This window comes from Eumetopias jubatus, unplaced genomic scaffold (assembly GCF_037043125.1).
Source record: "Eumetopias jubatus isolate StellerSeaLion01/CBP00866 unplaced genomic scaffold, mEumJub1_p1.0 scaffold_6, whole genome shotgun sequence".
Classification (NCBI taxonomy): domain Eukaryota; kingdom Metazoa; phylum Chordata; class Mammalia; order Carnivora; family Otariidae; genus Eumetopias; species Eumetopias jubatus.
The window spans coordinates 26,147,734-26,281,370 of NW_028274812.1; the positions used below are offsets into that span (position 1 = coordinate 26,147,734).

Below are 133,637 nucleotides of genomic sequence, written 5' to 3' on the forward strand. Positions count from 1 at the left end.
TATTAAATAGGGCTAGGCTAAAAACTGATGTGAACCTGAGATTGATCTAACATCTGCCAGGCAGATGCAACCAGCCGTGGAGTACTCAGAGGTCCCATATACTGAGAAAATTTGAAAGTTAGGGCTCAAATGTATAGGAATAGCATAACAAGGATACTTTTCATCGTGCCCAAAGTCATGAGGTTAAACATACGTCAGATATGGTATCATAGGCTAAATTCATTAGAATATAGCAAAGCTCTGCCCAAACCAGTATAATCCCTCACAGACTACTGCAATGCTCTGTGTAAAGAAATTCATGTTCAATCACTTGTTTTCTTAACATTCTCATCAACGAATTATTTCCTGGAATAATCTAGAATAAAATCACTTAAGTCTAAGCAAGGTGAAAAGTGTGGGATAGCACAAGTCCAGGAGTCAGGCCATGGAGTCCCTTGTCCCTGTTCTGCTACCAACTAACTGGATGACTTTGGAAAAGTAGCTTAACATCTCTGGGCTTCAGTTCATTCACCTATACAATGAGAGCCTTGAACTAGATGATGTCTGAAGGTTTGGGTATCTCTGATTAAATCCTCAAGAGACTTAAGAAGTTATATAGGGCTTTCCACCCCCCAGGGAGAGTTTTATTCTAAGCAATCTGCTTAGATCTTGGGCACTTCTATTAGAAGTCAGGGAAGGGAAAAGAGACAAGGTATTACCCAAATAAAAGAAATGTTTTTAATTTTAAAAATTAGAAGAAGTCTTAAGGAGGAAATCACAAATTCTTGGATTCCTTCAACAAATCCTGAAGACCATCTATGTGTAAGGGTCTGTGCTAGCCCCTGGGATGAAGTGGTTACAAGGCTAAATGAAGGATCTCAGGACCATCCATGACTTGACTCTATCTGCTCAGAACGAGAATGCCTGGTTGAGCCTGAAGATTCCTGGGGACTCAGTACCAAGGGAAGGGGCTGCAAGAGATGCTGAGAGGCCCCACGTCCAACTAAATGTTCTGCAACCCAAAAACAGGATGGTGACCTCCATTAGCATTTTTATCACAAATGGTACCCAGACCTCCAAGTGGAAAAGTTATGTTCCTGGTCAAGAAGGAGGGTTTTATGGAATGTGTGTGTAGTTATTTGTGTGCATGTATGTGAGTGCATACTCGTACGTGAGGGTACGTATGAGCATATGTGTGATAGGTACCGGTATATGTGCATAGTTCTGTGTGTGTGCCATATGCATTCAGTTCTATATGAATGTTTATAATTACATGTGACAGTATTTATGCATAAAAAATTGACATAAGCCTATGTAAGTGTGTGTAGTTGTGTGTGAGTTTATGGCATGCCAGTGAAAAGACTGGGAACTGAAAAGCTCAACGCCACAGATGTGATCAGAGTCGTGTGGCTAGCTTGGTTTTCATAAGATCATGTCTTGTTGCAGACTTTTGTTCGCACAACTAATCCTCTTTGGTTTACAGTGGCATAGGGCTCGTTCTTTTTTGGCTGACAGTCTGCCTTCTAAGCAAACAGGAAGGTGGGTGAAGTTGCAGGTGCAGGGGCAGCTAGTCATGAAATAATTGCACACACTCCCAGCCCCGGGTGATGGCCCCCATTGACGCACAACTCTCATTCTCAGGCAAGGCTACAAGTATGTCTTGAGAATTCTCATAGAACAGCCACAGCTTGAGCAGGGAACACAGGAAGTAGTAGAAAACAGGCCAACTTGATTCTTGTCTTTCTAAGTAAGAGAGGAGCTCCTCACATGACCACTATTTCTAACAAAGGTGGCATCCTTGGAGGCAGAGTCTTAGTCTCTGCCATATATGTAGATGGCAGACATGTATTTTATATATATATATCTTTACTAAACTATCATCTAGCTGAAACCAAGCCCCTAAATATTAAGAATGTTTCTCTGAATTAAAAATCAAAGAGAAAGTGTCCAATCCATTTATGTTTTAATCATAAATGAAGGTAGCAAACCAGAGTTGATGGCAGATACTACCAGCCAATCAGTCATGCCCATGACTCATCCTTTGTGCAGAGAGATTTTTTGCTGTGATACAATTCATCTCCCAAAATATCTAGCATTGGGTAGCTGTGTTGTCATAACTGGACCATCTGGCTTCTCCCTTGCCCATTGTTAGAAAACTGATCCAGAAATCCTCCAAATCAGTCTGGGAGTAATTTAAAGCAATACCCAAAGGAAGGAGAGTGAAAGCCTTTTACAAATTAATTGCCTGCCATATGAGTTAACTGATGATCTTCAAAAGTTAAAGGAAACAAAACAACTAAGCATAAGCAAAATTTGAGGCGAGAACAGAATGGGAAAAAATAGTCACAACCAATAGAACAAAGCATTGATATCCAGGATACAAATAGAAATCACAGACAGTAATAAGAGAAGACAAACAACCCAGAAGAAGGCGGGAGAGGCCAGGGGAGCAGCCTACCGGGCTGCAGGTGATGAGGAGCAGGGCAGAGTCTATGGAGAATTTAAAAACGGTAATGAAACCAACTACTAGCCAGTCTGCTTTTTACCACCACCATGCCCAGCAATCCTGAAAAATACCAGTGCAAAGCTGTCCTCCCTTCCAGAGATGACACTCCCACCATGCATCCCCCATTTGCATACCACTGGCACGAGATACGATGGACAGCTCATAGAAGAAGAAATGCAAATGACCAAACCACATGAGGCCCATAAAAGGAAAGGAGATATTCTATCACTTTTGCCCATTAGACTGACAAAAAATTTAAATATTCATAATATTCCATTTTAGCAAGGATGAGAGCAAATCGATGCACTCAAAAACTGTTGGTACAGGGGCTCCTGGGTGGTTCAGTTGGTTAGGCGTCTGCCTTCAGCACAGGTCATGACCCAGGGTCCTGGGACTGAGCCCCAAGTTGGGCTTCCTCGCTCAGTGGGGAGTCTGTTTCTCCCTCCCCCCTCTCCCTGGTCATGCTCTCTCTCTCTCAAATATAAATAAAATGTTTTTTAAAAATTGTTAGTACAATATTGGGTCATCTGTCTTTTTCTTGTTCTTTTGTAGGAGTTCTTTGGAAGGGCAATTTGGCGGTATGTACTCAATTTTTCTAATGTGCAAAAATAAACCTTATTTGGCAAAGAACAGGCATATGGCTCTTGCCTACGCTCATTTTTTCCTTGGAGGAAGCCCTGTGCCCCGGATACATATAATCCAGATGGGGCCATCAGTCACAGAGTCCTAACCCCCAGCCAGGCCTGGCCTCAGGGCTAGGCGTAAAGCAATAGAACACTTGATATAGTATTTAGTTCAGCCAGTGGCAGCTCCAGGATTTCCACAGAGGAGCTTCTGGAACAACAATCTGCTTGAAAGAGGGGCAGGAGGCCATGTGACTCGTCTTGAAGCTGCAGTTGCTGCATGGCAGCCACACTCTTTTGACTCATATGTTATCTTGGTGCTTGTGGGCACTGAAACCCCTCCAACCCAGCGTGTCTAAATTCAGCACGGAGGGGGTCCAGTCTAATCGAACGGTTGGTTCTTTCTGCTGGAATTCTGCTGCCCACATGGAGATGGCTTGTGTGGAGGATAAAGTCCAGAGGGAATGAATGGAGTTGAAAGATGAGGAGAAACACCAGCCTGGTAACCCTGTTTGGGCCCTGGATCCAGTTGGTCTTTTCAGATCAAATAGTTTTCCTTTTTGTTAAGAGGACATAAGTCAGGTTGCTGTCATTCGCAATCAAAGAGCTCTGAGTCACAAAGACGGGAAGTTCAAATAGGTGAAGTGTGGCACACCAAGAAGGAAAGAGCTTAAAATTGTAATAACTGAATGTATATCGAAATATTTTAAAAATCTCATTTCTCATTGTAAGTTTTTGGCTTCTCTTTAGAAGGTTTTTATCGCAAAAATGATGAACTAGTACAATGTAAATTCTTCCATGTAACCCACCACCCAGGTCAAGAAATAGACACCAGCCAGCATTTTAGAAGTTTCCCCTTCCCTTCTCGATCACTACCCCCACCTTCTTCTCCAAGGAAACCACTCCCCTGTTGAATAACAACATGGATTTGTTTCTGCCTCTGTGTATGTGTGTGCATGTGTGTGTGTTGTTTTGTTTTGTTTTTTACTTTATAAAAGTATTATTTTGTGTCTGCCTCCTTTTTTGCTCAAACTGTATCCACAAGCTTCATGCATGTTACGCTGGTAGGAGTAGTTCATTCATTTTCATTGTCAATAGTAATCAATTATAGGACTACACCACAATTTATCTATCCATTCTAATGTTGACTGACATTCAAATTGTTTCCAGTTATTGACTACTACAAATAATGTTGCTGTGACATTTCCTAAGTGTATACTTTCAGAAATTGTATGGTTATATGGTACATACCAAATAGTTGTCCAAAGAGATTGTACCAATTGTTTCAACTACCAGTGCATGGGAGTTCCAGTTGCTCCTTGTCCTCCTTCTGGGATCATCAGCCATTTTAACTTTAGCTAGCTGGGTGTGTGCAGTATCTCACTGTAGCTTTAGTTTGCCTTTCCTGGATAACTAATGAGGTTGAGCCATCTTTTCTTAAAGTTATTGGCCAAGTGGGGAGATCCTCTTTTGTGATACACACATTCATGATTCCCCCCCCTTTTTTTTTCATATTGAGTCATCTGGTTTTTTTCTTCTTCATTTGTAGAGTTCTTTATACTTCTAGAAAGACTTTATTAATTAATGTAATGACAAATTCTTCTACTCTGTGGCTCTGTGGCTTTTATTCTCATAATGATACAATTTGATAAACAGAATTTGTCGATTTAATGATGTCTTATTTATCAATCTTTACCTTTTTGACAAATACATGTGTTTGCTGCTTAAGAAATCCTTGTCAACCTCAAAATTATGAAGCTGTTCTTTCACGTTATCTTCTAGAAGCTCTATTCTTTTACCTTTAACATTTAGATCTACAATCTACCCAAAATTAATTTTTGAGGAGAAAGTGACATAGAGGGTCAGATTAATTTTTTTCTAAATGGATAAGCCATTCATCAGGCACCACTTATTTAAGCAAAAAATTTTCCTCCACTGCTTTTTTAATGCTCTCTTAGTCATAAGCTGAACGTCCATATGTGGGTAGGTCTTTTTCTAGACTCTCCATTCTGTTCCACCTATTTATTTGTTTAACCTTGTACCAATACATTGTTTTAATTACTGTAGCTCTTAATTTAAATTCAGTTAATTAACATATAGTGTATTATTAGTTTCAGAGGTAGAGTACTGTAGCTTTATAATAAGTCTTTATAGGCAATAATCCAGGTCTTCTACTTTGTTCTTCAAGATAGTGTTGGCTATTCTTAAACTTATTTCCATGTGTAATTTAGAACCAGTTTATCAATCTACATGTGCACACACACACACACACACACACACACACACACTGGGATTTTCATGAGGATTGGATTTAATCGATAAATCAGTTCGGGAAGAATTGATATTTTTCTAATATTGAGTTTTCCAATCCATGAACGTGGTAAAGACGCCCACTTGTTTTCTTTGATTATTTTTCAGTAATATTTTATCATTTTCTGGTGTGTTTGCTCATTTTCCATTAGGTTTAATTTGGTGTTTTGTGATATTTAAAATGGCATTTATTTAAAATGTTCCATTAACTTTGAAATAAACTCAATGTGGTCATGAAGTAATACTCTTTCACAGTATTGGATTTGGTTTGCTTATATTTTGTTTAGGATTTTTGCATCTATGTTCATGAAAGAAGTTAATTTTAATTAATCTTAATTCTCTTATAATGTCCTTGTCATTATGAGTTGGGAAGTTTCCTTACTTTTCTATTCTTTGGGAGAATTTGAGTATGGTAAATGTTTTCTTTCCTTAAATGTTTAAAAGAATTCTTTGGTTTTAAGCTATCTGGGATTTAAGTTAGAGATTTAATTTTCTTTAATAGGTTTGCCCATTTTTTGTGTCAGTTTTTGGGTGCTGTATTTTTCAAGAAATTAACCCATTGCACCTAAATTTTCAAATTTATTGGCACAAATTATTCAGGATATCCTTTTAAGTTTTTTTTAAATTCTGCAGTATCTATAGTATTTGTTACTTCTGATGGTGGTAATTTATGCCTTCTCTCCATGTCTTTTATTAGTCTTACCTGAGCGTTATTAATTATAGTATAGTGTTCATAGAACCAACTACTGGCTTTTGGTTTTATCTATTTTACTTTCTCTGTTGTACATTTCGTTTTCTGTTTCATTCATTTGTGTCAATTCCGTGATGTTTAATTGGCTGTTCTTTTTCTAACTCCTGGAGAGAGATGTTTAGATCACCAATTTTCTTTCTTTCTTCTTTTCTAACATATGTATTTAAAACTACCTACAAATGGCTTTTCAACTGCATCCCACAAGTTTTGATCAATTGTATTTATTACCATTCAACATATTTTCTAATTTCCACTATTTTTTCTCTGACATGTTTAAAGGTATATTGATTCATTTCTAAACAGAAAACTTTCTATTTATCTTTACTTTTGAATTAGTAGCTTAATTCTGCTATGATCATAAACCATATTCTAAGTGATTTAATTTATTTGAAATTTGTTGAAACTTTATAGCCCAGCATATGGTCAATTCTGGCAAGTGTTCCATGTCGTTGTTGAGTGCAATGTTCTATATAGACCAAATAGGTCAATTTTATTGATCATGTTGTTCCAATATTCATCCTGTTTGATTAACTTACTGATTTTTAGGTGACTAGTTCTATTGGTTACTGAGAGAAGTGTGCTAAAATATCCTACAATAATTGCATATTTTTTTAAGTTTCTATTTAATATAATTACATATTTTTATATTTCTCCAGTTTGTTGTTCAAGTATTGCCTTGTATCTTACCAGGTGTATGATTATGATATCCTTATGTTGGAACGACCATTTCATTTTTATGAAATATATTTTTTTAACTTTAGTAATGTTTGTTGCCTTAAAGTCTACTTTGTCTGATACGTAAGTAACTGAACTTTCATTTGGTTAATATATACATGCTCTATCTTTTTTCATCCTTTCATTTTCAACTTTCCTGAATTCTCATAATTTGCACCACGCACTTGTGTACAACATTGATTTGAGTTTTGTTTTGGTTTGGTTTTTTGTTTGTTTTGTTCAATCTGACAATTTGCATCTTTTGTTTTGTTTTTTTTAATTTTATTTTATTGTTATGTTAATTACCATACATCATTAGTTTTTGATGTAGTGTTCCATGATTCATTGTTTGCGTATAACACCCAGTGCTCCATTCACTACGTGCCCTCTTTAATACCCATCACCAGGCTAACCCATCCCCCCACCCCCCAATTTTTGTCTTTTAAAGAGAATTTTTTATACCTTTACATACAATGTCATAACTGCTATACATAAATTTAAACTCACTATCTTGCTATTTGTTTTAAATTTGTTCCATCTGCTTTGTGTTTCTTCCCCCCCCTCTTTCTTTTCATATCTTCTTTTGGACTATGAATGTTTATTATTTTTATTACCCCATTTCCCCCCTTGCTTAACTATTTTTAATTATTCAGTCTTTCATTATGCTTTTAGTGGTTACCATGGGAATTTCAACATTTACCTTTAACTTAGTCAGGTCTAATGACTAGTATTTCATTACCATTTCCTGGCCAAAGCAAAACCTTAGTACATTTAACTCCATCCAGTCCCTTTCTATGTCCTCTGATTCATCTTCCAGTTTATGATCTCTCTCTTCAACTCTATCTAAGCCATGTTCAATCACTCTATTGTGTTCTTAATTATAGATATTAGATATGAATGTTCAAGTTTAGATATTCCATTCGATTTGTTATAGTTTCCTGTGCAATTCTCTATCTCATCATTTAAATTCTTGAACATACTAATCACAATTATTTTAATGTCCTTGCCTGATCATTGCAACATCTGGATCTCTCCAGGGTTTCCTCCCCTCGGCGTTCAATAATTTTCCCTTGAGAGATACTGGACGATTCATGTTTGGATACAGGGCATTTTCTATTAAAAATTTTTGAAAAATAAAGCTCTGGATAGTGTCATCTTCCTGAAGGGAGCTTATTTTTGCCTCTAACAGGCAGTTAAGGTGGAGGAGATTACCTCCATCCGACTGTAAATTGAAGTGATTTGAAGTTGAACTTCTGCCTTTTTAAAGAGTCATCTATTTCTTATGGCTTGTGGTGTAGTCATTTCAGGGTCCCAACCAAAAGCCTGGAGCATTTGCCAAGGCCCTAAATCATTGGCTGATGCTCAACTCTAATTTTTGTTTCTGATACTTCATAAAACTGCAGGACACTTTACTTAGCTTCTTAGCCTCTCAGCCACAGCTTGGATATTTGCAAGTGCCTGGAAGGGAAAACCAGTCTCAACGTCACTTCATTTCTCTGGGGGTTTTGTTTGGTTGGTTGTTGTTGCTGTTTTTGTTGTTGTTTTCCTTTTCTTGAGGACCTTGTCCCCTCAAAATTTTGCTCCCCAAGTAGCTCTCCAATGCCTTCAAACTGGTGTTATATGCATTTTCCCCAGCGTTTCTAGTTGTTCTTGGAGGGAAGGTCACCCTGCAACAGGTGATTCCACCTTTGACAGAAGTAGAAATCCCACCCAGCTTGTCTTCTGAGCATCAATTTCATTTTCTTGAGATTCTGGATTCATCATTCTTGAGATTCATCATATTTCCTTTGAGCTCTCAAATTAAATTGATTCCCGATTTCTTTGTCTCCTTCGAGTTTCTGTTTCTTGTAAGAACCAACCATGAGGAATCTGTTTTGTTGTCTTAGCTAATATTTTGACCTTTATTGTTATATAATGAAAATACTAAAGATCAACCATGGTTTGAAGTGAGAAAAATAACTTTTAACCCATGTGCCAGAGATCTGAGGCCACAGCTGATCCAGCAGGAAAGTGTGCCTTGAGAAATTAATGATGCCCCCCTGTCCCCTCCACCCCCCGCAGAGAGTGGTGGTGACAGCGTATGTGCCAGGCATTTGTCAGACAATCCACTTGTGGATTCATCAGTCTGAGAAGTTGCTTTGTATCCACTTAAATTTTAAAGAGATTCAGCTGGTGCCTCTCTCTTACAGTGGGTAAAGATTTGCTAACATGAAAGATATTCCTCCCATAAACTAAGAGACTAGCAACAACCAAATCCCAATGACTCGGGGTTTCCCATCACTTTCTATAAGAGTTTAATAGGTTTGAATTAGAGAGAAGTGGGGGGGAGCACATTGTTGGTTATCTTAGTCCATTCAGGCTGCTATAAAAATTATCACAGACTGAGTGGCTTATAAACAACAGAAATTTATTTCTCACACTTCTGGAAGCTGGGAAGTCTAAGATCAAGGTGCCGACAGATTCAGTGTCTGCCGAGAGCCTCCTTCCTGGTGCACAGATGGCTGTCTTCTCATTGTATGGTGGAAGGGCAAGAAAGCTCTCCCGAGCCTCTTTTCTAACACCAGGAATTACATTGGTGAGGGCTCCACCTTTATGACCTAATCACCTCCCAAAGGCCCCACCTCCTAATACCACCGCACTGAGGGTGAGGATCTCACATAGGAATTTTCCGGGAACACAGCCCATAACATCCGTTGGAACTCAGCTGTCAGAAAACAGAGGATAATTATGGTGGCCATATTTCCTAAACCCCAAGTAGAGGCACTGTCTGACAAGAGCTAATACTCTTCTACCAGCAATAAGACAGAACGTTAGAAATCAAGACTGATGGGGAGAAGCCAGCACAAAGATATAAAAAGTACAATTCTGTCAGTGGTACAAGATACTCTTGATTTTCACTAACTGGGTTCCAAGATGAGGCTTTAGAGAGGTGGCCATTTTGATGAGATTTTCCAGAGCCCTTCGGGGAGGGAAGGGCCTTCCCCGGGGTCTGGCCTCAGCCTCCAAGCTGCCCCCAGACCCGACTGTCTGCGGGGAAGCAGATAACTGACTCCCAACCTGCTTCTTCCAGCCAGTGGCTTTGCCAGTCAGCTTCCAGAGGCCTTCACTCGGAAACTGCCTGCGAGCAGGGACAGACGGCAGCATCTGCCACTGCACCGATAATGGGTTTGTACTGCTGCTGGCCCCCAGAAGCGGCTTCGAGGTGACGATGTGCATGCCTGTTTGCCCAAACCCTCAGCCTCGGAGCTGCGGCCAGCTTCGGCACAGAGAGAGCGGGAGTGCCACCTACTGGAGCACTGGGGATGAAGCCAGCCTCGCGGCCAGCCCAGGCCTGCGTGTCACCCAGCAACGGGACTAAAAACCACCTTTGTACGGCGATTAAGTAGGCCCTGTCTTCTGCCAACTTTAGTGACTGTTGACCACAGTTAGGCTGAAAAAGTCTCAAGGAAGTTTATTCTGCTCTGAACAAACGAAACCGAACTGCAGTTGGGATCCAGGCTGTGTTCCACTTCAGTGAGAAGTGGGCGAGCCAGCAAATGCAGAGTTTAACACAGAACACAGTTATTAGGTACTTAACCCCGTCCTGGACACTGGTGAGGCACCAGGATAGAAGGATGAATGGCCTGCACTAGACAACCAATGCAAAGATGAAGAACCTATATCTGCATTCCATGACTGACAGAATACACTCAAGAAATCCAGCCAGAATTTATTCCACAGAGACTCTCAAAGCATGGAATTTGGGGGATCTGAACTTTCCGTTTTTCCCTGAGTTCTATGGCCATTGTCACAAAGCTTAGATTAAGAAGTCATGATGACTTATTGTTGTTGGGCTTTTTGAGTCACCAATTAACACATGATATATTTGGAATTTTGTTCTCAAAATAGCTGCTTTGCAGACGCCCTAAGCATCCTCTTTGGCTTGCTCTCATAAAATCTTGCCAGGACAACTCTCAAAGGGCTAAATCCTTTCCCTGTATTCACAAACTCTTCTATATGTGTCAATAGCACATTTCTGACAATGATCAATAAAATACATTTGTCGATATTTTTAATGTCTAATGACATCAGAAATCTTACTTGAAATACATGCATACATACTTACATAAGTTAGTAAGTAAACACCCTAGTAAGTCAAGAACCCAACACAGTGACTATGTCACACATGCGCAGCTGAGCAGCGAAACTGAACACCCCGAGGGGCCCCTCCCCCGCTGAGAGACTCCGGTACTTCAACCATTGTGTGGGACCACCTTCCAAGCGTATTTTAATGAGCTGTACAGGTGTGCCTCCTCCATTAAGAGGAGATCAGGTAAATATAAATGATACGAAATGGGCAAAGAACTGTCACATTGGATGCAAGATACATACCTTTATGGCAGAATGCAATATTCACAAACGAGAATTTTTTAAGCTACTACTGTGAGAATTATATTTGAGGCCCTGCTAAAGTTTCTGGTATTTTACTATGATTTTACTCTTGAATACATAATATGTTCTGTATTAAGTATTTACGTTAGCACATCTCTCACCCATAAATAACCAACATATTTCCCACCCACCCAGTCATTCAGCTGCTGACCTGATAGACTTTTCTTTTTTCTTTTTTTTTTTATTTAAGGATTTTTATTTATTTTTTGACAGAGAGAGAGACAGCGAGAGAGGGAACACAAGCAGGGGGAGTGGGAGAGGGAGAAGCAGGCTTCCCGCCGAGCAGGGAGCCCAATGCGGGGCTCGATCCCAGGACCCTGGGACCACGACCTGAGCCAAAGGCAGACACTAAACGACTGAGCCACCCAGGCGCCCCCCTGATAGGCTTTTCTTACATGTCTTATTCCTTAGTTCTCATAATTCAGTTCAAAGGGGGCTCCTAGAACTGCTGTTGGCCACTACAAATCCGTATTTAGACATAAAGTGAGCTGCTGGGGGACAGGCACACAACTCCCTGCACATCCCTCGGAAACGTCCACAAAGCTCTAAGGCCCCTGCAGCCCTCATTCCTGTCAGAATACCTGTGCTGTTCTGAGGAAGGTCCTCGTAGTTTATGTCATGTTTCTGAGGTACCCAGACCGCTAAGCACTGGGCAGGGCACAGAAGCTGATGCTCAACTTTCGTCCACCTCACCTTCCCTCCCCCCCCCCATTCCTCCCCATCCTGCCTGTGTCTTGCACTCAGCAAGAAGCTATTTGCTGTCACCTGACCAAGGCAAAAATACTCAAGGGGGATAGCCTTGGTGAAAATAAACAGGAAATGACACAAAACAAAATAAAATAAAATAATCATAGATGCTGATATGGGCAGGAACCTCAAAACGCCAATTCAGTCTCTGATCTTACTCAAAGCTTCGGGCCCTCTATAAGCCCTGGCAAAAGGTCATCACCACTTTAAAACACTTTAGTGATGGAAACGTCCTCCAAAGCAGCTGACTTGATGTTTAGATGATTCTTCGTTATATCAGCCAGAATACGGTGTAGTAATAGCCTACATTTGTTAGATATTCTGTTTTGTATGTACAGTAGCTTATTCTCCTCAGTAATGCTGTGAGGAAGATACTAGTATTATCCTGCTCTGCCCATGAGGAACCGAGGCTTAGAGAGGTCAAGAGGCTGCCCAGGGTCATCCAACAAGCAAGAGATGATGCAAGATCTGAACACAGGTGGTCTGACTCCAGAAGCTCTCTAAATTATGGGTTCTGCATAGCATAATGATTCCCACCTCCTCTACCTTCCAGTAATGGTCCTCGGTTTACCCCCTTGGGCCACAGGAGCATCTAATTTCTCTTCCACATGACAGCCTTGGTGCTTAGCATAGAGGAGGTACTGGCTCTTCTCCCAGCTAATCACCCAGGTCCTTCAACATGTCTCATACAACATGGTTTTTATTTCTCTCCTCCAGGCCCTGTAATTTGACATGCTCCATTTGGTCTATGTCCCTCTGAATGTGTTCCCCAGATCCTAACATAACCATATCCTTGATGTGGTTTGACCAGTGCAATGTTAAAAGCACAACCATAGTGTGCATTCTAGACCAGCACTGTCCAACACAACTTTCTGTGATGAGAGAAATGTTGTATAGTTGCACTGTCCTACTCAGGAGCCACTAGCCACTCTTGGCTATTCAGTGCTTAAAATGTGGTTACTAAAACTGAGGAACTAAATTTTTATTTTATTTCATTTAACTAATATTATTTTTAGTGGGTACATAGTAGAGAATGTAGTTCTAGATTCTGTATTTCTAAATCACCACTGACCCATGTTGAATTGAATGTTCTTAATAAGTATGCCATTCCTGGAGTGCCTGGGTGACTCAGTTGGTTAAGCATCGGACTCTTGGTTTTGACTCAGGTTGTGATCTAAGGGTTGTGGGATAGAGCCCAGCGTCAGGCTCCCTGCTCAGCACAGAGTCTGCTTAAGATTCTCCCTTTCCCCTATGCTCTTTCACTCTCCCAATTAAAAAAAAAAAAAAAGGTATGCTATCCCCATCCTATCTCAGTTGGTTTTTGGGACCTCTGAGTATATTTTACATTTATCTTTGACAGATGTCACTTCGTGATCATTCCAGTCTTTTAAAATTCATCCCCAATCTGATTTTGTCATTCAGAGTATTTAGGGTCTCTCACACTCTGTGTCACCTGCAAGTTGGCTAAATATACTTGCTACATCTTTACAAAACACAGCTAATGATGTGTGAGTAACTATGTAGCTAACATTTACTGAGGGCTTTCTAAGTGCCAAGAGCTGTGCTGTGCACTCCAGCAATCTATATACATAGCCTCATGGACACCCAGGACTGATTGGATCCACTGCCCACACTGACCTGACTAGACTGCCTTCCGCAATGAGGAAACACGTTCATATACGTGGGCACACACACACAGAACAATACTAGAAAACCTCTTCCACAGAGACATCAGTTATGAATCTATGTGTTGCACACTGTCACTCAATCACAATTGTCCTTGCTGCCAAGACAATGTTTTTATCACGTTCACAAGAATTTCATGAGAGTTCTCGTCAAATCCCTTGTTGAAGCGCATATTCACAATATCTGTAAACGCTGCCCCGAACGACCTAACAACCTATTAAGAAATATAATGAGATCAATCTACTCTTATATTTTCTTGACCTCATCCTGACTCTGGGAACTATCTAAACTATCTAATGGCCATTCCTCACTTAGTAATCCATTCAATCAAGGACACATTCCCCTGTCCATCAAGAAGAATTTAAAAACTGAGACATTAATGAAAATTTTGTTTCAGCAAACTGTCTAGCTTGTCAAACAGCAATAGAGATGCATTTAAAGTTTAGAGAAAAGGACAGTTTGGAATAAAAAGCAAGACTTCAAGGAGAACTTTTTTTTTAAGATTTATTTTTTGGGGGGGTGAGGGGCAGCAGGAGAGGGGGAGAGAGAATCCTTAAGCAGACTCCCTGCTGAGCACAGAGCCCAATGTGGGGCTCAATCCCAGGATCCTGAGATCATGACCTGAGCCAAAGCCAAGAGTCGGACGCTCAACTGACTGAGCCACCCAGGGGCCCCCAAAGGGAACATTTTTTAAATGATCATATGTCTAATAGGACATTGAGATTTTTTGCCTGTTGCTCCAGTTTCAACTAGAGCCCCAAGATGGAGTACAAATGATAAAGCACCCCTCAGTCTTGAATCTGGACTGTCTTTGCAGAACTTTCTTAAGGGGTGGCCTCAAACCCCCATCAGCAGTCTCTCAGCTGTCTGCAGTCTATATATGAGAAAATTGGAATGATACAGAAGGGACACATTGGTGGGTGAGGATGCCTTGGCAGAGTTGTCAGACCGCTGTGCCGTCTCTCTCGCCTCTCTACCACAGGTGGTAGTAGGAGAAGACATTAGAGGTGGGTAGAGAATGTCCACGAAGCACCCGAAGAGGTAGAAAGGAAGTCAGGAGAGTGCATTTCATGGAAACCAAGGGAAGGAACTGTTTCAGGGAGAAAGGGAGTGGGCAGCTACTGAGTACCGCTGAGAGTTAAGCCAAGGAGCCAAGGTCTGGCTCGTATTTAACAATAATGGGACACCGGCTTCCTCGATTAGAGCAATTTCCTCCAAGTGGTGAGAGTGGAAGTGAGATCGTAGTAAGTCAAGTGCTAACGACAGAAAATCCAGACAGTTCTCTGAATTAGGCTGTGAAAGGGGAGAGAGAGAGAAAGACTGGTCAGTGAAGGTAAATGGAAATTCCAGGGAAGAATGTTTAAGATTTTAAATTATCAGTATAAAGCCCTCCAGAGAAATCAACCTGCAGCTTTATATGTGCTCCATGGAGACCCCACCCTGGAGTGCAGGGAAAGTGATGAGCCTTGAAGACAGCTATATGTATATACACCTAAATCGGTTGGTTTTTAAGATTTTATTTATTTATTTGAGAGAGAGAGAGAGAGCTAGAGCGAGAACATGAGCAGGAGGGAGGGGCAGAGGCAGAGGGAGAAGCAGGCTCCCCGCCGAGCAGGGAGCCCGATACAGAACTCGATCCCAGGACCCCAGGATCATGACCTGAGCCGAAAGCAGCCACTTAACTGACTGAGCCACCCAGGTGCCCCACCTAAATGTTCTAATAATCTTTAAAACAAAGATCAAAATTCATTTAAGTCCTGCTGCATTAACCAAAATAAAAATAAAATAGAAAAGGAATCAGGGGATCATTCAAAGTTTGAAATTCCTGAAATGTCCGATTTATGCAACTGTGGAAGACTTTATCAAGGTTTCTGAGAAGCCTGGGATGATTTCAGCTAAACCAGAGGCACAATTTGCACCTGGGAAATGGTCTCAGGTGAGCCCAATAAAATAAAATGTGCCACCACATACACGTGGATCTCATCTTTGCCTATTAGGTTATTCATAAAGTCAGTCTCAGACACGTTTCTAAACTGACCTGTGTAACTAGATAGGACTGGGAGCTTTCAAATGGAAATTTTATATAGTGTCATTTCAATCAAAAGAAAATAACGAAATTAAGAATACATATCACTAGGGGGGCACCTAGCTGGCTCCATCGGTGGAGTGTGCGACTCGATCTCGGGATTGTGAGTTCGAGACCCATGTAGAGATGACTTAAAAATAAAATTAAAAAATAAAGGGATACGCATCACTGTTGGGAAAGGAAGCAGTGTGCTGTGGTGTGGGTCCTGCAGGAAGGGAGGGGCCCGAGCACACCTGAAAGGTTACCTCTCACTAAGTAGGAAGCGTTTGATTTTCTCTGGTGCTTTTTAAGCTCTGGGGCTAGTCTAAGGCCCCTCTCCAGCCTCACTGTCCAGTGTTTATCCCAAAGCCAGTTAGCCAGTTTGAGAAGGGGGTCATGCTTTCCAGTTTCGATTCCTTCCTTCACAGGGCCAAAGAAATAAATCAACTAGACCTTGAGGAGTCGACAGACAGGGAGATGTGGAAGAATCAGGATCGAGCATCTCTGAGGCAGAGGAAGCAAACAGGGAACAGATACTAACATTAGAGAGGAAAAGAGCCAACCGTTTAAAGATAAGAAAGGAGGAATAAAGTTACAGATGCTGTGAAGTTTGGCAACTTGGTGGCAAGAAGTTGAAGGATTTTTCATTTGTTGCCTTGACTCTCAATATGAAGTCAAAGGCAAGGTCATCCCCCGTGAACGGGGGGCAGGAGCGGTGGTGGGAGGTGGTTTAAGAGAATAGAGAGATTTTTTTTTTTTTTTAATCAAACCTGCCAGGGAGTACATAGCAGGGAAAAGAATGAAAAGAGCACAAAATGGTAGAGATGTTGAGACCTGGACAGAGACCAGGAAGGTGACATACCCCCAAATGCACGGGCTTGAGAGGCTCTCCAGTGGCTGCCCAGGCCATGTGAGGCCCCGAGGAGGTGCTCAGGATACGAGGAGTAACTAGAATGTTAGCAAGACAGGAACTGAAGCCCTGGGCCATGAGGTCCAGGCTGGATTGGAGTGCCTGTCACTCAGTAAATCCTTGTTAATAGAGAAAGAAGAAAACTAGAAACCCAATAGTTATCCCTCTTCCCACCAAACCTAATCGCCACTTTATGTGGTAAGTACCTGACTTTATGGTGTAAATACCTGACTTTATGTGGTAAGTACCTGACTTTATGTGGTAAATACCTGACTTTATGTGGTAAATACCTGACTTTACGTGGTAAATACCTGACTTTATGTGGTAAATACCTCTCCATTCTCTCCACTTCTACGATCTCACCACATGGTCACCAGCACGCCAACATTTCCCACATCCACCACTGCTCATGACAATGAGAAATCTTTTCTTAAACACCTACACGTGCCTTCTCAACTCACTGTCTTCCAGGAATAGGCCAAAATGACCAACTCAAAGGGGAAGAGCAGAGGCCCTGTTCTTTGTCCTCTGGGCCTCTCAGAAAACATGGAGTTGTTCCTTTGGCCACAGACATGCGAATCTACCAGAAAGGTGATACAGTAGACATCAAGGGAATGGGTACTGTTCAAAAGGCAAGGCCCCACAACTGTTAGCATGGCAAAATGGAAGTCTACAGTGTTACCCAGCATGCTGTTGGCACCGTTGTAAACAAGCAAGTTAAGGGCAAGATTCTGGCCAAGAGAATTAATGTGCATAGTGAGCATACAGAACACTCTAAGAGCCAAGGTAGCTTCCAGACACATATGATGAAAAATGATCAGAAAAAGAAAGAAGCCAAAAAGAAAGCTACTTGGGTTCAACGGCAGCGCCAGCCTACTCCACCCAGAGCAGCACACTTTATGAGAACCAACGGAAAGGAACCCATTCACTATGAATTTGGGGGCATAATGGGTGTTCAAAACAAAACAAAAACTCTGAACTGTTAAAACAAAAAACAAAGGGGTGCCTGGGTGGCTCAGTCGTTAAGCGTCTGCCTTCGGCTCAGGTCATGATCCCGGGGTCCTGGGATCGAGCCCCGCATCGGGCTCCCTGCAACGCGGGAAGCCCGCTTCTCCCTCTCCCACTCCCCCTGCTTGTGTTCCCTCTCTCGCTGTGTCTCTCTCTGTCAAATAAATAAATAAAATCTTTAAAAACAAACAAACAAAACAAAACCCTAAACTTACCTTGCTTTTTCCTGCTCAGACTCCTTCAGTGGTGTGTGAGAAGGGTTTTAGCTGAAGATCAAGGTACTTCAACCACACAGCTGCCGAGATGGTTTTCTATTTCTCCCACCCTATAAACCCTCTAATCTGACATGCCCCAGTGAGTAAATGTCCCTCTTAAAGGTGCTGCCCAGATCCTAGACAAGATGGGACTGAACATGCAAGGATGTTATCAGGGAAAATGACTGTGAGAGAAAATTAAGGAGACAGAGGAGGCTGGGGGAGCTGGGGGGCCGGAATGCTGTCAGATGCCCAGAGGAGGACAGAGGGGAGCCAGGTGGGTGGAGCACCTGGACTTACATGCAGTCTCAGGAAGGTGGGGCTGGCTGCAGGGGAGTCTGTGAGCTGAAGATGGCCTTTCAGGCATCCTGTGTCTCCCAGGGAAGACCCTGCCATGATCACCACGGTGTGCTCAGCCACTGGCTGGAAGCAACCTGTGCAAGCATGACTCAGAGCAAACATGGTGAGGAATTTCAACTCATGGCAGCTGGATTCTTGGTTTCTCTCCCTGTCACTGGAGGGCTGTGAAGCACATTCTTAGGACCACCTTGACCTAGTCTCAAATCCTTAATAAGTGTCACAGGTGCTATAAATTCTGACCTTCACCCACTACTCCAGCCTTAGCCAGCCCTGGTTTTTTTGCTCCAACTTATATCAGACTTCTCTCAAGTCCAGAACACGCTACTCTTTATCAAGGCTTTTATGTTCTGTATCTGCTAAGGAGAAAGCTCACCCTGATCCCACCCCCACCTTGGCGTAGCTACCTTCTTTACTTAGCCTTTACTCTTGTCTTCACTTAAACACCATCTCCTCAACTCCCCTGCCGATAGCCCTCAGACTGGATTAAATGCCCCGTGATGTGCTCCTGTGACTGTCAGTTCTCCGATATAGAAGAGGCCAGATGAGTAAGCAGCTGTCTAGTGTCTGACTTTGCTGCCAGATGAAGCAGCTGCATGACAGGTGGACCCATCTGTCTCACTCGCCCCTGGACCCCAGGGCCTAACACATGGCCGATGCTCAAGAGATGCAATCAACCAGCTTGACTACCTGCCCAGTACAGGAGATCAGGTAGAAGGTGGCTGCTGGCAAGACATCAGGGCAATCACAGTCCTAGAGTGCCAGCTAAGGTTGAGGTTTAGGAGAAAAATTTAGTGAGCGACCTAAAGCAGGACGATTAGAAAGTCAAATAAAATGGTTTGTAAAGAAAAATTTAGGCAAAGATCATACTAACAATGTGACCATTTTGCTGAACTGAGTGTGAATCCAGGATACAATTATAGATATTTTTCAAACAACATGGCACCTGAAGGCTGTATCAGTCAGGATTAAATTCAGCTGTGGATAGCAGGGAACCCAAACACTCAGGGAGCCTAGTGTGAAATAGACGGCACATTCAGAGGGGTTTAACCAGAACAAAATCTAAGGAAGGCACTATTACAGAGGTGTGGCCAGATTAAGGAAACCAAAAAAGAATGGGTGGGGAAGCTCCCTGGGCTTAGCAACAGCGGGAAGCCATTACCACCTCTAGGCTGAAGGGACAGTGGAAGAATGGTGCTACTGGAGCCCATCAAGAGCTGGAGCCAGGTGGAAAGAGCCAAGATGTCCATTGACAGATGAATGGATAAAGAAGATGTGGTATATATACACAATGGAATATTATGCAGCCATCAAAAGGAATGAGATCTTGCCATTTGCAACGACATGGATGGAACTGGAGGGTGTTATGCTGAGTGAAATAAGTCAATCAGAGAAAGACATGTATCATATGACCTCACTGACATGAGGAATTCTTAATCTCAGGAAACAAACTGAGGGTTGCTGGAGTGGTGGGGGATGGGAGGGATGGGGTGGCTGGGTGATAGACATTGGGGAGGGTATGTGTTATGGTGAGCGCTGTGAATTGTGCAAGACTGTTGAATCACAGATCCGTACTTCTGAAACAAATAATGCAACATATGTTAAGAAAAAAGAAAAAGAAGAAGATAGCAGAAGGGAAAGAATAAAGGGGAGTAAGTCAGAGGGGGAGACGAACCAGGAGAGATGATGGACTCTGAAAAACAAACTGAGGGTTCTAGAGGGGAGGAGGGGAGGGGGATGGGTTAGCCTGGTGATGGGTATTAAAGAGGGCACATTCTGCGTGTCGCACTGGGTGTTACGCACAATGAATCATGGAACACTACATCAAGAACTAATGATGTAATATATGGTGATTAACATAACAATAAAAAATTAAAAAAAAAAAAGAGCTGGAGCCAGGGTGGGGCGCCTGGGTGGCTCAGTCGTTAAGCGTCTGCCTTCAGCTCAGGTCATGATCCCAGGGTCCTAGGATCGAGCCCCACATCAGGCTCCCTGCTCAGCAGGAAGCCTGCTTCTCCCTCTCCCACTCCCCCTGCTTGTGTTTCTGTTCTCACTATCTCTCTCTCTGTGTCAGATAAATAAAATCTTAAAAAAAAAAAAAAAACTGAAGAAGAAAAAAAAAAAAGAGCTGGAGCCAGGGAGAAGGGGCCACTTGGCAGGAGCTCTGGCCACAGAGGAACAGAGCCTCTGCTAGAACTGAAACAATGCAAGCAGGATGAGAACAGAAAAAAATCATCATTCTCTTCTCCCCATGGATCTGCCAAGGGCCTCAATGGGCCAAACCCAGCCAGAAGCCAAAGGGCAAGGGAGCCTCCTAGGGTACAGATCATGGAAGACAGAGTGGAGAATGGATGTGGGGGAGAGGGCTGCAAAAGGAAAATAACCAACACAACGGCTTACTGATCTCACATTACAGTAGATCCTGATGGAGGTGCCCCAGGACTAGGGTGCCAGCTCCACGGTCTTCAGGCACTTAGGCTCCTTCTAACTTTCTGATCCATCGTCTTTAACAGTTGGCTTCCTTCCTTACATTCATGTCATGGTAAAGATGGCTTCTGATGCTTCTGAGAACCATTCTTATTCCAGGAAGGAAGAGGGAGGGAAGGTGTAAGGTCCAAAGGGACCTTCCAGTTGAGCAGGGCCTCCCTGAAGGAGTTCCCCAGTAGTCAACCCAAGACTTCCACAGATAGCTCATTAGCTACCCACAGCTGCAAGGGAGCCTGGAAAAGGTATGCAGTACTTTGGCTCCCTGAAGAAAATCATGGGCTTTTGTAAAGAAAAGGTAGAATGAATATTAAGTGGGCCCTCCTTGGAACAATGAGTGAAGAAACACTGCCAGAGATGGACTTAACTGAGAGACGGTATGAATTTTCAGAAGAGAACAATTTTTTGCCTCATATAACAACTTTACCACCTGATATCTATTTAGGTTTCCACAGGTTCCTGTGATTCATAATCTTCCTAAACCACAGAGACCATTTGCTTTACATTTTCTTATTGACATAATTCTCAAGGAATATCTGTCAATTAGTGATTGGCTGATTTCCTTAGTTGATTATAATGAGTCATACTTCCAGCCAATGAAAGATGAAAACTCTTCATTCATTCACTCAATAAATATTTATTGTGTGCTAACTATGTGCCAGGTACCATTCTAGATGCTGAGATATAGCAATGAACAAAATAGAAGAAAAAAATCTCTGTCTTCATGGAGCTTACATGCTAGCGGGGAAAACATTCAATATGATACATAAATACAAGTTAGTTGGTTCTAAGTGCTTTGAAGGGAAATAAAGTTGGAAAGGGAAAAGGAATGTTAGATAGGAGTTGCAGTTTTCTGTAGTCAGAAAAGACCTGAGAAGACAACCTATAAGTACAATGCTACAAGGGGGCATGATTTTCAGGTAACTGAGAGTAGAGTAGCTCAGGCAGAAAATAGCAACAGGTAGAAGAAGAGGTGGTTCCCTGAGGATCCTGGGTGGCTCATTGGTTAAGCATCTGCCTTCTGCTCAGGTCGTGATCTCAGGGTGCTGGGATCGAGTCCCGCATCTGGCTCTCTGCTCAGTGGGGAGCCTGCTTCTCCCTCTCCCTCTGCCCCTCCCCCTGCTGTGCTCTCTCTGTCTCTCTCTCTCTCAAATAAATAATTAAATCTTATTAAAAAAAAAAAAAAGAAGAGGTAGTTCCCTGAGGGGGTATGGTCAGGGGATATGGTAGCTAAGATAATAGCTCCCCAAAGATGTTCCAAGTCCTGATCCCCAGAACCTGTGATAATGTTATATGGCAAAGTTGCTAATTAGCTGACTTTAAAATAGGGAGATTGTTCTGGATTCTTGGGTGAGCCCAGTGTACTCACAAAGTCCTTAAAAGTAGAAGAGGGAGGTGGAAAATTACATCAGAGGGATGTAATTGTGAGGAGCACTCAGCCCACCATTGCTGACTTTGAAAAAGGAGGAAGGGGGCCACAAGCTGAGGCAAGTGGACAGCCTCTAGAAGCTGGAAGGGCAAAGAGCAAAGAAAAGCAGATTCTCCTCTGAAACCCCAGAAAGGGATGCAGCCCAGCCAACACCTTGATTTTAGCTCAGCAAGAGCTAAAGTCTGTGTCAGACGTCAGACCTACAGAACTGTAAGATACTAAATGTGTGTTGTTTAAAGCCACTGTTTGTAGTGAGGTGTTATAGCAGAGCTAGAAAACTAATACACATGGAAACACATCGGTACGTTAAGAGGAATAGCAAGGAGCCATCACTGAAACGGAGTGGATAAGGGAAGGAGTGGAATACTTGCATTGAGAGAAATAATTGGGAGCCAGATCACGTCGTTTTTCTTTGGCCATTTCAAGGATGTTGACTTTTACTCTGAAGAGGAAAAGGGAAATGTTCCACAGTTTCCAGCAGGGCTGTTACATTGGAAAAACACTGAGAAGGCAGGGCACACACAGTAAGATGGGCTAGAAAGCTATCCCAGTAAGCTGAGCAAGACACAGTGACTTGTACCACAAGGTAGCACTGGGCTGTATGAAGTGATTGGATTCTACACATATTTTGAGGGCTGAGTTGACAAGATTTTCTAAAACATTGGATATAGAATATGAAAAAGAAGAGTCTGGCATGATTCCAAGAATTCTGGTCTAAGCAACTGGAGTTGCCAGTAATTGAAATGGGCAGGAATGCAAGAAGAGTAAGTATGGAGGGAAGATCAGGAACTCAGTGTTGGACATGCTAAGCCTAAAATTTCCAATACACGTTCTGCTGGGTTATGTTATTATTCAAAATAATTCACTCCCTTTCCCGTTGATGGAGTACACTTCCTTGTCATACTGACTCTGGTCTTGGCCACATGACTTGCTTTGGCCAAGAGAATGTGAGCAGACATGACATATGCCATGTTGAGAGGCATCGAAGATTTCCACCTGCCCTCTTGTTCCCGCTCACTGCTAAAAGGAATAGTTCAGGCCAGAGAGAGGTGATACCTTCAACCGGTCTGAGGGTTCTAAGAATGAGAAGACAGGGGGAGAAGATCCATCTAAGGAACAAAGAAAATGTGAACCCAACCCATAGCCTGGAGCTGAGATGCAGCTGAACTGCAAATCCATGAACAAGAAATAAATATTTGTTAGTGTAAGTCACTAAATTTGGGGGTTATGTTCTTTTAAACTGGGGCAGTCTAGCGTTTAAGGGAGAAATCTCGGCTAATGTATCTGTAAAGCCGTGAGACAGGATGAGATCTCAAAGACAATGAGTATAGATGGAACGGAGAAGAGGGTCCAAGGCTGCGCACTGGGCCACTCCGTCCGTGAGAGATCAGGGAGACGAAGAACCTGCTAAGGAGGGATTGAGAAGGAGCTAGCCTAAGGTAGGAGGAAAAACTGTAACATGCAGTGTCCTGGAAGAGGGAGTGATCGCTCTATTAAATGCTATTCACAATTTAAGTATGATGAGGACTGAGAGATGACCACTGGTTTTAACAGATGGAGGTCAACGTGAACTTCTCAATAGTTTTAATGGAAGTATCAAATGGAAACATCACTCTTTGTGATCATATTCACCTATTCATTCAATAACTATTTCTTGAGCAGCTACTATGTGACAAGCACTATCCTAGATATTTGGTATATACCAGTGAAACAGACACCCCCCTCCTCCCCACTTCTCCCCCTCAAAACAAACAAACAAATAAACAAACAAAAAAAACAAACCTGTGCCGTCAAGAGGCTTACATTTTAGTGGAGAGAGACACATAAACAATAAGTATAATAAATGAGTCAGAAGGTGATAAATGCTATTAAAAAAACAGTGCAGGAAAAGGGAAATCAGGAATGCCGGAGGGGTTGCAATTTAAGTAAAGTGGTCAGGGTAGGCTTCATAAAGAAGGTGACATTTGATTTGTAGCTTTAAAAGAGCTGATTCTCTGATCCAAGACTTCCCCCGGGATTTTACTTCCCTCGGTGCCGTTTACAGCCCTTAGCCGGCATTAAGTAATCAAGTGCATTTACCACACCCATGACTCTAAAGGCTATCTAAAATGTTAATTAGTTGAATAAATAAACCCAGAGTAAAAACCAAGATTCGGTCTCCACTTATTTTGCTGTTACTGTTAGAATAATCCAATTAGTACCGTGATCTATCAGAAGCACCAAAGAAAAATTATTTCTTATTGTGTAATGAAAGGTTCATAAAGCATTACCAAGTCAAAAAAATCCATCGCTATTAGATTATTTAAAACTAAGTTAAGTATATGTTTAGCATGGCTCATAGAAGAGACTAAACTGAGCAGGGATGTTAAGAATGCCAGTTTAGGAAGTTACTTGACACAGACCTGAAATTAACCTTGGGGTTTAGCATGAGGCAGACTAGGGCCAAATAAGGCCTTTTCTGTTCCTTCTCAGGGATATGGTTCTGTGACTGCTCACTTCAGGCTGTTAACATCTGAATGAACCATGCACGCCCTCCATGAGCTCCTGATACACCTCCCTCCTAGGATAACCAAAAACGAATAATAAGTAACAAAATCATTTCACACATTGTTTCCAGTTTTAAATCATTTATTGAAATATATGGTACAGAGTGAGGGGCCCATCATCAGGCACCCATTCATTAAGGGAGAAGAAAGAGCTTTGGTGAAAAAGTCTAGTCCAGCAGGATCCAATAGAACTTTCTCCAGTGATGGAAATGTTTTATAACTGGTGCTGTCCAGGATGGTAGCCACTAGCCATGTGTGGCTATTGAGAACTTGAGATATGGGTGGATTTTTAACTTAAAAATTTGTTAATTTAATTTGAATGGCCACATGTGGCTAGTGGCTACTGTACTGGATGGCCCAGTTCAAGAGGCCTTGATTCTAAGCAATCTTTTTACGGCTTCCCATTCTTTCCAGAAAGGGCTTTTAACACACCTTCTATTTCTGACATTCCTAATTTTTTAATCTTAACTACCTAAATAGTCTTAAACATGGTCACCTTTATTCTCAATGTGTAAGAGATGAAGTGATTTTTACCAATGGCCCAGAGCAGAGGTCAGTTCTTATAACCCAGATATTTTCTTTACCTTTAATATTTTGATATTTGATTTTCCAAAAGGAATCCCCAAAGGAGCAGGCATCAAAAATGCAAGACACGGTATAATGCAGAGTACACTAGGTGAAAAGAAAAATTGTCTGAATTCTCCCACAGCTAGCTCATTTATGCCTCTGACATGCAGAACTGCCCATACATTCACTTAACCTATAACAGTAGTTAATGGGTAAGGCCCTTGTACCAGACATTATGAATACACGATGTCAAAAATGACTGAGATTCCAACACAATTCTTCAAAAAACTCTTGCTTCTCTGCACACAACGTGCTACATATGCATTAATAAACCTGACAAAAATGTAAATGACAGATACGCCAGGAATGAAATTTCTTTCGGACTTTTTTCAGCCTTCTAGTCCCTTGCCCATAAGGAGAGCATCATGGAGTGCCATCATCTAGTTTCCACAGCACAACAGCCTAGCAAGTTCTCCATACCCCACATCTGAGCAACTTCATGCCAACAAATCATCCTTCCTAAATGCTAACATTGTAATCAGTCAAAGCTCTGTTTCCATCTGGCTCTGCCCTTCCCACCACACACCTGCACCTCCCCACCAAACCCCGCCACCAGCTGCAAAGACAGTATTGCCTTTGAAGAGTTGAAAGCTTTCTTCCTTGACCCGTGTGAGAAGCGTATATATTCAAAATGAGCACATCTCCACAAGCCAAGAACTCCATTTACTTCATGACCTTTCCAATTTCCTTTCTTTTGGGTGTAATAATAGATATTGATATCTTCAGACTCGTATTTAGTATCTTAGTAACTGAAATTATGTGTAAACCAAGAAAACTGAAAGGGCCAAAGTACTTGCTCCAACCTCCAAATAGAGGCCGTTCTAATAACAAAAAACTTCAACTTGACCATTTTTAACATTATTCTTTTAGATAAGATTGTCTCTTTTGAATTTTAAAACTTAGCAATTTTGAATAAGCTTTCTCACATAGCTTAATTTGCTAGAGATATTTTCTTAAAACTTTCAGTAACGCGAATCTAAATATGCACAACAACTTTACAAGAAATCATAAAGTTTTTAGCAACAGAAACAATTTGCCTATCACCTCTCTGCAATGTTTTTACCCCCAAAACTATAATAAAACATTAGTACTTCTTACACTAGGCATCATATAAATGCTTAATGTTAAAAAAATCCCAGTTCCAAAAGAATAAGAACAATAGTCCATATCCCACCTACACAGACACGAGATTAAAGGCATCTGGAAAATGACTGAGATTCCAACACAATTCTTCAAAAAACTCTTGCTTCTCTGCACACAACGTGCTACATATGCATTAATAAACCTGACAACAATGTAAATGACAGATACGCCAGGAATGAAATTTCTTTCAGACTTTTTCCAGCCTAATAAAAATCTTCTTAACCTAAAAACGCAAACCTTGTAAGTCAAATGCTTTGTTAGAATTTCAATTAGTTCTTTAAAAGGGATCTACATTTAAACTTTCATATCAGTGTTAGGGTAGATCACCAATGAACACAGTAACTCTCAGCAAGAACTATTTTAGGTGTACATAACCTCAAGGAGCTTGTCACCTCTCATGGAATGATGACACTTCGAAAGTAGAACTCAGTAAGAGTTTTTAAAAGATTTTCACAGCTATTGAAGAAGATCAGCCTTCTGAACAAATAGTCATACTTTTTCAGCAAAAAGTATGTGCACATAGTATGTGCTCAATAAACAGTGTATCTCAATACAAGCTGAATTGGCTAGCATTTAGCATGTCAAGGTTGACATGTGAAAGACTAATTCTAGTGACACAGTCACAGCTATTTAACACCCAAGATCAAAGGCATCTGGGATAGATGCTACTGTTTGAAAGTAGAATTGGGGCGCCAGGGTGGCTCAGTAGGCTAAGCATCCGACTCTTGATTTCAGCTCAGGTCATGATCTCAGGGTCGTGAGATGGAGCCCCGCATCGGGCTCTGCGCTCAGTGTGGAATCTGCTTGTCCCTCTCCCTCTGCTCCTCCCTCCTCTCCCGCCAACCCCGCTCGTACTCTCGCTCGCACACATTCTCTCTCTCAAATAAATAAATAAAAATCTTTAAAGTAGAATTAAATGGAATATCACTGACTTGCTCCTTTTAATAACGTCTCATGTTTATCTCTCATTGAAGAGCTTATAAATTCATTTAGCCTACTAATTCATTAAATCTCACTCTAAGAATATTAGAAAGTTGGTATTTGTATTTTCATGCTGTAACAGAAAGCGGGATCCAAAAGATGAAGGGGTTTGCCTGAGTTTAAGAGGCACAGTTCATACCCGGGCCTCCTGCCTCTTAGACCAGCACTGCTGCCAGGCACTGGCCCTGCTTGGCTGAGCGAGCTCGGATGCCTGTCAGGGGTTAAAGACCCTGCAGCATTTCAGCAGGTGCATCTTGCAACCTAGATCCCCCACCCTGGATGGGGCCAGTAGAAGCAAACCCCCAATACTAAAGGGCATTATCCTGACGAGCAAACCACAATCATGATCTGTTTCTATCACATTCCAAGCAAGGGTTATCATTTGCAAGTGGCGTTCACTGCACAGAGTCAGGAGTATGGATGCCATCCTTCCTGGGCACGCTTCAAATGAAGAAACAATCACTGTAACAAAACCGATGGCCAACTGTTTCTCTTCACCCCCCAGGGGGAGAAATGAATCGTTTTCCAGCTGAGGAAGAAGTAGGTTTTGGAGCGTAGGTCTCAGTGTAAAGCTAAACCCAAGTGGGGAAAACCAAATACAGCTTTCACGAAATTTCTAACCCACCTTCCTGAGTCAGATTTCATCTGTTTATTCATCCCACAACCTTCTCAACTGTCTTATTACCTTGCTGCCTTGCCTCACACACCCACTGACTTTAAAATGTTCACAGCTATTGAAAATGACCGGCCTTCTGAATGAGGAAGGCTGCTCTCGGAAGCTCTTCTATGAGTCTGACATAAGGTCTGCAATTTCTCCACATGAGCAGAGAACTAACTCCCTAAGGTTTTCAGGAGCCCTTTAGTAAGAAGCCTCCAGGGAGCCTCCTTAAGGGTCACCCACTTTTGGTGATACACAAGACCTTCAGCCCTGTATGCTGATGTGTTGAACCATTTTCCTCATCTGTAAAATAAACAGTTTGAGTCAATCTCTGAGGTCTTTCCTGCCCTACCATTGTAAGAATGCTTTCTGAAATAACATTCCTGACCATAATAAGGCACATTTTCAACACCTACTACATGCCAGGGATTGCAGAGAGCCCTTTATTTACACTGTTTCACTTAGTCCATGTTTATTCCCAAACTTGTTTGTGCCAGGTATATTTGTCCCTGCAATAATGTAACTTAAAAATAGTACATGCACCAATCATATATAATTATAAAAAAATATATCATTTCAATGACTCAGGATGTTTGGAAACAAGGCAATTCACACACACACACACACACACACACACACACACACACACACACACACACACATTGTGGAATTAAATGTTGTAATAAAACAGTAAAAGATTAGGGGTCAGAAATCCCAAAAGGGTAAAGAGTTGTTATATTTATGGTTTCTCATGTGTTCTTAAGGTCTTATTCCATTTTTTTTTAAATATTTCATTTATTTATTTGACAGAGAGAGCCAGAGAGTGAGCATAAGGTGGGGGAGCAGCAGAGGGAGAGGAAGAAGCAGGCCCCCTACCAAGCAGGCATCCCAAGTTCTTGTTCCATTTTAAAGAAAACCAACAGGAAGTGTTCTTAGAGAATGCATCACAGAAGATTTTGCAACAAAGGCAGCATGGTGCCATAATTGCAGGAATTACACATTAAAACAAACGAACAGAATCAGTCATGGGCGCCTGGATGGCTCAGTTGGTTAAGCGACTGCCTTCGGATCAGGTCATGATCCTGGAGTCCTGGGATCGAGTCCCGCATCGGGCTCCCTGCTCGGCAGGGAGTCTGCATCTCCCTCTGACCCAACACCCTCTCATGCTCTCTCTCTCTCTCTCATTCTCTCAAATAAATAAATAAAAATTTAAAAAAAATCAGTCATGAATGTGTATTCCTGATTTTAATTTAAATAAAATGTTTATGGGGGCGCCCGGGTGGCTCAGTCAGTTAAGTGCCTTCGGCTCAGGACAGGATCCCAGGGTCCTGGGATCAAGCCCCACATGGGGCTCCCTGCTCTGCGGGGAGCCTGCTTCTCCCTCTCTCTCTGCTGTTCCCCCTGCTTGTGTGCTTTCACTCTCTGTCAAACAAATAAATAAAATCTTATAAATTAAATAAATAAATAAATAAATAAATAAATAAATAAATAAATAAAAATGTTTATGGCATAGGTCATCCCTTGGGGAGGGTATTTCTTCCGCTTTATGAAGGTATAATTAACGTAGAATAAACCACACATTGAAAGTATACAGTAAGTTTTAACAAATGTATACGAAAATCGTCATCCCAATCAAGATTATGTACACATCAGTTGCCCCCAAAAGTTTCCTCCCACCCCTTTGTCATCACATTCTCTCTCCCCTCCCCATTAATATCCCTCAGCCCAGTCCCAGGCAACTACTGAGAGCACACTATAGATTTGCTTGCATTTTCTCAAGTTTTATATAAATGGAATCCTAAGGTATGTATGTACTCTTTTTTCCTCTGGCTTCATTCACTGTAGTGTAATTATTTTGAGATTCACCCATGTTGTTGAATGTTATCAATAGTTTGCTCCTTTTTACTGCTGAGTAGTATTCTACTGTATTCATATCCCCCATTTTGTTCATCCATTCTCCTGCCGATGGACACTTGGGTTGTTTCTGTTTTGTGGCTATTACAAATACAGCTGCTGTAAACATTCATGAACAAGTCTCTGTGTGGACATGCTTTCATTTCTCTCGGGTAAATACACAGAGTGGAATGGCTGGGACATAGGATAGGCATGCTTAACTTTTTAGGAAACTGCCAGAAACTGGCAGTTCTAGGAAACTGTTCGCCATCAGCAGTGAAGGTGAGTTCGGTACCTCACAACTGTGCCAGCAACTGGTATTCCCTCCATAATCGTAGTCATTCCGATGGGTGTGTAGTGGTGTTTCACTGTGGTTTTAACTGGCATTCTCCAAATGACTATTATGCTGAATGTCTTATCATGTGTTCATTTACCATTCTTATTTTTTTAGCTGTTCAAATATTTTGCCTTTTTTCTTTTTTTTTTACATTTTGGGAGTTCTTCATAGATTCTAGGTAACAAGTCCTTTTCTTCCAGTTTGTGGTTCATCTTCATTCTCTTAACAATATCTTTGAGAAGTCCTTAATTTTAAAATCCAACTCCTCCATCTTCAGATTTTACATTTTTGTGGGAGAGTTTCTTTCTCATCATAACTGTACTCTTTAATCCCCATCACCTGTTTTACCCATCCCCCCACCCACCTCTTCTCTGAACCATCAGTTTGTTCTCTACAGTTAGAGTCTGTTTCTTGGTCCCTTTTTTTCTTCCCTTTGCTTGTTTGTTTCTTAAATTCCACATATGAGTGAAATCATATGGTATTTACCATTCTCTGACTTATTTTACTTAGCATTATACTCTTAGCTCTATCCATGTTGTTGCAAATGGCAAGATTTCATTCTATTTTTGTGGCTGAATAATGTGTGTGTGTGTGTGTGTGTGTGTGTGTGTGCGCGCGCGCGTGTGTGCGTGCGCGCACGCGCACACATCTTCTTTATCCATTCATCTATCGACGGACACTTGCTTCCAAAGTCTGGCTATTATAAATAATGCTGCAATAAACATAGGGGTGCATGTATCCCTTTGAATTCATTTTTGTGTTTTGGGGGGGTAAATACCCAGTAGTGCAATTACTGGATCATAGGGCAGTTCTACTTTTAATTTTTTGAGGAACTTCCAGACCGTCTTCCACAGCGGCTGCACCATTCCCATTCCCACCAACAGTGCACAAGGGCTCCTTTTTCTCCACATCCTTGTGGACACTTGTTGTTTGTGTTGTTGATTTTAGTCATTCTGACAGGTATGAACTACTCATTGTAGTTTTCATTCTCACTTCCCTGATAATGAGTGATGTTGAGCATTTTTTTCATGTGTGTGCTGGCCATCTCTAAGTCTTTTTTGGAGACATGTCTGTTCATGTCTTCTGCCCATTTTTTAACTGGGTTATTTGGTCTTTGGGTGTTGGGTCGTATCAGTTCTTTATATGTTTTGGATGCTAACCCTTTATCAGATATGTCATTTGCAAATATCTTCTCCCATTCATTAGGTTGCCTTTTAGTCTTGTTCCCCTCACTGTGCAGAAAATTTTTACAGATCTCTATTATCCACTTTGAATTTTAATATGGTGGGAGTATAGATCCAGGTTTAGTTGTTTTGTTTTTTGCATATGGATATCAAATTGTCCCAGCACATGTTACACTGCCCTTTCTTCTCTGAATTCTCTTTACATCTTTCTCAAAACCAATTGGCCACATATGTAAGTATGGGTCTGCTCCATTCCTCTAGTGACCACCTCACTTGTCTGTTTTTTTAACTAACTTTTAAAATTTATTGACCAACTCATGTCTGGGTTTGTCAGGGAGCTTTTACCGTTATTCCAGCGGTTAAGAACGTTGGTGCAACAGGACAGGCAGGAGAAAGGACAAGGCAGGAAAGAGAGATGGGAAGGAAAAAATAAGGCAAAAGTATCACAACAGGTAAAAGGAAAAGGATTAGAAGAGACCCTTCTAAAAAATGGCATTTTCCCAACTCTGCCATCACCAAAGACCACCCCTCACCTAACTTGACCCTATCCTATTCTGAAAGCTTATGTCTATAAAATAAACAGCATTTATTAGGTAATAATTCATTAGTGTTCTCATATATTATTCATCAGAGACAAACGCTACTGCCAGTGTTTGATGAGATAACCAGGGTTGCTATAAGTCCTGCCAAAAATAAACTGACCTTTTAGATATCCCGTGCAGTCTTGTGGTGGGCAACATTACATCTCCATTAAGCTTTCTGAAATATTCACAATAGCCACAACAGGACTTGCACCATTTTGCTCCCTGCCCAAACCACCCTCTTTTTAGAGCCATGGGGGTCTGGAGCCTCAGACAAACTCTAGCCTAGGGGCTTCACCTTAGCTTTACTTTCTCATCAACCACATGCTATGTCAACAGAGCTTCAGAAAAAAATGTGTGATTTGTTAACGTGATGAAAACAAGTATAAAGCACTGATTGCCAACTCATGGTTTTGTAATAATTTGGAGTATTGCTAATTATAAGCTCAAGAGATAGCTCCTATACCATGAAAAATCTTAAGTCTCTAAAAGAAACATGTAACCAGCATTCCCCCACCCCCACCCCGCCAAGGCTGTGCGGAATACAAATAAACAGTGCTCAGGTTTAGCAACTCAAAAACGTCTGAGAGGGGCACCTGGGTGGCTCAGTGGGTTAAGCATCTGCGTTCGGCTCGAGTCATGATCTCAGAGTCCTGAGATCAAGCCCCACATCAGGCTTCCTGCCCAGCGGGGAGCCTGCTTCTCCTTCTCTCTCTGCCTGCCGCTCCCCCTGCTTGTGCTTTCTGTCAAATAAATAAAATCTTAAAAAAAAAAAAAGTCTGAGATACAGAGCTTCAGACAAAATAGTGAGAAACCAAAAATGAAACACACCAAGAGAAACTGTTTGAAAAGTTAGTTAAAAAGGAAAACCCTGCCCAAATTGCAGAAACCAATGCTATCAAATCTGACAGCTAGACATGTTTGAATCAAAACAACTCAAAGTCAGATCCCAAAGTGAATAAAATGACGGATTCTTAGTGTAGACTGTTAAAATATCACCTTATACCCTCAAGCAATGCTCGAATAAAAGGGAACAAATGTCAACAAATCAATGCATGAAAAATGAGGCAAAAGACACAATTACTGATTTCGAATATTATCTTTCCCTTTTATAAAAGTGTTCCTATTTGGGTTTTCTTATTCTAGAAACAGGGGATGCTTTCAAATGTACTTATCACCCTTATACAAGGACTCAGGGAAGCCCCTCAGAATTACTGCCATTTTAGCACCTGTGCAGCTAAAGTGAGGGCTACCAAACCTTTTAAATCTAGTGCCTTGGGGCGCCTGGGTGGCTCAGTTGGTTGGGCGACTGCCTTCGGCTCGGGTCATGATCCTGGAGTCCCAGGATCGAGTCCCGCATCGGGCTCCCTGCTCGGCGGGGAGTCTGCTTCCCCCTCTGACCCTCTTCCCTCTCGTGCTATCTCTCATTCTCTCTCTCTCAAATAAATAAAATCTTAAAAAAAATAAAATAAAATAAAAAAATAAATAAATCTAGTGCCTTGTGAAAACAAACCCAAAGTTTGTTTTCTCTCACCTGAAAACAAAGCACCCATCCACTGATCTTATTTGGAGGACTAGGAGAAGAAACCTAGACTTAATACTCTCAGCCATTAACTACGTGAATTTATTATACAGATTTAAGTTCTCTAGGCCTCCGTTTCTCTCTAAAATAAGTACAATAGTAATGCAATTTAACACACATATACTACTGTGAATACAACTGAAAACACAGCCCTTGCTCTAAATTCTGGCATCTCTAAATTCTAGACTTTTATGGCTATGAGTTTTTACTTTTAGATTTATGAGAAATATAACTAGATAGTTCTAAACTTGATTTTAAGATATGATCTAAATTTTCAATCATGTGTATCAGAACCACTTGGCACAGTATCCCTCACCAGGAAATGATGTAACGGCAGCCGATTCCATTTGCTGACCACCAACAAATGTAAACAGTGTCATTCTGCTGAACTCCATCAAACAAAGTACTTTGTTCATTTTTATTTTGCCATCCCTGAGGCATAGCAATACTAGATGGAGCTTGTACGAAGTCATTACCACAGTGCTAAAGGCCACCATTAGAGGAAAAAATATTCCCTAAAAAAATTATTTAAAATAGTAACGATCTTCAAAGGTATTTCATATTCATTAAATAAGGTTTATCCCAACTATGGCCAGCTAACAAAACACGAAAAGAACACAAGCTCGAGGCAAGCTTTTTTTCTTCCAAAACTTACCTCTTCACTCAAGAAACAGCCTGCATAATCTAACTGCCGCTAAATTTAAGTGAAAAGAATATAAGCCAGATTTAAAGAAATGGAAACCACTATAAACAAACAAGATTCTTCTCCCATTAAACTTAATTCCTATCAATTACTGCTTCACTTCTTCTTTCTGCTCTGCCATGGTAATAACTGTACTTTTCTTATAATTGCAAAGGAATTTTGTTGAATAAATTACACTAGCAGAAACCACACTATCCCGAGTCCTTAGGCCTTTAAATAAAAGTTATGCCTGAGATATCTGTAGTTAATAAGCAGGAAGATAGGCCTTTGAATCCACTGGCCGACTGGAGACATGTCGCTCAGCCCCATTTCCACCTCTTATCCCGTGTTCCAATGTTTTTGTGGATTCAATCCACTAGCTGAGAGTGACAGTTGAAATGAAAGGGACAATGAGATTTAAAAGGTAAAACATACCTGACCCCAGTGCAGAAAGTCACAAGAGGTTTAATCACAACTCAGTTTTCATTATCTTACAATGAAGAAGCATGTGATCAAGGCTTCTTGTTATAAAAATTGTTATAGGCCTGGGAACCCAAGAAAAATCTGTGGAGTAGTACTGTATGCCCATTCAACAGAATTCCCTCTAACCAGAACAATTAATTTTGGACTATCCACATGGAAGCAACTCTGTTATATAGAAGGCTTATTTTATTGCAAAGTGAGGCTGCATGCGACCCACCACCATCAAACAGCATAAAAAGTCCACGGTGCTCGTGATTGTGAACGCACCGTGGTCAAACCCCAGAAAGGCTTCCCTACTATCTTTTCTGATCAAACAGGCCCAAGCTCCAAAACCCTGAAGCCCCAAACAAAAAATAAAGTGACACACTGAAGAGAGGATACAATGTTAGCTTCTGAGATTTTATTATTTTTAATACATACATTTCACAAACAGAAACCTTCAAACACCACACACAATTCCATAACCAAATGTTTTCGTTTTATCAACATTCTTTTAACTATTTACACCATCTTCCCTCAACAAAAGTGCAATCCAAGACATCTTGACAAGAAATCTTTAGGACAAGAATATATTTTTGAGCTGGCTTTAACAATGCCCGTCCGTTATGTTTTCTTTCAATCACCTGGAAAAATAACAAAGTCAACAGGACATAGAGATGAGCTGGGTTAGGTGGCAGCCTATTAAAGGAACCAAAACACTGAACAGGAGCGCTTTCTCCTCAAGTCCTCCCCAAACGTCCAAAATTGCTCAAGAGCTGCAACCAGGAGACCAAAGAGGAGAAGCCATGTGGAGGTCCTAACCCAGGGACAGGAGAACCGACTGTACAGGAGGCATTGGTCTTACAGGACAAAACAGAAAACTTCAGCAAATTAGTTTTCATGGTCTACTAAGTTATGCATCAGCCTGTTAGTTTTAGTATTTAAACACCTAATAATATTCTTTCCTGATGAGTTCATTCCCCCCCCAAAAGATATGAAAATACTTTTTACTCTGAAAATAAACTTCTTTTGCAAAACCTGGAAATTAAAGATCAGGGAGAGCTCTGTCTTACTCAGAATGGAATAATTCACCCCACTGCCCAATTTCATGGCCAATGTCTATCTTTTAATCAAGCAGTTGATAAACTCGGTATTATCACTTGCTTCAGATGCAGCCAGAAGTGGAGAACTGAGCCAGCCTGAAGAGGAAACGATAAAGCCATCAGAAATGGTTTCTCACTGAACTGAAGCAGGTAAAATTTTATTTGTTCCAGGTACAGAACTCTTAAAAACAAATGATAAAAAAAAAAGTTAGAACAGATGAAAAATCACTTTGAAATTGTTAGTCACTTATGAGTGGTTCATTTTATTGAACACTATTTATCAGAAAAACAGAAAATGGATCTCTTGGGTGACTAATATCCTTTAATAACCAAACCACAACAAAACAGTCATCTTTTTTGACATACTCCAATTTCTACCAAGGTATTCAGAGCAAAGTACTTTTGAGAAAGTCTGGTGAAAATACTAAGGTCAGCAGATTTCCAAAATAAGATTTATTACCCACACTGTGGCATACTCATTATATTTTATTCTCAAATAAGCCAGATTTTCTACTTTAGATGAGACTGTGATGCCTTACAGGTAAACGACACTCTCACAGATACCTATGCCTCTCCTTTTTCAGAACTGCAGCATCCACAGAATCCTAACTTTGTGGTCCAAATAAAGGCCAAAAGCAAATTTTACCCAATTACAGGGAAAACTACTCCTACTTATTTTTCAGAGAGTAGAAACCAATAGAAGGAGAAAATACTGAATGCATCAGAGACCATATTCACAGCACTTTTAGACCAAGGGGCTTGTGAATGTGATCTATACGTAAACTTTAAGATCCAGAACAATAATAAGCAGGTTTCTCTATGAAATTTTAGGTGCATTAAAAAATAGCATTACAAATATTTTACTACCTGCTTGAAATTCAGAACTAAAATTCAAATGTTACTCTCAAGACTCAAGAAACTTACTGATTTTTACACTTGGGTACATGAGAGAATCAGTGGGGAACCAGTTAATTCACAATTACAGTTTTGTGTATTAAAAACAAATTTGCAAGGGCCATGTCCTATAGACCTTTTTCAGTTGCATCAAATACTGTCAGACCAATATCGATTTGTTGCTTCGATTTGAGCACTTCTCCCCACTGTGAAATATTTTTCAGACCATCAAACACCAAACTAGATGCAGTGAACCGAATTATAATCATCCAAACTGAAAGATGAGAATATTAGTTGATATACTGGTTTTCAATGCTCTGTTGTTTCAAAGTATCAAATATTTCATACAGTAGAACTGAAACTTGCTTGCAGTAATAGCTAAACACTTCTGAGAGGAAAAACAGCTGTTTTTCTGAGGGAAAAAAATGGTATAAACCAAATGAGTAATACAAACTGTTCATATAACCCCAAATTTGGCTACTCATAAAAGATTATATTTTCAGTATTCTTTTAGCATATATGTACATAATACTTGAAATTACCAAATCCATTTTGAGAAATCATACTCTAATTCCAATTCTATGATGGTATGAGGAAAGCCCAATGCTCTGACTAATCAAGTTATATAAATTATCATCTTTTTTCACTAATGGTGAAGTATCATGGAGAGCTTCAGAATGATGTATTTTCAAACATACTGTTATACATTACAATCCACGGTTTTGAGAAATGAAACACACTTTAAAAAGAAGTATTAAATTATTGTTCTCTTCCTCATATCCTCACAAAGCAATTTTTTTCCTTTCCTTCTTAGGGTCAAACCTAGGATCTGGGAAACTCAACATTAAATGGGTCAAATGTGGCCATAACAATTTTGTGGAAGATAAAGCATGGTGATGATGGTTCTGAATTTCACCAGTTCGGATCTATGGCTGTGAGATTTACCTGTGAGAAGGATCTGACATCAAATGGCACTCGGACAGTGCAACCTACATAAATCAGTACCACCCAAATCATGTCATTCATGGATTCTCCTTAAGAGCTCATCTGACCAACTTCAAAGACACAATTCCAACGATAGGGTTCTGCCTGATCTTGCCCCCCTTGAGTCCATGCGCATCACTTCCAAATTCATTTAGTATATTCTCTCTGTTACAGGTCAGTTTACCTAAAAATATTTTTAGGTAAAAATTTTAGGTAAAAAAATAAAAAAACACCACAAGTTTTCATAGGTCTTATAATTTGGATCTAATTTTCAATAGGAAAACTGCCTGCTAAATCACAGAGGTGACAGAAACAGCATTCGTGTCCACTTTCAAATAATCTGCAGGTCAATGTGTACTGCACAACACTGAACCAAGACGGACTAATATACTCTCAGCCCTCCAGGCACAGATTGACATTCACGTGCCCCATGTTGTTCCCAAAGCCTGAGCAGATCTAAAAGTGGGTTTTCAGACACGTAACATTTTAATAAGAGGTTCCTTCCAACTCCCACCATGCTTTTAGTTGATAACCATATCATCCCTTTACTAAATTCACCCTATCCTCCCCACCACCTTAAAAGCTGCATGAGAGACTCTTAGTGATAGTGAACCACTACCCCAGACTCACAGGATTGTCCATTTGAGCTCTGGTCAGGACCACAGACTAACACTCAGGAGTCAAGCGAGGGCAAGGGGCCAAAACCATTTTAGTGGCACACATACACAAAGGAACTCTCCTTTAAATTAGAAAAGAAAGTCATGTCACAGAATGTTTCCCTATAAAAGATAATGTAATAAAGAAATAAAGTCAATAAAATAGCTATTACTAAAGCAAAGCTTTCATCAATAAGCTTCAAGAACTTTGAAGGAGGAAAATGGCTTCACGAAATGGTAGTCCAGGTTCCCACAGTGCGGACACTGCTGGACATTGCTGTACTCGGAGAAGTACTGCATCCCGATCCGCACGTCTATCACAGGCTTCCCACAGTGCTTACAGTTCAGGCGGGCCTGTGGGGGAAACACAGAGGCGTCAGCCACCATGCCCTCCCTTCCACCTCACCACACTGTCAAAGTCACCCAAATCAAAATGCAACACTGTTATGTCTGAGAAACTGATCAAGAGCTTAGCCAAGCGTCCCTCTTATTACCAAAAGCAGGGTAGGCAGAGCAGAAGATACACATTCACATATTCATTATCTGTCCAACAGTGTGACTCCTCATTTCTCTGTGGATCTGCTGCACCATTAGCACTTTGACCTACTGGTAGGAAGAAAATTCAAACTCGCACTGCCTGAACTTCTCCTGAACTTCTCCATGGAAGCTCCCCTAACAATAGGACACTCCTTCCCCCTGGATTGTTAGGAGCAGGTGCAGCTGACTCCCCTCATTCAAAGCCTCATGAAACTTCATGGACCGTGCTGAGTTTATTTTAAAAAATTCATATACATTTCTCATTCTGCTTCTTACTACACTTGTTTCCTTTGATGTAAAAATAAAGTTTCCCGAAAACACTCCAGCAAAATTAACAATCCAGGAAGAAGTGCTCTGTGTTACCACCGCACACTAGTTCTTCATTCATGCCTGGGTCTCTAACGGCACAAGACTGGAATCTTTTAGCAAAAGGTCCAAGACCTTAGAGGAATAACCAGAAATGATAAGTACAACAGTTTCTCAATTTAGATTCATTCTAAAAATGTAACAAAAAGTATAATCTCATTTTGTCCTCAATACACTCATGGGAGGTATGTGTAGTATGTGAATTTTAGATGAACAGGCACATAGTGATAGCAACATGCCCAAACCACATAGGAAGCAGAAAGGCTGAGGACTGGACCAAAGTAGCTTATTCCAGAGCCCACATTCTTAGCTATCACACGGACGACCTTTTTGTAGCTAAGATAAATTCCCTTTTCACTAACCGCTCTGAACAACAAAAGTGAAATTCTGGGCAAACCTCTCTCTTTAATCATTCTCTGTACTCTGTTATTCCTTTCAAATAATTAACCATTAAACTTCTTTTTGGCTCAAAGTCTTAGTAGAAGACCCTTAGTAGCGTCTAACACCTGCACCTTCCCAGTGAATACACAGTTGCCCTTGAACAACATGGGTTGAACTACGTGGGTCCACTTAGAAGCAGCTTTTTTTAAATAAATACAGTACAGGACTAAATTCTTTTCCTTATTATTTTCTTTATAATGGTTTCTTTCCTTTCCTTTATTGTAAGAATACAGTATACAATACATATACAAAATATGTGTTAATCAACTATTCATGTTATCGGTAAGGCTTCCAGTCAATAGTAGGCTATTAGTAGTTAAGTGTTTGGGGAGTTAAAAGTTACAGGGGGTTTTCAACTGCACAGGGGGTCAGTGCCCCTAACCCCCATGTTGTTTAAGAGTGAACTGCAGTTAAATGACATTTTTTAAAAGCCAAAGAGTCATCAAACATGTTTTCCATTTTAGTTGGAGGCCAGAAAATAAAGGTCTGGGCTTCCATTGTTTTAAAAGAAATATATCATGAGTACCAACAGGTTGGCCATGGCAGGATGCCATTCGGCTTTCCTCCCTAAAGATAAGGAACTAATCCCACTGCCTTTCAGTGGTATAGGAGAAAGAACAGCAGACAGGGAGTCAAGGGTTTTAGCACATGTGGCACGTTTGTAATGACCTCCACTGTGCGTGGAAAACGAGGAAGCTGACCTAGCTCCCCGGGTCCTTCCTAGCACCAACGAATGGCCCCAAATTCTTTTACTTCCTCATTTCTTTAAGAGAACCCTCTCTTGTGTGTGTCAAGAGAGAGGAGCCACTTCCTTCTGTTTCTCTCGGCATTGTGGCACAGTTGAGTACTACAAAATGCTGCAGTGCGTCGCTCAAAGACTATGAGATCTCTGGTGACAAACGTAACAAAATACAAAATAAATAAATAAATAAAAGACTATGACATCTCATTTCCAAAGCTAATGGAATTTTAAAATGGAAATGTGGTCAATATATTAGAATAGCGTACAAGTAGTCAGCCCCGTCTGGAATCACATGACCGGTCATGGGTGGCCATTTAGGTCTCCCATGCCCATACTTCTCTTTTGAGGACACTAGTACAAAGTCTGGCTGAAATCCCTGCTCTGCCAACCTTTTCATTCAACTGGCACAGCTTCTCACAGGATATTCTTTTTTAAAAAATCAAACCATAGTGCTAAAGATACAAAGCTATAAAGTAACTAATAAAGTGCTTATCAGTTACTTATATTAAAAGCCAGGCTTGGCAACTGAAGAGCAAAGTAAAATTCTCTCCTACCCGTGAATATGAAGGAATTGTAAAACAAGGCTTTCTTTTCCCCAAGCACTTGGAAATGAACCAAGATACTTCCAAGGATTTTGTTTTGTCTCTTGTGTTTCCACGGACTTATCTAACGTGTTTTCCCAGACTACTCCTTCCTTTTTTTCTGGTGACAGCTCAATTTCGGAAAATGCTTCCTCTGAGCAGTACTTTAAAGATTAAAAATCTTTTCGAAGGCAGCACAGGAAGGCAGCTCCTGCGTAACTGCGCTACCCCACAGAAAGGAAGAAAATCCTGTCTATTCCAGAAAGTAAAACTTTCTTCTTCCTTTTCAATAATAACGTTTTCTTATTAGAACCTAAATATATGTTAATCACACAAAACATAAGAAAATGCAAGCAAAAGGAACCACTTCACATCCCAGCATGCAGACACAGCCTCTGGCTTATAGGTTAGCAGGTCCCTTTCCAAAGTCACTTTTTACAAACAGAAGCACACTGTTAACACCATTTTATAAACTACCTTTTTTACTTAATACACTAAAAATATTTCCCATTGATTATACATTATCCCACAATACCTCCCTTTTAATGGCTGCAGAGTATTCGGCCAATACCTTCGTCACGCTGTGGTAAATCAGCCATCATTCCTGGGCGCGGGGGTGGGGGCGGGGGGAGGTAAGACCACTCGCTATCTTCCTCGCCCTCTCCCGAACTAACAACAGTGCTACCCTATCTCCTCAGCATTCGCCAGGGGACAGCAGCCCGAGATCATGCACTGCTCGCCGTCAATACCAACCTGACAGCACGGAGAGGCAGCCAGGATGTCGTAGGTGTACATGGTGCCCAGCTGGTGCCAGCTGCCGTCCCACCGGGACTTACACTTGATGCAGATGATCTTGTGAACCCCTTCCAGGCAGTCCACGCACACGGCGTACAGGTGCATGAGTCTCCCTGTGCACAGAAGACACAATGCTGAGAACGGTCGTCCTCAGGGCTAAAAAACTGGCTGATCTATCGATTATAAGCAAACATGTTACCATTCAGATAAAAGAAGAAGCAAAACGGGTCATATTCATCCCATATCCCCAAGCTGTCCTTTTAGAATAATGATGAATTACGAACTACTGTCAATGGGACATACACTTAAAAGCTGTATCTTATTAAATATTACTTCAATTCACTTTCCTAAAAAAGTACTGCCAGGTTTACAACATGGACCTCCAAATTCAAATGACCAAGCCACAAATGCTACCAACCACCAGTGGTCACGCAGGACTCTCTGCTCAGAAGTCTGTGTGTGGCGCAGGGCCTGAACCAACAATGCTGGTCTGCAGCCTCGGGTTCGCATCCATCAACAACTGCCATCATAAGAAAGTCAAGTCTGTCTTGGTACTCGTGGCCCAGAATTATACCACAGCCACAATGACCGTGTTAAACTGTCCCTGTCTCCAAAACTGCTCAGCCACCACCATTATTTAATTTAGGAACCAGGATCATATATATCTTACTTGTAAGTGGTTATTTAAAAGGAGTTCAATGTCTTATTATTTACTGGGCTCTTAAGAGACACAACCCCATTCCTCCATCATTCTTAACATCTAATGCTTACAAAGGAAAAGAGGTCACCCTTGTTTACGTGGAAGGGTTAGGATTCAAATCATTAGGAAAGACTGGGCATGTCCAGGATCCACCCACACGGTGTACAACAGCAACACCACTGCTCTCTACGTAGGCGTCAGGGAGCTCCACCTGGCTGCAAACTACGCTCAGGAGAACACATACTCCTTCAGAATGTGCTGGCTCCTTGCCAGCAGCCCAATCATGGCTCTTCACCTTTCACTGGTTAGGACAGGCTGCTCCTTACCCTCTGGAAAGAGGTAAACACTACTTACAGGGCAACGTTTCATTACATTTGCTTACAAGGCTCTCTCGTCCTCCTCAAGGGTAGGAACCATGTTCTCTCTCTCTCTCTCTCTCTCTCTCTCACACACACACTCTCTCTCTCTCAGGCCTATCTAATTTTCACCTTTCTCCATCCACTGTCTGATAGGTACCCTTCAGACGTGGTCCTGGGCTCTCTCACATACTCTTCCTTTTCTTTCTCTTCTCTCCCTATTCAGGAGTTCCTCCAATCTTAAGATCTGAACCACCCCCTGTTATAAAATAAGCTCCCCAGTTCTCATCCCAGATGCCTATTTCTAATAGTGCTTGCTAGATAGACATCTCCACCCAAAGTCCCAACACCCCTTCAAACCCAACACACACACCAATGCCCTCATCTTCTTTCCCCTAAGACAGGTCTCCTTCCCAATGCTCTCCACTCCTGTCCATGGCAGCATCCTTTATCTGCTCTAGAGCCAAAGTGAGCCAACCAGGATGCAGCTTCATCCTCTATAGGCAATGAAAACCACAATGTGATGGAAGTGATGATACTCAGTTCTAAGCTTACGCCTCTTGAGAGAAAGCACAGCCCCCACCCTCACCCCCTGAATGCAGGAAAAAGCCCAGGCTAGCCTACTGGAAGATAAAAGACCACACCGAACAGGGATGAGCCATTCATTCTAGCGGAGGCCCCCTGCCAGGCAGCCAGGCAGCCAACTGTCAGACACATGTCAGAGGCCATCCTAACCAACCAACCCACAGAACCGTGAGAATTATAAATCACCACTAAGTTTTGGAGCAGTCTGCCTTTAACAAAGGCTAAAAGATGTAAGGGATTAGGTGAAATTCTAGAAAAGGAATGAGACTGCTCCCTTCAACCTCACTTCCTCTTCCCTGTTGAGAAAACAATGAAAACAAGAACCTGCATCCATGAAACATGAGCAAGATGCTATTAAAAAGTGCTCTTGGAAATTATAAATATACACAAAATCTTAAAACTCAGAAAAATCCTGGGATACAAAGCCAAAGAAATCTTCCAGAAGGCAGAACAAAGACAGAGATAAACAATAGGATATATAAGGACTCCTTCCATCTCAAAAAAAAGGATCAATTTAAGAGATCCAATATCTGACTAACAGTTCCACAGTTGTTTTTAAAAATGAAAGAGAAAATGGTCAGAGAAACAAATCAGAAGAAAATTTCCCCAAACTGAAGACCATGAGTTCACACAGCCAAAAACCCAAGAAAGCACACTGCACAATGAATGGGGGTGGAGGGGAAGACCCGGGTCACAGTGAAACTTCAGAACGCTGGGGATGAAGAGAAAATCTTAAAACATTTAGGGGATGGGAGGGGAGAACAAAGGGACAGCAATAAAATGTTGACTTCTCAACAGTGACTCAGGAGACCAGAGACAGTGAAGAAATAAATGCCTTCAAAACCCTAAGGGGAAAGTATTTATAACTTGGAAGACTCTACCCGGCCCAACAGCAATCAAGTGTGAAGACAGAATCAAGATCTTTCAGACTTTCAAAGTCTGAAAATACCTATTCCCAGGCTTCCTTTCTCAGAAAGCTCCTGGGGATGTTCCTTAACAAACTGAGGAAATAAACCAAGAAAAAAAGAAAACATGAGATCTAGGAAACAGAAGATAAAGAACAGAAAAGTAAGTAGAGAATTCCTAGAAGGGCAGCCATGTAGTATGGCAGATATGAGTGCAGCCGGACAGACAGGGGCAGGAAGATGAAAGGCTCCGTGAAGGGAATTTAATTTCTACAAAAAGAAGTTCATTAAACGGATAACAGGTATGTGCAAATGCTTCTGAAAGCTTTGTGGGAGCTGCTGGAGAGTGGGAACAATCAGCCAATGTTTCCAAAAAGATTAAGCAAAGGAAATTGTGAAACATTAACTATAATAACAAAAGATGTCCTAGAATATACTGTACTCTATGATAGGAAATACACCTGTACTTCTTGCTCTACACTAGATATTTACATAATCATAGCAATAAAAACATTAAGGATTTTCACCAAGAATTGTGACATATTATCCTGAGAGAAAGGGGAAGATTTAAGAAAGCACAGTCATCCACCTTAAACATAAGTCAATAGACAATATCTAAAATTGGACATGAAGATAGCAGTTTTAAAATCATGATGGTGGAATGCCTGGGTGGCTCAATCGGTTAAGCATCTGCCTTCAGCTCAGGTCATGATCTCAGGGTCCTAGGATTGAGCCCCGTGTGGGGCTCCTTGCTCAGTGGGGAGCCTGCTTCTCCCTCTCCCTCTGCCTGCCGCTCCCCCTTGTTCTCTCTCTCTGACAAATAAATAAAATCTTTAAAATAAATAAAATAAAACAAAATAAAATAAATAAGTCAGTTATAATTGAAAAATGCTGTCTCTGGGAACTGAGACAGCAGGGGGTGTAGGAAGAAGACAGGTGGGGATATATCATCTCTACCACAGGCTTTTTTAGCACACTTTTAAAGTTACAAACATGTTACACCTCATGTATCTCACCTTTATATAAATTCAGTAATTTTACATGAACTGACAGATTGCTCATTTATCCTGACCAACCCCCATCATTCAAGTTCTGGCTGAAATACCCCTACATCCTTGAATGTCATCCCCAGCACTAAGCTCCCCCTGCCTTCAACACCAGGGTGATGCCTCAGCTTCCAATAATCCACTTTCCTTTTGCTGTTATTAAGAAAGCCTTATCTTCCATAAACTTCAAGATTAATTCAGCTAATCTAAAAACACGTTGGCCCTCTCTGCCCCCACCCTTTCCCTTACTCCCTTATGTTTACAAGGATCAAAGAGAATACACAGCGTGCTGGGCACATTAACACAGGTTTCAAAGGCAACTGTTTTACACCAAGTGACATAATTATGCAATTCCTACTCTAAATTCCCTCCCAATTATGGAAAACTATACCCAAGGAATCCTCCCTTCAAATTACAGAACAAAAACATAAAAAGACCCACCCGGACAACTGTATTTGATACAGTGACATCAGAGTAAAGAAAAAAAAAACCACCACCACCTCCACCACCTCGGTGGACAAAGCTGAGATATTCCAACACTGCCTGGCACCTAACTAGAACAAAAAGCACCATCCATTAAAATTAAGCCAGAAGGGAGCAATCCCATCTCGCTTCTCAGCTTTTAACAAACAGAGAGCAGGCAAGGTGAATGAACACCTTGTACCTTGAAGATGACATGGAACATCATATTCGATCTCGTCATGTCTCGACGGGCTTAAGAACAGAGTTCCGTCCACCAGAGGGAACTGTTCGAACACCGGGAGCGCCCGGTGACACAGGGCACAGTTTACAACATTCCTGTGGCTGGCACTGAGGGCCGCAAGAATGAACTTGCGCAGATCCTCGCCCTGGCCCATCTGGGCATCGTCCTCCATCCGCACGTGGAAAGTGTTCAACTTATGCCTGGGGATGTGAGTGAGCAGCTCGGACAGGTCGAGGCGCCGCAGGAACTGCACGGGCGCATCGAAGTGGCCCCCCCTGTGCCCCGATAACCCAGCCGGACTGTACTCAAAGTGGGTATTCCGGAACACGTGGCCTCCGGCCATGGCCTTTTTGTGAGGCTCCAAATGGATGGCATTCTTCAGGAATTCCCCGAGGTATCTGGAGGAGCGGGGGCCGCTGAAGTGGGCGGGGGAGAGGATGGAATAGCCGGTGGGCGGGGACTGGCCCGGGGAGGCGCAGGGGGAGCGGGCCCCGTAGGCCGCCGCCGCCGCCGCCGCCGCCGCGCCCACTGCCTTCTCCTGGGAGTTCTGCCGGTCCATGGAGTGCCGCCGGGGGGGGTCATGGCTCAGGCCTTTCTGCGGCTTGCTGGGTGGCCGGCCCTTTTTGGCCTCCTCCCCCGCTTCACCAGGGGGCCTGCCGGTGTTCTTCTCCGAGCCAGACTTCTTCTTTTTTTCGTCCTGCATCCGCTTCACCTGGTACCAGTCCGTGTCCTTCTTTAAGTGGCCCTGTCCACAGCGGCAGGAGCAGAAGCGGAAGGCCAGGTCATAGCCCTTCTTCGTCCACATGTTTTGGCGGCACTGCTTCTCGTTCCAGCTGCGGGCACGGCCGATGCAGTTAAACTGGACCAGGATGCTGCTCTCCCACTCGTAGAAGCACTGCAGGTGCATCCAGGTGCTGCAGGGGCAGTGTTCATTGTTGCACACCACCTTCTGGTAGTCGTCCTTGTCTAGGTCCACCGGCCTCCCGAAACTGCAGAGCAGGGGCGTGGCACAAGGGGCCTCTGGGGAGGAACACAAAGAGAGGGGTTCAGCATGCGGGAGCTGGGACTCCTGCCGGCGCCCCATCAGGGATCAAAGCCACACACACCCCCCCCCCCCCCCCCCGTGAACCCATTCATGCCAACAGGACAATTTTCTCGTGTCAAGACTTCCACCGCTGGAATAACACCAGACAGGATTAAAAAACATTTACTACTTTCTTCTGGTACTCTGTGGTGCCAAGGGAATTTATTTTCAGATATTTGTTATCTGCTGAAAAACACACCAGTAAGCTTCAGAAAGTCCAAATCCTTCACAGTGCAATTAGCAGTATGTCAGTACTTACAACAGTAGAGTGTAGTATGAGGTTTTCCTAAGATGTGGGGGTAATGACAGGCAGTTCCAAGGTTCTTTAAAAAGGAATCACTCCAGTGAACTAGGAAATATTACGATGAAACCACTTAACCCACCAGCTCCAAAAGGACCCTCAAAGCCCTTTATCACAAGTGTTAGGTTATCCTGAATACCACAGAGAAGGTAGAAAACAGAATTACCTCATCCTCAATTCTCTTCTAGAATGGTCTGATACCTAATGGCAGGAATATCTGGTCAAACTAATTGTTGGTCTACACAGAATTACACTGCCAGGCTATGAAGGAAAAAACCAGAGTTCTCCTAAAGCTATCAAGACAGAAACTAGAACACCAAGATATTTCTACCCTATTTAACCACATGCCCCACAGGACATCTAAAAGGCCAATCAGTTTCCCCCAAAGAAGGGAAAAATTGGTGACACAAAGTAGAACCCATCTCTTAAGAAGTAAACAGGATTTATAGAGATTCCACGGGATTCCGGTTACTCCAACATCCGTAACATTTTCAAAAGGCCCTTTTGGAGAGCAGTAATACTCCTAGTTGGGAACCACTGGACTTGATCCAGAAAGTTCCACATGCTAGCTCAATTCAGACTTTACCTTCTGTTGTAGCTGAGAACCCTCAGCCGGAGTTCTGTTTTAGAAAGCTCACCCTGGCGGCAGTGTGGGACATGAGGGCTGCGGGATTCAGGAGGGCGGGTGGGGGCAGTAACCCAGCTGAGAAATGAGTGCCTAAGCAACAGCAGCAGCAGAGTAAAAGGCACTCACTGTTGGAGGTAAGCAAACACTGATGGACAGCAAACATGGGAGGGGCAGGTCTGGACAAATGGACAAAGATGACTTTGGGCTGGCCTTATTTTGGACCTGCTGAATCGACAATGCCTATGTACCAATGAGGTGGAGAAAGACAAGACTGGAGTAAAAAAGACCTGGAGCCTGAATACAGATGTGTAGCCGCACAGCCAGAGGTGGAAGGAAGTTAAATCCCTGGACTGAGGAGCTAGCCCAAGAGGCATGTGAGAGGAGGAAAAGAATCCTGAGAAGCAACATTAAAAGGCTGGAGAAGAGTCCTCTACAGAAGACGGTTAAGAAATGAACTGATAATTCACTGCAAGACAAGTCAGGAGAGAATTCTATCAAGGCAGTTGGAAAGTTTTAAGAAGAGAGGACTGACTCAGAACAACTGTGACACCTAAAAATGTCTCCAGACACTGCCAGCTATCCCGAGGGGAGAGGGAGCAAAACTGCCCCTGGTCGGAAACTACTGGGCAAGTCAGAGACTGAAAAGTCCTCACCAGAATGATCAGTGAGCCAGTCAGTGACACCTTAGTAGGAACAGTTCCGGTGGGATGACACAGGACAGATTGGAGGTGATGGTGAAGAGAGGATGAGGAAGTCAAGAAGTAGAAGCAGTTCAGATGATCTTCCAGAAAACTCTTCCCAGAAGTACAAGGAAGGGAAGGAAAAACAATGGGAAGAGGCAAGGGCTGAGACATACACGTTCACCTACTCGGGGAATGAATGCCAAAAATTTAGGCCAGCCTGAAGAGGAGGAGGCAACAAGCTCCTCTTCAGGACTCCAGGACTCAAGGACCTTCACAACCTCACCACTGCCCACTGAGTCACAAATACAACATTGCACCAGCACAGGTGATAGGACCTATAAAGCCCAGGACACTCGGATGTTACAATCATCCCTTGCAGTGTGGGACTCCAGGGTATCAATCACAAGGCCCTAACCAACTTGTCTGCTTCCGCTCCTCTGATCACTGCAGCTCCCCCATCTACTGCCTCGCAGTCCACAGCCCTTAATCTTCATTTGTCCAAATCCCACTCGCCTCACAGCATGGACTCTCCACCAGCCTGCCTGAGCTAGAATCCTGGCAGTACCACTGTTGAGCTGTGTGCCCTTGGACAAGTTACTTTTTATCTCCAATTCCCATACAGAATGCAGATAACAACTGAATGTACTTTATATGGCTGTTATAAGAAAATTCTGATACATAGGTGGTGCTTAGAGCAGGGCCTAGCATCTCATAAACCTTCTCCCCTTCTTCCCATCCTTCGAGGCCCACCTCTAGACACTGATTTCACCAGAACCACCCCTTCCCCAACACGGTCTGGTCTGAACCTTACTTGAGTCCCCACTGTGATCTCATCAGGTTGAGGACTCCAAAGAGGATGCCTTAGTCATCTTTGTGTTCCTGGCACCACCAGGCCTAGGCCTGACACACATCCCATGCTGAATAAAGTTGCCTTAAAACAGGGCCACAAAACCCCATGTGACCAGCAGAGCAGAAGGAAGAAAGCGAGCTGAAATCCTAGACAGAAAGAGCTACATGTACTGAAGTGCACCAAAAAGAAGTAGAAAAATGGTCTGTAAACTGAGTAAATTAACTGCAGTCACCTGGGCTGTGACCTTTAGTGTCCTTTAAAATGTTAATTAGTCAATTAAACAAAGTTCAGTTGCTTTTATCTTCAATCCTTCAGAGAAACAGCCTTGGAGGGAAGGTCTTTGAAATGTAGTGACAGTAACCGAAGTGCTAATAACCCAAGACTCGTGAAATCAAACTGAAGAATGGCCTAACTCTACCTGTGCATTTACGACATCCAAAATTTAAAGTTTTAAACGCTGAGACTGGCTTGATATTTCTTTTTAAAGTATTTTCACATTCAAGAAGGTAGATTAAGAGGGGGAAAGTCCTATTTATATCTTTCTCAAAAAGCTGCAAATGGATCATTTAACCAATACTGAGAACTTCCTATGTACCAGGACTTCAGAGCGGGAAGAATCAGCAAATGGTGCTAAGAGCTCCCGCAGAAATCTCCGCGGGAATCACAGAGGAGGCAGTGTGGCTCCAGGTCCCTCTCCCTAACATCGCCCAGCCTCCCCACAGCCATCCTCACCTGCCTTCTGCCCTCCACGGCTCGGCAATGAAGAGCTCCCACGCCAACCTGCCAGCCTGCTTGTTTACATCTCAGCCACTCTGATGTGGTCTTTGTGGCTAGGCCTCAAAAACAAAGACAAGGGCTTGAGACCAAATATTATGTGCAACCGACACTTCACCCTGTTACACACCTCCAGCACAACGGCGAGGCTCCAAGGAACAGGGGGAGTAGCAAGGGAAGCCTTGGGTACCACACGACGGCTTCTGACAGGCTTTTACAGCTCATGCAGCCTTCCGATGAGGCTACGATGGGCTGGCCTCTGTACTCAGACAGGATAGCCTTCAAGGCTTGGTTAGAACTTGTCCTCTCCCCCCACCCACTGTCCACACTGGAAAGGCAGCTGGGAATAGTGCGAGTGGGGTTTGGGAGACTAGCTGTTTGACATGGAGCAGCTTCCTGCTTCCTCAACTGTAATGTGAGGACAAAAACGCTTGACCTCATTCACAGCAAATATATGTGGAAGCGCTCTATAAAGTTCCCCAACAACTCTCCCATGCTACCTACCTCTTCTATAACTTGATACTTGTGTATCTGGCTCCCTAAATCTAGCTCCCTAAAAAAAAAAAAAACTAAATACAAACTGCTGCAAGAGATTTCCTATTTTTTCTAATGTTTTGGACCCACAAAAGGGGTTCAGAAAGTGACGAATGAGGCCATGCCTCTTTTTCCAATTTTCTGTCTTACAGTTAACTAAAACATACAGGAAAAGATTTTAGAACTCTAAGAAACTGCATGAGTGCCCTTCAGATCATACCTATAACAAATGAGCAGTCTAATTTTTTTAAAAGATGTTATTTATTTATTTGAGGCGGGGGCACAAGCAGGCGGGAGGAGGCAGAGGGAGAGCGAGAAGCAGACTTCCCCTGAGCAGGGAGCCCAACACCAGGCTCAATCCCAGGACCCCGAGATCATGACCCGAGCCAAAGGGATTTGCTTACCTGAGCCACCCAGGCGCCCCACAAATGAGCAGTCTTATAGAAATGCATTTGACTGCTTCCTGAACGTGGTCTCTAAATTTATAAAATTCCTAGCTCTTAAGAATTGCAGTCCCACAAAGGTAAAGGTATAAACAGAATACAGACTGATCCGATAAAACAAAACTGTTCGTGAGATGCAGGGAGAAGGAATGGCACAGTCAGTGAGGGCCTGTGTCCCATACATCCCTTAGGACATGCATCAGAGCTGTGATAGTTGACTAACAAGCAATATGAGAAAATGTTCCTTTGTGCGTTTGTACACACGTATATAAACCCTCCAGTGCGTTTTTACAGCTTCATCGTCAGATACTCAGGACTCAGCTTCTGTTTCTCCCTGCCCAAGTGAAAATAATTAGGGATCACCTCATTCCGGGCAAAATCTCACGTGGTTTCAAGTCTGGACAATAAGATAGCTAGGCTGACATCACTTGGGCAAAGTCTGTCACTCTTCCCAGGCTTCGCATCCCGTATCCTGCCTCCCACACCTATTAAAAGGGAAGGATCTGACAGCAGATCTGACATTTACACCGGCTACCCAATAAACCCAAATCCTCTGACACACCCATTCACACTAACAGGAGCCCCATAAACCAGACAGACGTTGCCACTGTCAGCTTTTTAACTGTAAAATGTAATGTTTTCATCCCTCTTAAAATAGTTGCAAGCATCACAAGCAGGTGGGGAGTTCAGCGGGATGGATGGGGAAGGAGGGTCTTCTGAAGTCATACAAGGCTTTCTAGGTGAAATCTAGGGTAGGGGCGCCTGGGTGGCTCAGTTGTTAAGCATCTGCCTTCGGCTCAGGTCATGATCCCAGGGTCCTGGGATCGAGCCCCATATTGGGCTCCCTGCTCCGCGGGAAGCCTGCTTCTCCCTCTCCCACTCCCCCTGCTTGTGTTCCCTCTCTCGCTGTGTCTCTGTCAAATAAATTAAAAAAAAAAAAAAAAGAAATCTAGGGTAGACACTTGGTCACATTCAGCCTTGTAGACCCACTACTGTGAAAATCATATCAAGTGCCTAATGAATGTCTTATTGATGGAAAGTACAGTGACTGAAGCGCTGAAGGATGGGCAGGGAGGAAGGGTGAGCCCTTGGGTAGCACTGTTCTCATTAGGTCTTCTAGACTCAGCCCAGGACTCCCACCAATTTCAGAGCACAGCCTGGCCCTCCATCCCCACAAACTTACCACAATCTATTCTTATCCTCCTTTGGTAGGCAGTTACCAAATGCAAACTGTAGGGTTTCTGAACCACTGATTTGTTACATATATCTTTTCCATATAGTAAGTCTTTTTACATGGGAACACATCCCCTTGTTTTCAGAGCAAATTCTCCTCAGGATATGAAGTTTCTGACTAGAGGATCCTCAACTCCAGCGTCCTTAAAGGCCACAAAGATTGGTCAATGAGGATACAGCCTGGGGAGCCAGCCAGCTTGGATTTGACTCTCAGCTCTGCAACTTAATAGTTTTAGGATCTTTGGCAAGTCACTTAACCTCCCTGTGCTTCTGTCTTCTCAACGTGTGGAATGGCAGAAAACACAGTACCTATCTCAAAGGGTTGCCGTGAGGATTAATTATTAAGGCAGTTCACACAGAGCCTGGCACAGAATAACCACCATTTAAACAGAAGCAATTATTATTAAAAGCCCTATCACTTTATATTACTTGATGTAAAAACCAAAGAACTCTGAAATCATTTAGTGCAAATCCACAAGCAGGAAGTGACCATCTGCCTTCTCCCGTACATAATAAGTGCAAGAAATGTATTTCTTCCCATAACAAAACAGGGTGGCATGCAAAATAATTCACGAAATATTTACTGACAAGTTTTAAAGAAATAGATGCACAATTTTCTTCTTCTAACCCCTTAAAGATGTTCTACTGCACATCAGACAAATAAGTACCTTGCTATACGTATTTTTCAACCTAAGCAATCTTTTCCAAGCCTAGGTAACAGGGTTTCATAAAGCATGGCTGCATTTGATTCATGGGCTGTGTCCCTGAAGAACTCACATAATTCAGAACTGACTATCCCACAGTCTGGGGGAAGGGTGTGGGGAATGCATCCTCAGAACACATAAATCTATAATCACTGTGTTGTATTTTTCTTTACTGTTGCTTTTTAATATCAGCATTATCTCTAATATTTCTCAGTTGCAGCTCATAAATTGACAGCATGGCATATCAAAGTGTGTTTTATCACATTTCTGTTCAAAAGTTACCAATTTTCAGGATGTTCTTCAACACCAGTATTAGCACACCTGGATATTTTGGAAGATAAAGACTTAAATTATAATAATTTATAATAATTTTAAAATAACACGTCACCAAAATCCTTGAAGAAGTTCTATAAACAACAAAGAGTTCACATAATATTGCCACAGGTTAGTAGGTATCTCTATAAGAAAAGGTGATGCCACTGGGTATCAAAGCATTTTTATAATTCAGTTGATCTGCTAGCTTTGAAAATATGACACAGCTTGATGCACAATTTGGGGGAATGTATCCGCTGAAATTCTGCACATCACGTGAAGCTTTTATTAATAGTATTTGTGTCATTAGTTGAAATTTGCATAATTTAATTTACATATAATGGGATCACACTGTACTAGGAAATAAAGCAGGCTGTTTGGAGATTTTTTTGATCCTGAGGGTGCCGGATCACAGAGAACCACACAGCACCCTAGCATTACATGTATTGCCCGCACTCGCCCTGAAGGAAAGGTAGGTTCAGGAGCTCTCGGGACCAAATCACAGTATCGTAAGTTAAGTATGTGTGCGTGTACATGAGTGTGTGTGTCTGTATGTAACTGCAGAGAAACTGCTCAATTGTTAAACCATCCCATTTCTTTTATTATTGAGGTATAACTGACATGCAATGTTTTTATTAGTTTCAAGTGCACAATGTAGTGATTCACCAGTTCTAAACATTACGTGATGCTCACCAGGGTAGGTGCAGTCACCCCGTGTCACCAGTTACTTCAGTATTACTGACTATGCTGTACTTCTCATCTCCACGACTTATTTTAGAACTGGAAGTTCGTACCTCTTAATCCCCTTTACCTATTATGCCCATCCCTTCACCCACCTCCCATTTAACCAGTTTGTTCTCCATATTTAAGAGTCTATTTGTTCGTTCGTTCATTTTTTAAATTCCACACATAAGTGAAATCGTATGGTATTTGTCTTTCTGACTCACTGTCCTTCGCATAATGCACTATAGGTCCGTTCATGTTGTTGCAAATGGGAAGATCTCACTTTTTTTTAGGACTAATATTCCATTGTATTTATCTACCACATCTTCTTTATCCATTCCTCTATGAACGGACACTTGGGCTGCTTCCTTATCTTGGCTATTGTAAATAATGCTTCAATGAACATAGGGGTGCATATCATCTTTTTGAACTAGTATTTTTGTTTTCTTTGGGTAAATACCCAGTAATGGAATTAACAGATCATATGGTAGTTGTTTTTAATTTTTTGAGGGACCTCCATACTGTTTTTCACAGTAGCTGCACCAGTTTGCATTCCCACCAGCAGTGCAGGAGAGTTCCCTTTTCTCCATGTCCTTGCCAACACTTGTTTCTTGTCTTTCTGACTCTAGCCATTCTGACAGGTGTGCAGTGATCTTCTCATTGTGGTTTTGGTTTGCATTTCCCTGATGACTAGTGATGTTGAGCATCTTTTCATGTGTCTGTTGGCCACCTGTAATGTCTTCTTTGGAAAAACGTCTGTTCAGGTCCTCTGTGCATTTTTTAATCAGATTGTTTGGGTTTTTTGTTGACTTGTGTAAGTTCTTTGTGTATATATATATGTATATAGGATATCAATACTTTATCAGATATATCATTTGCAAATATCTTCTCCCATTCAGAAGATTGCCTTTTTCAACAATCCCATTTTTAAAGACTCCAGAAAAGACCTGTCATCCTTCACTACTATATTCAAATTTTAAAGTATTTTCCTTGCTCTTCGGAAATACCATAGAACTTGATTATCTTTGTCAATGTCCTCTCCTTTGCCAGCACAAATATTCAAAATGTGGCCATATAATCAAAACCCTACTTTTTTTTAAAAGATTTTATTTATTTATTCATGAGAGACAGAGAGAGAGAGAGAGAGAGAGAGAGAGGCAGAGGGAGAAGCAGACTCCCAAGGAGCAGGGAGCGTGATGCGGGACCCGATCCCAGGACTCTGGGATCATGACCTGAACTGAAGGCAGACGCTTAACGATCTGAGCCACCCAGGCGCCCAAAACCCTACATTTTTTTATATGTGATACCCATTTTCCACCTAAGTTCTAACACAGCATCCCCAAAATGATGGCCTACCTCTTCTCTCTTGGTAGGTCCAAAATGGTACCTGGAGCCCAAAGAGTGGAATCAGCCTTCTCCCCTTACCTCTAGATTCTGATGTGGTTCAAGGCAGGCCACCCCATAATGTGCCACTTTGGCATGCAAATTAGTTTGAGCTTAAGATAATCAAGGCACAAGAGACTCAAGAAGAGCTTTTTAGCTCCCCCACTTACCTAAAAAAATGTAGACAAGGAGTCTGTACCAGGAGGAGAGCTATTTCCAAAGGTAACTTTTTTTTTTTACATAAGACCTCTCTGCAGGGTAAACACTTATTTACCAAACATTTGCTCTTCTCATCTTCCCGTCAAGTGTCTTCCTCCCCTGTAAAGTCCCAGACTCCTACACCTAACCTCTCTTTAGCTCAGGGTGGCATATAAACTTCAACTGCCTGTCAGAGAGCCGCTCCTGTCTTTGTGTGGCTCCCATACATATGTAATTAAATTTGTTTTTCTCCTGTTAATCTGTTTTATGTCAAATTAGTTAGGCCAGCCAAATAACCTGGAAGGGAAGAAGGGAAAAGTTCTCCTCCCCTACAATTTCCAGTTGAAAAGACAAATGGCTTTACCTCCTCCCTAGTCTGTCGGCTGCATGATTAACTGGCAACATGGGTCATCTGCAGACCAGTTACCTGTCAGAGAATACAACCCATAACTCATTGCTGTTTGATATTTTCCAAAAGCTCAACTGAGAGAAACGATTTTTAAGACAGATTTCACAGGTGATGTCCACACACTCTAGATCAGAGTTCCCGTGGGGCGTTCTGGCCTGCAGTGTGACTTCCTAAACCAGTACAGGCTTTTTTGTAATAGAAGATAAACCCAAATGCCTGTTAGGTGCATCTCGTACTCTCCAGCTCATCCAGGCCTCCACTCCAGCCCCATTCACACTTACTCATGCCAGGACTCTGGAGGCGTTTGGGTATATGACTCCTGTGCTAGATAAAAGCTATCCCTCAGCTAAGCTAGGTGTCACAGAGCTGGTTACCTAGACCACATTATTTCATTCTCTGGACAGACTGCTTTTAATGATGCAAGCAAGCCTAATAAATTTTTTTTATTTATAAAAGGATACTGTCATGGACACTGCTTAGTATTTTACAATGCGTTATAAATGGCTAAGTGACTGTTTCTGTTTTTTAATCTGATGGACACTGTAAAGTACAGCACTGCTTCTGTTTGCTTCTTCCTTCTATGAGTTAGAAGTATGAAAACCAAATTTGTGACCTACCTCTTGTGATGACTGAGGACATCCATTATTTTTCCTAATAATACTGCTCCTAGTACGAATATTCTCATTTATTATTTATCTTATAGTATTACATGTATTTTTGAAAAACACTGTATTCTGCAGTGAAGGAGAGTATAAATGATGACAAAGAAAAAAACCCATCTGCCATCTCTCTAACTTTCCAATCAGTTTTGCCTAGTAGATACTAAAATCTGCATTTGACGGGTGCCAAGGCCCCCCCTCCCCTCCTCACTTTTCAAAGTCAACCGGAGAAGGGTGGGAAGGGAGAGGAGAGGCCAGGGTAACACACCGCCCCCAGGGGTCCCACAAACACAGCACCTTTCAGAAGGGCCACCCTCTCTGCCATGCCCTGGGCTACACTCCTCAGAGAGGCACCCTGTGGACAAGCCAAGTGCTCTCCGTCCTTGAGCCACTCACTCACCCACTGCACACCTCTCCTCTCCTTCCCCTTGGCTCAGCTCCCTCAGCCCCAGACTCTGCTAGTCATATCCAGGTCTCCACCTATTCTTCTCTCACCCGGTTTCTCTCTCAGCATTTCACCTCTCTCAGACACAGCCTGGGCTGCTCCTGTCACTCCACCCCGCCAGCCGACCCAGCCCTCGGTCCTCCGGGTCCATGCAGGTGCCTCTCCCCCCACATCCCCCCACCTGATCCCAGCCTCACTGGTGAAACTAAGACAATAGTGAAATGGGCTCAGCTTGCTCCCAACTACCCTGCCTGGCCTTCTGTCAAGGATCCTCTCCTTGGCTCTAACCCACAAAGGCCAGACTTCTCAGGGTGCTGCCGTCCTCATGTGGGCCCGGGCTTGTCCCCACTTAGCGGTTCACAACGGCATTATACCTTTGTGTCCTCTGCACCTATTCTCCTCCCTCACCTATCAAATCTGGAATTCTATGAAAAGGAGAGTCTCATATTTACTTCAGAGACTAGATCTATGAGGCGAGGCAGACAAAGAGCAATGAACTGAGAAATGACAAGTGATAAAGAAGTGGCCACATAATTTGAACCTACACCTGGATCACATCACCACTGACAACGACAGGAGTCCAACAAAGTCATCCTAGAATGACTACTTAAGAAATGTCAACATCGGGGCGCCTGGGTGGCTCAGTCGTTAAGCATCAGCCTTTGGCTCAGGTCATGATCCCAGGGTCCTGGGATCGAGCCCCACATCAGACTCCTTCCTCAGCAGAGAGCCTGCTTCTCCCTCTCCCTTGGCCTGCTGCTCTGCCTGCTTCTGCACTCTCTCTCAAATAAATTAAATCTTTAAAAAAAAAAAAAATGTCAATGTAGGGATGCCTAGCTCAGTTGATTAAGCATCTGACTCTTGATTTCAGCTCAGGTCATGATCTCAGGGTCGTGAGATCAAGCCCTGTGTCAGGCTCTGCCCTCAGCACAGGGTCTGCATGAAGATTCTCTCTCCCTCTCCTTCTGCCCTCCCCCTTAAAAAAAAATGTGAATGTAGGGGCGCCTGGATGGCTCAGTCAGCTGAGCATCCCACTCTTGATTTCAGCTCAGGCTGTGGTCTTGGGGTGGCGGGATTGAGGCTGCACCCTCGGGGGGAGTCTGCTTCTCTCCTTCTCCCTTTCCCCTGCCCCCCCCCATACTCACACACGTACTCTCTCTATATATAAAATAAATAAATAAATATTTTTTAAAAAAAAGGAACGTTGATGTAATAATAGGGAGAGTTAACAGATTACTGAAGCTATCTAGTCTTCATCAGGGGCATTAGCAATTATAATGGCAACTTTTTTTAATAGGAAAAGATCATATTCATCAGTAAACTAATCATAGAAAAATGTACTCATATATAAGAATTATAAATTTATAACATGTCAAATGAAATAAGGCAGACTCACATATGTGCATGAGTTATCTATGAATAACTATAGATACAACCTTCTCCGTGTAAATTTACACACACATACATGCATCCATGTGCACATGCACACATCTATCTACATGCTATTTCCACAGTGAAAAACAAACAAACAAAAAAAATGCTTGCATTTAACTTTTACTTGCTTTAGTGCAGAAAACCCAAAATACTCTTTCATAGGAAAACTGCTTATTATGTTCTTTTACATTTACAAACAGAAAACTGTGAAACAAAAACTAGAAAGACCAGGGCCTTCAACCTCTTATAAACCCGAACTAGTCCTCGAAAGGGAATGACTGTTTTGCTAACCAAGTTCCTTAACAATTAAGTTTTAACTTCATGATCCACTGTGAACCCCAGTCATTTTTGGCCTCATCTACAATTGCCAGTAAACAAGAGTTTACTTTATGGGTTCCCCTTTCAGTTGTCACTCTTTTAATGTTGGCCAGCTCAGCATTAACCACGGCAGCAATCTGTCATCACCATTCGGAATTCTGACCACATTCGAGAAGATCCTCATCAGCCCCTGCCTCCCCGGCCGGCATCAATGCAAAGTCAGTAAGCATCTCCTCCCTGCAGTGACACAGGAGTTTGAAGCTTGCCAGTCTAGCAGGTTTACTTCATCTTTTTTCAGATGCTGGAGTAAAAGAGAATGATGAAAAATATACACAAATGAGTATTTGGAAAAAGGAAATATTGATTAACACTGTGCACAGATGTAAAGACATCAGTATTTCCAGTTTCCTTTTTTCTGCTCTTGGAATGAATCAGGGAACATCAATACAGTACCTGACAACCCTGAATATCTTCCATCATTACAACTGATCATGAAAATGGTAAAAGTCTGTTATCTGCAAATATTATGAATTTGAGGCCAGATTTTTTAAATCAGCATGTGCTGATAAGTAGTCTTAATTCACGAGGTCTGACACATCAAAATCCTCTGAATCATTAAATAAAGAAGTCAAATACAATATAATGTGAGTACTTGACTGTAGGTCACTAGAGATCTGGACATCTGCAAAAAAAGGTATAATAATTATATTCTTAAAATGTTTTAAAAACTCAAAACTATAAAGATAAATTTCATATAGCAAACTTCTCAAAATGATCTGGTCTCTGAATAAGTCAGTTTTCTTAGCAGGTGACTATACATAACTGCCTAAAGAAAGAGCCTTCAAATTTTCCAGGATACTAAATCAACACACATTTGGGCAAATGTATGGCTTTTTAAAATGTCATTTAACAAGGACCCTGTTCTAGGAGACGTATTCACAATGCCAGGGTTTGTCTTAGGGTTAAACACTTGTAACAGAACAAAGAAAATACGTAGTGGCTCTCAAAATCAGCTAATTACAACTACTCGCTAATCAATACACGTCAATTCAAATGTTTTTGAACACCTGTTATGTGGCCAATGCAGAGTTTAGCACTGGAGATGCCAAGTGGTGAATAAGATCATAAGTCATTTTTTACTATTTGAGTATCATATTTTTTTGAACACCGAACACTTTAAAAAATACAAGGTGGCAACTCTGAAAACCAGATTCCCTCTCTCTCCTCCTTACTATTGCTGTTTGTTTGTTTAGTGATTTTCTTGGACTAATTCTGTAAAGTCTGTTGGTTTTTTTTTGTCATGTGCAGCCTTTGAAGTCTCTGCTCAGTTAGTTTAGTGATAACTGAGCTAATAACTGAGTCTCCCACCCTTCACCAAGGGGCTGTGTGTGTGTGCCGGGACATGCCTTCAATGCTTCAACAGTTCACAACTGTTTCAGCCTTTACCTACTGCTTGTGCAGAGCCTCAAGGCCAGAGGTGAGAACGAGGGCCACTTCTTCAAGTATTTCCTGGGCCTGCGTGCAGCCCTGCCCATGGGCAGAGTCTTCTGGAGCACTGGGAATATATCAGAGCTTTTCATGAGCCCCCTATGGACATCTCATTCCCAGGATTTTCTTTTTAAGTTGTTTGGCCAACCTCTTGTTTGCCCCAACTGCTATCACTGACCCAGCCAGTTGTGATGCTGAACAATTGCTGCTGATTGTTTTCAATAGATATCCTAAGAATAAGACTTAACCACCTGGCAATTTTTGAGCCAGGTCAAATAAAGACAAGCCCTATGAATGAGCCTTTACTGGGGAGCTTCCATACAAGTAAATAGTGACAATTCTCTGGAGCTCGGGCTTTTGGGGAAGCTCCAAACCTGTTCTTCCCCCTCCAATGATTACTAGGCTACTCGTTTAAAGCTACCATGGAGCCAGGGAGAGGGAGTGGGATAGAGCAAGTTAAAACACAACAACATTCTAAGTGAAATAAGTCAATCAGAGAAAGACATGTATCATATGACCTCACTGATATGAGAAATTCTTAATCTCAGGAAACAAACTGAGGGTTGCTGGAGTGGTGGGGGGTGGGAGGGATGGGGTGGCTGGGTGATAGACACTGGGGAGGGTATGTGCTATGGTGAGCGCTGTGAATTGTGTAAGACTGATGAATCACAGACCTGTACCTCTGAAACAAATAATACGTTATGTTTAAAAAAAAAAAATAGTAGGAAGGGAAAAATGAAAGGGGGGAAAACGGAGGGAGAGACGAACCATGAGAGACTGTGGACTCTGGGAATCAAACTGAGGGTTCTAGAGTGGAGGGGGTGGGGGGATGGGTCAGCCTGGTGATGGGTATTAAAGAGGGCATGCTCTGCATGGAGCACTGGGTGTTATACGCAAACAAGGAATCATGGATCACTACATCAGAAACTAATGATGCAATGTATGGTGATTAACATAACAAAATAAAATTTTAAAAAGAAGTATTAGAGAAAAAAAAAACACAACAACATTCACTGTTGTTACTATGATTCAGTCCTTTTCCCTGAATATACACTCCAAGGATTACTGCAAGCCTATGGTTAATTTCCAGAGTTCTGAAAAAGTTGAGTTTAATCATTTTTGCGTTTGTTCTCATTGTTTTATGGAGAAGCAGATTTCTAAAGGTCCTTACCCTGCCATTCCAGAAGTGCTTCTTAACATAAACTTGTTTATATACATACTTTGTTATAGAAAAATATGATAGAATAATCAGTAAGAGACTTTCAAGCAGGACAATACTTGGTCTTAGAATCAAATTCTGGGTAAGAATTGAATAGAAATCAAGAAAAAATGTAAAATTTTTGACTACTATTTTTCAAATAGCTGATAAATGGTTATCAAGTTACTATGATACTGGAATTCTCTTTAAATACGTTTAAATGATGTTTACAATACAATGGAAATGGTATCCTCTGCATTTATTTAAATCTTTAAAAAACTAGGTGTAACAGCATTAAATGTGCAAGAGGAGCTGTGGTTTCAAATTCTATTAGGGGGTCACACAAAGCAAAAACGTTTGACTACCACTTTGAAATCAGCCTTCTGAAAAAAAAAAATCACACTATGATTACATCATACACACATTCAGGAAACTCAGAAATGCCCAGATTAAAGCCCAAGTCCTCCGAGTACGTTCAAGGAGTTCCACGATTAGGCCCTGGTCTGGCCTTCCCACCTAATCACCCACCAGGCCCAAGAGCGAAGCCTCTGCTTCAGCCACGGTCTCTCGCTGTGGCCGCAGCACACAAAGCAGATTAGAGGGGAACCAGGTGGACACAGACTGAGGAAGGCTAACTGCATCCCCCGTTGCCCCCACACCACACCTCAAATTCACTATGTGTTTGCGTATCATTTCTTGATTAACTGCTAAGTATTTTTTTTTAAGTGAAAACCAGGAAGTTTCCTTAACGTTCTCAAATATTTTGAGACCTTTTCTCTACTACATAAAAAAAGACACTAAGTCTTATACATAAAGGGAATAATACAAAAATATTTTGTCAACTTGTTTTAATTAGGAGCTACAAATAAGCTCACTTAAGCACATCTGTCTTAACCTCCGATTTAGTTTATCCTCCCTTATGTTATTCTAGTAGCTGAGACTGCTCCAAAGTGGGTAGCAAATCTAGTACACGGTGATTACATTCAATTAAACATGTTTTTATGCTTTGAATAGGGTTTAAACACATGCTTTTACTCAGACAAGCCACTTTATACAAATAAACATGCAAGTTTTACATTTAAAAAAAAAAAAGAGCTCGTCAACTACATTTAACAACTTGGGTTTTTAACATTCTCTCAATATATTGTTTATTCTCTTAGACCTATACTCTTTCCCTACTTTCAATTAAAACCCACAGCCTACCTAGCCTCAAGCTCACACTAAACTGAAAGCTATAGGCTTCTACTGTACCGATTTTTTATTTCTATTCTGGCTTTCACGTTCTGTTATCGGTAAAAAATCTGTATCAATAATGACTATAAAGTAGAAAATGCATTTTTCCTTTTCTAACAGAGGCCACGTCAAGATCCCAAAGGACAGAGACCCAAATATGCCTGGTTTAGGCTGAATATCAAAATGAAGATAATGGTTCCATAGTTTTCCAAAATGTTTCTTAAAAATACCAAAGTTTCACAGAATAGAAATAAGGCAATCTCTTCATATTCTACAAACATTTCCTGAGCACATGGGATCCTTCAGTGATCTGCCCATGGTCATCCAGCTGTACGTGGCCTTCCCTCTTCCACTCTTACCCATACCGCACACAGATCAATACACGTGCAGAAAGCCAACTTATAAGAGACAGTGACCAATAGGCTTTGTGTAACCAGATCATAATAAGTAGTTCTATAATTTGGAACAGTGCCTTATTCAAAATTATAGCAATACTTACTGGGATCTGATGACCCAAAAGCTTATTCAAAATGTTCAATACTCATATTAACACTCAGACTTACCTTAAAACTAGGTACAAGGAAACCCAAATTAAAGAAGTGCTTAAACCCAATTATGATATGAAGTTTTCCTGACCCCATCTTTGCACTCCTTAAAAACAAAGATAGAGGGGCGCCTGGGTGGCTCAGTCATTAAGCGTCTGCCTTCGGATCAGGTCGGACCTCAGGGTCCTGGGATCGAGCCCCACATCGGGCTCCCTGCTCAGCGGGAAGCCTGCTTCTCCCTCTCCCACTCCCCCTGCTTGTGTTCCCTCTCTCACTGTGTCTCTCTCTGTCAAATAAATAAATAAAATATTTAAAAAAAAAAGAGGGGGGGGCGCCAGGGTGGCTCAGTCGGTTGAGCATCCAACTCCTGATTTCAGCTCAGGTCATGATCTCAGGGTCTGGGATCAAGCCCTGGGTCAGGCTCTGCCCTTGGCGGGGAATCTACTTACGGAGTCTCTCTCCCTCTCCCTTTGCCCCTCCCCCTCACTGACACGTGCTCTAAGATAAATGAATCTTAAAAAAAAAAAAGACAATGTGATAAATCTACTCTAGCTAACAGAGTTGCTAAACTAAAAAAAAAAAAAGTTATGCGCAAAGGCTTACATTGTCATTAATGAGAATAAAGCAATTTTCCTTGGAAAGAATGTAAAGAAACACACCATTCTATCTGAACTAGGCAGCAGAAGTAGCACACGGACATTAAAGAAAAAGCAGCTCAGCCTGTCTTGCCTGAACCCTGTTTGGGTCAACAGACTGGGTCAACATACCAGCTGAGCTTATTTAAGACTAGTCGATCTAAATCACAAAATCACAGCACACCGTAACAAAACTCATTTCCCGACCCTATCCATACCCCAAACTAAACTAAATCCTTATAATCCTTTGTTTTCCATGTGCCTTTTCTGCCCTGTTGAGTTCCGTGAAAAATAAACTTTCTGCTCCCTTGCCTGCCCTTCAAAATAAACCTGGGAAAATGTTGTACAGTGATCCCTCCCAGCCTGGCAGTCACTCTGCTGGGATCCCAAGGAGAAAAGACAAAACCTTTGCCTGGGGGCCACACTGGTCTATTTCTGAAACGCTGCATCAGCAACCAACAAGCAAGTTACAGAATCTGTTGCAACAAGGAAAGACTTGTCAAAGGAGAGAACATGTCTAAGTCTTATACATACCTCAGTAAAAATAAAAACTAGACTCAAGAATCAGTCATGTCTCTATTCTGGTCCAGCAGTTTACCACATATTCACACTCAACACAACCTGCTGTAATATGACTTGTTTTCAAGACAGTATTTCATAAGATTTTCTACTGCTAAGGAAACTCAAAAGTTATAGACCCCCACTGAGATATTAAGCCAGTGATGTCATTCTAACTCGACATTCACTCCTTTTCCAGTTACTTCTGTAGAACAAAGATGTAACTTTATAGTATGGTCACTCTCAAAGACTCAAAACTATTCATTTCTAAACTAGAGGGAAAAAAATATATACCATTTATAAAGTTACCAAAAATCTATGGAAATTTCTTTTTGCTATAGGAGAATCTGTCACAGTAGATATAATTCTGTGGAAATATATAAATATATATAAATGTATACAATTATATACTAAATGAATTCTAAATAGTATTTCCAATCTGTCAAGAGAAAAACACTTCCAATTAATTCTTTAAAAATTCTTCCAAGTCATCTTCAGACCACATATCTCATGGAAGATTAAAAAGTTATGAGGAAAACTGATTTAGTCCAAAGTCAAAAGTGTCAAATACGAATATCTCAAGGATGAAGTTTACAAAGTGTTTTTAAATCAACCATATCTCAAGAAAAACAATCATTCAACATATTGATACATCTGCATGCATACATTGATACTTACACATACCAAGCATCATATGCCTATATAAGTTATTTTGATAAAATCCACAATATAGTTTGATATATCCAAAATTTTTCAATGTAATTTAAAAGGCAAAATCTAGGGGCGCCTGGGTGGCTCAGTCACTTAAGCATCTGCCTTCAGCTCAGGCCATGATCTCAGGGTCCTGGGATCGAGTCCCATGTCAGGCCCCTTGCTCAACGGGGAGCCTGCTTCTCCCTCTGCCTGCCACTCTCCGTGCTTGTGCTCTCTCTCTCTCCGAAAAATAAATGAAATCTTTTAAATAAAGTAAAATAAAAAATGCAAAATCTAAAAGGGAGGTAAGGAAACAAACGAAAGTCGCATGTAAGCATTTCAAATGCTTTTACAGCAACACTTAATTCCCACTTCTTAGGACCCTAGAGGCAAGTAAAGAGCAAAAAGCAGAAAGGCCTGAGTGAATCAAGATTCAAACTGAGGCATGATTACAGATCCAGGCGCACACACACATACATCAGGCAGCACAACAGCCAAAAGCAAGGCTCTGTTAATAAAATGGTTAAAATCATAGTGGAATTTGCTGTTATGATGAAACCTGGGGACAAGATGATTCACAGATCCCAAAAGAAGAATCCCCAAGTCAGCTCTCCACACTCTGCTGAACAGAACCCTGCCCATGGCTTCACCGCAGTCCTTCTCCTGGTGGGGTCGGTCAGAAAGCCGCAGCAGAAACTCCTAGGAGCTCCTCCCTCGAGGGGCTGGCCTTGCCCTGAGAACACCCGCAAGCACTGCAGATTGTCCTGGAAAACCTACACAGCAGAGCTCCTATACCTGGACGTGGAAAGAAACTCCCCCAATAAGGATTCTGGAAGAATAACATTTGCTGCGAATTCAAGGGGGGAAAGAAAGCCAAGGCCTGGCCTGGGTTCTTCAACATATCAGTGTGTGCGTTCAACTCGGTGGGAAGCAGCCACACTACCACAAAGGTAGCTAAGAACCAAAAATTCACCCAGAAAACACCAAAACCCCCAAATCATGACCCAACGATTAGCTTTTTCAAACATTTGCTGGCAAAGAGTTGGTCACAAACAATATATCACCTTTATTTTCTACAGATAAGAACACTTGGGCTAAGGGGCACCCGGGTGGCTCTGACTCTTGATTTCAGCTTAGGTCATGATCTCGGGGTCTTGAGATCTCTCTCTCTCTCTCTCTCTCTCTCTCAAATAAATAAATAAATAAATAAAATCTTTAAAAACAAAACAAAACATTTGGGCTGAGAAAAGTTCATTGGTCTTGCAAAATGCCAGATCTCAAGTTATGACCTATGTCTGTCAAATCTCACACTCTCTGGAACACGCAGGGAGTTTGGAAACCTCTTCCAAATCACAGCCATTTGAGAAGCACAAGGGTCGACTAGATCATGGGGGTGCAAATAAATTTTGGTTTGACTGAATGCTATATCTTCATTTTATTAACATACAAATTTAATTTCAATCCAAGTGCCACAAAGATAAAATTGAGAACTTTCTTGTGACTTGGCATTTTAGTGTGTTATCGCAAGGAAGTTATGGGCAGTTTAGCCTTAAGAGGACTGAGTCTGCAGCTTTGTTTTTGTGGGGTTTTTTTAAGATTTTATTTATTTGAGAGAGAGAGCATGAGAGGGGGGAGGGTCAGAGAGAGAAGCAGACTCCCCACTGAGCAGGAAGCCCGATGCAGGACTCAATCCTGGGACTCGAGGATCATGACCTGAGCCGAAGGCAGTTGCCCAACCAACTGAGCCACCCAGGCGCCCTGTAGCTCTCTTCTTGAGAAGAGGTGATAAGTAGCTAATGTAGCTAGAATAAAAAGTGCAAGGTATTTTAGAAATGTGCAAGACATGACAGGTGTTGAGCACTGCAGCCCTGCTGTCAACTGGACAACAGCGGTCAGGGAAGTGGAGGGTCAGGGAAGGTGGCAGGAACTGCAACCAAGTCTGTGAAAACAGAGGCTCAAAAATTAAATACAAAAAGGCAACAGAACCTCACTACCGTAAGAGCACTGCTGTGCACTGATATCCAAGTGAACGCAGTCATTAACCTTATGCCATGCCCACACTGCTTTGCCTGCGAGGACCATCGAACAGGCTCCTTTCCTCAAGCTCCCTACCTTTCTCTTGAGTTCTCTATGTGGATGTTCTGTGATCATACAAAACCGTAACATTTCTAACCAGCAAGCTCATCTGAAATAAGACAAAAGATAAACAAAAGACCAGGGAAAATGTACATCAAAAAAGCATCCTGAATATACAAAAACTCTGTGCAAATCAGTAAGAACACAAACATCCCACTAGTGAAATGAACAAAAAGCACAAAGAGGAAAACACTAAGAATGAGCAGTATACATATAAAGGCACTCACTTACTGACAATCCACCAAATGCAAATAAAAATGACAATAAGATGTAATTGTTCATCTATCTGATGGGTGGAGATGAAAATGATCATCAAAACCCAGGCTGAGGACTGTGAAGAAAGGCACACCCTATGCAGAGCCAGTGGTCGTGCAAACAGGTAAACCCTCTCTAGAGGGCACTTTGGCACTTCGTCTGGAAGCCTTAAAAACCACATGCCTTGGGCACCTGAGTGGCTCAGGTGGTTAATGGACTGCCTTCAGCTCAGGTCACGATCCTAGGGTGCGGGGGATCAAGTCCCACATCAGGCTCCCTGCTCAGCGGAGAGTCTGCTTCTCCCTCTCCCTCTGCCTGCTGCTCTGCCTATTTGTGCTCTCTCTCAAATAAATAAATAAAATCTTAAAAAAAAACAAAACAAAACATATGCCTCGTGACCAGTGATCCCACATCTAGGGCTTTAGCCTACGGTCCGTTAAAAACAGGAAGTGTCAGTTCAAATGTTGACAACCTCCACAATTCCAAGACCAGGAAATCCTTCCATCATAATGAGAAGGAATCAAATCAACATGAATGGAAAATGTATGAGCGAAGTGCTTCCTTGGTCAAGTGTTTGTTTCACAAATTTAATTTCAGTTCAAGTACCCAAATGATAAGCGTAAGGCCTTTTAAAAGTAATTTAAGAGTGCCTGGGTGGCTCAGTTGTTAAGCGTCTGCCTTTGGCTCAGGTCATGATCCCTGGGATTGAGTCCCCGCATAGGGCTCCCTGATCCGCGGGAAGCCTGCTTCTCCCTCCCCCACTCTCCCTGCTTGGGTTCCCTCTCTCGCTGTCTCTCTGTTAAAAAATAAATATTTTTTTTAAAAAAGTAATTTAAACAGCGCTATTGCTTCCTTGATGTTTTTAAACTGCATTTAAGTCCTCTACTTAAAAACATGTTCCTTATTTATACACACGCACGGGTGTCAGTCAAGATGGGCCCAATATGACACAGGATCAAACTGTGGCATCAGGGTCAGGCACATCTCTGTAACCCAAACATGCCTTTTCTGCAAAAAAGGACTTATCTGGAGCTTAGTGTCCTCATTCTCAAGTGCAGACTGCCGACTGCCGGGTGTCGTATCTGGCTCCTGGAAAGCACTCAATAATGGGCAGTTGTGGTATCATCATTGTTCCAATTGCTGGAAGCAGCTGCTTCTCCTTTCTGTGGATTCTATGGGTTCTGCAGCTCTAACACACCTTGCACCCAGAAATCTTACCCAATTTGCTCCGGAAGCAAGACATCATCTGCACATCTAAAACTAAATGCCTAATATAGCGGCACCAGATCCTCACAGGGCTAACAGCACTGCAGCATGTAAGCACTGTCCACTGAGAACCGATCTGAAGAGCTCGAAACCACCTGGAGTCGTTCTTGGAGCTGCCCCCTATGTTAGATGTACATATTTTCACCTCTACCAGAGAAGGACACTTCCTATTTCTCGATGCCAGGCTCTCTCCTGGCTTCTGGCAGCACTGTGTGTGTTCAGTAACAACCGTCACCAACCATCCTCAGCTCAGCTTCTCAGATTACAAACTGCACATGCTGCCAATCAAAAATAGCCAAACTTGATTCTATACATTCCCCAGTTTCCACTTCTGCCCAGACACTGAGCTTCGTCAGGCACTGATACATAACAAGTAATGTGCCACTTTAATAAGAAGTTGTATAATAAGAGAGTTCTACTAAATATTATACTGAAACAACCACATTCAGGAGTGCTCATTTAGAAATCTTAAAGAGTTTTCTGATTCAGTTTCAACATCAGTGTCAAAAGACTCTCCTGAGATGCTTTTATAACTTGAAAGGACATGGATCGGAAGTATCATCAAACTTATGCTTATCCCTAGGGAAAAAGCTACATTTTAAATCTGGCAAATAGCTTCCTTACTTATATGAGCAATTCAATACCCTGTTAACTTTTGCCTAAACTTATCCTTTTTCTCAGTTTTTTAAAGGCATATGCTTTAAGACCATCTATTTCTAATAAATTTCCAACAAAATAAAAATTAAAAATCCTGAACTATGACACTGTCTTTTGCAATCTGACTACCTGTAATTGCTATTACAGGGGTAATGTGATCTGAACTGCAAAATATTTTGAAGAGATCAAGAATGTGCCACTGTAGCCTAAAAATTATTTTCAGCTGAAGGCATTTGAGTTCCTGAAATCTCTTGTCTGCCTAAAAGCAGAGCCTCTCAAAAGAACTGACCTAAGTCTCCTTGTAGGAGCAATCAGGGAAGACTGACTCCTATCACCAGAGAGAAGTCTCCATACCACACCTAAGCAGACATTGCCGCAAAACTATCCTCTCTCTCATCTATTCTCTAGGAGCCCATTTATCTTTCCAGAAAGTTATTTCTTTTCCTATAGGCGCCCATCTTCCTCTCCCCCTCTCTTATTAAGAAGTCATCAGTTTTCCCGTGTCTTTCTCCCCTCCCTTTCTCCTATATATAAAACCCCCCACTTTGAGTCAAATTCTTTTCCTGTGATTAAATCTGTCTTTTCCCTTATTAATTTATCTTTTGTTGGCTTAATCTGCAGACCCCAATTATTACACCTAAGAGGATGGAGGAAAATCTTTTCCTCCTGACAACTTAAATGTACAGATTACATTATATATATGAGTGTATATGAAAATCGTGCTAACTTTATTAATTGCAGTCAAAGCAATTTTATGATTAACATTTAACACTTCCTCTTTGTCTTCCTCTTTTCTTTAAACTTCCTCTGAATCTTTGTTTCTAACTCTTGTTTTCACATATTATCCTCATAAGTATAATTTAGCAGAAAGAATCTGTTTCCCTTTTCTACTTCTAATAAATCAGGACATATAATAAGTAAGCGTTAGAAACAGTACTCTCTGCCATTTTATAAAAATACTCTAGTATAGGGCGCCTGGGTGGCTCGGTTAAGCATCCGCCTTCGGCTCAGGTCATGATCCCAGGGTCCTGGGATCGAGCCCCACATCAGGCTCCCTGCTCAGCGGGGAGCCTGCTTCTCCCTCTCCCTCTGCCCGCCGCTCTGCCTGCTTGTGCTCTCTGTCAAATAAATAAATAAGATCTTAAAAAAAAAAAAACACTCTAGTACAATCGAACTGAAACATCCTGTTGATTAAATAAAGCAAGTTGCTATTTCACCAACCACTGAGAACTGGAAGCTTTCTAAAATATACAGAATTAGGACACACACACGTATACACAAAGTTACTTTGTACAAAACAATGAGAGCCAACCACAACCAGAATTTGTTTTAAAACTGATCCAATGATGATAAAAATAGAATGACAAACCAAGAAAATTAATCCAACCTGGCAACAGAGATATATATACACTTTCTATGGAGATATGAAAAATAAACCATAGGAACAGCTCTCCCTCCAGAGAAAACCCTTTCTGCTCAGATGGCCCCAACCACTCCCTTGGCAGTTGGTTCTCTTAAGTTAACCTCAATCAGCTAACCTTCCATGGCTCAGAAAGCACAGGGATGCTGGTGCCCACAATGAAAACAGATTCTCCACTAACAGCCGTGGGTACTGTGCCCACTGCTTTACTGAAAAACCATACTCAAGGGTCCATGGCAGGTTGGGCCAATAATCCTTGACTAGTTATATCAAAAGAAAAGTTGCTAAAATACCATTCTATTGAAATTACAACTTTACCAGCTTGTCAACAACTTATAATGACAAACCAAGCTAAATGAACCTACACCCTTTTGCAGGTGCAGTTGACCATGTATGTGCCTGCTTGCAAACCTCAAGGATGGTCCTCTACTGGCTACAAAACCGTCTGGCCCCACTCCCTTTCCAGCCTCCTGTCCTACCACTGCACCTGAGACCAGTCATAAACTCCTGGAAGCAACCAGAACTTAAGTCTCATTCTCACCTCCCTCTGTTTGAAACATCCTCCCTTTGCTTCAGAGCTAACTGCTTCTCTTCCTGCAAGACTCAGCTCAAATATCCCCTCCTCCAGGAAACAAATCATTTCCTCCACTGGGCATCCATAGCACATTATCATGGCTCCTGGTGTTCACATGTCTCTGTTCCAACTTCACCACGAGCCTGTAGGAATGTAGATTCTGATGCGTTCAAGTACAATTCAACATTAAACTTCCAATTATAGAATAGACAATAGGCACATAATAAATGTTTAGTAAATGGATGTGTACACAGATGAACAAAAAAATGAATAAACAAATAAAACATTCGAACTAATGAACTTTCTGGTTGTGGCTGGAGAGAGGGGATATTCATATTAGTATGTTAGTAATATTAAGCCCTGGCTGATCCCCAAAGAATACCCTGAGCTCCCCACCTCCTGTCAGCTACTCTTCAACTCCACATGTTTATTTCACTTCTCCATATCATAACACAATCCCATCTTTTTTTTTTTTTTAAGGATTTATTTATTTGGTGGGGAGGGGGAAGCAGAGAGAGAGAGGGAGAGAGAAGCTCCAGCAGACTCCTTGCTGAGCACGGGCTCCAACATGGGGCTCAATCTCACGACCCTTAAGATCATGACCTGAGCCAAAACCAACAGTCAGGAGACTTAACTGGCTGAGCCACCCAGGGGTCTCACAATCCCCACCTTTAATCCAAATTTTTATCACCTCAGAAGCTCCAGCTCTTTATTTCTAAGCTCCCCTTGTGTAGTGTGCATGTAATAACCTAACTTGTACTGGTTCCCTGTAGACCATAAGCCCCTTGGGCCCAATTCTGTTCTCCTTGTAATCCCAGCGCCTAGCACGGTGCCTGACAAATAGCAGGCACTCAATACAGGAGATGAATAAATAAATGAAGAAAGCAGGATATAACAATTTTCACATTTTGCTTTTTACTTTTTTTTTTCTGCTAAATCATCTGATTTTTCCAGGTAAACTATAATCAAAGAGAGATGATGAGGGAAGAACAGATCACCTGTAATCAAATCAGTGCTCGAATAATAACCTGTATGAAATCAGTCTTTTCTTATATTAATATTCACAGACCCTTCACCACCATCTTACTGTCTTTTGGTGTCTGTTCTCAATGCAGAATAGTTTAAAAAGTCTTGTAACTGAATAAAGTTGAACAAATCACAAAACTTATAAACCTACTACTGAGAGTGCCCATATCCGCCAGGCCCTGAGCCAAGATCTTTAATACAGTTCTTCTTCATCTTCAAAAACACTCTAAAGGGTTGTGTTTAGAAAATGGAGTCCGAGAAAGGTTACATAACTTGCCCCAAAGTCACTTTGCTAGTAAACTGGGGCACCTAGGTTTGTACCCACACCTATTCAGACCGCATGCTTATTGACTAAAACTTTAAAATTTTTAGGCCTTATTTCTTAGGATCACAATAATGGTGCAGCCAGAATTTCAAAAGCCTGTGTTTTCATCTTCACTATTACCAACTGCCAAAATACCACTCACCATTAGATATCTTGTTGAATCCTTCTTAGCCACCAAATCACTAAGGAGCACAGAAGTCCCCAAAAGAAATAAATGCAGCTTTGGCAAGTCCCCTTAAGTGTGGTAGCATCCCCTCCAGGCTCTTGATCCTACTGGGGCTCTGTTACTGCTGAGACAGTTGGGGATACCAGCAATTCTCCAGCATGCCTAAAAACAACAAGAACTAGAGACTAGTGAGGCTACGGGGAAAGGACACTCTGACCACAGCGGGGTCACATTGCTACAACTTTTCTATGAGACAATCTGTCAGCATGTATTAAGTAATTATAAAAAAAAAAAAATGCCTATCCTTTGACATAACAAGTCCACAGGTAAAAAAAAGGAAAAAAAAAAAGAATTTACTCATAGTAATTGGGTAATGCCTACAGATGTATAAATAAGAACCTAAAGGTCAGACAAGAGTAGAATGATCAAATTACCCAAGATAAAAACATATGATGGCATGTTATGCAGTCATTAAAATGGTGATGCACCTGTGTATTTACCACTCTGCTAAAATGTCTACAAAATACTGCATATGTATAACAGATTATAAAATTCATTATCCTTTCTGAAAACTGTATACATACTTTTGAAAATCTGTAAGAGAAAAAATTAAAAGTGTACAAGAATATATATCAAAATGTTAACAATGGTGATCTAAGTGGTCGGATTATGAGCTTGACTAGAAAGTCAAAGAGAACTTTACCTATCTTCTTTATTTTTTTAAATTCTTTTTCCACAATGGCCATTTTATTACTGCTAAAATAATGAAATAACAAAACATTTAATTAAATCAATCAATTTAATTAAATTTAATTAAATCAATCCCTTAAAAATGCCAAAGACATCGTGAGCAACAATCAGAACAGATTTTTTTTTCCCCCTAAAGTTTTCCTTTTGATGCCTTCAAGTTTTTTAAATTGTTCATAGCTAAGCCTGGAGTAAATTCATAGGAGGATTAAGCTGCAAGAGACTTGCCAATTTTATCTCCTGTTTTCAATTCTCTACGGAATGATATATATTCTTGGACTTACAGGGAAGCTGACATTGAAGGTTTAGTTTCTAGAATTTAAACTCAGGTCCTCTAACAAGAAAGAACGAGTAAGGACTGTACACAAAACTCCATTAGCAGAACACAGAATAGTTCTTAAAAGTGCACAAGATGAATCTTTGATGGATGAGGCAATATTTTCTACCAAACCCCATTACAAAAGTGGATTTTAAAAGACAAGGTCCAAAAGTAGCAGATATTTTTAAAGACCTGACAAAATTAACTTCTAATAAGGCAAGAAAATGTCTTCCAAGATGACAATCACACTCAACATACCTCAGACCTGCAATAAGTATTCCTTGATTTGAAAATAAACAGCAGGCAAACACTCTTCATTTTTCTTCTGATGACTATAGATAGAGGGCCTCTCCAGAGGCTCACCAGCTAAGAGATGCCACTCCCCAGGTCATACCCTCTTTCTGGGGGCAGCCCATGTCCAAATGACCAGTCAACAGGGGACAACGAGTTAAAAGGTCCTGCTTCCATGCCTCAAGGTGAGATAACTCTCTGCAGGACCATCCCAGCTCCAGAGGGCCCAGCTGTTAACTGCACAGCAGTTCAGCTACTCCCCACTCTGTTCAATCCTGCTTCCCTCACTGCCCAGCTAGGGCATTTCCAGTAAAATTCCTACATGTAAAATCTGTTTCAAAGACTATTTCCAGAATCTGCCAAATAACACTTAATAAGCTCATATTATAAGTCAAACACTGTATATGTATATATAATATATAAGTAGTATATCTGTAATATATGATAGATCTTACTGTATATCTATGGGTAGGTGTTATAATCCCATTTTAAATATGCAGAAAACTGAGTCTCAGAGAAGTCAAATGACTTGCCCAAGATCATATGGCAAGTAATTTGAGGAGCCAGGATGGGAATCTACGCCTACCAAATGCACAACCAAATCACTATGTAAACTAGCTCCATTTACTATAAAGTGTTGCTGAACGGATTAAAAGGGAGATTCAGCTACCCAGGGGTTCTGGTGGAAGTCAGGAATGAGTGGAGTGGTGAACCATGGTCATTCATAAAACGGGAATTAATAAAAGGACTTGGGATTCAGGCCTACTGAAAACTAGGTACTATGATCAAGGGTTCATATATTTTCAGGCCTTTGGCGAAAAAGCAGTGGCCTAATGGAAACAGAATTCCAGAATGAAACTGCATAGTTATAATCTACCGCATGATTACTAGATCCTAAAAATAATGATTGGCAAATCTTGTCTACCTACAATCAAAATGCTACAGTATGTTCACAGATGTTTACTATGTAGGAATAGGATAGCACTTCACCTTTTACGCCAATTCCTTAAAAAGCTTCATAAACCAGTATCTAAAAATGTACTAATAAACTTATTAGGAGTACAAAGTCCTTACAATTAATATTCATCTTACTCAACTGCAACCAGTTCAATTCCTTCCCCTACAATCATACCATAGCTTCCCCAGCTTTCCCTAACTAGCAGTCTTCTTTTATAGAATAAGCAGCTATTTATACCTACTGACAAACAGTGAACAGCTAAGAACTCATAGTACCCTTCCTTGATGGCCATAATGCCCAAGAACTACAAGACATAAAACAATTCTATGGGGGCGCCTGGGTGGCTCAGTCGGTTAAGCGACTGCCTTCGGCTCAGGTCATGATCCTGGAGTCCTGGGATCGAGTCCCCCATCGGGCTCCCTGCTCGGTGGGGAGTCTGCCTCTCCCTCTGACCTTCTATCCCTCTTGCTCTCTGTCTCTCATTCTCTCTCTCAAATAAGTAAATAAAATCTTTAAAAATAAAAAATAAAAAAAATAAACAAAACAATTCTATAAACGCCAAACAAGTACAAACTGCAACTACTATTAACTTCATGAAATTGGCATGCCTGCAGATGTAGATCACAACTGAGTTGCACAGTGAGAACCCTTTAAAATTTTAAGAGAATTCTGATTTATTACATCCTTAGAATTATTTTATTTGTAATATTCATAACATCAAAATCTAATGTCACAGTTAAGTAAAAAAAAAATTGAAATATACTTAGAAATACTATACTAGGGATGGCTCAGTCAGTTAGGCAGTTAAGCATCTGCCCAGGTCATGATCTTGGGGTCCTGGGATCAAATCCTGTGTTGTCAGGCTCCCTGCTCAGCGGGGAGTCTGCTTCTCCCTCTCCCTCTGACCCCCCCACCCTGCTCATGCTCTCTCTCAAGTAAATAATCTTTAAAAAACTGAGGTGCCTGGGTGGCTCAGTCCGTTAAGCGTCTGTCTTCGGCTCAGGTCATGATCCCAGAGTCCTGGGATCAAGCCCCGCATCGGGCTCCCTGCTCTGTGGGGAACCTGCTTCTCCCTCTGCCTGCTGCTCTCCTTGCTTGTGCTCTGTCAAATAAATAAATAAAATCTAAAAAAAAAAAAAAAAAAAGATAGGACTCCCTGCTCAGCTGGGGGGGGGGGGGGTTCTGCTTCTCCCTCTATTGTTCTCCCTGCTCATTCTCTCTTACTCTCTCTAATACATAAATCTTTTTAAAAAAAAAAAGAAAGAAATACTATACTAGTCCAACTAATGTCATTCTAAAAGTCAAAAATAATTGGGCCTTATCAGTTGATTCTTGAGAGTTTGCATATCTGTTGCCCCTTCCTTTAAAATTCACCCATGTCATCTCTCCCACCCCAACATTATAAAGCACAGCTTTAAATGGCAAAAAAAAAAAAAGGCATTTATAATTTCCTTACTTATCAATTTTGCACACTGTAGGCCTTAGCATCCATGTTCGGTTACCAATTGCAGTGCGAAGTTCTTCAAATTAAGGTGGAGCATTCACTGAGACTTCATACCATGTCAGAACCAAATGCAGCATCATAAAATACAGTTCACTGATCAAAGTTTGTACCTTCTCTAACCCTGACTATGGCAATGGTTGGCCCATTTCTTCACCCTTTTCCCCATTCATTTCATAAAACAAGCTCCAAATCAGAAATGCACAGCTTCACACAGACATATACAGAACTGTTAAATATACCTGAGCTTGCCATTTCAGAGGAAAGTAATAACAGGGACACCATAACCAGCTTGAAGTTTACAAAGGAGGAGGTATCACCAGCCTAAGAAAAAAATTTCTTCATGCCACCTTAAAGTGGTCTAATTTTTTAAACTTTTTTTATTTATATTCAATTAATTAGCAGAGAGTGCATTATTAGTTTCAGAGATCAGTGAAAGTAAATCTAATCTTTTGAAGAAAAAGGAAACAGACAACTTGAAGCTTCCATACACACACACACACACACACACACACACACACACACACACACACAAAGGGTAAGGCAGACCAGCACCAGAACTGGAATGCAAGCTCCATGAGGACCAGGATGTCCTCTCTTGATTACCACTGTACCCTTTAATACTTAGCACAGGAGTGGTAACACTGTAAGTGCTTAATATTTTTTGAAGGAGTGAATGACAGATATCATTCATTGATCACTTTTCTTGAGGAACTTTACTAAGCATGTTAGAAATGTGACAAGACTTTAAAACAAGAATTGGGAACTGGGCAAGAAAGTGACACTCCAAGCCTCACAATAACCTTACGACTGAGCCAATGTAACATATATATATATATATATTTTTTTTTCCAATTTTAAAGGCAAGGAAACCAGATGAGAAAGACCAACCTTCCTAAGAAGGCAGAGCTCTAAAGAGCTGAGCCACCAAGTCTGTCTTCCTTCCCCTCTGCCACATCAATACCAAAATGAAGTTTAGCGCTTGGAAAACAAAAGAACATGGAGAAGATAGCCTGGCCAAAAACTATATTATCACACATTCAAAACCAGGATGTCTGTTCCTGGAAAAAAGAAAAACCTTATTTCAATATTGCAGAGACAGCCAACGGGGCCTATGGTTCTGTTCTTAACAGGCACACTTCAATCTTCTATGTTCAGAGCACTGTAGGGTTCTTTAAGTGCAGGTGCCCGTTTAAAAAGTGACTGAGCTGCATAAAGAATGGCTTCAAAAGCTGAAAAGCTACAAGTTAAAAGCCAGATATAAAGATCCTTATCTCCCTTCATTAAATTATACCTCTATTACCTTCCCTGAAAAACTGCCTGACCAGAGGAATTCAAAGAACTGTCCAAGTAAGAAAAAAGTGTTTGCCTAGCACCCTGTAACGAAAACCATGTTTCATGTAGTGACAATGGCAATCCTGTCACATCTTCACTATTCCCTAAGTACCCCGACAAAGGTGCATTCAGGCACTACCTAAGATTAGTAGGCTTCCTTTTAAAACTGTGAAACAGAATCGTATAGAGGATGATTTTTTTTTTTTAACTCCGGTCTGAGAACGGAAGTCAAGTTCAGATTCTCTTCCTTCCTCAAAAGCGAGCAAGAGAATTAAAGAGCGCGCGCGCGCACAAGCACGCACACACACGCCCTATAGTAAAAATGTCTCGGGGCCTCTTCACCTGTGGCAATTGCTGCGGCAAGCCTGGATTTGCTGGGATTTAAGGCTCTTCCTCACTCGGGAGGAAAGACGAGGGGGTGAGGGGGACACAGGGAAGAATGAACTGGTGTCTAAGTTTCCAATCGGATCATTCTTTTCAACTTGGGCAGCTCTTTCCTCCCCCCGCCCCTTACCCCCTTCCCCCACGGCCCGGGGCACACACTCGGCCCCGCCAGCACGGGCAGGCCCCGAGGGGGGCACGGCCGCCGCCGAGCACCCCCGCGCCCCTCGGAGTCGGAGGCGCAGCCGACCCCGAGCGCGCGGCCGGGGAGCGGCGCAGACCCCGGGAAGGGGTCGTGGATCCGTCGCCGCCGCCAGGCGTGGGGACCGGGAAGGGGCAGCCTCCGCGGGGCGGAGAGGCGGGGTGAGCACTTCCTGACTCTCGCATTGTCCACGCACCGCCCGCGCCGCCCCGGGCCCCGCCACCGCGCCGTCCCCGTCGGGGAGGAAGTTGGCGCACGCCCCGCCAGCCCCGTCTTACCGTTCTTGGCGTCGCCCGCGGCTGCAGCCCCCGCGGCGGCCGCGGCGTTGGCGGTGCCAGTCCCCGCGCCTCCGGTGCCCGCCGCACCCCCGGTGCCCGGCGCTCCCGCCGCCGGCGCTCCGCAGCCGGCCGCCGCCGCCAGGCCCCCCCCGGCTGCCGCGCCCGCCGCGCCCGCCGCTGCCAGGGCCCCGGCTCCATTTTCCTGCTCGTCCCCGCTGCTGTTGGCGCGCTTGTTTTTGCGGCCACCTTTACTGTTTTTGGGGTTGGGCATCTCGCGAGCGTCCAGGTGCCCGGCGTCAGCGAAGGCGGCTCCCCGCCGCACGGCCGCTCCCGGCCCGCGCGGAGCCGGCTCCGGGAGGAAGAGAATGGAGGGCGCGGGCCGGCGGCTCCTCCGGCGCCCGTCTAGCCGCGCGGCCCGCGCCGCGCCATCCCGGCCGCCGCGCCCTCTCCGGCTTCCTGGAGCCGGCGTGCGGCCACCCGAGGCTCGCAGCCGCGCGAGCGCCGCGGGCTCGGGACGCGAGCGAGACGCTCCCGAGCCGGAGGGAAAAGGCGGGTCTCCGGCTTGTTTTGATTCGGCTTCGCTGACACGCTCTGGCCCCGCCCCCGCCCGTGACGACACTGGGGATTCGGCCTGACCACGCCCACCAAGTGACCTCACGGCTGACTGGCCCGCCCGCGTGACGTCACGCCCCCGCTGAGCCGGCCACTTTCGGGTGACGTCATCCTGGCGCCCTCACGGCTGGCCCGCGGAGCTACTGGGCATCTGCGAAGCGAGCTTCGTGAAGTGGCCCTCTAAGCCAATCCGGTGGCGTCGCAAGTAGTTATTCGGTGGCCTCCTGACCTTCATGAGATTGAGGCTTAGAACAATATGGTCCGGAAAAATAGGCGGGTGACTAGAACAAGAAGTGAAAACAAAGGATTTCGGATTAATAATCCACCAAAACACCTCACCCCTCAAAATCAGTTTTAGGTTCAGTAATTGCAGAAATAAGATTGAGTTCCCAGACAATGGGAATGAATGAGAAGCCGGCACAGTGTGGTGGTGAAAGTAGTTCGTACAAACAGGACCCACCATCCGGGCATAAAACTCAGTGTTGCCTGTGATCACGAAACAAGTGGGGGGAAAACGCAACCCCCATAGATAGGGCTGAGCTGCCCTGAAAGAGCGATGGCTGTGTCGTGAGCAGGCTCGGATTAGAATGTGACACCTGTGAAGAGAAGCAATGATGTGAGGGCAGGAGACAGACCCCTGGGGAGAGTTTTACATGGGCTCCCATTTCTGCAACTTTATTCTATCTTTTCACAGACCAGCTCCTTCCCAACCTCAGGTCCCAGATCAAACACACTCCCTTCGGGATGTAACAGAAACACCTTCCCGGAGGAGCTATCAGAAGTATCTCTCATTAAGTTGTCAATGTACATGTTTACTTATTTCCTATCTATCTCCTCGCTCACATGAAAGCTCCATAGGTAGTAGTTTCTATCAGTGTTGGGCACCTCAGGGAACAACAGCTAGCTTGTATTTGTTGAGTGTATAAATTAGGTTCTTTTTCCCATGAACTATGGAGGAAAACTATTTTAGCTGACAATTAACAGTTTTCCCCTCCTATAGTGTAATCTTCTTTAATTAACCCAGCTCTTCAGTAAAGGCTCTAAAGCTTAAAGAGAACCCTCCCCATGCTCCTCACCTAATGGACTGGGAGCAGAGTCCATAGCAGAGGTTGGAGCTACTGGGAGGAGCCTGGATGCTCAGGAGCAGTTGCTGGTTGGACTTTCCAGCAGGAAAATGATGAACTGTTTAATTTCCCGAGTATATATTGATGGTTACATTAGATAGATACATACTTTGTGCCTATATTTTCATATATATTTCTACCCCACCCTGACTTCCTCTGAGCACTAGAAGAGCAGGGATTGAGTCTATCTTTCTACCTAACTCTGCAGAGTCTAGCAGAAAGCCTGACCCACAGAAAGCAGTCAGTAAAAATCTGTTGAATGGGGAATGTCAAATGCACTCTTCTTCTGGCTACATCTTTCTGAATCTTAAAGTCTCAACTAAATCATCAATTCTCTAGGAAGCCTCCTCTGATAGCCCAAGGCTAGATTTGCCCCCTGGGCTCCCTGTACCTTCCCCAACAAAACAGCTTGCACACAAAGGTATTGAAAATGCCTGTGTATTTGTCTGTCTGGGCCCCCACCGGACTAGCAGCCCTGTAACAGTAGAAACTGTGTCTTTCTTAGTCATCACTTGTATCCTTGGTGCCTAGCACAGTGCATGGCACTCAGTAAGTATTTATTAATGCATGACAAGTACATGAATAAATGAATGGACAAATGCTTTGAAGGTATATGCAGCAGGATTTGGTCACCACCTGGACCTGTGAAGTCAAAAAATTCTAAAAACTGGAGGAAAATGCTGTCGGTGGTTAATTAAATGGAGACTTCAGGGAGAGGATGGAGGAGCTGGGGACAAAGATAATGAGTTAATGTGGCCAGTTCAGACTTAGCTTAATTTCATTACTGGGATCCTTCACTAGAGGCGGCTGAGAGATCTCACAGTATTTTGGTGACCTTGGCTTTGGCCTTTCTTTCTTTCTTTCTTTCTTTCTTTCTTTCTTTCTTTCTTTCTTTCTTTCTTTCTTTTTTTCTTTCTTTTTTGAGTGGGGAGAATGAAGAAGTTTTATGTTAGAATACAAGAAAATTGAGATAACTATTTTCTTGAATAAGCACATTGCTGTCATGTCATATTGGATCAGAATAAGTGTGCATGTACCCTGCAGACAGATATTCACACCAGCTGCCTCCTACCTCTACATAACTGAGACTTCAGAATTGGAAGCTTTCCCACAAAAATATCATAACTGGCTCAAAGCACACAGTCATCCAGCCAGTTGTTGTTCTTGTTCATTGTGTAAGCCACCTCCTTCTCATTCAAACTAAAACAAAATCAAAAGGAGGAAGGAGAAGCTGGGCCACTTCTTCCATGCTTAACCTTGCTCATCTATTTTTAGCCTTAGTCAAATTTGATGCAGAGGCAACGGTTCCAATTTTATTGCTGAAAAGAAAAGTACTAAAATGAAGATATTAGGAACAAAATTTTTAGATGAGGTTAAGGACTCCATTTCCTACTTCCATACAACATGTGGAATTTCCTTGGAATCCCGGCCCTTTTATCTTTCCCTTTTCACACCATTTCTGAAGGAGAGAGAAAGGGAGAAAGCCTGTCTAAAGAGCAAAAGATGGATAGTGACACAAAGCCCTCCCCTCAGATGCTTCCAGAAGGAAATATGAAGAGCTCTAGGAAACCATGGGAGCCCCTATGCTCTATACATCCACACTTGGCTTCCCTTTCTTTAATTTCTCTGATTAACCCATGCACATTGAAATAAATTTCAAAAAAAGTATACCTATACCGAGGGTTTCCTTCCCCCAAAGTTCATCACCCACTCCATACCCAGGTCTTCACAAAACTGAGTAAAACACATCAACAATCCAGGTCATCAAAGGTAAACAATTTATACCCTTGAGAAAAGGGACAAGCCAATCTTCAGGCCTGGATCAGAATAAGTGGTCATTGTTTCAGTGTTCTTTTTCTGTTTGCATTTTTGCTTGACATGTGTACCTGTCTTCTAAACTCTTGGGGTCAACTAAGTCCTTTGGGCTAGAATTAGCCTGATCTGCTAAAGTCACATCAAGTAAATATACCTTGAACAATGCCTATTATCTCTATGTACCAGTTTCTTCTTCTAGAAATAGCCTCTCCTATGCCCAGAGGTTCACTTTGAGGAATGGTTATAATTCTGATTACAAAGAATTTTGACAAAAGGGAATACTAATGCAAATAATGGTATGAATTATTAAATGCCATAAATCTGCACTCCTATTAAACTATTCCCAATTATCAATATTAATATTTTTCTCAAATATGTATCCTCATAATCTGTTTTCAGGCCTTCAGTTTGACTTTTATATTATTTCCATAATCTACAAAAGCAGTCATATAACAGAATTCTGTTCTTCAATGATCCTTGAACTTGCTGCTTGCTCTAACTTCTGTGCCTTCTTCGCTCATACAATTGTCCCAACTCAGCACCAACACTGTCGTGGACCCAATATTCTAAATAGGACACTTCTTTCAAGAGATATGTCAATTATCTTTTCCTGGACAGACATCTCTGGACTCATACAATTCAATACTCTTTTACTTTACACCTCTGTGTGCTCACCACCTGGCTATACCAATGTTTTCCAAAATGGGGGTCATATTCTCTTAGCAGATTGTGAGATCAGTTCAGAGGGTTTCCACCAGCATTTTTTGACAACTGGAACAGAAAAAGAAAATATCAGAATGTATTCTGTATAGAAATTCAGTATTGTTTTGTAAAACATATTTTTGTAAAATTTAGCTTACATGCACACACGCAAATATGTATATACATACAGAGTCATGTTGTATAGTCCATTTCTCATTGTGGTTGCAAGCCAAAAATATTTGGAAGCCACCTGCCATACCATACCATGAACTATTTGATTTATATGAGCTGTCTTTCCACGGTTTTCTCACCTCAGGGAGACCATTTTCTCTTTCCAAGTATATATTAAATTCTGCAAAGACAGACATTGTACCTTTTATCTTTTATATTTCTTCCAATGAAGCTACCATCAAGAGTGTTTTGCTTGCATGTTCCATTAATACTCATGTATTGAGTTTTGGTGTAAAAACTCACCAAACTCAAACACCTGAAATTCTATTGGGGAAGAGGAGGGATGTGCAACAAAACAATTCAGTTGAGCCTCTGCCTTCAGCTGGGGTCATGATCCCAGGATCCTGGGATTGAGCCCCACACTGGGCTCCCTGCTCAGCCGGGAGTCTGCTTCTCCTCTGCCCTTCCCCACTGCTTGTACACTCTCTCTCTCTCAAAAATAAATAAATGAAATCTTAAAACACACACAAAGGAAACAAATAAAAATCAACTATTAACCCGAAAACAAAGAAAACAAAAAAGATGGGTAAGTTGTATTTTGTTTTGTTTTGGTACCTTTTATTTAGGAGGGGGAGTGGTCCCCTCAGATCCCCAGAAGATAGAGAGATTAATGGGGGCTAAATTGTCAAAGAAGCCATGGGGAAGCCATGAAGATCAGTCTTTTAAAAGGGCATGAAAGCAGCAGCACCTGGCTCGTTCAGTTGGAAGAGTATGTGACTCCTGATCTCAGGGATCGTGAGTTCGAGCCCCACGCTGGGTATAGAGCTTACTAAAAAATAAATAAATAAACTTAAAAAATAAATTAATAATAAAAGGACATGAAAGCAAGAATGAGTATAGCGCCTACAGAGGGTAGAGAGGAAGCCATAGAGACTCTGGTGTTTGTTGAGTACAATTGGAAAGCAGATCACGATGGGCACAGTGCAGCAATGGACACACAGCTGGTTACAGTCCAGACCTAGATAACTGGTACAGAAGCTAGAACTCACCCTCCCTCCCTCCCTCCCTTGCTTTCTTTTTCCTGATAGTACTTACTCTAGTACATATTTTTAATTTTTATTACTATATGGTATATTTTATTTTTATGTTTATTTACTTTGTTACTTTCCGTCTTTCCTCACTAGAATGGAAGTTTCAAGAGAGTGAGGATTTCTCCATGGAATCCTCAGTGCAGGGGCCCCTGGCTGGCTCAGTTGATGGAGCGTGAGACTCTTGATCTCGTGGTGGTGAGTTCGAGCCCCATGCTGGGTGTGGTGATTACTTAAAAATAAAATCTTAAACAACAACAACAAAAGAATCCTTAGTGCCTAAATCAGCACCTAGCACATAATGTTTAATTCATAGCTGTGGAATTAAAGAACACATAGAAGAACATCTAAAAGAAATAACCAAACCAGACCTCAAAAAAAGGGGGGGGCTTCTAAACCCACATTACTATGCTCTTGGCAGAAATAACATCCTTCCCCAGTAGGTAAAATATTTAAACCAAAATGGGTGGCTCTGTTTGAGGCAAGCTTTTACAGCGAGGAGCCCTGTCATAGCAATAGCTTCTTCAGCAATAGCAGTGGCCAGGCAAGTATCAATTTCTACACATTGTATTTCTAATATCTCCTCTGGAAGTAGCACTGAAAATTCAGATTTGTATCACCTAGATTTCATCTTCAGGATCCTCCATGTTTTTTCCCAATTAAATCAATATTTTCCTCTGCTGCCATTCTAAAGCACAATTTAACCACAGTGCGTTAGTCTTTCTTTTGACTATCTACAGGGTTTAACTTGGATAATTCAACACTGGCCCTCTCTAAATGCCACTTTTAATTCTGCACCAATTATCTATTGCTGCCTAACAAATTAGCCCACAATCTAGCAGCTCAGAACAACACACGTGTATTATCTCACAATTTCTGTGTCAGGGATCTAGGCATGGCTTAGCTGGGTCCTCAGGCTCAGGATCTCTCGTAAGACTGCAGTCATGTCGAAACTCAGCTCTGGGAGAATCCATTTCCAGACTCAGTCTTGAGGTTGTTGGCAAGAGTCAATTTCTCAGGGTAGCTGGCCTGAGGCCTCCCCCAATTCCTTATCATATGAGCCTCTCCATAGGGCAGCTGGCTTCATCCAAGTGAGCCAGAGAAGGGTGAGCAAGACAGAAGCCAGTCTTTTTTGTAACCTAATCTCAGAAGCAAGAAGCAAGAAGCCAGTCACCAGGTTCAGCTCACGCTCAAAGGGAGGGGATATCACAAGGGAAGAAATACCAGGAGATGGTGATCAGTGAAAACCATCTTAGAAGCTGCCTACTACAACTAGGTTAATATATTGCTTGCAATCCAAATTTGAATTCCTAAGGGCTTCAAATTTAGTTTATAAGACAAGGGTGGATTGTAGTAATCATTTCACAGTATATACATATACTTTGGTCTTTGTACATTGTAAATATATACAATTTTTATTTGCTAATAAGACAAGAAGAGAGAAAAGGTATGAACTTATTGGGGTTCTTCCTTCTAAATTACTGTTTCAACTAATTAATCTTTGGTGATCTTGGATGAGTCAACTTCATGAATCTAAAATAACTTCTGCAAAATAATCTTTATTTAAACCATTTCAGTCCTCTGTATTCAAAACACTATTGATGCATGGAACGAACCCAACAGTATAGTACATTATTGGACCAAGGGCTGGCTTCACAGACACCTATTTTTTGTGCTAAGGCTACACTCTGCCTGTTTGTTGAGTCAATTTTGATTGAGCTTGAGTAGAATTCTTTCAAGATTCCTCCTCCTCCTTTATTTCCACTTAGAAGAAGTTCTACCAAGAATGCCCTGAAGAACACTAGTTATATAAGTCATGCCTCTGTTCCTGTGGCTAAATAAATCTAGGAAACACTGGATACTTTATTAGTCATAACATACATGACTATAGTAAAGACCCAAAAAATCCAGCAATAAAGAAACCTGCCTACTCTCAATTTAGAATTTCCCAAGCTTATACAACCTATAGACCCTTTTACATGCAATACCCGTTAACATCCTGTGAAACTAGAGTTCTGCTAAATACTTTTTTTGGGAAATAGTGTCTTAGAGCAAAAAATACCTATTTCTATCTTTAGCATTCAGGTGAGTTGATGCACTGGCGAAAATTCAAGTGAAAAGATAGGCACTGGATCCTTCTTATAAACAACCAGTTCTTTAGAAAATGTCTTGAGAAATATCTTTAAAACTCCTCAATCTCCAATGCTTATAAGGATATAAATGCATTGAGTACTAATGTAAAACAGTTGAACATTCACAATACTGCTTCCATTTTCAGAAACATCAATAATGTTATCATTGTTCCATCGAAGAACAAAAATTTATATCAACAACCTAGTAAGGACTACCTTCTCTTTTTAATGGAAAGACATCATTACCAATATTCTAACCAGAGAAGCAACTTCCAAACTTTGTTCAGAATCTTTGATGTAACAAATACTGTAGAATCTAGAAATATATTGCTTTGTACTCTCTATATATGATGCAGTTCTTTTCTTTACCATCATGTGAATGATCAGTTGGTCTAGTAATAAGGGCTGTTATGTCTGTTTCTGGAGTTAATTTTGATTGATGTTCAATGGAACTCTCTCTCAAAATTTCCCTTCCTTCTGCAGAATATTCATACTGAATCCTTGAATACAAATATGGTACTGCACAGATTAAAGATGGCCACAATTTGGTTACTCCTCTCTCCAACATGTGGAGTCTATTTTCCCTCCCCTTGAATATGATCTGGCCTTGGGACTTGCTTTGATCAACTAGAAATACAGCAAAAGTCATGTTGATATGGTTCCCATCCCTTTAGCTTTTGCTCTATTCTCTTAAAGCTAGCCATCATGCTGTGGAATGATGACAGACCAAACAGGAGAGGTGACAAAGACTCTCTCCTTGACCCAAACTTTCATCAGGCCCCTCTGGGTCCTCTTTTTGAAGAGGTCCTAACCCTGGGCTCTGTCCTGGGTCTGCTCACTCCACGGTTAGCAAAAATCCTGCTGAGTCAGTCTATTGAAAATATCCCCCTCTTGATACCTGATCACCCTCAATACCTTATCACCCCGGCCTGCCTTCAGCAAGAATCCTATCTAGTCAGTTTAGCCAGGGTCTCCTTAACCCTGATGTTTCTTTTTAGTGATTTTTCCAACCACTGACCCCCAACCCTGCCCCTTGGCTTTAAATTCCTACTTTTCCTTGTTGTTGTATTCAAAGTTGAGCCTAATCTCCCTCCCTTACTACAAACTCCATTGTAGTGGTCCCCCTGGATAAAGTCTGCATTACCATCTTTAACAAGTATTGTGAATAAATATCCTTTTAACAAAGGATCCCAGACATTTGGAAGATAAGAAGTGTCAACCTAAGGAGGCAATAATTAAGCCAGAGCATTTATTTGGGATCAAAGAATTGCAATTCAAGGTACACAGATTTGGGTAGCAAACCAAATAGGGTCCCACTTGAGACCAAAAGTCAGGAGCTTTTAAAGCAAAAAGGGAATGCTTGTATACATCATTTACAAAGAATTTTTGATTGGTGTTGGCAGTAGAAAGCTAATCTTGACTGCATATAATTGGTTGCTAAGGCTATCACTAAGCAAAATCTCCCACTGTAGCAAGTTGCAGGTGTTCTGACTGAGTCCTTGGAATATTTGCGGTTTGGCCCAGTTCAAAAGTTCATGCTTCCACCAGTGAGGACACGCATAAGGCCCACCCCCTTAATAGCCTCCTAACTCCATTTTAAAACCCCTTGACATAAGCAACCCCATTCAATTGTACCATTCCTGGGAGCCATCTTTGATGTTTCAGCCTCAGCCAAGCTCCTAGTTCAATAGTTCTCAGCCTGGGCTATTCTGCCCCTAGGGACATTTTTGGTTGTCACTATTAGCATCTAATAGGTAGAGGCCAAGGATGCTGCTAAAATCCTACAGTGCACAGGACAGCCTCCCCAACAAATAATTCTCTAGCCCCAAATGTAGTGAGAAGGTTGAGAAATCCTATTCTGACTGAATGCAGCCGTATGAGTCACCATAGCTTCACCATGTGGAGCAGATTGCCCAGATGAGCCCAGCCAATCCACAGAATTGTGAGAAATAATACATTGCTGCTGTTCTAAGCAACTATTGGGGCAGTTTCAACGGTGTGCTATTAAAGCACTGAGGGGGGGCGGAAGGAGGGAGCCTGTGGTCTGAATACTCCTACCATGGCCAATTTTAGGTTACCAAGATGAGCCACTGCCCTCAAGGCTGGGAAGAGGTGTGCATAGTCAGCTCTGTGAGCCAGTGGGACTTGTTCACACTGCAATAGAAAACTGAGGCCACATCCTGTGTACAGTGGTTTTTTTCTGCCTGAATTCTAGGCTTGGGCATTTCCTGTGTTCGGTGGTCGGCCGCGTCAGGGCTCTCTACTTATATATTATGGTCACATTTCTATTGGAAGCTTCTCCTTTAAATGCCGACACATTGATTCTGCAGTCTTTCCAGCTTGTGCCGTTTCTTGCACCATTAAAATGATCAAACTGGGTTTAGCCAAGAGGCTGTGGCAGAGGATCATAGCGTGGACTCTACTCCAAAGTAATCCCACAATACTCTCAAAATTGTGGTGACTGAGGTCAATAGTCTGATGTGGAATAAAACGTTGCCCTCACTAAACGGTGGGTTTTCTTGGTGAAATGAAACATCTGAACAACAGGTGAAGGAGCCGGGCAAAGGGGAACCAGACAGAGCAAGAGGACCACCTGTGCCATGTGCCAGGTTTGGACCCACGCTTTCTTTTATTCAGAAAAAAATCCTTTCCTTCCCGATAGAGGGAATTTCTCGCATATAAGCCCCAGACATTCTTTGTTAATTCCTAGAGCAGCCATTTCTTAGATTTTTAGGGTGGACACTGGACTTAGGTTCTATTGAAAGTTATTTTAGTTCTGTGGTTAGGAGACTCTCCAGGCAGCCAAACTTCCTGGGTTTCAGTCTTGGTTTACCAGGCGTATGACCTTGCGCAACATATTTGTGAAATCGGGATAATAATGGTATCTATTTCAGAGTTAAGATAGACAATGGGTAGTGCCTAGCACATAGTAAGCTCCTCAATAAAGTATAGCTATTATTATATTAGTGGGAACATTTTAAAGTTTGTATTCACAGTTGCTGTTTACTTTCCTCCTTCTAACTATAAATGCTATTTAACGTTCCACGTTTTAACTGTAAACAAGATCTTTTTCTAAAAGCAGTGCTGGTTCTAGGTCAAGGATAAGCTGCTTTCAGCGCACAACTTTTGTCTCATCCAAGAACAGACCACACCCTATTTCCTGTTGCATGCAAATATGGGTACCTTAAAGGGGCAGTCAAGACCAGGGACACAGGCAGGATGCTAAGATTGCCACAGAGCGCACTCTGGTGTACACAGCTGGAAGCCAGGATGAGACACCATGCTTTAACCAAAAATTTGATGTTGATTTGTGTGGACAGAAGTTATTGCAAATTACTAATTTAAAAATGAGGGGCGTCTGGGTGCCTCAGTTGGTTAAGCGTCTGCTTTTGGCTGAGTCCTGATCTCAGGGTCCTGGGATGGAGCCCCACCCCAGGTTTTCTGCTCAATGGGGAGTCGTCTTCTCCCTCTGCACCACCCCACAGCTCTCCCTCAAATAAATAAATAAAATCTTTTTTTAAAAAAATGATATGGTGAAAACAGTACTTTTGGAAGAATAGTCTAACAGTAACATGCAGGATTGGTGTGATAGAAAAAAGTAGTGACAGGGAAGCCAGCTGAAAAATCTATGGTATCATTGCTGGGATAAGATCTTGGAAGTTTGGGATTAGATGGTTTAACAGGGGAACTTAGAGGAAAGGATGTACATGGCAGACATTTTGAAGGAAGCATCCATAGGACTTAAAGACAAAAATCTTTGATTTTAAAGAAAGGCAACCTCACCATCACCTTCTTGTGTTTGGATGGATACCATGAATTTCAACTCACAAATAAGTTGTGAGCATCTGGGGCGCCTGGGTGACTCAGTCATTAAGCGTCTGCCTTCGGCTCAGGTCATGATCCCAGGGTCCTGGGATCGAGCCCCACTTCTCCTCTCCCGCTCCCCCTGCTTATGTTCCTCTCTCGCTGTGTCTCTCTCTGTCAAATAAATAAATAGAATCTTTAAAAGGAGAGAGAAAGCTTCCTTCGCTATATACTTGTTTAAAAAAAAAAAAGTTGTGAGCCTCTTCTATTCTAAGGCATCCCATAAGGGTATAAAAGAACCCAATATTTATTATGTTGATTTGTTTGCTTTTAAAAGACAAAATTAATTTACTATTCATCAAGACTTGAAAGTTCTAGGTAACACTGGGCATTTTACCATTAAAGACGTTATCCAGTGATCTAGATGTCTTTTATACCAACTCCGATTAGGTCGACAATTCTGACTTCATTGGTTTCCTAAGACATTTTTAGGTTCCTGTCTGAGACAAAAGAAGAGCCAGACATTTCCTGCCAAGCATTCTAGATGACTCTGTTTCCCCACCTAGTATCCAGAGAAGTAGACTTAACACAACATGTATTTATCTAGTACCAATTTTGTACGATGCTCTGCACTAGATGGACAGCAAACACCTGTCATTTCCCTTAGTTTATAGGCCACAAAAGTTTCCTGACCACAACATCAACAGGTTGAAAGGAAGGAACTTTTTATTTAGTCCATCTTTTCATCGTTGACTCACATAAGGAACATCTTCCACCTTTTCATCTGTCGGTGACATTTTGATTCATGGTTCCTTCCCTTTATTTTACCATGAAAAAGAAAACTGTAATTGCTCAAATGACCAAATGATTCTTTTCTATTTTATAATGGCAACTTCGTTTGGTTCATTTTCAAGAATATTCACTGAGCATACAATGAAGTTCTGTGCCAGATCCAAATGCAAAGTGATGGAAAAGTAATCCCAGTCCACTCAAGGATCTCACAGCCTGGCCAGAGAAAGATGCAGATGTGTCTTTATTTTCATGCTTTTCTTCAAAAGGACTCACAGAGAACAAAGAGATGTACAACACAAAAAATAAAGTATATTAGAAGCAAGTGAGAAAGATGAGGCAAAAAGGAATTCAATGATGGGATCATACAACAGAGGTAGGCTAATGCACAAAATAAATACAAAATAAATACAATGAAGCTGGGCTAATGCACAAAATAAATACAATGTATTTGCTAAGGATCCACCAGGAAATTGGCTCTAAGCTTTTTAGCATTCTCTTTAAAAGGAGAAACACGATCAGTTACACAATCTACAGGTCCCACCAGATAAGAGCAGACCAGTTGCTCAGGAAAAACATAACTAGTCCTGATTGACATAAGGCCCAAACAAACCCTCAAGGGTCCTGCAAATACAGTGCTATGTAACATACTGAAGAACATCCTCAATAATATCCTTATACCAAATGGAGTGGAGCTATTTCTTATAGCACATCAAAGTATGGACTGACGGCTTATCATCAAAGTCTTTAAAAGCAATTCAGTAAAAGCAATTTTGTAGGAGTTCACTTAAGCAGAAAATTTCATTATAGCATGATAGGTGTAGTAATAGAAATATGCATAAAATGCTATGGGAGACCAGAGGGGGTACAGTTGCACTTTCATTATTGAAGGTTGGAGCAGACATCAACATCAAGGAGAGATTCTGGCAGCTTCTATTCAATTTCCAAAAGAAATACACAGGTTTTTTGCAAACACCTAACTTTCATAGAAGTCCAATATTTATTATGGATGAAATATTATTTTAAAAGGGCTTTCTCATTACAGCAAAATTCACATTAAAAAATCAAAACACATCTTCGGGGCACCTGGCTTGCTCAGTTGGTGGAGCATGTGACTCTTGATATCAGGGTTGTGAGTTCAAGCCCCACATTGCATGTAGAGATTACTTAAAAATAAAATCTTTTAAAAAAAAAGCAAAACACACCTTTAATTGAAAGATTCTCATTTTCTTTGTAGTTTACATATCTTGGCTCACCCTCATTATTAAATACAATTAATAGTAAATTAAGAAAATGGAGTTTACCTACCTGAAGGAGGGATGCTCAAAGAATCAATGAGGGTTTTGAGTTATACCAAGTTTAAAGTAGGCCCCCCCCGAAATCCAAGCCCACAGAACAAAATGAATTCTTCTGCATTAGTTCTGGCTCCATGTTAAACTGCATTTTTAAAAAATAATACCGTCAAGAGTTATATTTCCACTGAATAACAGAAAGAGAAAGAGCAAACAGAAAAAGAAGTTCTCAACATAAAAAAAATAAAATTTTTGACATCAAAGAAAAAGTCTTGGATTTCTAATTTCATTCAATAAAAGGAGATGACAAGATGTGTCTTGAAGGGAAGGAAAGGCAGGAAGAATGTAAAATGTTTCTATGGTTGGTTTTATGAAGATAGTGTTTTTCTTCAGTGTTCAGCCAAGTATGAAAGGGAAGTAGCATTTTCTGCCATCTCTATATTATGACTAGCTTCCTCATCGATAGATACAGAATGGCCTCCGTGGACCAAGAAGGTGAGTGGCAGAAAGAGTTTCCTCCATAACACTAAGATTGGGGCTAACACCAAATAACGAAGGATACTGTTAAACCTCCACAAATAAAAATGCACAAAACGAGAAGGATTGGCACCCATGCGAAATCAGGGGCGATCCTACTTGACAACCACCAGTCAGAGAGCATTCAGAAACATTTGCATCCACTTCTCTCTCTCCGAGCACGTGTGATTGGTTGCTGAGATTACAAAAGGATATTTAAAATCTTCACCCAGCAGAGCTTTAGATACTAAGCTTGACAACATTTTTGTGTGTGACAGAAATAAAAACCGGGTGTTTAAAATCCATCTGCCATCCTGTAAAGGGGATGGATCTTTCAGTTTAAGGATCTTGTTCGCTGAGCACGAATGAAGTCATCTTCAGAATTACAGACAACCGCAGATGGTATGAAGCGATGGGTGAGGAGGGGTTGAGGTGAGGTACATTTCTGTGCATCAAAGAGTGGAGAATAAGTGCGGAGGGAACCAAGAAAGGGAGAAGACTAGAGGTTTCATGAAAGGGAGGGAGGAGAAAAGACAGGAAGGAGGAGACTCATGAACTAGGGCGAGGCAAGGAGCGCGGAGTGATATTTGAAGATATTTGGGAGGAGGAGACCCTCGTCATGTAATGAACTGTTTTGCCTTGTAACCACCTTCCACCCGCTCAGTCTCCACATACATACATACACACACATACGTACATACGTACATACATACATACATACATAAAACCGCATGGAAAAGACCAGCCTCTCAACGCTGGCTTATGGGGGTGGATTTTCTTTGGTGGAATCAATAGTACCGTTTGATCCTGCTTCCCCGCCAGAGAGGAGCAAGAACCAAGGCTCCTGTGAGAAGACAGATACATTCATCTGCTGTGTTTTCGCAACTCTGTGAGGAAACAGTACAAGTAACTAAAAGGCTGAAGGCATTTTTATCTCCACCTCATTTTACTTACTTTATCCATTGAGTTTCCAGAGCCTATGGATTCTGCCTCCATAGTCTCTCAAAAGTAGACCACCCTCCATTCTATTTCCACAGCCATTTTCTCAGCATGACCTTCCCTGCTTGTTGGCAGAACCCAATCTCTCTCACCCCTCAATGCCCCTCACACTTTTCTGTACTTTACTTACCCAGCTGAGCCCACTCTAACTTAATTTACTTGGATTAGGTATCTTAGTTGAACCTTCTAAGAACTTAAATCACGTGGTATTTGTACATAATATTTAGCCCCATATTTTTCTCCTACTCAAATACCTCTTCTATTTTATTTTTCTCTACAGTCAATGTTCTTTATCCTTAAGATAATGGAAAAGTGGACTAAGTAGTTTGGAGATGATTCAAAATAATTTTACTTTACTGTGTACTTCATTTACCCTTCCTAAGTACCTGAAGTATTTCATGGAGGCTAGTATATTATGTATTCTTAAATAATTATTTTTCTCATTTCTGTGGCTTGGAAAAATCTGACAAGACCCTGTGCAGCTGCATGGGTCCTAGTGTCTGACTGGAATCCCCAGCCAGGTGCAAGGACAATGGCTGTTTATGAATATCCCCCACACCAGCTCATTGCAACATGTGCCATGCCCAGGCACTGCTGAGGAGGGCTCTATTTTATCTGCAGCCTCCCCTTTTTTTGGTAAGGAATAAACGTGGAGGCCAGCTTTGAAAGAGCTCATAAAGAGTTAAGGAGATAAATTATGTTTTATGCAATATACTTCTCACGCAAAGCACCAGTGATAGACCCTTTGTGTCTCTCCTAAGGTCTGAGGTAGAGCACAGGACTTCAGGCTGCAAAGATTATTGGTGAACCCATCCATGTGATTTCACTAGAGTCTATGATGAAAATCAATCTGCCATGAAAGTACCCTGTAATTGGGTATAATGGACGTAATGAATAGGTAAGACTTGAAACAGAAGAAAACACTGGCAAAGTAAGACAGAAGAGGGACCAGGGAACACATGGGAAAGAAATCTGAGACAATAAAGCTGGGTGACATTTCAGTTTTTAAAAGTACTAACACAGTTGTCTAAGGAATCTGTTAAAAAGAAAACCACAGGCCCAAAATGGCGTCACTTAGGCCCAGTCACCAAACCAGGTTTTAATACCTCACCTAATTGCAGTTTTACCCTCCCTCCCCCCCCAATGTAGTCTTAACTGGTCAGTCAGAAATTTTCTGATTAGCACCAGTGAGATAACCTGTCACATGGGCCCTCTCCATCCCCCAAAAGAAGGTGAGGTAAGCACCTAATAAGACCCCTTGTCCTCTCCCTTAAGGTAGCCTTGCCTGGAATAGTTGTTTGTTTTCTCATTTCACTTTTGCCAGCGACTTCTTCTTCTTTTTTTTTTTTTTAAAGATTGTGTTTATTTATTTGACAGAGAGAGACACAGCGAGAGAGGGAACACAAGCAGGGGGAGTGGGAGAGGGAGAAGCAAGCTTCCTGCGGAGCAGGGAGCCCGATGCGGGGCTCGATCCCAGGACTCTGGGATCATGATCTGAGCTGAAGGCAGACGCTTAACGACTGAGCCACCCAGGCGCCACCCAGTGACTTCTTGCTCCACCCACCTTCCTGTAAAAAATCTTCCATTTTGTACAACTCCTCGGAGCTTCCCTCTGCTTGCTATATAGGATGCTGCCCGAATCATCCATAACTTAATAAAGCCAATTAGATCTTCAAATTCACTCAGTTTGAATTTTTGTTCTTTAACAAACCCCCAGTAGAGCTTGAGAGGGCTCAGCTTACAAATAGGCCATACTCTTCATTATCTCACTTTTAAAAATTCGTGTCTTTATTCATAAATACTTAGATCACTTTCATTATCATCTAACATCAGAAAGGCGGTGGAAACCACTCCCAAAACCAATATTGCACTGTATGTTATCTAACTAGAATTTAAACAAAAATTTGGGGAAAAAAGAAGTGGCAGAAACCGAAGTTTTCTGTCAGATTTACTTCAAAGTCATATAGTCTTACACTAGTAAGAGACCTTGCAATCCGCCTCCCCTAGAGCCCCGGAATTCCTTCCACAACTTTGCGAGCAGATGACCATTTAGGCTTAGCTTCAATTCTTCCCATAACAATGAGCTAAGCCCTCGGGAAAGCAGCCTACTGCATTACTGGACATTTTTAGTTCCCAGAGAGTTCTTGGGTGAAGACTTCACCTCTATAATTTCTATCCATGGGTCATGGTTTTGCTATCTGGAGGCTGCTATGTTATAATTCGTAGAGAAGCCCTCAGGTAGACAAAGTGACAATCTAAGATAGTTTAGGTCCAAAGAGTAGGGAATTTAAAAAGGTCAAATAAGATACTGTTAATAAGGGGCGTCTGGGTGGCTCAGTCGTTAAGCGTCTGCCTTTGGCTCAGGTCATGGTCCCAGGGTCCTGGGATTGAGCCCCACATCGAGCCCCGCATCGAGCCCCGCATGGAGCCCGGCATCAAGCTCCCTGCTCCGCGGGAAGCCTGCTTCTCCCTCTCCCACTCCCCCTGCTTGTGTGCCCTCTCTCGCTGTCTCTCTCCCTCTCTCTGTCAAATAAATAAATAAAATCTTTTAAAAAAAAAAAGATACTGTTAAAAAATAAAATTCAGCTGTATGAATTTCAAGATCTAATCGGCTTTATTAAGCAATTCTTGAATTGGGAAGGATCCCATCTGGAGAATAGAGGGGAGCCCAGAGGAGTTGTACAAAATGTAAAGTTTTTATAGGAAGGAGGGGCAAGAAGAAGTTGTTAGCAAAAGAAAAGAAAGGATTACAGGCAAGATCACCTTCCCTTAGAGGAAGGGGTAGGGGGTCTTGTCACGCAGATAACCTCATTTTCCCTTGCATGGAGAGGGCTCCTGTAATAGGTTACCTCATTGGTGCTGACCAGAAAAAAAAAAATTCCAGATTGATTGAATTAAAATTTCCACTCCTTGGAGAGGTTGAAATTTGAAATTAGGTCTTGGTTTTCTGTCCTGGGGGCAAGTGACTCCACCTTGGATCTGTCGTTTTCTTTTTAAAAATAATACATAGTTTTATATCCAACAACAGTTTTTGGATCGAGGTAAAAAGCATGACTCATTATTCTAATTTGCATGCAAGGTATAATCAACGAGTTAGTGTATATAGTTAAGATTTAAGGGTATGTCACCGCTAAGTACAATGTGATACTTTTTCTAACTAGACTCAACTGTCAGCGTTCAATTTCTCATGTTGTTCTGATTTCGGTAGTCTCCCCAGCCTAAGATCAAGCAGGTTAAAGGCTTTAAGAGTAGGAGACATAGGGAAATAATTTTCCCAAGAATCTTTTCCCTGAAAATATTAGGGAATGGCATTTCTAGCTGTTTTATTTTTAGCCCAATAAACTTGATGTTGAAATTGTCACTTATAATCAGAGGCCTTGGGAGACATCTGCATTGCTCCAGGCTTGTGCAGAACTTCAGCCTTTGCAAACAACACTCTGACAAGCTACCACTTCCTCTTGGTTCTGAGGTTAAAAGCAAGTGCTTGCCCTAGATACTCTAGCTAAGATCTTATCTTCTCTTGTTTTTCTTTCTCTGATAGGCTGCCCTGGGACTTCTCCTGGACAGAATAGAAAAGTGTTTTTTGATATTTGCTTTCCTTGAAGCTCAAACTGAAAGAAGCCCATCAGAAACCTGCAGTCACACAGCCAATGAATTATAGTCTCCCTGGGGCCTGGGAGTCCCCACAGCTACTGTGTTTCCAACTCTCCTTCCTTATGTGTGATGGATAAATCACCATGTCCTCTACCTGCTTTGGGTTTTGGTAACCATATATTCATAAAAGAGATTTGTTCACTTCAAGTAATTAATTCTTCTTTTTTTCCTTCTCTGAACAAATTTTAAAATGGATATATTTTAAACATAGATTCATTCTCTCATAGGTTACTAATATACTAAATGACCTTAGGGAACAACAAAGGAACTTACATTTCTTTCACGTGCTTCAAAGAATAGAGCAGAATTGAGGACAGCAATGAACTCTAGGAAGCACTCCAGATACATTTTTTTAATCCAACTGGCAAAATTAAGCGAGATTATGCTGGGAATCTGAGATATTTAAAGAACTGACAGAAGAAAGAAATACCTATTCAAATGCAAAATAACTAATTCTTTTCGCTTTCTCTTCTAAAGTCAGTGAAAGAAGGTTCTGGCAATTTTTTACAGCTATTAAAAGAAATCAAACTATATATCACCCACTTTCATAAATATTTATCTAATTTAATCCTCAAAACAAGCCCGGGGGCATTATCCTCCACATTTTTACAAATAAAAGCATGGCTTAAATAGCAAGAACTGAGACTTGCCCAACATCCTAAGGGCCAAACTTGAAAGAGTCTCCTGCCTTTAGAGCCCAGGCATGCTCACTGTCGCACAGCCACCCCAGGGATCTGTGGACTCGCTTTGGTCCTCTCTTCCACAAAAAATTTGCTTTTCTTCATAGTTATCACCAAACATCTTCATCCTACTAAGTCTTGAAATTTTTCAAATTATCTTCCATGTATGGGCAAGTAAGCTGGATCCTTTGCAGGAGATTCCTGAAAATGAATTCGAAGAGATGACCTCTAAGGTATGTTTTAACTTTAAAACTCTTAATTCTATGAAATTTACACTTTCAAAGGCAGAGAAAAACAGAGGCTGAAATATAGACATATCAGGATTCCTAAGAGTCCTGCTTTGTGTAAGACAGAGTCTTGTTAAAGAGAAAACTACAGGCTCGAAATGACAGGACTTGGCCCCAAACTGGGCCTTAATTCCTAACTGCAGTTTCAACCAGCCCCAGAAATTTAGTCTTAACTGGTCAGTCAGGAATTTTCTGATCAGTGCCAAGGAAATAATCTGCCTTCAGGGGCCCTCTCCAACCCCCAAAGCAAGATGAGGTAATCTGCATGACAAGACCCCCTGCTCTTCTCCCCTCCATGCGCCCCCGCCCCCGCAAGGGAAAGCGGACCTTATGGGACAATCCTTTTCTTTTGCTAATAATTTCCTTGCCCCACCCTCCTTCCTATAAAAAAACCTTCCGTTTTTGGACAACTGGGAGCACCTCTCTGCTTCCTCCATAGCGTGGTGCCCAATTCATGAATTGCTTAATAAAGCCAATTAAAGCTTCAAATGTACCCTGTTGAGTTGTTTTTTAAAAAATAGTCTCTTCCTTGGGCAAATATTAAAATGACCTGGAAATAAGGGGGAGGGGAGAAAAATAATAAGATGACCTAGAAATTTAAAAAGACAAAAATAAAAAAATCGTTGAGAGTCTCACCCTCAGAGATGATGATTTAGTTAGCCTGGCAAAGAGCTCCTAAATTAAATGTTTCTCTTAAACTTCCTAAAAAGAACTTTAAAATTCCCCCAGTTAATTCTAATGTGCAGCCAGGACTGAGAGCCACTGATTTGGGGTGCATTGGGGGTGTCTGGGAAGAGTTTGGAGAATAGAAGTTGGCAGAAGACGGTCTCTTCTTGAGAATCTACATTTTAGATTCTTTAAAAAAAGAAAATCTTAAATCTTAAAAAAAAAGAGAGAGGGAGATAGAATCTACATTTCTGCTTGTGTTACAGGAATTGTGTGAATAAACACGGCAACAGGCATCCATTGGTATTAGTCTGGAAAGGCTTTTAAAGGAGATGAAGCCAAAGCAGAGTTTCAAAAGAGAACAGAGTATAATTTTATTGTGAGAATAGAGGAGCCAAGATTAGGTCAGGGACTTTGAAGAGTAAGAGTGAATTATGTCCAGAGCTGGAACAGAGCTTTTAACTGAGAACAATCAAGGAATACCAAGAAACCCATGATCAAAACTTTGTTTCCTCAAGGCACTCAATAAATACTAATTAAATTTCACTGTAATTGAATTGAAATAATCTTAATGGAAAATCGTTAAATGGCTTGAATTAAGTTTTGTACTTATCACTGTATCCATTTAATCCTGGATCAGCTCTCAAAGGTTTAGAAATATTAAACCCAAAGATCACTGTTCTCTCTTCCCAATGCATATTATCTTTCCAGGAGCACAGTGAATGGAATTTCATACTCTTAGCAACTTCCACTCCTTATTTTCAGCAGCCCAAATGTTACCCTGACCCCATTCAATGAAAAATAACTTTGAATCTTATAAAATTTCCCAGCTATCCACCAACACAGTGGATAGCTCTTAAGTGTCCTATGATGATGGTCCCATGACCATAGGGAAAAAGATATTTTAATAAAACATTTTCACTGAACTTTAGAATCTAATAGTACTTTAAGAGTCATACTAGTTTCTTTTTAACAATTGTAAAATATTTCTCATTCTCTTTTAAATACTCCTTTTTTAAGATTTTATTTATTTCAGAGAAACAGAGAGAGAAAGAGCATGAGCAGAGAGAGGGGCAGAGGGAGAGGGAGAAGCAGACTCCCCGCTGAGCAGGGAGACCAATGCGTGGCTCGATCCCAGGACCCTGAGATCCTGACCTGAGCTGAAGACAGATGCTTAACCAACTGAGCCACCCAGGTGCCCCTGAATATTTTCTTTTCAAGAGAGAAATGGAGTCAAATATGGATAGTTTGTGAGATACATAAAGAAACTGCTGGTTAATTAATTGAGAATGAAATTTTAAGGAGACATGCTTGAAAATCAAACATAACCTTCCCGAAATATCCTTCCTTGGGGATTGTCCAATCAACACTTAAAGATCAGCAGCTGTAGCTCCAGCAGCAGATACACTTTTGTCACCAGCCAGACCCCAAGACCTGAATTTCACTGCTCACCTGTTTATACCTACCAGCCTTTGTCCCACATTTTTCCTTAGGCTCTTCTTTCCAGCTTATCTCTTAACTGAGGCAAATACTGAGGAGCATAGCATCCTATGATGGAAACCAAAATACCTCTCAAGCAATAACAACTACCTGGATGAAGAGCCCTGGGGTCTAGACCACCAAGACCAGTTGGAGCTCAACCCCTGACTCACACCTGCACAGACAGACCATGGACTGACCCAGGCAGTGACTGATAGTTACCTTTACCTCATTATAATACTAAAATGTCCACCCAACGAGAAGCACAAGCCTCATTTACATAGCATACAATGTATGTCTAGGCGTGTTTCCTTAAGGCACATGCCCATTTCTACATAAGGATGATAGGCTCCCCTATCTAAATATTCAATGAAAAAAACGAAAGTAATCCATTCACCCTTGTTTGGGGAGTCATGGCTTTGGAAGTAATGCTCTATGAGCTCCTTATTTGCTGCAAATAATGTTCCCTTTGTGCAACCACTCCACCTGGTGTAGTTTCTACCTGTGACTAACCAAGGAGTGAACTCACATTAGTTTGGTTACACTTTCACCAGCAGCCTTCATCAACAGGTAGCAAGACCTGCCAGAATTAAACAGACCATCCTTATCATCTTTAGGTAGAATAAGATAGTATAGAATATTCTGGACTCATTAATAGAATCTGTGGGAATAATATAATACCTGACCTTGAAAAACAGTGAAACAGCCACAGTGTGCCCTTGATGCCACCCTACCTGAATCATAAAATTCATTCATTCGCCCATTCATTTATTCAACAAACACCGAGTCTATATTCCATGCCAGATGCTGAAAAGGACAAGCTCTTTTCTGCTCTCACAAAGTTTAATGGGGGGAAACCCAATAAAACAGGTAAATCAATGAAAAATTATGATTAAAAATTGAAAAATAAATGTTGTGAAGGTATAAACAGCAGGTCACTTGAAGGACTAATAAGAGTGAAACAGCCCTGCACACAGTAAGGGGAAGGAATTCAAGCAGAGAGAAGGCTCTGGATAAGGCTGGAGAGTAAGGAGGTCATGGCCCGGTTACACAGGACTTCTTTTCTCTTCAGCCTGAATCTCCTCTGCTACCCCGTGCCAGTTCATGTTCACCCAGGATGTCTTGCACAGGACCCAAACCAAACCCTTGCCTTACTGTCTGTCTCCTGTGGGAAAGCTCCCCTGTTCCTGGGTGTGTCTGTGTGTGTGTGTTTCTGTCTTGAGTGTGTGTTTGGGGGGCTTGTGTTGCTAGTGTAATTCAGCCTTTTTAATTAAGTTCATTATTTTTTTTTCTTCTCTTTAGCTAGAAACTTAATTTTTCAAGAAAACTGCACGGGAGATAACTCTTGAGTATTGCTTGTCTGGGAAGCCCAAACTTACTGACAGTGTGGAAGCTGCCCTCGTGAGACCTATGAATCCTCTGGTTTGCTGATTTTGGGGGTAAGCGGGGGTCAGGTGGGGAACAGGAGTTCCATAGCAAGGGCTTAAAAGGCTGTGATGCATGCTAGCAAGTTAGGGAGCCTTTCAGGGGCGCCTGTGTAAAAAGTCGGCTGTGACGGCTCTGATGCGGGCAGGCCAGGTCCGAGGACCCACACGGGGGTCGGCAGGACCAGCCAACAGGGTCCTTGGCTTCGCCCGAAATGGAAATCAAATGCAAACCAACAGGATGTAAGAGCAGGGTTTACTCAGGATACAGAGAGAGCACAGACAGGTGGAGCATCGGGGAGACTCAGAAAGGAAAAGAACATGAGTCTCATCTTTGTTCAGGGTCTGGGATTTTTATTGAGGATGGTGGTCTGGTGTACGTGTCCCTTTAGGCATCCAGGAACGAGTTAGGACAAAGAGGGGAGGTGTCATTCCTTGGAGCCGGGGGGCCTTGACATTGAGTTGTCTAGCGCTGTTGGTCTGGAATGCACATGTAGGTGGCTTGTATGGTCATTCTCACCTGTCCCTTCCTTAAATGTTACCTATTCTGAAGAAGTCACTACTTCCTTGTCCCTTACAAGGAGGACATACACTATTTGCATTATGAGGCATGTGTAAAGTGGGGTGAGGTACAGGTCCTAGCAAGAATAGAAGCAGAAAAAGGAGAAAAAGCAGATTTTTATGGAGTCGTCTCTTTCCCTGTCTCAGTACACCTTTTTTTTTTTTTTAAGATTTTATTGATTTATTTGAGACAGAGAGAGAGCATGAGTGGGGGGAGAGAGAGGGGGAGAATGAGACTCCTCCCCAAGCAGGGAGTCCAATGCAGGGCTCGATCCCAGGACTCGGGGATCATGACCTGAGCTGAAGGCAGATGTAACCAACTGAGCCACCCAGGTGCCCCTTCAGTACACCTTTTAAGCTTTGAAGTTCTCAACTTTTTAAACTCTATCTACTTTAAAAAAAAACATAAAAAGCTCATATACTCTGTTATGGGTTGAATTGTGCCCCCCCCCCATATATTGAAGTCCTAATCCTCAGTATATGTGGGTATGTCCTTATTTAGAAATGGAGTCTTTGCAAATGATCGAGTTAAGAAGAGGTCACTAAGGTGGACCCTAATCCAACATGACTGTATCCGTATAAAAAGGGGAAATTTGGACAGACACATGTCACACAGGGACTATGAAGATGACATATATGAAGATGAAGGCGGAAGTCAGAGTGATGCATCTACAAGTCCAGAAATGCCAAAGATGGCTGGCAAACCACCAGAAACTAGGTGAGAGGCCTAGAACAGGTTCTCCCTCAAAAGGAACCAAACCTGCTGATACATCAATCTTGGACTTCTAGCCCCTAGAACTAAAATCAATGGATTTTTGTTGTTTTAAGCCACCCAGTATGTGGTACTTGCTTTTGGTAGCCCTAGCACACTAATATACCCTCTTATAAGCCTATTCAAAATTTCAAGATAAATGGAAAAGTAACTTCCTGTGAATCGATAATTATTTTAAAATGAAAACCTAAAAAATGGAAAATCATGACTAAAAGCAATAAAATATTGAATATGCTTTGAAAAATGTTTCGTAGTCCATCCATTCCCAGAGATTCTGATATTAATCATGATAAGTGGTTATTCCACCTTCACACTGCACAGTTGAGAATCACTGTTCTACTGTCTCTGAGTTATATAGGAGAAGGCTTGGGTGCTGCCAGACCTCCTCCCAGACCCAGAGGAGACCTCCATCAAGGTATGATATTGGGGGAAAGTAGTGGAATTCTATACAGTGCCCTCTCTGAAACCTCTACCTGGTGATGTCCATAAAATATTTCATCAGCAGACTGGACAACTATGTCTACCCTTGGGCCTGGGTATCTTGAAGACCACTAATGTAACAGAGGAATGGGAACCAGGAATATCTTTATACCATCTTGGCCCCATCCGAGCTTGTCATAGGGTGCGGGGAATTCATCTTGTCTAGGAACCAAAGTTTAGATACATTATTAGTTTCCTAGGGAAGCTATAACAAAGTACCATAAACTAGGTGGCTTAAAACAATACAAACAATACAAATGTATTTCCTCAAAGTTCTGGAGGCTAGAAGTCTAAAATCAAGGTGTTGGCAGAGTTGCCTCTGGTAGTCTGAAGCTTGTAGATACTCTTTTTACGTGGTGTTCTCCCAGTGTGACTGTATTTATGTCCAAATATTTCCTGTGTAATAAGAACACCAATCATGTACGATTAGGGCCAACTCTGATAACGTCATCTTAACTTGATCATCTGCAAAGACCCCATTTCCAAATAAGGTCATATTGACAGATATTGGGGGTTAGAACTAAAACATATTTTGGCCAGGGGGACATAATTCAACTCATAATAGGTACCAAATTGACCCTCCATACTGTGAGAGACTAAAATCAGTAAAATTCTCAGGTAAGGACCTGATCCAGCCATTCCAGCCACTCAAACATTGGAAGAAGCTGCCATGAGGATACTGGCTGTAGGCTCCCCCTGCTGGAAGAGTCAATGATGTAGTTAAACTCCTAATCTAGCTGCATTTATACCTGTGTCTCCAGGTAAAATTAGCTAATAATTCTCCTTTATCGTTCAGTCCTTGAAATTAAGGTTACATTATTCTCATAAAGTGAACTGGGGGATTGTCTCTATTTCACTATTCTCTGGAATATTCTATATAAGATGGAGATTCTGTTGCTTGAAGATTCAGTAGAATTTGCTTATAAAACCATTTTGGCCTCATGTGCTTAGTTTTGTTTATAGGTAGATTTTTTTTAACTATTAATTGATATTCTCTCTCTTTCCTTCCCTCTCTCCCTGTGTGTGTGTCTGTCTGTCTGTCTCTCATTTCCTGTCTTCTTTCCAGTGAATTTAATTTTTTACATTTCCTTTTATTCTTCAACTCTTTTGGAGGTCTTACCTTATATTCCTATTACTTTACCTTTACTTCACCTTCTCTTAAATTTTATCATGCTGTGGTAGGTTATGGGCAAGCTTGCTATACCTAACTGCCTTTCAAATTTGAAACCCTGATGACTGACTTCATGTTACCACAGCCTAGACATTATTACACAACTTCTGTACCCAGAACTGTTTGATGACATAAAGGCAGCACGAAACCATAAAAACTAATTATGCTGAAATTTGAGAAACTGAGGTATAAGAGGCTTGGTAAACATTGCTTTACCTTCAACAGGCAGAACCTTATTGCCTACTACAAGCATGTCTGTGAAGCACTGAGGGAGACTTGAGAAACTCACTGAATATCTGTCTGATGTTCTGTCATGCTTAGAGTTTATGACAGTAAAATGTAACTAGTACACAGTTTATTGGTCAAAGTTCTCATTTTATTAAAAGATTTTATTTATTTATTTGAGAGAGCGCAAAAGCGAGAGAGATCACAGAGGGAGAGAGAGTAGAGAGCCTGATGCAGGGCTCAATCCCAGGACCCTGAGATCATGACCTGAAGGCAGATGCTTAACTGACTGAGCCACCCAGATGCCCCAAAGTCCTCATTTTCATCAAGACCTAGAATCAATCCTCTGCAGAACTACTTTGCCTGTGGATACTTTACAAAATCTAAATTAATTACTATCTTAGACCTCATATTTGACAGTAAAAGTACTTGGAATACTGACACTCTAAACACTGCCCCCCATCTTACATATAACTATTTCTAGTATACCTTGTTTTTAACTCCACAACTAGACATTGCTATTTGTTTTTCAGACTGACTTAATTACAATCTTTTTCATATTTTATTTCATTTTTCATCTTGCATTTCAAATTCCTGGGGGCATGAATTTTCTTGTTTGTTGCATCTGCTGGCTCTCACCCATGGTAGCTCTTTTCCCTGTTTGTTTGGCAACTTTCCTTGTCTGCCAGGGAATTTGTTTTAACAGGTTTTATTCTGTTGGAATCCCATTCAGCCCAAATCGTAGGACAGTGCCTCCAAGGGAGTTTTGTGTTTTTCTCTTCTTTGACCTGAGACCAATTCTTATGTTAATTTCTGGATTGGGAGGTTCATGTACCACACAACAAGCAAAGAAGCAAGTTATGGCAGGCATAAGAACTTAATATGTGATAAAGAAAGCCTTGCAAATTAGATGAGAAGAAAGGTTTTTTTTTAAGTAAGGCTGGAAACAAAAAAGTGCAATAAAGAGTGTATGCAAATTAAAACAAAACTATCTGGGGGGGGGGTCCCAGGATGGAATGCAAAATATGACAAAACAATCTGACTACATTACAAATATATTAAACAACCTCACTGAAAGAAGTTGGGAGTGGGAGGTGAGGAGAATTGACCTCAAACTTTGGAAATTAATGGAGTCTATAAAACTAAAAGCAAAGGAAACTATACATAGTGCTATACTCTAGTTGATAATGTTGTTTCCCTCAGAGTTTGATTCAACAATTCTGCTACTGCTGTATAGGTATACTGGATTTGAACAATTAAGTAAATGGATGGTAAGCAGTGGGAGCCTGATTTCTGACTGCTGGAGTGAGAGGAAGCAAGGGGAGGTGGGTGCCTAGAATGTTCCACGTGGTAATGGATTAACATTGGAGATCTCAGTATGCATTCTTTTTTTGTTTAGCTTCATACAGATACAGATGGTTAGAAATATGCATAGATAGATATGTAGATAGATAGATAGATAGATGATAGATAGATAGATAGATAGATTAGCATACACACATATATATCCTCACACTCCGCTGAGAGGTCCCAGAAGCAACAATATCCTAGTAGCAACAAATGTACCTAGCACCCAGATCTTGATTTCTAATATTATTCTCCAACAAAAGGGAAAAAGGCTCCTTGGCGAAGTGATTGATTCTAAGACCAGAGCAGGAAATATAAAAGATGGGCCTGGAACGTTCAGTAAAGCCATAAAGAAAAGAAGTGCTAACACACACACACACACACACACACACAGATTGATGAAGGTATGTCAAAACAGCACAGGAGCCAACAAAAAGAGCTCCCAATGGCCAATAATTTGTGCAAAAAAACAAAGTAGTAATCAAAGTATAAAATAAATATTCATGTGTTCATGTTAATATATGTAAATGATTTAATACAGAAATAAGTGGCGGGGGGGAAGACAAATATTCCATGCAGAAAAATCCCAACTTATGTAGCCACTTCACCCTCAAGGTAGGAGCATAAAACCCCACTCCTTAGATGTAGACTTTCTTTGCATAGTGACTTGCTTCCAAAGAACACAGTATGGAAAGGGGAAAAAAAGTAACCTTATAGTAGAGAAACGTGACAAAAATCTACCTCAGCGAAGTGACCAAGGTCAGCCTCAACAGTGATAAGTCATGTTAATAATATGTATTACTGATACAATGTGATGAAAGTGGCACCTTACCTTTGTAACTTTCCTCCCCAAAACCCATAACCCCAGTCTAATCATGAGAATAGTACCAGATAAATCCCAATAGGGGGACATTCTATAAAACACCTGACCAGTTCTCAAATCTGTCAATATCATCAAAAACAAGGAAATTCGAAGAAACTATAACAGCCAAGCAGAATGTAAGGAGACATAATGATGAAATGTAACATGGTATCTGGACAGAATCCTGGAACAGAAAGAGGACATTAAGTAAGAACTAAGGCGATCTGAATAAAGTATAGACTTTCATTAATAATAACATATCAGGATTGGTTCATTAGTCTTGATGAGTGTACTATATTAATATAAGATGGTAATAATAGGGGAAACTGGATATGAGGTTTATGAGAACTCTCTGTACTATCTTTGCAACTTTTCTGTAAATTGAAACTTGTTCTAAAATATATAGTCAATTTTTCATAAGGTAATGCTGCAGTAAACTTCCTTTGCCAAAAAAATGCTGGGAAATCTTAAAATCTAAAAAAAAATTATGTATGTATATATTTGCCTTCCTGCAATATTGTTCCAAAATAAAGATGATGTTAATATTTTTAGCACTTAAAAAATATGCTGGAAAATATATTTAAAAATTTTAAAGTCGGGGTGCCTGGGTGGCTCAGTTAGTTAAGAGACTGCCTTTGGCTCAGGTCATGATCTCAGGTTCCTGGAATTGAGCCCCGAGTCTCCCTGCTCAGCAGGGAGTCTGCTTCTCCCTCTTCCTCTGCCTCCTCCCTCCTGCTCATGCTCTGTCTCTGCCTCTCTCTCTCTCTCTCAAATAAATAAATAAAATCTTAAAAAAAATTTTTAAGCAAGTCAACACCTCATACCATTTACCAAACAAAAATTTAAAATTCAGTGTGACAAAATAGACAATTAAAAGGAAAATATGTGATAGAACTATTTTGCAATGATTATGACAAAAAAGAAATAGCCTTAATTTCTAAGTTCATAATTTTTCAAAAGAAAAACACCAAAAATCCCAAAAGACAAATAGAAGCATTAAAAAGACAATTCACAAGGAAAGAAAGATAATAGCTACTATATATTTAACAAAACATTTTACCTTTATCACTGAAATAATCAATAATTGTCAAAGCATAATGCTGAGCACAAAGGATTCTTTGTACAATTCTCTTCACTTTTGTATATGCTTACAATTTTTTCATAGCATAAAGTTAGATTAAAAATTTCACCTTAATAAAAATGATGGCATATTTTAATAGGTACCATATCTGTGAAATGGCATAGAGTTTTATGTGTTTGTTTAATAAAATCCAATTGTGGAGATGCTATACTAAAATATTACACTGATACTCAGCTAATGGAAATGTACGTTTGCAAAACCTTCATGAAAAGCAGTTTTATCATATATCTATATGTATGTACATATGTCATATATATGTCATATACATACATGTGTAATATATACATAAGTTTTTATTTTAATTCTAGTCAGTCAACATACAATGTTTTATTAGTTTCAGGTGTAGAACACAGTGACTCAACAATTCCATACCTCACCTGGTGCTCATGACTACACAGTGCCCTCCCTAATCCCCATCACCTATTTCACCATCCCCCCACCCACCTCCCCTCTGGTAACCACCAGTTTGTTCTCTACAGTTAAGAGTCTGTTTCTTGGTTTCTCTCTCTCTCTCTTTTTCCCCTTTTGCTCATTTGTTTTGTTTCTTAAATTCCACATTAAGTGAATTCATATGGTATTTGTCTTTCTCTGACTGACTTATTTTGCTTAGCATTATACTCTCTAGCTCCATCTATGTTGTCGCCAAAGGCAAGACTTTATTCTTTTTTTATGGCTAATATTCTATCTTCTTTATCCATTCATCAATCAATGGGCATGTGGGCTGCTTCCATGTCTTGGCTATTATAAATAATGATGCTATAAGCATAGGGGTGCATGTATTCCTTTGAATTAATGTTTTTGTATTCTTTGGGGAAATACCCAGTAGTGTGATTGCTGGATAGTAGGGTAGTTCTATTTTTAATTTTTGGGGGGAACCCCTATACTGTTTTCAAGTGGCTGCATCAGTTTGCATTCCCACCAACAGTGCAAGAGGGTTCCTTTTTCTCCACATCCTCTCCAACACTTGCTATTGCTTGTGTTTTGATTTTAGCCACTCTGACAGGTGTGAGGTGATATCTCATTGTGGTTTTGATTTGCATTTCCCTGATGGTGTGTGATATATCTTTTTTTAAAAGATTTTATTTATTTATCTAGAGAGAGAGCAAGCACAGAGGGAGAGGGAGAAGCAGAAATCCCTGCTGAGCAGAGAGCCCCATGTGGGGCTCGATCCTAGGACCCTGAGATCAAGACCTGAGCCGAAGGAAGACGCTTAACTGACTGAGCCACCCAGGTGCCCCATTATTTATCTTTTTTAAATAAATGTATTTATTATGTATATTCATGCACACACACCAACTTAAAAAGTTCTAGGTTAAGATTGCAGGCTGAGCGCATGTTTATCACCATTTCATCCCAAATCTCATTGAATTCTATAAAAGATATATGGAAAAGAATACATAAAAGAGTACTATTAGCTATCCAGAAATTTTGAAGAATTTCTGGAAGACAGAGAGCCAATAAGATCAAGTTGACAAAGAAACTGCAATAAAGACATGTAACTCAAAACAAAAATTAGATCAGAGGAGGCCACCTCTCTCTAAAACCTTAGTGGAAAACTAACAGAACTCCAAGCTTGTGATGAGCCCTGGGTGTTATATGCAACTAATGAATCGTTGAACACTACGTCAAAAACTAATGATGTGCTATATGTTGGCTAACCAAATATAATGAAAAAAAATGTTTTAATATTTCAAAAAAAAAAAAAAGAAAGAAAGAAAGAGCTCCAAGCTTGTTGGAGTAAGAAAAGGTAGTGAGTTGGAATAAATCTTGGGGCAATCATCATGGTAATTAATTAAAACCTTGGAACATCTAAGCCAGCCTCCTAAATATGTATCTCTCTTCCCTTCTTGCAATGTAATAGAATTTGGAGTAGGATCTTAAAATGATTCTGATTTTTAGCTAGAGAAAAAAATGAGTGAGATTAACTTTTATTTTTTTTTTTGAGATTAACTCTTAAAAATAAAAATCAGTGGTAATCTGAAGACACTAAACTTTCCAGCTTGATATAAGAATAAACAGATCCTGAGAGATCAATGTACAAAATAGCTTGTCAAGAATGTCTCTGGTCATTATGTAGACATTAAAATTCAAATTGTTAATCTGATATGGAATCTGATCATACCTTAATCTAGCCTGTGAGAGTTTTGACTTGTGCTTTTACTACTTTTAGTCTTTGGCATTTAGGAATTTCTCATTCTTCCTTGTGAACACAAGAAAGCATTAAAAAATTTATCTGAGGAGCACCTGGCTGGCTCAGTTGGTAGAGCGCTCGACTCTTGATCTCAGGTTCTGAGTTTGGGCCTCACAATGGGCATGGAGTCTACTTTAAAAATGAAAAAATAAATAAATATTAAAAATTTATTTATCTGAATCCATTCTAAGAGGTGAAAAATGAGTTTATAACTCCTTCCCCCAGGAGAGAAGCCAAACAGCCAACTGAAGATTGACTCTCCTAATTCGACTCTTAACTTTCTCAGGGAATGGAGCTTGTATCCTAATTTGGGTCAGAGCTTCACCTCTGACACAATCAACTGTAGCTTGAGCGACAAAGTCACATATGGGAATATGGCTGCTCCCACTATGACCTTAGAATCGAGTGAGTAAAGAAGAGACATTCCCCAAAAAGCAAGAAGTAAAACAGTGGTGCAAAGCCATTTGTAAAAATTAGAGTTAAGTTGAAATGATTGTTGGTAATGTGATTTCAAGGTTCAGTGTAATTACTAAGAAAAACTTTTAAGAAAATAGACGCATAATAATGATTATCAGGAAATAAAAGTCCAGATAATTGAAGTAAAAGATGGTTTTATTTGTTTGGAAGGGAGATTATATATATTAATTACTTTTTGATAAAAAAGTATAAGCTAGATCTCCTGTATTTCATGACTGATTTATAATAAACAATTATTATAAACAATTATTACATTTGCAACTTTAAAAGATAATGAGGACAAAAATGTCCAAAATCTATGATGTATTTATTTTGCTGTTAAGAATCTATATCCTAAGAAATAATTTGAAATGTCAACAGACATATGCACAAAAGCTTATTATAGTTGTTATTCATTTAAAGCATTAAAAAATTGAAAATAAGTTAAATTCCCAGCTATGGAGAAATTATTTTAAATAACTCTTGATATATTCACAGAATGTATGCTATTAAACTATTAAAAATGATGTTTACAGAGCACTGTTACTAATGAAAAAAATTCTTAGACTTAAGTAAGAAAAACTAAATATGAGATTGTATAAGCTCAAAGAAGTAAAAAAAAAGTATTTTATGATGAAAAAAAAGACACATCAAAATTCTAGTTGGAGAGGCCCTCAGAGGAATAAAAAATATCAGCAATTCTTGGGGCTTGTTGGGGTTTTTATACAAAGGAAGAAATAGGTGAGAAGTTAGCCTGTACAAAATGACGCATCCATGCACAAAATAGGCGAGAATATCTTTGGCCTTATGTAGACATTAAAAGTCAGATTCTTAGGCCTGTACTGAATCCTATAATACCTCCTCTATCTAGGGCTGTCATCGTTTTAACTTGCACATTTTCTACTCTTGGGTTAACTTTACCAAAATGACCTATTTAAGAAGTAGGAGGATACGAAGGCTTTCAATGTTTTGCTCACTTTTGCCCCCACTCACTCCTGGCTTTCTCCAACTGGATGAAGCTCTATACCATCAGAAGGGATGCTCCCAACATGAGAGGAGGACCATGGTGCCATAAGAAGACCAAGGTGGTGGCAGCATCTTCCCGCTGCTTTTTCTCAATGATGTTGACTTGTCGGGACGAGGCAACTGCCAGGTGCATAAATGAAAACTGGTGTCAAAGGACAGATGTGTGACTTGATGAGTTTGGTAGCACAAAAGAGCACATTTGGACCACTAGTCCAGTGACTTTTCTCAAGAGGGGTTCTATGAGAAAATGAAGCCCTGCAGAAACTGATTGGAGTGACTGTTCTCAATTATCCCCCAATGACTAGTGCTATTGCAGACACAAAGTTAATTCAGTGTATACCCTGAATGCTTTAAAGCTTGATCCTCTCATGAAATCATAGTTGAGAGAAGCTGGGGAGAATAGCTAAAATAGACTGCACTTCTTCCAAGCAGAATGTGCTGCTTTCACTGAGCAATTCGATGTTTTAATCCACTAAATCCCGGGCAGCCAAAATTACAGGACAAATAACCCATCTCTTTTATTATCTGGGTTATGACTTCAGGAAATCTTGTGGCCTAAAAACTTTAATGGCCCAGGTTTGTATAGCTTGCTCAAGTGGCCATAAAAAAAAAAAAAAAAAAAAAAAAAGGACCACAAATTGGGTGGTTTAAAGAGCAGACATTTATGGTCTCATGGTTTTGGACGCTACAAGTCTGAAGGCAGGTATTGGCAGGGAAGGTTCCTTCTGAGCGCTGGGAGGGAGGGAGCTGGTCCAGACCTCTCTCCTTGCTTGTAGATAGCCATCTATCTTCAGGGTCACATGGCATTCTCTCTGTATGGTTATCTGTGTCCAAATTTCACCTCCTTATAATGACACTAGTCATGTTGGATTAGGGCCTACCCCAATGACCTCATTCGAATTTGATTGTCTCTGTAAAAACCCTACCTCAAAATGAGGTCACATTCTGAGATACTGGGGGGTTGGGACTTCATATGAATTTGAGGGGGACACAATTCAACCCATAATAAGGTTGTATCAGCAACTATTTGATTTAACTGCTCAGTATCCATTGCACTTTCTTCCTGAACTGAAATCTTTACAGTAATCACCATTAGTTGTACAGGGAGGGTAGCATACTATACAACCTGAACAATCAGAGAAAGTACATCTCCCTGGCATTATGAATGGTTCAGAGATGGGCATGTAACTCAAATCAAGCCAATTAATGTTCTCACTGGGACTTTCACTGAAACAACCAGGAAAGATTGCAGCTGCCGAGGATAGTGTAAGCCTCACTGCTGGTGGCCATCGTTGGTGGCACATGGAAAGACAGTGCCTGAGAATAAAGTCAACCAACTGGGCACATGGCACTCTGCCCAGATCATTGCTTCAGAACTGGAACATTTATTTCCCCAGTTGCTTGGAATATTGGCAAATGATGGCTCTCAGCTGAGCTGCTCTCCCTGACATGCCCTCAGCCAAATAGCCACCTGGCCCAATGACTGCATAATGTGGGGGGTGAGGGTTTATAAAGGCCCAGACCCTTTCCTTCCAGGCAAAGCAGCCCTAGGGAGTTATCCAGAGCTATCCATAGAATCAGCTGCCTCCTTCTGCTCAGTCCTCCACTCTTTACTCTTCTCAAACATGTTGATACCCAGAACACTCCCCCAAAAACTTCCCACATACAAATTTTTATCTCAAACCTATGATACCAAGCACAGAGGAAAGCAGTGCTACAGGACCCTGATTACCTTGTTTGAGGCCACAGACTCAACCCTCAGACCTCTTGGTTATATGAACTAATAAATTTCCTTTTTTACTGAAGCTATTGAGTTTTGGTTTCCTGTCACTTTCACCCAAAAGAGACTTGATGAATTATAAAACCTTGGATACAAGTGTCAGAAATGATCTAGTGTGATCAGGAGAGGAATGCATATAAGTTCATTCAGCAAAAATTCTGGAGCATCTACATGTCTACGTTGTGCCAGGTTCTGTTCTAGGCTCTGGGGACACAGAAGTAGGTAATTCAACGTCTCTGTTCTCAGAAGGCTTACATTTCAGTGGGGAGAAGAGAAAATAAGCAACTGAGAAAATAAACATTGAGGGGATTTTAAGTAAAGGCTACCCATCCAGAGTTGGCCATGGGGGACTGGAGTGCTAAGAGATTGGCTCTACTAGATTGGATGGCGTTATATTCGAACAGAAGAGGCCATTCCCAGGTTTGGACCTATGCCACAATGTCTCTCTGGAGGGTTACTATGGCCTACTTAGAATCATCCACAGGGACTACTAGTAGGGGGCCTGGCAATCAACATGCTACCCCCCAGTGCTACCTTTGACCAAGGCCTCACTAGGCAATTCGGGAGACTGCTATAGCAGATTTTGACCTTCTGAGAACTTTTTCTCCATCAACTTCACCCCATTTCTGCCTTTCTCAGATCATTCTAAGTGCCTTAAGTAAATGATTTCATTTAGCACTCAAAACCACCTTGTGAGGTATTACTACCTTCACTGATATAGAAGAACTTCAACTCACAGAGAGAATAAGTAATTTCTTCAAGGTCAAACCTCTACTGAGTGATCTGAGCCCAGGCAGTCTGATTCTGGAAACCTCAGCAGGCCCTTGGAAAGTCTGCATGACTTGACAGTTCGTGGCCCAGGAGTCATACCCGTCAGGCTTCCTGTCAGACCTGTCTCTGGGTCTGCATTTCTCAGCAAGGTCAAAAATCATGAGAAAAGGATTACCATTTACTAGGCACCTACCTTGTTCCAAATACTTGACATGGATAAGGTCATTTCATTTTAAAAAACAAACAGCCCTGCAAGGTTGCCATCACTATCCCTATTTTAGACATGAGGAGATAATGCCAGGGTAGGTAAAAAATGTGCCCACCTCTCCACCTAGTACCAGAGATGGATCTGGCTGAATCCAAAATACGTGCTCTATTATGATTACAATGGTACCACACTACTTCTCCAAAGAGATCGTCTTCTGGATACACTGAGGGTTAGTTTGTTTACTTTGAATCGGTTTCCTCTGAACCGGTTGTTATTGATGATGTTATTGAAACATCTTAACAGGATTCTTTCTTTTGGAAACTGAGAATATAAAGAAATAAACTGATAGGAAGCCAGGCTACACATGGATTTGCCAAGCTTTTAACGTGGACATACACTGGTATCAATAAAATACACAGGAATGACTTGCCCGCAGTTACCACATGCTTTCATACTCATTTCCAGCCACAGGTCAGTGGGGACACAGCCTCAGTCACAGTCATTGTCCTCAGCCTTCCCCTCTCCTGGGTTGTACTCTGTCTCTTGTGGTAGTCATGACTTTGCAAGATTCTCCCCAAATTCCCTTGGGCTTTTTGGCTTTCCTCAGGCGACCATGCTTACGTCAATGCTTTTATACCTCCTCTCACTGCTGGTGTTCACGTCCATTCATGCATAATACTAAACCCTCTACTGAGTGCACTGACGTCTCTGTGAAGTCCCAAAGGTAGGACTCCTGGTTTCATCTGTGATTCTTTGTCCTTCATTCCACCTTCTCCAAACTGTGACTTCCCTCTGCTCAGTAGGCCCCATAAACAATCTTCCAAGGGAAGACACCTTGGCTCCAGGACCACAACCTCGTTCTTTCTTTAGCCTCTGGTGCATTCTTATCATGAGCCTCGGTGGGCACCTGCTTTTTCGCTGGCTGTCACTATGACTCACTCGACTTCTCAGCTCTCAGGGTTCCTGTTGTCCTCTAGAATCTTGGGTCCCTGCTCACACCTTCCTGGGAAGAGAAATTTCTACCATCCCTGTGGTTTCTGAAGGGGAGGATTAAGTTCCTTAGGAATATTTGACTCCTTTCTCTATAGTTGCTTCCTGGATCCCTTTTGAAATGATCTCTCTTCTTCCACAGCTTCAGGGCAAGGGACAAAAAGATTTTTACTTAATATGCAGACCTTGCAACCAGTCCTCTAACTGCTATTCCTGCAGAAAGCCCTTTTCAATACTTAAAAAATTCTGTTACTTTTTCATGCTCTGCCCTTTGCATATGGGTTACACATTTGTCACAATATTATAAACTATTTAATATATCTTCCAATATACTTAATGTAATGACACTGTACTAAAAGAGCTGATGCTGCTCTTTAAGCTTCTAAGTTAACTACAAAATATAGACTTAAACTTTGGGGCTGATAGTAAACACCATTTTCTCGTTATTTTATCATGAGATATTTATAAGTGCTCTGATAATAACAGATTGGTGTATACTTATTCTTAATGCTATTTCCTCCAAAAACCAACCCTTTAAAAATTTAAACACAATTCCAGTCCATTAAAATGTCACACTGTAGTTTGTAATCATTCTGTGAGAATAAAAGAAATGACTCATGTTTAATGAGAATGTACTTTTTTTTATTATGTTATGTTAATCACCATACATTACATCATTAGTTTTTGATATAGTGTTCCATGATTCATTGTTTGCTTATAACACCCAGTGCTCCATGCAGAACGTGCCCTCCTTAATACCCATCACCAGGCTAACCCATCCCCCCGCCCCCCTCCCCTCTAGAACCCTCAGTTTGTTTCTCAGAGTCCATCGTCTCTCATGGTTCATCTCCCCCTCCGATTTCCCCCCCTTCATTCTTCCCCTCCTGCTATCTTCTTCTTCTTTTATTTTTTTTTAACATATAATGTATTATTTGTTTCAGGGGTACAGGTCTATGATTCATCAGTCTTACACAATTCACAGTGCTCACCATAGCACTATGTGCCACGTTCTGCACCAAGCACCTTATAGACATTATCTCATTTACAATCCCTCGACAACTCTAAGAAGCTGGTATGATAATAATAATCTCTAAAAAGCTAGTTGAAGTTCAGAGGAGTTAAATAACTTTAGTAGAGTCCCAGAATGAGGTCACAGGAGCTTGACTCCAAAGTCCAAACCTAAGCTATCAAGTGACCTTGCCTCCCAAAAATAAGTAAGGAAAAAATGTGTGTGTGTGTGCGTGTGTGTGTCAAGAGAGAGACACAGACACACACAGAGAAATACATATAGTAAGAAGTCCTTCTTCATCTTCATATCCTTCTACTCCAATCAGATTCCCCTAGGTAGAGCCTCTACTGTGAATAGCAATGTCACTGTTGCTAACACTCGGAACACCCCATTTATTTGACCATAGAAGGGACATATCTCTTTTCTCTTTTGTGACCACTGGGGGGAATTTGCCTTTCGTTCTCTCATGAAATAGCCTCCTCAAAGCTTCCTTTGCTCATGACTGGTATTTGCCCCTCAAATGGACTTAGATTCAAATCTATGGACAGTGCTCAACATATGAAAAGTGTGCATGATCTTCTATGGTGCTATTTTGTTCGTTGTGACATTGCAGGCTTAAAAATAGGTTGGCATTTTTTGTTACAGAGAGCCTATCATTCATTTAGTTTTATAAGATTACAAGAAAATTTCTTGAGACACAGTACTAACAATCAGGTCTGTTGTGATTATTTAACTGTGGTCCAGGAGAAACAAAGCAGTGAATGAGCCAGATAATCCCTTAAGACCACACTGTGTTCAGGGTAAGGCACCCAGGAAGTTGAATTAAGTTTTTCCATCTTTCAGCCTACAAAATTACCATTTGGTGCATTGCAACTTCAGAGTGACAAACAGGCAACCACTTCACCCAGATTTCATTGTAAAGAGGGTTGCGGTGTTAATAATAGCATTGGTAGTGATCATTGTATGATCCTGGCGATGGCGGCAGCAACAGCAATCTTGCTCCTGTATTTATTACATGGAGATGGTGTTATTAGGGCTACAAACCAGACATGGTACAACCAACTCATCATCCTGCCATTTATCTGGAAAGAAGTAAATGACTCCTGTTCTGTGCCATAGTAAGTCCAGAAAGCCCTAATTTGCCCCTAGACTGATGGTAAATGATAAGGCCTCTTTAATCTCTCTCCCATTTTGCTCATCCAGGGCAGGCTCTTCAGAATTGTGTGGGCACAGTCTGTATTGCCTGCTCTTGCCTACTGATGCACACTGACATTCACAAAAATTCCTTTCAAGGGCATAAGAGGGTTCTGGAATTTTCCAAGGCCCAAGTCTTCATAGCTCCCACCTAGCAAGAATTCATAATTCCCGTTGACCAATGACTACTATGTGCTTCCTGTCCTTCTCTTTTCCAAATGATAATATTAATTGAGGTTACCCTGTTTCTTCTACTCTATTGTATTTTGGGCTTAAGTGGAGGGAAGAACACTTTTTTATTCATTTGTGGTCAACAAGCCTGAAGATCTACCTGCAGCCTGGCTGGAGAGGACTACACATGACCCAGAGCTCTTGGATTTTGAACTGGTTGTGGTTACTGGAAGGGAGTTTGAATTTTCCCCTATAGGGAAGGAGTAAATGTGTTCAGTGAGTAGAAAGAAAAGTATGCATGTGTAGAAGGCAAGTGGGAAGAACTACGGCCAAGACTAACTGTCTATCAAATCCATTTCTCCCTTTAATGATAGAACTTCAAGTTCCAGGGAGCATAGGACTACCAAGGTATAAAATATATCTCTCAGCAGTCCACACAGTTTGTGTCATCATATTACTAAATTTGGGGCAATGGAATGTGGATAGAAGTAATTTATGCCTCTTTAGAATGGAATTCCCCAAAAGGAAGCCATGTGTGTTCTCCCGCCCTTCCCCCCTTTCTGCCGTGTGGGAGGTGAGGCGCTCTGGGAAGGAGAAGACACTTATTGGGTATGGCAGAGCCTCCCACTAGCCCTGACCTCATTAATTCTGGAATGTTAGGTGACAGAGTTATACTGTTGTCTTATTCAGGCCACTGTATATTTAAGTTGTTTGTTATCAAAGTTTATCTTATATTCTAATATTTGTGGTTTACTAGACCAATGTAGAAGCAAATACAAAAGTTAATGACTAGCAGAACTGATGGCAAAATCTGACAAAACTAGAAATAAAAATTAGAAAAAAATTAAAATTAGAACCACGTGTAATAATCGTCATCATTACACTAATTGTAGTGGTACCAATAATGGTATATTGTTACCAATAATTGTAGTTGTTACCACTACAACCCCTGGGGTCTTGCATTTCTGTGCATCTGTGGTCATCCCTAGGGCATCTTTATCTCCATCTCTTCCCTCTTCTCAGATTCTGGTGTCCTCATGATCTTTCCATTGACCCCTTCTCTGAACACATTAGTATAAAGGGAGAATAGAAAACAACTCACATATAGTATGTATTTTCTCTATGCCTAACACTGTACATGACGTGAGGTAGACAGTGTTATCATCATTATTTCTCAGATGAGAAAGGTGAAATTCAGGAATATTTATTAATTTCTCTTAAAGTCACTTATCTAGTAACTGTTGGGACCTGGCTGAAAATCAGTCCCTCTCACTATAAAACTTAAAGGTGTACAGTTATACAAGACTCTATTGGTGTAGTTTCAGGTGTCTCTGAGTTGGACAGAGAAGTGGGTTTCCTATGTGTGTTCTGTGTGGAGCCACTGAATCATGGCATGGAAATATTCACACACTTCTGAAAGCACATTAACACTTTAACTCCTTTGGGGACTTTTAATGATGCCGATATAATGCAAATAACTATGGTGGCTTTTTTCTTGCATTAATGATTAACCACTCTTTGTATTTTCCAATATATTATGAAGTCTCTTTACTTTAGGAGTATCTAGTCCATTGCTTTCCATCCTGAAGATTTATTGAAGAAAGCATGGCATCCTAATGAAATCAATATCATCGGGGCGTCTGGGTGGCTCAGTCATTAAACGTCTGCCTTTGGCTCAGGTCATGATCCCAGGGTCCTGGGATCGAGCCCCGCATCAGGTTCCCTGCTCAGCGGGAAGCCCGCTTCTCCCTCTCCCACTCCCCCTGCTTGTGTTTTCTCTCTCGCTGTGTCTCTCTCTGTCAAATAAATAAATAAAATCTTTAAAAAAAAAAGAAATCAATATAATCAGAGCCCAGTCTTAACAGAAACTAAAGCAAAACATAACAGAATATATCAGAAAATAAAATATCAGACTATGTTGCACACAATATAGGTGAGCATTATTTTGTGAAAATATTGTATTGGTATATATTATATATTTTTATATTATTTATTTATTTATTTGACAGAGAAAGGGAGAGAGAGAGCAGAAGCAGGGAGATCAGCAGGCAGAGGGAGGAAGAGAAGCAGGCTCCCGCTAAGCAGAGTCCAAAGTGGGGCTCCATCCCAGGACCGTGGGATCATGAGTTCAGCTGAAGGCAGATGCTTAACCAACGGAGCCACATAGGTGCCCTGGGAGAGGGATTCTTAGCACTACAAACTGGGTGGTATTGGCACAGCCATGTTCTCTCTGAAGGCTCTAGAGGAGAATCCTTCATTGCCTCTTCCTAGCTTCTGGTGGTTGCTGGCAATCCTTGGTTGTTCTTGACTTGTAGCTGTATAGCTCCAATTTCTGTCCCTGTCTTCACATGACCTTCTTTCCTGGGCTCATGTTTGTCTCTGTATCTCTTCTGTATTTATAAGGACACCAGTCATATAGATGAAGGGTCCAGCCGAATCCAGCATGACCTCATCCTAACTTATTACACCTGTAACAGCCCTACTTCCTTTTTTTAAAGATTATATTTATTTATTTGACACATAGAGAGAGATAGCAAGAGCAGGAACACAAGCAGGGGCAGACGGAGAGGGAGAAGCAGGCTTCCCACTGAGTGGATCATGACCTGAGCCGAAGGCAGACGCTTAACGACTGAGCCAGCCAGGTGCCCCACAGCCCTACTTCCAAACCAGGTCACAACCTAAAATTCCAGATGAACATGAATTCAGAGGGGATACTATTCATCCCAGTAGAATGTGTGTGTGTGTGTGTGTGTGTGTGTGTGTGTGTGTGTGTGTATACTGGGCCAATTTTTTAAAAAATGTATTTCTTCCTGTGGATCATGATCACAAATATGAAATTCTCTGATCCTAGTTGGAGGGTGTATGGCATCTACTTATCACAATGCTGGCAAATACATACCGAACACCTAAGTGCTAAGGGGATGCAAAGCAGAGGAGAGGAAATGGTGTGTGCAGCCTAGGAAAGCACTCAAGACAAAGCCCACTCTCACTCTTATTTGACTATAGATGTGTGGTCGTCTGGATCTGTGAGTGGAGCTCATCACAAAACTATAGAATCAATGTTTTAAATTCTTTTAATGATGGTCTTTACTATGTGTTGGTGAACATCACGAGTGGTAATTATTTTGCAGCCATTCTAGTGATCATAATAAGCTGGGTTTGAGCTAATCACCTGGAAACGAGTTTCTTGAGCTTACTGATAATACTTGACGGACTTCAAGGATCAACTTAGCCATAGTGTGAAAATGAGAGACTCCAACTGTGTATTATTATGAAACCCACACAACTGAGGACTAGAAATACACTGTAAAACATAAGTTTCGGGCATTCAATGAGCAACCCACGTATTTCTTTTTTTAAAATCTATCTCACATATCAAGTTCTCCTAAGCTAAAAAACTTCCAATATACTGCTGGTAGAGTTAGAAATTAATTGGGAAAGAGCTAAAGGAACTATAACAAAATGATAACATTACATTTTGGTGAATCAAATGGGGACTCTTCTCATAATATTCTCTACATTTTCTTGTAGTTAAAAGCATCTTTTTCTTACTCTTTTGAAGTAATCAGTTGTGCCAAAGAGTGTTATTGTGTTTATTCAGACCTGGAAGACTCATGGGGTGGTTGCTGGATTCCATTTTCAGAGTCCCTGACTCCCTTCCATGGACAACTAGCCAAGCTCTTCCTGACCCATTCTCTTGCTCTTGAATGGCACACACAGTCTTCAATTTCACTAGAAGACTTTGGCCTTGAGTCTCTATTGTTGGATGGCTTCCAGGCTGATCCTGGATTGTCTACTCCAGCCATTCCTCGGTCACTCTGGTTATGCTTCATGGCCTGAGAATGTCTTCAAACTAGCCAGTCCCTGAAAGAGCTCTTCACAATACCACCACCTTCTAGAAAAAGTGTGGTGCCTCGTGGCTAACCCCGCTCTGGGGGTGGGATAGGGCCTTAGGAGCCAGGTGTGTGTTGTGTATCACCCACCCATGTGGGGCCTGGAGCCCGGGAGGGTCTGAAGGACCGGCTCTCCTGAATGACAGTGGTCTTCAAATTACATTTTGCTCCACACCCTAAAAACCTCATGTGTTGACACAAAGATTTTCTAAAACGGTGCATCCCTTCGCACATTTTAAAGCTGATTCCAGGAGTGCTTGTTATTGCAAGGTTTAATAGCTGCACAGAATATAGTTTCCAGTTTGCATCAAATATTGATACATTTGTTAAAACTGTTACATCATGCTTTTAAAAGTAGCCAAAGGGATCTAAATATCCTAGCCATTTGATACCCACAAGTATCTTGTTTTTAAAACATCTGAACAAGAAGTTCCTTTTAGCAGTCAGAAATTTTAGTTTGTTCCTGGCTAACTCCATTCTACCTCCTCCGCATAAATTTATCCAAATGTAATAGCATTCTAAGCTTGAAAGTCTTTTATAGATCACCATATTATCTTATCTGCAACATAAATGTGTATATAAATTGAACATTTTTTACTTTATGTGCCCATAATGCTCTAAATGTTAAAATTTTCCATCATTATAATTACTAGTACACAGCTAATCAAAACAACATCAATATGCTGACACTTTTGATAGATAATTATTAAACATAAAAGAATTTTTTTGTTGGAAATGCATCTCTTAACAAGATGGATGAGGCTGTGTTTTAAAAATTAGTTCATATATTCATCTGTGAATAGTATTTTGCTGGTATGAGAAAGATTTGGTATCTCTCTTTTCCAATTTTTCATTTTTGTAAATGTAGGGACTAAGAAATCTGGTTTAGAAATAAGTATGGGGGATAGAAAAGGTTTTGCTGAAACAAAGTCACTTGATTTTTTGAATTCTTTCTAAGTTTTATGTCAAATATCACCTACTGATTTGTCGTTAAATTATTTTCCATGTTCTATCAAATGACAACTTGATTATGCTTGCGTTCAATTTTGTTGTAAGAAAAGAATTGAAAACCACCTGGCTTGCCACCAAATTTTTATCCAGATATTAGCACTTTCACCAAGAAAGCTTTGCCAAGACTTATCAAATGACTATTAATTATATGTTACTTTTGACTTAGAGGAATTTTCTAAAATAAAATATTCAAAAGGATTGGGAACCTAAAACTTCTTTATTTTAACAGTCTATCTTTGCATAACCATAATTAATAATAAAAATATTTTTATCTTATCACATGTTTTAAATATATTTTTGTCCAAATTTTGATGAGCTAAAGCAACAGATTTAGCTCACTGAATTTGGGGGAAATGTTCACCATCTAACCAACTGGCAAAATCAGTCATATCACATACAATCTCTTTCTTCAGAAACCTGACTTCAGTTATCAATTCAGGTAAATATGTTAATATGGATTTTAAGGAATATCATGAAAAATCTTTTTTTTTAATCAAGAAAATTCTTGAGGGGGCGCCTGGGTGGCTTAGTCGGTTAAGCGTCTGCCTTCGGCTCAGGTCATGATCCCGGGGTCCTGGGATCGAGCCCCGCATCGGACTCCCTGCTCGGCAGGAAGCCTGCTTCTCCCTCTCCCACTCCCCCTGCTTGTGTTCCCTCTCTCACTGTCTCTCTGTCAAATAAATAAATAAAATCTTTTAAAAAAATAATAAAGTCTTTAAAAATAAAAGAAAAAATTCTTGAGAAATAAATAATGTAGTCCATCTTACAAAATAGATGGCTAAAAGTAGTTGAGATTATAAACGTGTAGTTTACCACTACATGTAATTAATTTCTCATTTTTGCAATAAATTATAAAACAAGTAACACATTTCTCATGTCAAATCGGTAGTCAAGTGATGGAATATGACATTCCAGCTCAGTAGAAGTATGTCTTTCTCTTTAAAGTAGGAGAGGAGAGGCCAGAAGGAAGAACCCCGATAAACATGCCAGCCAGTTCTCAGGAAGATCAATTTCAAATAAAGAGTATGCTTAGGAAGTGAGAACCTGGACATTGATTCCCTGAAAACTATCTATGCTCATAGGCCCCTTGGAAAGTCTTCTCCACCGAAGAGCCCCCCGGTATGAAGATGACTGCTGTTAAGAACCAAATAACCAATCTGATTTAACACCGAAAGGAACCAGGCATATAATCAGTAACAGTTATGATGATGAGAAAGGCCAACTGCTATATATAAGACAAGGGCTCCCAAAATTATCATCAGTCATGCTTTTTCACGATTTTGAGATGCCAGCTGAATAGTGCAGCTGGATGACTCACAGTCACCTCAAACACAACACATCCTTAACTGAACTCATTGTCTCTCCACTCAGGCCTGCTACTCATCGTGCATCACCTGTCTCAGAACATGAAACCAGCGTCCGCCTCCGTACCCGTGGAGGGGCGCCTGGGTGGCTCAGTCAGTTAAGCATCTGCCTTCGGCTCAGGTCATGATCCCGGGGTCCTGGGATCTAGCTCCCTGCTCAGTGGAGAGTCTGCTTTTCCCACTCCCCCTGTTTATGCTCTCTCTGTCTCTCTCTCTCTGTCAAATAAGCAAATAAAATCCTTTTTAAAAAATCACCTGTGGAAAACACCTCTGTTGTTTGTTCGCTCAATACCCATTTTTCACTAACAGAACCACTGTTTAGTTCAGAAAGGAAATATACCCAGTTTAAAAAGGCCCTTGCAACTAAGGGTAGCTATCCAAACGAGTTCTGACTAACGCATATTATAAACACAGGGATGGGACCTCCAGGAAAGCTCTTTAACAAGGGACAGACTCAGCCTCTTATCCTTCACCCTTCTTCTTCATCCAGTCTGATCCATAGGTGTGACGTGCAGAGTAGGCTCATGCTTCTTGCAGTAACAAGACGATGGCACTGTGAAGATTGAGGCCCATGGTAAAGTAGGCGGAGCAGAAAGCTGGGAGGAGCCTCCACCTGGCCACATCACTGCCTGCAGAACTGCAGTAGACTGCACTGCTGTCTTCTTAGCCAAACAGCAATCTTGACATCTGAACGAACCCAGAAACCTGGATCATTTTCCAATGCTCCTTTTCCCTCCCTCCTCACACCCACCTGGTGTCCAAGCCCTGATGATTTTATCTCCCTCACATCTTTATCATTCCCTTTTTCTCTGTCCCTACAACCACTGCCTAGTTCAAGCCCTTACCTTTTGGTTTGTGCATTTCCCTGGAGGCAATGTTTTCTTGTTAGAGTCTCAACTTGCCACCAAAGGTTTAAATGGCCTCTGCTGGCGGTAGAATGAAGCACCAACTTCTTCAAATGAAACACTAGGTCCTAGGATATGATCTGACTCTTGCTTGCCCTGCTAGATTAATTTCTGACCTTGTCTCTTCCACTCTTCACTCCAGACAAACTGAGGGACACTAAGTTGTCCATTGTTTTCAGACCTTTTCTCTCTGTCCACTTACTTTTAAAATTACCTTCCTCCCTCATGAAGACATCATGGCAGACATCTCTTCTTCTTTAACATTCAATTCATATCCCTCTTGAAGGTTTTCCCCTTTAACATTCCATTCACATCCCTCTTGAAGGTTTTCCCTGATTTCACCCCTCCCTTGCTAAAGCACATAAAGGACTTAATAAAATTTGATTTAATAATCATTTTATTCTTATCTGAGAAATGGGAATTTAAAATGCTACAATCTCTATAAGATTGTAGAAAAATTGCTTTTTATATGAAATATGTATTGTATATAAGTATATCATATATAATAAATACATAAACATACATATTTTAATATGTATGTTTTATATTTATAATACATAATAGATATATTTTTTGAAATCTATGTATATTTAACCCAAACTATACCCTAAATTAATCCTGTTACAGCTAACATAATTGTTTACAGATTTCATAGCTTTGTCAAAGTTAGTATCTTCACAAAAGCTAGTGGTAAAATGGAATTATCCCAGAACTTTCTAAAAATGCCATGCCTAGCAGTGTCATTATTTTGTATGTCATATTAGCGTCATGATGTATTTTGAATAGTGAAAGGTGCCTGGGTAGTTACCTGTCTCATTAATTTTTTATGGTTTATGTAGGGTCTAATCACAGCCCCATCAATATGTCAGCATTTAATAAATATTTGGGGATGATAATTGAATACTAACGATATGAATTGTTCGTTTGATCATCTTATTACAGGCAGCATCATGCCTTATGTGTTGACTATGTACTCAAACTTGAGAAGACTTGAGAAGAAAGAATGATGCCCTGCTTTATGTTTGACTATATTAAAATAAGCAGAGTCTGAAACATCTGGCCAGTCTTTGTCTCCCTATAATACGCAGTGATTAGCGACTATTTTAAAAGGTCCTCTGTACAATGCTAGAAACCCTGGTATGATAGACACATCCAGAAAGAGGACTGGACTTGAGAGACTATTCCCTTAGTTTCGCTGGGCATTTCTTTTTAATCATCCTATAATTAACTTAATTGAAAAAAGTGGCAGGGCCCGAAGCTCCAGGAATGTGGTGTCAAATACATAGAGGGAGGGCATCTATGGCATCTGAAGCGACCTCCCCAGACTCAGTTGCACACTGTCCCCTGAGGGGGACAGTGTGCAACTGAGTCTGGGGAGGTCGCTTCAGAAAGGGCTCGCCCTTATTGTTTTACCCAGAATGACCCTTTCCACCTTCTTGCCCCCAAAGACAGCACCAGTTCAGGCTGTCGCCATTCTCATTCTCCCCACCAAGCACAGTCTCCTTTTAATTCAGATCAAGTGTTTCCCAGGGGGCGGGTTTGGCAGGACTGTCTATGATTTGGGGAGCATGGAGAGGGAACTAGAAAGAAGTGGGTAGAGGTAAGGAGGAGGGGGTCAGGAAGGAGTTAAAGAGAGACTTCTCTTCTTGCTAAATCCCTCCTCCCCATTCACTTCCCTTAGGAAGAGAAGTGACTCTCAAAGAGAAGGGGCTAGAGAAGGAAGGGAAACTGCTCCTGGCTCACGTCCTCCACTCGTGGCCTTCAGGTCTGCATCCCAAGGCTCCTGGCACCACTGTCTTAGAGCCCCAGCCCCGGCGTGGCTCAGCGGTAGTGCTGGGACTCTCCTGGCCACCCCAGGCCCAGGCATGGGAGCCCTCACCAGGAGAATGGAGGCAGGCAAGACGTGCTTTCCCTGAGTTGTTGGTGAGAAAACTTGCTGCCAGGATGACAGTAAGGAGAGAGACAGCCCGACGGAGGAAGGAAACAGAGAAAGAAAAAGGAAGAAGAGAAGGGAGGGAGGGCAGATGGGTAGAAGAAAGGGAGAGAGAAGAGATGGAGACCAGAAGGAGAGGCAAGTAGATGCGCAAGGAAAGGAAGGAAGCATGGTGACCTCTCTCTCCCTGCCCTCCAAGAGGGCTTCTCCCTGCAGCCATGACGGGAGAGAATCTGGAAACTATGGGGTCGGGGGGAGGGCATAGCACCCTGGAGGCTGTATATTCTTAGTCAGAGGCAGAGAGAAGTAAAGGGCCAACTGACAGACACCTGGTCTGTTCCGGAGCCCCCAGCAAGGAGTCACAGAGGATCTCTCTGACGAGGGCCATACTGGTAACACGGCAGTGAGGCCAGCCGGGGAGTGGCTCTGGCACCTGGGGAGCATAAGCCAGGGGCTACCATTACTTGGCTCTCGACAATTCCATTTGTATGAAGTTGAAAAACAGGCAAAACTAATTTATGGTGATTGCTGTCAGAAGCCTGGTTCCCTGAGGGAGTAATATTCCCTGAGAAGGGACCTGAGGGAAACTCCTGGGGTGGCAATGTTTTATATCTTGATATGTATCTGTGTGTGTGTGTAAAAATTCATGGAGCTGTACACATAAGACATGTGCTTTATCAGATATTCTAGAAAAATCAAAGGCAAAATAAATCAATGTATTTTCATTTTTAAAATTAATCTGTTTAATCAAAATTTCTAAAGTAAGAGCAATTCCAGTTTTTCCCGGATATTCTAAGAACCGGGAAGGTAGGGGTCATTTCATGCAAGATGCTTGAGGAACACAGCGGCCTATAACATACGCAATGCCTGAGGAAGGGAAGAGCGAGCTCTTGTTTCTCAAAGCATGGTCTGGGGCCAGCAATAAGCATATCACCTGGGAGCTTAACAGACTTCCACGTGGTTCATATGCTCCGAATGGAAAATAGAAGCCCTGATAGAGGCAACAATAAGACTGTTTCATGCTCTTCTTTTTTTTTTTTTAAGATTATTTATTTATTTATTTGACAGAGAGAGAGAGAGAGAGAGAGCACACGTAGGGGGAGCAGCAGAGGGAGAGGGAAAAGCAGGCTCCCTACCAAGCAGGGAGCCCAACATGGGGCTGAATCCCTTCCAGGACCCTGGGATCATGACCCAAGCCGAAGGCAGCTGCCTATCTGGCTGAGCCACCCAGGTGACCCTGTTTCACACACTTCTATTTTAACTTCCTAATTGTAAACTTCTCTTTTTTTAATATTTTATTTATTTATTTGACAGAGAGAGACAGCGAGAGAGAGAACATAAGCAGGGGGAGTGGGAGAGGGAGAAGCAGGCTTCCCGTGGAGCAGGGAGCCCGATGCGGAGCTCGATCCCAGGACCCCGGGATCATGACCTGAGCCAAAGGCAGATGCTTAACGACTGAGCCACCCAGGCGCCCCTAATTGTAAACTTCTTGAGGACAACGTGGAGTAGTGACGGAGAGCTACTTCCTAGCTGAGTCCCTTTGGGAAGTTGCTAGATTCCCTTAAGCCTCAGAATATAAAGTGAGAAGGGGATTATTATGATTAATACCTATTTCGTGGGTGTTGTGAAGATTAAATAAAATAATGTATGTAAAGTGCTTAGTATATTGCTAAATATATAGTAAAAGAATAAGAAATGTTAGCTATTACTCTCACCTTCATCCATGGTGCATGAGATGAAGGACATTTATTGATTTATTCAACAGATGTTTATTGCATGCCTACTACGTATCAGGTACTGTTTTAAGCACTGAGGATGCAACCCTGAACTAAATAGACAAAAAAAAAAAAAAACCCTTCCTTATAAAAATATTACTTTAATCCCTGCCTTGTTGGGATTTCTGCTCTAGCATGAAAGGAGGTGATAGTGTAGCAGATGAGAATGTGAACAGAAGGAAATGGGCCACTCTCGGGAGATCTCCTCATTGAGTCCTAAGGTGTCTGGTATCACCATGCACTGATTTTTCCTTCCAGATGGGCTATGACCACTGTTAGGAAAAGAGGTATGCCACAATATTTTCACACCTGCCCTGGAGACAGCCTACACCAGTGAAAGAGAAAATGTAGCACCTGCAAATCTCTTGCTTAAAATTCTTTCTAAAGAAATTCTTGTTCTTTTGATACTTGTGCCTCTATAAATAAATTGGGAAGAAACATCTCCATTTGCACTTTGAACAAAGGAAAATTATGACAAGATGTCATATGGGTCCATGATTTCTCCTCCAGGGGAGGTGATAACAGAAGTCATGACCCTCCCCTCTTTGCTGGAACAGGTGCCCAAAAGGGCACAATGAGGGGCGCCCGGGTGGCTCAGTCGTTAAGTGTCTGCCTTCAGCTCAGGTCATGATCCCAGGGTCCTGGGATGGAGCCCCGCATCGGGCTCCCAGGGAGGCTGCTTCTCCCTCTCCCTCTGACTGCGGGTCCCCCTGCTTCTGCTCTATCTCTCGCTGTGTGTCTCTCTGTCAAATAAATAAATAAAATCTTAAAAAAATAAAAGAGTGCACAGTGACCTTGTGGTCACCCTCTGTCTAGGGTCCCGGCCTCTCAAAGCCCTCCACTTTCAGCTGAGGCCTGATAGCAACGCAAATATTAACTGAACATCTAGCATTTGACTTGATGTGAGACTAAAAGAAGAGAAAGCTTCTCACAGCTCACTCACTTGGCGTTCTCCAGGTTTTGTCCTATTGTACTTCAAAAGAAACCATAGTCTATCCCAAAATAGAGAGTCATCTTGAATTTTGGCAGATCCTTAAAGAGAGGCTAGGGAGTTCCTTGGGGGAGGTTTGTTTTTTTGTTTTTGTTTTTGTTTTCCTATTCTTTCCCTTTCTTCCGCTTCTTCTACATGAGTCACTGTATAAAAAGTCACTGAAAACACTTGAACCTGTTTGGAAAATTATTCTGGGCCTCAGACCTTCATCATCAGGCTTCTTGTCCTCCCTTCTCGTGTTGTCCCATTTATTGTTGGGTTGAGCTGAGTCTTGGTGACAGTGACACTCCTAACACAGCAGAGAGTAGTCAGGCTTGGAATATAAATAATCCAGAGGCAGCCACGCTTTTGCCTCGTTAGAGATCTAAGATTATGGGCTAGAATTCAGGACTCAAGTAGCTCCCAGTGTCAGCATCTCTGAAGTATAGGGATTCATAGGTTCAACCCAGAGTCAGCTTGGAGTCACCCACATACCCAGATTCCATGAACTCTTCTTAGAAACCCATTGCTGTACAGGTGTTTGCTTCCTCAGCCCCAAGCTTACCAGCTCTTTGCTTGCTCCTCTGTCTGTCTGATGCTGCTCTATCATGCTTTGCAATCAAGTCTTGCTGAGTCACACCTCGTACTTCCTGGTATTTGATAACAGAAGTGAAATTAAGACTCTTATCATCATGTAATATTTTCATGGGAATTTTAACATTTAGGACATTTTCCTTAATGTCACCAACATACAACAAGTAGCTGCCCTTTGTTAAAAGTTTTATCAAGCTATGCGTTTAAACACTGTAGCTCAAACTTTTTGAACCGTAGTACATTTAAGTAAGGGTGATGCCCCCAAGCACCACCAAATAGTCTCATTTTCCAGTAGGAGAAAAAGTAAGTGATAAACTATCATTTTACAAGCACATATTGTAGAGTTTATGTACACATCTTCTCTAGCATTAGATTGTTCATATGTCAAAGCCCAGTTTTAGAGAAAATTGTCGGCCACAAATACCGTTGCCTCAAATATGTGTCTCCACTTGCAAATGTTCTGATTGTCAAAAGTTCCTGAATAAGAGAAATAAAACAAATAAATTGCCTAAGTAGTAATTAGTAAAAGTTTACCGTGCATACACCAAAGAGACAGTGTGCCAAACAGGGAGGATTCAAACCAAAACATGGAATGAGACTCAGGAATATATGGCTACAAGACTGCTAATATAATGAGAAAGCAATGATTATTCATTCTTCACAGGGATTGGTTGTACTATTAGAATCAGAATTAAAATAATATTAGGATTTTCTTAAATGATAGGGAATGGGCTAGTGATTACCTCATATCAATTCTGAAAACACTTTAAGTTTTGTTGTGATTTCCAGAGGCATAAGCAAGAAATGACCCAGGTCAAGTTGGTCTTGGAAAATAAGCTAAACTAAGCTTTGTTTGGATGACTAAACTGGTTTTCATCTGCTCAGAAAATTTTCAATGCTGGTCTCAGTATATTTTTTATTTTAACAGAATTAAAAAAAACAAAAAATGAAACAAACAAAATGTTTTAACATAAAAAACAAACAAATTTATAATAATGAAGCTAAATTCACAGTTTGTCATCAAGTAGCCAGAATGGGAGCAATTGGAAATCATAATCAAGGCAATAAAACACTGATGATACACCATTAAACAAAATGCCCCTTCAAACAAGCATGGGAATTCCAACTATCATCCCACACGTGCAATATGAGCTCTATGGCACGTGTGCTACTGGGTGCCAACCAGACTTGTCCATCTGTCAGTCAAAAAGTCAGAAAATTGGGGCATTTGGCTTTATGTCCTGAGTCGCCCTGCAAGCAGAGAAGATGAATCATCACGTGGAATGGTTCAATGTGTACAACAAGGTGCGGATAACCCTAACGTCACATGACTGTGGCGGACTGACCAAGAGAGATGTGAAACTGGCCAAGTTTATTGATAAAGCAGCTGCTTCTGTGTGATTTCTTCCAAAATTCATGTCAAACCCGGTGTACATTTTAGCCGTCAAATACGTGGAAGGCAGTTCACATGAACAAATTCAGTTGTCAATTTAAGCTCCCCTTTTGAACAGTCTTTTTTTTTTTTTTTTTAAGATTTTATTTGAGAGAGAGCGAGCACAAGCAGGGGCAGAGTCCTTGCCGAGCAGGGAGCCCGATGTGGGACTCAATCCCAGGACTCTGGGATCATGACCTGAGCCGAAGGCAGACAGTTAACGACTGAGCCACCCAGGCATCCCTGAACAGTCTTTTGTACAATCAGTGCTTACTTATAAAATGATTTAAACTTGAAAAACAAAACAAAACAAAACTCAGGCTACTGAGTCAACTCTAATACGCATTATGTTTGGCTTACAAATAACTACGTTTAGCAACCCTTAGTTTTCTTAGCAGGTTGCTATGCTAGTAAGCATCTCTTAGCCCTATGTAAAATGGAAGTCACTTGTCCTTAAACACCAAAGAAATACTTGGCATATTGAGACCAGTTTGAGGCTCCTCAAGAGGACCCTGCAATGGACCTCATTTTGAAAATTATGGTAC

At 41.4% G+C, this 133,637-nt stretch overlaps 1 protein-coding gene and 2 pseudogenes across 2 annotated transcripts; 2 read left to right on the forward strand and 1 right to left on the reverse strand.

Annotated features, from left to right (window-relative positions):
* Positions 1 to 17,205: 17,205 nt before the first annotated feature.
* On the forward strand, positions 17,206 to 18,169 carry LOC148164049 (large ribosomal subunit protein eL21 pseudogene; annotated as a pseudogene).
* A 17,160-nt stretch (positions 18,170 to 35,329) lies between these two features.
* On the reverse strand, positions 35,330 to 80,169 carry HECA (HECA ribonucleoprotein granule regulator). Of its 2 annotated transcripts, XM_028121380.2 has the most exons (5): positions 79,627 to 80,169; positions 46,286 to 47,344; positions 41,988 to 42,142; positions 38,741 to 38,921; positions 35,330 to 38,650 (listed from the first exon to the last, which is right to left on the reverse strand). In XM_028121380.2, the coding sequence occupies exons 1-4, from the start codon at positions 79,895 to 79,897 to the stop codon at positions 38,757 to 38,759; spliced, it is 1,650 nt and encodes a 549-aa protein (XP_027977181.1). In that variant the 5' UTR covers positions 79,898 to 80,169; the 3' UTR covers positions 35,330 to 38,650; positions 38,741 to 38,756. The 2 variants fall into 2 exon arrangements, with proteins under 2 accessions (XP_027977181.1, XP_027977180.1); XM_028121379.2 differs by having other exon boundaries at positions 35,330 to 38,921.
* A 52,721-nt stretch (positions 80,170 to 132,890) lies between these two features.
* On the forward strand, positions 132,891 to 133,061 carry LOC114222729 (pterin-4-alpha-carbinolamine dehydratase 2-like; annotated as a pseudogene).
* Positions 133,062 to 133,637: the final 576 nt, after the last annotated feature.

Bases quoted from the DNA above. Each gene is read 5' to 3' on its own strand.
- HECA (XM_028121380.2), bottom strand. From the start codon at position 79,897: ATGCCCAACCCCAAAAACAGTAAAGGTGGCCGCAAAAACAAGCGCGCC. The intron at 47,345-79,626 runs GTAAGACGGGGC...GTTCCTCCCCAG, and splicing joins CGCGGGCGACGCCAAGAACG to AGGCCCCTTGTGCCACGCCC. The intron at 38,922-41,987 runs GTTGGTATTGAC...TTTCCCCCACAG, and splicing joins CTGCCTCTCCGTGCTGTCAG to GCCCGCCTGAACTGTAAGCA.